General features: G+C 41.1%; 6 protein-coding genes across 9 annotated transcripts; 4 read left to right on the top strand and 2 right to left on the bottom strand.

Annotated features, from left to right (window-relative positions):
- Positions 1-9454: 9454 nt before the first annotated feature.
- On the bottom strand, positions 9455-46659 carry abch1 (ATP-binding cassette, sub-family H, member 1). Of its 2 annotated transcripts, none has more exons than XM_061745570.1 (20): positions 46546-46659; positions 42568-42716; positions 40490-40649; positions 39055-39209; positions 37636-37743; positions 36135-36228; positions 32124-32198; positions 31636-31807; positions 28982-29078; positions 27981-28149; positions 27018-27118; positions 22317-22387; positions 22088-22137; positions 21182-21238; positions 21025-21095; positions 20838-20926; positions 19483-19586; positions 16107-16266; positions 14237-14341; positions 9455-12436 (listed from the first exon to the last, which is right to left on the bottom strand). In XM_061745570.1, the coding sequence occupies exons 1-20, from the start codon at positions 46612-46614 to the stop codon at positions 12330-12332; spliced, it is 2163 nt and encodes a 720-aa protein (XP_061601554.1). In that variant the 5' UTR covers positions 46615-46659; the 3' UTR covers positions 9455-12329. The 2 variants fall into 2 exon arrangements, with proteins under 2 accessions (XP_061601554.1, XP_061601555.1); XM_061745571.1 differs by lacking the exon at positions 46546-46659 and adding an exon at positions 46010-46160.
- A 3493-nt stretch (positions 46660-50152) lies between these two features.
- Positions 50153-60639, top strand: LOC133463386 (galectin-related protein-like). 2 transcript variants are annotated; one of them, XM_061744904.1, is made up of 5 exons: positions 50153-50590; positions 51057-51146; positions 51346-51434; positions 52155-52341; positions 56262-60639. In XM_061744904.1, the coding sequence occupies exons 1-5, from the start codon at positions 50555-50557 to the stop codon at positions 56403-56405; spliced, it is 546 nt and encodes a 181-aa protein (XP_061600888.1). In that variant the 5' UTR covers positions 50153-50554; the 3' UTR covers positions 56406-60639. The 2 variants fall into 2 exon arrangements, with proteins under 2 accessions (XP_061600888.1, XP_061600889.1); XM_061744905.1 differs by having other exon boundaries at positions 50162-50587; positions 51063-51146.
- Positions 60640-67977: 7338 nt separating this feature from the next.
- Positions 67978-73039, top strand: LOC133463641 (zinc finger protein 35-like). The gene is made up of 2 exons (XM_061745287.1): positions 67978-68257; positions 71418-73039. Exons 1-2 carry the CDS (start codon positions 68059-68061, stop codon positions 72191-72193), a joined length of 975 nt encoding a protein of 324 aa, XP_061601271.1. The 5' UTR covers positions 67978-68058; the 3' UTR covers positions 72194-73039.
- A 1537-nt stretch (positions 73040-74576) lies between these two features.
- On the top strand, positions 74577-81737 carry aftphb (aftiphilin b). Of its 2 annotated transcripts, none has more exons than XM_061745624.1 (7): positions 74577-74639; positions 76412-77833; positions 77998-78164; positions 78549-78684; positions 78845-78901; positions 79180-79296; positions 79407-81737. In XM_061745624.1, exons 2-7 carry the CDS (start codon positions 76439-76441, stop codon positions 79503-79505), a joined length of 1971 nt encoding a protein of 656 aa, XP_061601608.1. In that variant the 5' UTR covers positions 74577-74639; positions 76412-76438; the 3' UTR covers positions 79506-81737. The 2 variants fall into 2 exon arrangements, with proteins under 2 accessions (XP_061601608.1, XP_061601609.1); XM_061745625.1 differs by lacking the exon at positions 74577-74639 and having other exon boundaries at positions 77250-77546; positions 77666-77833.
- Positions 81738-87437: 5700 nt separating this feature from the next.
- LOC133463493 (actin-related protein 2) lies at positions 87438-99995 on the top strand. Its single transcript, XM_061745056.1, has 9 exons — positions 87438-87561; positions 90085-90195; positions 91762-91977; positions 92228-92300; positions 93223-93359; positions 94222-94371; positions 96035-96180; positions 96564-96696; positions 98407-99995. Exons 1-9 carry the CDS (start codon positions 87514-87516, stop codon positions 98575-98577), a joined length of 1185 nt encoding a protein of 394 aa, XP_061601040.1. The 5' UTR covers positions 87438-87513; the 3' UTR covers positions 98578-99995.
- Positions 99996-103437: 3442 nt separating this feature from the next.
- LOC133463297 (sprouty-related, EVH1 domain-containing protein 2-like) lies at positions 103438-137069 on the bottom strand. Its single transcript, XM_061744760.1, has 6 exons — positions 136922-137069; positions 117964-118150; positions 117692-117860; positions 117380-117444; positions 108698-108856; positions 103438-107508 (listed from the first exon to the last, which is right to left on the bottom strand). The coding sequence occupies exons 1-6, from the start codon at positions 136945-136947 to the stop codon at positions 106723-106725; spliced, it is 1392 nt and encodes a 463-aa protein (XP_061600744.1). The 5' UTR covers positions 136948-137069; the 3' UTR covers positions 103438-106722.
- Between the last annotated feature and the right edge of the window lie 7110 nt (positions 137070-144179).

Below are 144179 nucleotides of genomic sequence, written 5' to 3'. Positions count from 1 at the left end.
GGCTAAATATAGATTATTAATCTGCATATCGGGAACTTGTTTGGTGACCCAGACCAGTTGCGGCGGGTCACATGAGAAAAACAAACTGCTTCCACTGGAGTTGAAAGCACACTTGCACTTCGACATATCCGAGGTACAACATCCAGTTTTCAACCATAACAACAGAAGAGGCAGTGATTGTTATTTAATATAGGGTACTGTCTTGTAGGAAATGGGCTCCGACAGAGCTCCAGGGACTCTCTGAGGCTGCAGTCAGTTAGCTGAGAGCCCAGGGTTGCCGTGGAGCTCATTCAGAGCTTCAGGCCTTATTTTAGCCCTGGAACAATTTGTATCAAATGTCATTTTGGTAGCGGCATCAGAAACGAGGATGGTTGGACATGCAGATTTGTGAGTGTATATAAGTTAACCCTAGCCATGCTAAAGGAGGTAGCTTGTGGTGACTGAGGTTAAAGGGCCGCATGTCCCAATCAGTTGCTGACCTTGCTTGTTCTGCCCATTCTTGGATTAATCAGGGTCGGGTGGAGCTCTGCCAGTCATCCAGACGCCCAAAAATAGGGTTTCAAACCGGTTCTTCAGAAAACCTATGAGTGACATCACAGTGGGTTTGTTCAGTTCTTTCTTCTCGTTGGACATCCGTTCCTCATATCTACCTGATTATTGTAGTCAATGTTGTGGAGGATGGAGCTTTTTCCAGCGGGTCACCAGTCCATCACAAGATACAAACAACCAGTTTTAAATCACTCTAGCGTGCATGTTTTTAGACCTGGGAGGAAAAGAAAACCTGGAGAAGCCAGCTGTGAAGTGACAATGCCAACCACTGAACCACCATATTACCCACATATGTAGCCTCTGAATTAACAACATGAAAAATCTTATCTAGTGATAAATTAAAGCAAGCAATAACTTGAAAAAAAAAAAAAGGAAAATAAGCATGAATTTATCACCCTCAAGATAAACAGACAATAACCAAACAGCAGCGCTTAAATGACTTCAGCAGTGAATTTCTCCCAGATGTGGAGAAAACAAAAACACTACAGTTTAGGCCCAGCTGTGTGTACAAGACTGTGGATGATCAACTTAATGAAAAGCCATCCAGGTTTAATATATATATATATATATATATATATATATATATATATATATATATATATATATATATATATATATACATATCCATACTTGGACTGAGTAAGAGACAACTCCTGCAGTGTGAGGATGAGAGGATGAGTGGTAAAACCAGGTGAGGCCAAGAACAGAATAAACAGATCTCAGTTTCCTTCCCAGTACAAGTCAGAGTCACATGGAGACAGACTTATTTCTATACCGTTGAGACACTATGATCACACACGTACATTTGCTAATAAAATACACACTTGGTGCCACACTGGATGCCAGGAGTGACTGGTGGGCGTTGCAGGTTGAAGTGCTTCGCAATATCTGCAGACAGCGTTTAAGACTGTGACTTGCACAGCTTGCTCACATGTTGCATAATTTCTGCACAGATTTCAGTCGGTGTTTGAACCCGGCTGTTTACGTTGCTACAGTTACAGCGGAGACACCGTTGCTGGCCGTTCCCAGCCCTGGAAGCGGGAGACACACCTTCCTTTGATTCCAGCGGTGAAGGTGCTGCAACCAGGATGTTTTTACAAGTACTGCTCTTTCCAGCAGGCTGCACTTCAGCGAGAAGCGTTGAGAAGTTACGAAATATGACATGCATACACACACGCATTGTCTGATTTCAGTCCTTTGATCCACAGAGGATTTGGTCGGTGCTTGTGTTAATAAATCCCACTTGTTTAGAGAAATCAATCTTATTCTAAACTGAATAGCATTACATAATCTGTGCACTTCTTTGTGCAAGGGTTGTCACAAGGCTATCAACAGTAAAATGCATAATGTATCACAAAAGATCCCAATAACATTCTTTAAGTTTCACTTAAAGTGATGCACAGACCAACAACCTTTGCGGTAACAGTGTTGTGAATATTTATGTAAGCAAGATGCCACTTTTCAATATCCATATAAAAACAATGAAGAAGTTTGCAATGCTTGATTTGAACTCTCTTGAAATTAAATTGTATTAGTGTTTGTAAAAGAATGACTTGAATTATTAAACTTTAGGTTCAAAAATATAGTGTTTTAGGACTCTATAAAGATTATTTCAATCTGAATGACAGAAAGCCCTTCTGTGCTAAAATAAATACTTCAGGCTTTTTGCAACCAGCTTCACTATGCTCTCCTAGTGATTGTTTCTCACTGTTTGAACCGTGACTTCTGTCTTCCTGACAATCTGTTCAGCTATTTAAACACCCTGTGCAGATTTGAAAACAGACCTTTGAAACTCTGAAAAGCTGCTGTTTTTGAAGAAAAGCACAACACAATTATACATGCCCTAATTCTCCACCAGCTCAACTCTCAATCTGCCGTCAGTCGATCTGCTTTGTCCCTGCGTTACTTAACTTAATCAACTTCCCCTAAAATGATTTAAGTATCTGGAACAACATCTGCTCTTGTCCCATGTGATACTGACCGTGGGCAAAGTGTGTGGGACGGCACGGAGGCCGAGTCAGCTTTCAGCCAGCTTTTTATCATTTGTTGTTGTTGTGTGATAGCACCACAACATGGCAACAGCTGGGCTGCGTTCAGCCGCACCGAGCAGCCTCCACTGGTGTGACAGGATTATGTGATAGAAACATGCTGTGCTCATGCGTATCCAAATATTAAATAACACCACCGTCCCGTGTTTGAGGGGCTGAGCTGAGCACTGTTGTCATGCTGCCATGGAGACGGTAACCATGCGCAGGGTAATGTTTACAGAATGTTTAGTGTATCACAAAGCAGACACACAGGGTGACTGGACCAATGAATCAAAAGTTTATGCGTGTTTGCGTGTATGTGCTGACATTTGCACGACTGAGTACATTTTTAACTGGCAGCCTTCACTTAGGATTTTGTGTGTGCGCTGCATCGTGCGTCTGTTCTCCAAACTGAAGCCAGTAACTCATATTGTGAAAGGATGAATTTCAACGTGGAACGCAGCACTGCCGTAACATTGTTTCCTTGTCTCAAACTACAATTAACAAACTATATAGTGGCATTTCTGAATGTGATTTAAAAAGCTTAACCCTTATTATTACCTTGTGCATATGTTGGAAGTTGTTTCCTAATTCACTCCAGATTTCTTTTTTATAATTAAAGCACGGTGGTGTTTTAGGGTTGCATACTGTAGCATAGCTTTGCATTGCATAATCACTCTGCAAAATGATTTCCCTTTAAGATTTCAAAATACCAGCAACCGTCTGCAAATAATCAGAACATTTTACAGATACACAAGACAAATTGCACACTGAAACCTGTATGTGGATTTAAAATGTTCTAAAACTAAGTTTTCTAAAATAAACACAGACAAATGATCAAGATTTTTTTCCCCTCATTTCAGCTCTTATTGTGTTTAACTGCGTTGGAGAGATGAGTGCACATGAATATACCAGAAGTGATCTGCAGCAGACGATGTCTGCATATGAACTGTGAAGCTCCAGAGCAGAGAAACAACCTCTATTAGTAAATAAGCCTCGTTCATTGGTTAAAGCAGCACAAAGGACTTTGTTTCATGCTAAAATATAAGTTTCAATGTCATTTAAAGGAAGAATTGCTTAGTTTTAGGATGCACTGTGCAGCTCCCGCAGTCACCTGTGCAGGTTGTTTCTTGCTACGACCATATGGCTTTATGGCTTCATGTCCTAGTGCAATAGTGATGAAACAGGTTCACAGAGTTGGAGTGGACATCATGGCAGAGCCAGGTAAGGGACTCGTAAAAGTAACGATGGCTCTGAGACCAGGAGAAGGTGGCAGAGCACAGACCAAACAAGGGTAAATATTGAACTTTGTCATGAAGAAAGCAGCTTAACCTCCATAGGAGAATACGTGAGCAAAAGATTGCTGAGCTGAAATTTGAAATACTGCTTCACTTCTTAATTGTGACACTTTTTTCTTGTTCATTGAAATTGATAATATCTCGTACAAGTACATCAGATTTGCTTTATTTTATTAAAACCAGGAGCTGCCGATTCACCCTTGGGAGAATGACATTTTAGATTCAGCTTACTGCTGCCCTCACAGAGGTCACAACCTCATACATTTCTGCCACTACCTTCAGTTTTCCAAACCAAGTGGCAAAGAGGCAGCAGATAAGGATGATAATAAAGGCAGATACAGGTCAAATAAATACATTTAAAAAATAACAAAAAGGTAGGCTACTTGTTAACGTTGACGATGCTTTGTTTTCACTTAAAGTATTACGTTTTACTTAACATCTCTTTCAAAATGAAACAGGTAAATGTGTGCATGCCTGAATGGTGTTTATCCGTCTTTATACACCCACAATAAAACAAAGTGTTAGATATTAGCCTGTCCAGCCATGCCCATTAACTTTGAAAATTCTTGCTCATGAAACGGATCTGGGACACAGCTGCTTTTAAATTTGCGGGCTTGTTATTCTGCAGAACTGCTAATAACACCAAGTTGTTTGTTGCAAAACTGACAAGTCATTCACTGGCGTTGGTTGGTCTGGTCATCACGCCACACGCTTCGGTTCTCTGATTGGTTGCATGGCTATCATGTTGCATCCACTGGTACTGCCCTCTGGAAGACAAAGCTGAATCCACAGGAACCAGATGAAGTCTTTGTATCAAAGACGAAAACGGTTAGAATGGCTGGGCAGGCTATTAAATATTAACCATTGCGCTGATGCATAGTAGCAACACTGACTATCTGCAAAGCCATAAATATAAAAGATCCCATAAATGTAAAAGATGTGTTTTTATTTAGTTAGTCAGAGTGTGTTGATCTTAGTCTTAGCCTAGTCTCTTTGGTCAACACATCTGTATATCATCATTTCTTATTCATCACTGCTCCGGTGTTGGTTGGGACAGCAGTGAAGTTTAAGCTTCCTTAAGTAAAGGTAAATAAACTCATAAAAATAGATTAAATTAAGAAGAACAATGTGCAAATATAATCTCAAGACATGTTGAAATGTATGCAAACGTTTGTTCAACCTCAGAATCCTCCTTCAGTTCATGTTTGGTAATGGTGTGGATCAGTTGTGTTAAACCTGCGGTTCAGAGTTTGCAACTTATTTGCACATTCTGTCCATGTTGCATCATGTATAAGATAAGAGCTGAGTGTAACATGAACATGCAAGGAGTCAGTGCTTTGAGATGCTGGATGTCGTTGATTGTAATTACACAGTCGTTGACTTTAATTAGGAGTGGTGTTGTCACCAACCTCACCAACCTCTGTAATTGGCTGTGGACAGACAACCAGACTCCCCTTTCACACTGAACTGGAGAGCCATTTTAATAGCAGCCTGTCAGGGAGGCTGGCTTATGAAACATTACGCTCTGAGCTGCATGACGGTGCACGGAAGATGACCAGTGCTTACAGCACACACAGAGAGAAATCCTGCTTGGGGATTTTTCATTCTCACTTCTGTAACCACACTTCCATTGGCGCAGAGACAAAAAAGACATTTCTTGTGCGAAATAAGATATTTTATGTAAACGTTCAGGTCAAATGACAGCGGAGAGCATGACCGCACTCGGTGGAAGGGATACCTCTTGAGAACTATATCAAAATGCCATGTTTGAACTCCGGGAGCATTGATGTTTGATAGAGGAAGTTTTATTAGAAACCACATAGAAAAACTAATGTAAAAATATTATTTCTGCCTGGATATTCAGGGAAAATCTTTATTTAGGATATGGTTAGTCAAGTGTAAAAGCTGATGAACTATCCAGATGTATTTAAAGCTGAAACAACTCACAATATACTAATAAATTGTAATAGTATATATATATAAAGCCTATAATGGTTTCAAGTTGTGCAAAGGGCTTAACTGTTGACCAAAAGTTCATTAAAAAATGTTGTTAACAGGATAACGTTCCTACAGTTCAAAGTATTTTCTATTTACTCTAGTTTCAGGGGATTTCATTAAAACAAATAATGGCCCAGAAGCTTTATTACAGTGCCTGTTTTAAATGTACACTAAATAACTGTGACACATTTAGTGACTCAGTAACAACACATAAGGTTTGTCTTGAGGATGGAACTCAAATGGCTTCTAGGTTGTGATTTTCTGAATAAAAGAATATATATGGACCAAAAACAGCCTACCCCCATAAAAATAAACATCAAATAAATGATTTGGAAAACATGACCAACGTGAGGTTCTTTCTTGACTCTGCAAAGAGATGAAAAACAAGGAAACCTGTAATCTGAGTTGTAATGAACATGCCACGCTCTAGGAGGTTCTACTGGTCCTGTCATTGTGGATAGACTTCTGTTTCTTCTGATCTTGTGCTTTTCTGTAATAAGTTTGGAGTTTTTCTGGTGAAGCCACCGGTCTTAGTTTAGTTTAATTTAATCTGCCTGATTTCCTGTTTTACTTTTAAGTATTTTCATTTGTGTTGTTGACTTGTTTGTGTACCCTTTGAGTACCTGCAACCAGAGGTGTATAATCCAGGTGCCATAAATTAAAAACCCAGTCCAGCAGTTGTTCCAACCAAGCACTAAACCAGCTCCTCTGCAGGTAGATGGTAGGTCATTAGTGAAAACCCCTGTTCTAAGGCCCTGTCCCAATACTACCACTACCCCTAGTTTTCATCCCTACCCCTAAATTCTGCGCGTTCCCGTGAGGGTAGTGGTGTCCCAATTCCTCTTTTCACCTAGGGGTAGTGAAGAAAACTAGTGTAGTGACTATGAATCTGTCCCTACGGATCGAGTGTTTTCCAATGCACACTAGTTGATCTAGGGCTGAATCAAAAAAAAAAACAAAACATAGCAGACATTTCTTATTTTTTAGTGAATAAAATCAATATTTTGAGTTAGTTTCTGCATAAAAATGTGTTTTGATTACATTTCTAGCGAGAAATATATATTTTACTTTCATAATATTCACTCAGTGAATGTACATAATCACTCGTTTGCCCGTTGTTGCGAAGATCACGCCAGAATAAAGGCTGATTTATAGTTCTGCGTTACACCTACGCCGTAGGCTCTGCGTCGATTTAACGCGGACCCATAAATCAGCTCCGGAGCCGGCAGGCAGGAATCTCGAAATTTTCGGAGCAAATTTCTTGACAGGCGTAGCTACAACTGTTAGATTTCATCTATTAAACCAACATTTATCTTCCTAAATGATTTATTTCAGCCAGCGGTAATTCTCAACAGAGCAGAGGCGCAGGGCGATCACGTCTGTACTCCGGCTGCTGCTGCTCCGAGCCAGCGGCTCTTATCATCTCTGAAAACATCAGATAAAATTTCTTAACAGGCGTTATTTGGATAAACTGAGCCCAGGTTGGGGATCTTAACGGTTACTTTTACGCCTGAAAAAATATTAAAACTTAATAAAGTGGCATATTAACAGCGCTACAGCTGAAATTAAAACAGCTTTTGGCTCAGCTTCCTGATTTTAGTGGTGGTGCTGAAAGTAGGGGTAGTGGGAGTATTGGGACAGGCCCCTGGGAAGATTTCAAGTGCCCTAAAATCTGTGGCTTTTTTTTAGGGGTAGTGGTAGTGAGGGAGGGTTAGTGGAAGAAAGTAGGGGGTGTTTTGGGATTGGGCCTAAATGTACAGGCTGATCCAGAAACATGGCAGGGTTTTTACTTTATGGCACCTGGATTATTCACCTCTGCCTGCAACCCTAACATCTCACTTCATGAGAGTCCTGGAGAGAATTTTATTGGTCCACATGAAAAAGCAAAGCCCCTTCCAGGACCCACTGCATTTTGGTTACTGTCATGGGGTTGGAGTTAAATATGTCGTTATACACCTGCTTCAGCAAACCCACAGTCATCTGAACAAAGCAGGCAGCATTTTGAGGATCATATTCTTTAATTTCTTTAGTGCATTGAAAACCATCCAACCTGCATTAAGAAACTCCAGAAGACACAGATGGAAGCCTCCGCAATCACCTGGATTAGTGACGACCTGACAAAAAGGCCACACTTTGTGAGACTGAATGGTTGTGTCTGATATGGTGGTCAGCAGCACAGGAGCACCACAGGGGACTGTACTCTCACCACTCCCCTCCGTGCTGTACAGCTCAGACAACCAGCACAGGTCCTGTCATCTGCAGAAGTACTCAGATGACAGGCAGTTATAGCTTGTGGACAAGCCAGAGCCTCTTCTTCACAACACTGATTCTGCAACAAAGTCTTCAGTCAGAGCTGCTGCAGCACAGAACACCACAGGAGATCCTACCTGCCCATAGCAATACATCTCTATGACTCTTTGAACAGGCTTAAATCATAAAAAACTACTGCAATAATTTATTTCTCTTCAGGGAATAATAAGTATTTTTGAAGTCAATTCAATTTAGATTGTTCCCATCTGTGTCCCATCAGCCCCGCTGAGTATAACATTCTGTCTTCCCTGATAGTATGTTGTCTTCATACACTTTTCCTGTGTTCAGCCGTTAGTCTTTCTTGTAGTTGCCAGCTGTGGCAGTTATTGGTTTAAAATAAAGTGATTTATTCTTAAATTCCCCTGTATCTCGATCTACTGCCTTTGGGTCCCACATCGGCAGATAAGACACATGTAGAAAAGTGTCAGGATGCTTTTAATTTCTTTATTCTTCAATTCTGGTCTAAGGTCATTGACATTTTGGAAGCTATTTTGAATATTCGTGCTCAATGTCCTGTTGTGTGTTTATTGGGGAGTGCAGTGTTGTGTTGTTAACTTTTTTTTAAATTTTATTTATTGTCCCTGTCTTCATTTTGAAAAATAAAAATTATAAATAATAGAAAAAAATGTCTTTCTTCTTCTTTTTTTGGAACCATTTAAATACCTTTGTTAGTTTTTGGCTTAAATATAGTCATTATCATTTGTGATTTACAAGTTTTATTTAGATATATTAGAATTTTGTGTACATTTTATCTTAAAAACAACATATTATTTGCAGTTTTGCCTTTTGGCTGAATACCCAGTCAGAGCAAAGGACATGAAAAAGATTTGCATTGATTTACCTTAAATTTACCTTTGCTGTTGTTTGCTTTGGTGTTTAACTTAAATTATGGCGACTTGCTTCAATACCCTGACGCAATTGTGTCGACACAATGATTCACACACACGGCCGCCCACACACACACACACACACACACACACACACACACACACACACACACACACACACACACACACACACACACACACACACACACACACACACACACACACACACACACACACACACACACACACACACACACACACACACACACACAGAAGGTTCAAACAGTCAACCGTAACCAGGTTTGGACGGATACCACAGAAGACAGTAGGTTATCACCATGGCAACAAGCTAAACAGTGATGCAAGCAGGTCTGACACACATAACCACCAGGTGTTTTTGTGACCACAAAATTGCGATACAAACAAACTTTTTTTTTTTTCCCAAATCAAAGTTTAATATACGAGAATAAATGAATAGAACTTCATTGAAGCATATCTGCTATCACAGTGCACACAAGTCACAACACGGGAGTGTAAATGCTTCACATGCCCTTTAGGGAGAGATGGCAGAGGTAGTCAACTGGAGTTTGGATCACAGTGTGTGTGTGTGTGTGTGTGCTTCGTCCTGGCAACACACCAATGTTTACACATACTGCAACATTCCAGCTGAAAAAGATCATATTTTAAACAAGAATTGGCAACCAAACATTGAGAGCCCCCACTGCTCTTCTGGAGCAACGTCTTTAGTGGGGTATTTGCAGTTCTTGTCCTCTTGCAGTCTTCTAAAGTCCTGTGTGTGTGTTTTTATACGTTAGCTGGTTTCGTCAGTGGAACATGAGAACGTGTACGTGTCAATCCTGAAGGTGACACTATTACTTGGAAGTGGAGCACATTTTAAATAAACATCAGTAGTCATGGATTTTTTTTTTCTTGGCAATGATAACTCAAATGACCAATAAAATGTCAAAAACATCAACAAAAAAAGAAAGTAAAGTAAAATAAAATAATTAAATAAAGCCCACACTTCCACATAAACTGTAACTTAACCAAGCTAAAGAAGGTTCCACCACTTTAATTGTATTTAATAAAGATAGATCAGAATGTGGTGGTAATTAGTGAGGTACAAAGGTTGCCCCAACACAACAGGGGGTCCAACTTCAACTTTCTTTTGAGTTAAGCATATTAACAGAGCTATAGTATTTATTAATTCAGGGGAAGGCTGATCATTCTGTATGAGCAGGCGGTCACAGTTCACTATTTCTACCAAACAAGAACACGATGTCCCTCAAAAGTATGCTGCAGGGACACGGAGGAGGAAGCAGAGCAGCGCCTGCAGATTTACAATGCAGGAAAGTCTCCGAGCCATCACGCCTACCAGAGGGGGAACATTCACAACACATCTAAACAAAACACCGAGCGTGTGAGGGACATGTGTTTAAATATACTGCTGAGTTAAAAAAGAAAAAGAAAGATAATGTGATTTATTCAGCATTGTTAAATGTAAACATTTCAAATCTTCCTCTGGCACAGTGCTGCTGCTTTTTTTAAACATTTGTCAAAGGTCTTTACTTTTAATGCTAAAAAAAGAGTGCTGAGAAGATTTATACCCCATCTCATGTCAACCTTTCCTTCAAAGACAGGAAATATGTTGTTACAGCAGACACCTCTCTGGTGAGAGACACACGTCCTGTTTTTGTAGAGGAGATGTGCAAAAAGAAAGAAACAGGTTGTTTTTTTTCAATAATATGATTGATTTAGCCTTTTTCTATTTTCGTGTATTTTATTTTTCGACATTACTGTATGATTCATAATGCACAGTGAAAAAATGTTGACAAAAAAAAATAATCCCACTTATAAAAACATCCACAGATACATGTCGAGGGGCATATAAGAGTAATTAGAGATGTGTTCTTCATTTGAAATTATGTGCCCATCAAAATAAGGTTTTTTAACTTCAAACAACAGCCACAGCCTGCACAGTTCTTTCATAGGGCTGACACCATCTCCATGACATGTTGAATGATCTGTTATTTTTGGAGTAAAAATCATAAGATTTGTTGTTGTCTGTTTATTTTTTTTAACACTTTTGTGTAATAAAATACAATTGCATGGATGCAGACAGTTCTAGCAGTAAAATAGACCGGATCTGAGCAGAAATCCGTCCGACTGCCTCCACTCCGTCCAGCAAAGTGGAGCGTAATCAGAGATATAAAGATACAGAATAGAAATGTTCCCGTCACCAACAGTCTCCCACTTGAGATGCAGGCACAAAGTCATGGAGAACATCATCAATCTGAACTTAAAAACTGTGACAATGAGCACCTGGTAACATAGCGAGTTTGAATCACAGTTACCACTTCCTGTCACAACAAGACAGGATGTTGAACTAAACACAAATATCACAAGCAAGCAAAGAGAGAAATGCTGATGGAGGGCTTAATGGGTGAGATTTCCGAGTAATATGAGGCAATCATCTCTGCATTCCCACAATGTTGTGCAATAATCTTTTTCTCTATTTTTCTGCTTTGAAATTGTACATTATACTTTCTTTCAGGCAAAAACTTTTTTTTTGTGCAATGATAATATTCTTTAAATTTAAGCTTAATTTTCTTCTTCTATTTTCTTCATTTTAAAGCAGACAGCAAATACCATATAAACAAAACCTGATAGTGTCCTGTACTTGTAATCATCCTGATACTTATCTACTTTTTTGGTCTCTTTTTATCCAAAATGGACTGCTCAGGCTTCATGTCTTGCAAAATAAAGTGTAAATAAAAGTGAAAATCTCTCTATAATAATTAGAAATAATGGTAAACAGAGATAAAAAAAAAAAAAGAGCCTGAGCTGGTTTATGGCCATTCAGGGGGTGAAAAGTTTCAAGAAGTTGCAGACAGAAATAAAACCAGTGATAAGACTACACATTCTCAAGAGTTTATGTCCACTACTTAACAAATGATGTCATATTATCCAGGAGGAAATCTTATACATGCAGCTTCTTGAAATTACCCTTTGAACAAAGCAAAGCGACTGTTGCAGGACCAGACAGCTGTGTGAAGTGTGTGTGTGTGTGTCCGTGTGTGTGTGTGTGTGTGTGTGTGTGTGTGTGTGTGCAAGTTGTGCAATCTGTGTTTGTGAGAGCAAGATAATCTAGAGGAGGGAGACTGATGCACCAGTCCGTTAAACCACAGAGAGCCTCTTCCCCCCTTGATTTCTGTCGTCTCAGTGCATCCACAGATAGCTGCTCCAGGTGAATTATTGGCTCCTGCATTTCACCTGATGGCTCCATCTCCGCTCCGGAGGATGTCCTCTCAGGTCGTCCTTCACGTCCTCAGCTTTAAGATGACCGTTGCCAGGATGAGGAAGAAACTGTTCCAGCCCAGGGTGATGGCGAAGCCTCGCCACACTAACATCTGAGAAAGTCCCCAGCCTGGCGAGAGGATTGCAAAGTCACAATGCAGATACAAGAAGCGGAAAAAAAAAAGACTCATAAATCAGGCCAGCAGGTCCTATGTCGGAGTCACCACAGCAGATCGTGTTAATAAATGTTAGATGAGCTTCCTTGACGCAAGTTTCCTGATTTATCTGGGCTTGTGACTAAATGTCTGGGGCAGTTGGGGTAATGGTGGATTTCAGTGCCCAGGGGTGCTTTAAGGTTGCGTTGGTGCTGGGGATCGGTGAACAACTCTATCCACTATGCCACCACAGCCACACTAATACTGGATTACATTTATGCTTTAAACACTTTATTTAACTAACCTCTAAACAAGACTAGGTAGATATAAGAGAACATCTATAATTGCAAAATTATCTGGCAAAACCATCTCCAAATGAACTCCTCAGTAAAAACACCTCTAAAAACGCTGACTTAAGTTTGAAAAGTTGAACGAGAACAAGCCACAAGAGCAAGACAAAGATGAGAAATTAAGCCGTACTGCACATCTCAAACACACTAACACATCAGAACAAAGACCTCGTACCAACTGTCAAGCATATTGGTTGAGGGCTGATAATTAAGGATTTGTTTTGCAGCCACAGAACTTGGACACCTTGCAGTCACTGATTCAACCTCCTCTTTAGTGTTGTAGAGTCACATGTGACACCGTTTGTCCAACAGCTGAAGGTTGGTTGAATTTGTGTCATGCAACAGGAAAACAAGCCCCCATGCAGATCAGCGGATCTACGACATACTGACTGAAAAAATCTACATGTTTGAGTGGCCCAGTGAATTTCCAGACTTCAACAAAACTGAAAGGCTGTGGCAGGACTTTCCGAGAGCTTTGAACCCTCACAAACCTCAGTGAACTGGACAAATGTAACGATGACTGGAACAAGAAAAAGTAATAATCTCATAAATACAGCAATACTTACAGATAGTTCTGAAAGTCACTGAATCACGGGATCTACTTTTGTTTAACTGTATTAAAATTCATTTTTCTAAATTAATTTTGCTTTTGTTCCATAAATTACATAGTGGAAAAAAAAGAAGCAAAATTTTACATTCATGCGAAAATGTCTTTCCAGTCCAATTTGTGCCAGATTGAATCAGCTCTGACCTTTAAACCTCTCGAATATGGACAAAGGTTTGTTATAAAGTGAGATAATAAATATTACATGGATTTATTGAATTCTTTTTTGTGCTGTGGCTTAACTAAAGTTATTTGCAACTGTTTTAAGCCATTTTGGACCATTTTACTGGACAAAAAATCATATGCAATGCGCCAAGCTGAACACAGCAGTGCCAAAGTGAAAAAAAATGAACTCAGTTTCACCTTAGTATTTCTCAGATAACCTACCTAGCTCAAACACATTTAAATTTCTTATATGCATCCAGTTAAGTAGTGCTATGCTGATTGCAAAGAGGCTGTAGAAAATTAGGAAAACATTTGCTCATGAGTTCCATTATCAATTGTAGACTGAAGAAGTCGACTTCACCCCAGCGATAATCTTTCTAAACAGCTTCTTCAGCCTTCCTGCATATTGTATAACACGGAAGGTGGGAGCGGTGTCGTCAGGTGTTATTGTTCGGAGGCAACGAGGTCAGAAGAAGGAGAAAAGATTACACCTGACATTCCAGGAAGATGGGTTACACAGGCCCCCCGCGGCCCATTAATGATTTAGACGACAGGCTAATTGTGTGTAAAGTGACAGGAAGAGTAATGAGGTGACTCTCACACATGCTTGTCGTATCACGGCGATGTTGTATGATGATGTCATGAATGTACGTTACCTCTGTACATGATGCAGCGAAGGGCCTCGGAGGCGTAAGTCTGAGGAAGAGCCAGGCTGAGGTAACGGAGAGGATACGGGATACACTCCACCGGCCAGATGATACCTGCACCACAGGACAGACAGGGCACGGAGTCAGATGGCGAATAAATAAAATACAGTTTCCGTCTGGATTCTGATGATGTGACTATCAAACGTCACGTGATCTTCATCACCGCGTCCCTTCGTCCACTTATCCTTCATTTATTCACAGGCTTCAGATTTACATTCAGTCTGATGTCTTTGACGCCTAAACTCTTGAGTTCAAAGATGATGATCACGCTCTTGTTTGCCGCCTCAAGCCTACGATGTTCCACAAGAGGGAACAAAGGGCGCTCCTGTGAACCAGGTTAAAGTCAGCCGGCGTACAAAAGTGAGAGGTTTTGAAACGGATCAAAGACCATCAGAGGGATGTTAAAGCATGCGCTTTCCTTTTCATTTCTGCAAAACTGCATCAACTCTTAGTATTCTAAGAGTCCTCAATGTCTTTGAACACAAGTTATCACTTTTTCAACATAACAAAAGCTTTGAAATAAACACTTACAGCATGAACTATGAACTTGCATAAAATGCATAAAAAATGCATAAAATGCATCATATTTCATTCAAATGCAGAGACGTGGCAAAGAAAAGGATTTCAGATTCATCCCAACAGCAGACACTGATTATGTGATTATATTCAACAAACTTTGCCTGCATTTCACATTAGACAATTCAAAACAAACTTTTCCCCATGACAAAAAATATCAAATCAAATTGTATAACCTAATTTCGAAATATATGAGGGACTGTGTAGGATGCACATTTAAAATGCAGTTACTGGCACATCATTTAAACAAAAATATTAAATTCAAATTAGGATAATGTTAAAAAAATGAAACATTGAGACTAATCCACATTATTTTGGAAATGAAAATCAACTTCAGTCTTGATCCTTGGTTTTGTTGATCATGTATGAGTTTTAGTTTTGTTGGACAACAGAAAGACAACATTTTTGGACTCGGGGAAAGTGGCTTAAAATCATAAAGATGTGTGAGAAATTTAAGTAACACTTCCCTCTTTAATAAACATCAACACCCAAGATAAGCAGAGAGGATATTAGTCATTTTACTGTATAACCTTTTTTCTATGATCTGTGTAATAACAGATTATAACATTTTATTTTAGTTTATTAAGCAAAATCAAAACTCATCTACCAGAGCTGCCACCAGAGGAGATTGTAAAACTGCATATAGAAAAAGTGCCTTTGGGCAGTCAGCCTTTTCCTATCGAGCAGCTCATACCTGGAACACTATACCCATACAACTAAGGAACATCACATCTCTTCATTCATTCTCTAAAAACATAAAAAAGTGGTTACTGGATAATCAAACATGCTGTCATAATCTGGTATAGGGCTCAGGTTATTATTTTTATACCTGTTTGTGTTTATGTGCGAGCTAATGTGTTTGTGTGCTATAATTCTTTTATGTCGTTTGTCATTATTCGGAGTGTCATGGTTTTACTAATTGTTTGTACTCTGTGTTTTAGGGTTTTAGTGTGTTCTTTTTCAATGTTTTTTATATATGCCATCAACCTGCCAGGGACTGCAGATGTAAATTAGGCTGTATGGCTAAATCTGGCACATTTACATGATGGACTCAAGTGCTCATGTCAATTAATGTGCGTTGTCCCTTTTAAATAAATAAATAAAAATAAATAACATAAGGATCTGTTGAAGATTAACACACCATGGCGAACCACTTAACAATCTTTCTTTTTTCAACGAGAGGAACTTTCAACCAACATAAAGTGCACGCTCACACAGAAAGGTTAGGTCTCTTACGACTCACCGCTGAGGATGAGGTTGGGGTAGAAGACGCCCAGGGCGGCCTGGTTGGCGCTCTGCTCATCGTCCATCGCTGCAGAGATGACGAGGCCAAACGAGATGCCGGTGACGCCCTGCATCACGATCAGAGATATCACGAGCATCAAGGAGCCTTCGTTGGGCATCTGCTCAGACAGAAGTGCAGGGGTGAGAGGAACAGAGGAACAGACGGGTTTAATAATGACACGGCTGTCACTGTGACTGTTGCCGTAGATGATGTGAAGATTACAGCTTTTATTCTGGCTGGAACAGACTGAACGCATGCAGAAGCTGAGTGCTTTCTTACTGTAATCCTGAACTCCTGCACCAAGTTGGTGACAAGTGTTTTAAGTGAGTAGGAGGTTCAAACAGCACGACGGCGGCAGCCACTGTCTAAACTACAACCACATCAAGCCAGTAATTCACTCGTCACCGTGACGCCGAGCGGCTGCCGCTGCGCTCACAACCAGCAGCTGGATCCCGTTTCAGATCAGTCCGTTAAAATGAGCTACGAGCACTAAATGCATCACGCAAACGGTGAGATTAAGGGACTTTTTTAGGAGCTTTAAACCAGACTACAAACCAAGAGATCCCTGTAGGGACCAGAATGAATGTGAAGCCCACTGCAGATACAGCAAGTTTAAACAGTCGTCTCCAGAGCCTAGAGGGGTCTTATGACCATATGTCTAGTTTTAATCACATTTTTTAGCAAACAAACTTTTTTAATGTCACCTTAATGACGACAGTTCTGTATTTCAGACTTATATCAGACCGACCAAAGCCTTAAAAACAGAAAAAAGATATGAGGTACAGTCAGCTGTACCTCAGTTTATGTGGGTTTAAGATTGTGTGATTAAGATTAAAACAGAAAGGATTGTTACCTGTCTTACACTGGCCTTTTAGATCCTTATTGACCTTTAAATCTTGTATAAAGCCCTTTATGGGTCTACAGGGAGCTGTGCAAAGGACGGTGGGATCTGTCCGGGGTGTTACTGCCTCTCACACAATTGATGAGGGGGGAAAAGGAAATAAAAAAAAAAAGATGGGTGCCAAGTGTTGCTTTGGTCTGTGTTGGTTGGAATTTTCTGGATAGTTTAAACTAAGAAAAAGTGCAGAGTTAAAAAAGGAGAGGGAATTCTGAAAAAGCTGAAGTCTACATTATCCACAACTTCACTGTTTATAGCCAGGGGTCAGTGTGGGTAATGTTTTGACCAGGAGAAAAAATGAAGAAAATAAGTAAAAAGTGACATCTTTGATGCCATGGAATTAGTAATATTAACAAATTATAATGAAAACTGTATCATAAAGATGAAACTATGAAAATGATGAGTGATTTAACAGCTGCAAGTTGTAATTAATGTGTAAAACTATGTTCTTAACCCTCTCTAGTTATTAATAAGAGCACATACAACTCCGAAAAAGGCCGTCCTGAATTTATGCACATAAAACTGAAGTGAATAATTACTGTGTCACGTTAAATTTAAATCATTGAATACTTCTGTAATGTTTTCATGAGCAGTTTGTGAGCGTTGTAAAAATCAGTCACTATTAAATGGGTTTAATAGTTTATTTTGAGTAGGAGAGGCGCATCCAAACTCAAAGCAGACCTCCTTTTTAAGAGCATGAGAGCGAGTGAGAAAATGGAAAAAAAACAACCTGAAAATAAATAAATAAACAAAATCTGCAGGACCCGAGCACCCCCTGATGTTCTCCACTAATGTTCAGCCAAAAATACCACGAGAAATGAGAGAAATGTCACTAATGATGTAGTTTAGTAGTAAACAACTCACATGGAGGGGCGTGTAAACACAGACAAGACACTTTTCAAAAACCACATAAAAATAGAAAAAAAGTCTGCAAGTCTCAGTTCAGAGGATTCAGGGTGATAACTCTTGACTGTGTGTGCATGTGTGTGTGCATGTGTGTGTGCGCGTGTGTGTGTGTGTGTGTGTGTGCAAAGACACTATCTGTCTCCCCTGACAACGCGCAAAAATAGCCCTGCACCGATAGGCCACATGACCACTCGGTTGCCACAGCAATCAAAGACTGTTGTCGTGGTGATCCAGCAGTGAACCCTGGATACGGCCGAGCCAGGAAATGATTTATGGGGTGGTGGTCTCTTTGGACTTCAGCACCTTAATTAACACACACACACACACACACACACATCCACACACACACAATGACAGGCAGACATGAAAGCACCCACACCCTTGAATGCGTTTCCCTGCGTGAACTCACCTCACACAGACACACACAGACACACGGTTTATGTCCTTTCCCGTCTGTGGGCCGTCTCCCAGTGTTTCCCACAGGATCAGATCGCCCACCCGGTGGTCCGGGACGGGACCACCTCCAGTACGATCTGATTTATACTCCCGCGTATCGTTATTTACACTACATTAACGGCAACAGAAGGGCTGAAGGTTCTCCTCACTCATTTGCATCCAGATGTTGTTGTGTCTTGTGATCTCGTACGTGCGTGCAGGAATGAGAAACACATCGTGAAGCACTTTGTGGGGCTAAAAAAGGCTTAAAAAAGGTGCTCCATAAGCACAGACTATTTATCATATGGTATTCAGTCACTAAACAGACCGCGGTTGGGTAATACGCTGACATCACACTGCTCCTGTCTGAACCCGTTTTTGTTTTTTAAACATAAGGTTAATAAAAGGGTCTGAAAAAAGTAAGGTGGGCTGTATAGCAGCGTTGCAAAGTAGAAAATAGTAACTAAAAGAGAAGAAATGTGTGCGTAGAAAGTAGGACCAGTGTGTGCAAAAGCCGTCTATTGTTAATCAATAGAGGAACGAACGCTGGAGCTGTGCTGCGTTCTCACTCTGAACCCTCAGTCCCCTCCAGCCGGCTAGACTCAGGCCATAAAGTTTCCTTCCTCTCCAGTCCACAATTATAACGCAGGAAATATATTAGATATAAGCTGATCTTGAGAAGTGAAGGTTAAGTGAAGCTTCCCGGCGAATTACGCTGAATTCTTAGGAACATAATTATGGACTTTATCTGCTGCAGGTTAAGTCAGATTTTTGATGATGTGGTAAAAATGTAAATGAAAAGAGCTGCCAGGCTCGTGAAACATTAACCTTCAACATGTCAGAAGGCATTTTCTTTATATTAAACTCCAAACAAACCATATTAGGAGTGAAATTGGTTGCTAAATAGAAACTATACTGTACGTGTCTGCCTCAGGGGTTTAATATTAAGTTAACTGCGGCTGTCCGTTCTACAAATAGTTATTCGTTTTTCAGTTATTTGGTTGTTTTATAACTATTATTAAGTTTTATCTAAAGTGCACATGTCTGTGTTTGTGCGTAGGTACTGTGTGGAGTGTGTTTTATTGCATTATTAACCTTGAAGACGAGCAGGATGAAGATGAGCATCAGGCAGATCTGAACGCTGATGACGACCAGCTGAGAGAAGAGGTGAGCCAGCATCGTCTCCACGGAGCTCACACCTGGCACACGGAAACATGACGCATAACGTTTTTCATTTTTATACCAAAGACAAATATACCAAATATCGTTGAAGCCGGTTATACGAAGCCCTTTGTTTAAAGATCCAGTCTATCGAATACAATCACAAAGAAAAAGTGCTAAATATGCCTTTTTGTCTGATGGATGAATGGATCATGTAATATCAAGTGCTTTGAGTCTTTTGACACATCCAAAAAAGATAATAAATATTAAGTCCATCATATTTGCAGCTCTATTTCTACAGCCTTCCTTATTTCACTTTAAAATTTGCCCTTTTTTCCATTAAAAACAAAGAACCTTTTGAACTCTTTCTGCTGAACACTTTTATTCCGTTTTATTCCGTCTGTATGTTGAGGGGCACTTTCTAATCATAACCGTGATTTTTCAATGCTTCAGCTTCATGATCTCATCATGAATTCAAACTGGGTTAACAACTACTTTGTTCCAGCGACTGACATGTAATCAACAAATGAATAGGTCATTATGAAGCGTTCCTCTGAAAACAGTCCCTCTGAATATTTGCTCGCCGGTAAACGTCTTCACAAGCGGCTGTGATCACGCTCCTCCATCTGCTGGTCAGGTCTCAAATGACACTTAAATGATGCATTGATTGAATTTTCATCAATAATAAACGTCTGACACCTACACTTCCCCGCTAACAGTAGAGAGACATCAGAAAGAGTAAATCCACAGACGCCAAGCCTCTGACTCATGAATCTCCTGCCAAAACGATGCGAAAAAACCTCCTGAATAATCAAAATATGTGTAAACTATATCACCAATCAAATGTAAACATTTTTTCTACACTGTTTTTTTCTAGGATAAAGAATCTACAACTAAAAATGAATTAATGAAAGTAGATTTTTTTTTCTGTTGACAAAAAGCAACAACAATAATCTGATTTCAAGGAAATTAAAAACAAAGATAAATGCATTCATTTCTTCAATTGATGTTTTCCTAAATCTTCCATAACCTGCATCACCTATAACCAAACTCAAAGTGATCTTTAACAGGCAGGCGGTTAGTGGTTTCTCAGTTTTTTTTTACAAAAAAGTTATTTTTTATCAATCAATTATTTTACAAGCCCTTGACGTTCTAGTTGTGCACAGGTTTATAACTCTCCAGAACGAACACTCGTAAACCTGAAAACACTTAATCCATGCAGCAGTTACAGTGGATTTGGGACACCATTGTTAGTCACTGCGGGAACATTGTGAACTTTGACTTGTTACCTGCGACCCAGCACCTGTCCAGCAGCCCCTCCTTCCTCTCCAGGACAAAGGACAGAGCCGTCAGGCCCACAGCCAGGTAGAAGGTGATACTGGAGGGACACAGATGAGAAGGAAAGGGGGGGCATTAAATAAAAAATTGGCAAAGTTGATGCTTTTTTGGTTATTTTAAGTACATTTTAGTACTGACCTAAGCACAGCTCCAGGTGTCACAAATGTAGAGAAGTCTTTGTTTTGACTGCCGTAGATTGGCTCCTCAATCTAAAATATAACACGAAAAAAAAATTAGTTTAACGTAAACATTTACATATAGCTATTCAGTACTTTTCATCTTTGAACTTTCTTACCTTTATTGGCAAGTCAGCAATGTACGACATACTCCCCAATTTACTGGCCGCAAAAGTCTGCAGACAGAGACCATTACAGGATTAATTAAATTCAATTTTATTTACGTATATAGCGTCTATTACAACAGAAGTTCTCTCTAGGCGCTTTCCAGAGACGCAGAACATGACCCCCGAGCAATTATTACATAAACATAACATAAAAAATGGCAGGTAAAAACTCCCCTATTTAGAGATTACAGTGTTTATGCTGCCTGCTTGCAAAACGTTTGATTTTTCTTTGTCAGCCTATAAATCAAACCATGATGCAATACCACTTCTGACCACACGGGGGCATCGCATCACAGGAAAGTTCATGCGTACGACACCTCGCGGAACAAAGTGATATTGTTGCAGTATTATCAACAGACATCATTATGTCCCCATGCCCGGCTTTTATTGGAATCACGACAGTGATCAAAGCAATTTAGGAAGTTTCTTGCAAGGTTTGCAATATTTCAGTTGATTTGTAATGAATCCAGAATGTATGACATTTTTGTTTTTTTTTAATTGCATTACAGAAAATAAAGAACTTTATCACTATATATATATATATACATATATATATATATATATATATATATATATATATATATATATATATATATATATATATATATATTTATATGTAGGCCGATATGTATGAGGACCTCGGTCAGTAGACACTGCTAGGTGCATTCAACGTCAGTATGCAGTGATTGAAAATGGAAATATACTGTATAGGTGCTACAACCCCCTAAAACAGTTCTGTTAATTCAGACCACATGAGCGTCTAGTCTCATGCACGATATGTACTTTGCTTGTGCCTACTTGTCACAATTGTAACCTTTAATTATGCCAGATATCCTCTAAACTGAGTCACCTTCGTACCTGAAATGCTTCGTGTAGTTTCTTCTGTAGCATGAGAGCAATTTGTTGATCTGGAAAACATAAGGAGCAAAACTTCAACCTCCAAGAGTCACAGGACGTGATATACAGTTTTTTATTTGACTTTAATCTTGGTGTCTTTTTTTAATGACTTCATTTTAGGGTTATGTCACATAACCATGAAACTACCATAATGAGCAAGAAAAAACTAAAGAATGGGTTTGGATCTTACTTGTCTGGTCCAGCCAAACGTGTACTGATCCTCCATCGACCACCGCCCTGGAGACGGTCTTCTGGACCATCCTACGAGACCAAGATCACAGTCAGGATCTGGAATACTAATCTAACTACAGTCAGATGCGGTGCAGAAAAAGATGCATGTCGACATCAAAGATACATCACAGCAGAGTAAATCAGTAGTACCGTAAGAGGATAAAACAAGTGAAAATTAATTTTCATTCATGAGGGCAGCCTTTAGTTTAGGTTTTGACTAAAAGCTTTTTGCAAACCATAATTAAAAACAAATTTTTAACCTTGGAAAATTGCAGCCACGCTAAACAAAGTGATGTACATGACTGCAGGCTGGTATCACTAATTAATTTGCAAGGTCAGACTAATTATTCCTCCGACACAAGCAGCGCAGCGCCCATGGCCTTGTTGAGCCACTGAGGGCAAAAGGAAAACATGGAGGTTAATAAATGTTTAAATGTAGTTAGGAGGAATATTTGTTCATTAACACAAGTGAATGTTGCAAATGACGCCAACCCTCACCTCCGATATTAATTACAGCATTTTGGTCTGCGTGGAATAGCCAAACAGTCTCTTGATGTTTCATACAGAAGAATCTCTCATGGAAAGAGTGGCTGATTAGCTTTGATTTTTTTTATCTTGAATAAACTTTGTCAGTTGTCTTCATGTATAAATGTTTGCTCTGATGAAGCCAAAGGTTGTCAAGGCCAGGGAACACCGAAGAAAAGGTGGGCTTTGGTCAAGCCCTTGAGGGCAGGCATGCCCCAACAAGCCCAAACAAAACCCAGACTTGTCAGTCCAATGAGGCCCCGCCCACCAAGTCAACGCAAAGAGTTGTCAGCCAAAGAAACCTGCAGATGTGGGCCAGGTTTGGGTCAAATGTTCTTCCTTTCTGGGGAGAGTTATTTTGTGTCGGGCATCAAACAGAGAGCCCGATAGCCAAGATACTTGGATGGTAAAATGTGCAGGTGCTGATCATTAGGGCTGGGTATCGATTAAAATGTCAAGAATCGATTCGATTCCGATTCTTAATATTCAGAATCGATTATAATGATTCGATTCGATCCGATTCGATATTGATTTGGCTTAGTGTTATTTAAAATGTTTTTTGAGCTGTTGCCTGAATTATATGACTGTAAAATAACTAGAGAAATAATAATTTCACAATAATTATTGTGAAATAACTAAGAAATAAATAACTCAAACAGGCCTTTAAATATCCATTTAAAGTGCAAAAAATAAAGAAATTGCAACAGTTCATGCAGTAAACAAATCATTTTAGCTTATATAATTTATTCTGTCACCACGCACACATATTGCCATGAAGCACCTGACATTTTTCAGAAGTGTCATGACAAACTGTGTGTCCGACTACTGGGATTAAAGTTCACCGGACGAAAATTATGAAAAAAAAAAAAAAAAAAAAATTGATCTTTAGACAAGAATCGATTTTTAGGAATTAATATGAGAATCGATTTAGAATCGGAAAATCGATTTTTTTCAACAGAGGCCTACTGATCATGTATAGTTTTCTGACCCTCAGCATGTATTAATTAATATTCAAGCCTGACTTATCATCCATCCACCCGGTTTCTCCTGTGCAGGGTCACAGGGGTTGGCCGGAGCCTATCCCAGGTCATTACAGGTGAGAGGCAGGGGTTAACCTGGACAGAACGCCTGTTTATCGCAGGGCCACATATGCAGACAGATAACCATGAGCCTCATTTATATTACCTCTAACTCCGACCATTTGTGAGTGAGCATAAGGTTGAATAATGAAAAGAAAACAGGAAGTGTGTGTGATTTCTTGCAGAGAAGTCAGTAAAACCATCCTACATACATACAAAGAGTGATAGTAAAAGTGTGCCAACTGTCATGTAGCGTCACCAGCTGATGTGGAGATCAGCTGCACCTCTCAGGTCAAGTCAGGGAAATGTTTTACACTGTGAACAAATGTAGTGTTCTGCTGTTGGATCTGGTCGATCTACTGGTTTGTGCCTATTTTATGCTTTCACAGCACAATGATGAATAACCCTTGGACTGAATATGAGTTCTTATTGACAGTAATATGCATGATACTTAATAGACAATGCATTTTGCCTTCTGATGCAGAGGCAGGGTCCTTTTGTTTTCCTCCTGCAGGTTTGTCTCCTGAGCAGCACGTGGGAATTGGCGTTTGATTTGTTGGCCTTAAGCTGAGACCTGCCCCGGGTGTGTTAAGGACAGGCAGGACCAGACCATCCACCCACGCAGAACATGCTGGGACTGACTCCGAAAAACAAAAAGTGCCGGCTGACTCATCCTCACATGACTGTGAGACTGCAGGATTTCTCAACGCCGATCAAAGATGGAGAGCAACAACAAAAGACTGGTGTTTACAAAGGATTCCTTCCCTTCTTCAGCCTGACAAAAACTCTCACAACCACTAAAGAAAAGGACAATAATTTGCTTAATCATAATTTACTTAGATATGGAGAATTTTTGACGGAGGCAAGGTATAGGGATGTTTGCGTCAAAATGTGGAAGGGAAACTGGTTTCTTATCTCAGCAGGTGATTATTTCGTGTCATTAAGTCATTTAGGATGTGCGGCGTGTCTGTGTTCAACACGTCTCGGCTCGGTTCTGCAGCTGGAAGGCTCCTCGGGAGCGTTTTATGGCCCTGCACTGCCTGCTTTACTGCAGGTTTGGCATGATGTCAGAGATCACTTTATCGCAAATCAACACAACCTCCTGCGATCAGAACTGTGCTGCAGGTGCATCATCGCATGTTAAAAGGAAACTACTGGTAGGAACAGAAATGAGGAAGGAGAAGCAAGCAGGGAGACCAAAAAAAAAAGAAAAAATCTTTGTGATGGAGAAGTAAATAAACCCACGATAAACAGAAAGATCTACATCTGCTGTGTACTTATACGTGTGGCTCAAGTATAATATGATCACTGCAGCCAACGGCACCAGCTTTAACTTTGACACAAATATTTGATGTAATTCATTGTCTCTGATTCGTACTTCTATTAAGGGAAATTCAGATATTTTTAAGCTGGGCCCCTTTTCCCATATTTCATAGTCAGAATGATTAATATGGACATTTTTATATTTAGAATCAGTCCTATGATTAGAGAGGTCACTATAAATGGAAAATGAAACAGCTGCGAACGTTTGCATCACAGTTTCAGGCTCAAACTGTCTGACAACATTATAGATGGGATTTTTACCATAAGTGGAGTTATTTTAACATAGCAGATGACCAAAATATCACCAGCAAAGAGCAGATATTGTTACGCAGCTTTAGGTTCCTGTTCATTGAAAACAAGCAACAGTTCCTGATTTTGCCTTTTCTGAACTCTGAGAGCAGAATGATGTGGACATCGTATGCAGCCTGACCTGCAGATCAGCTCATTTGAGGTCAATATACTGTCCTTTAGAAATACTGCCAGTCAAAGCACCTGTCACTACAGAAAAAGGCTGTTATAACAAACTAAATGGACTTAATTTCATCTTTTACTATTATTGTTTCGCTCTGACACACAAATAGCCCCAAATGCTCCAACACTGCCAGTTATTTTCTTCATGTATGATACTAATATAGTTTTACTTTAACAATCATGGTGAATTACAGGGCCACTCTTCCTCTTAGTATTTAACAAGGAATAAGTTTGACTGCTGTCTTATGTTTTTCTCAATATCTAATTAGGGCCTTACAGTGCTTTTTTTTTTTTTTTTTTCTCTCGTTTTTCTTCCAATGAAATGGGGGCCTTTTTGCCCCCCTAAACGTGCCCCAAAAGTCACCAAATTTTGCACGCAAGCCAGGCATGGCGAAAGATTTGATATCTAATGGTTTGCATTAATGGGCGTGTCCTAACAGCGCCCCCTAGAAAACTTTGTGCCTCAAGCCCCACAATACGGTTTGACGTACATGCACGAAAATCGGTACACACCTGTATCATGTCGCAACTTAAAGGAAAGTCTCTTGGCGCCATGGCCGAAACCCAACAGGTAGTCGGCCATTTTGAATTAATCGTGTAATTTTGGCGCAATTTATGCCATTTCTTCGTCCGTTTCTTCGCCCGAACCGTAACGTGCACCCAGATGTGTAAAATGTGCGTCTCCATCCTGCGACGACGGGCATTACTTTTCTCAGTCAAAAGCGTTACCGTGGCGACGATAGCGCGCCCCCCCCTTCATATGATTGGTCCATATTTGATAGTTCCTACTTTCTGCCATAACTTTTGAATGGTTTGACATAAAGAGTCGTGGGTGGTGTCATCGGACTTAGTTTTGAGCACTTGACTTTTATTGGTGAAAATTGCACGAGCGAGGGCCCGTTCATCACTGCTTGCAGCTTTAATTCTACTTGTAGCTTAATCTTTTTTCTATTAGGTGGCCAGCTATGCTTACGTTAATAAACGCCTATGGTAGCTCATGATGGTGAGGATAAGCAGCTTTCGCCTGTAGCAAAGGCTCCTAAATATACTTGATGTCATATAGATACTACACACAGCACTGTGTACTCATACAGTCTGTTACGGATGCTGCTTAACAGAAACAAAGAAAAACCCTTTGCTGATGTTGATGCTGACAGCTGCACAAACCCTTATTCAACTTACTCTTGGTTATATTTTGTGAGTTTGGAGAAATGTGGACAGTGTTCTTATATTCATGGCCCCGACCCGTTTGTTGCTCTCACCGTTTATTCAGGTAGCTGGTGAAGTTCTCTCCGAAGCCGAGGACACCCCAGTAATCTCCTTTATAGACTCCTTCAAAAGCCTTATCGTGGGACAAGGGCACCTACGTATCAAGGACGAAAAGGTCAGTTTAATCACTGTATTTCCCACTTCAGTTGAGTTAAGTCCCGTCTTAAGTCTTATCTGTCGCACATTACCGTCCTTTCATTCTGCTTCAAGACACTTAAACAGGTACTGAACCTAATAAATTAAAACTACACTGTTCACATCCTCACTGAGCATCTTCTCAATACTGGTCAATACTGTACTGTCTTATGTTGCTAAGTTATAGATCCGGGTCTTCAAAAAAAAAAAAAAAAAAAGGAAAATTGAAAAGTCTGTTCTGCTGTAAAGAGAAGTGAAACCCATTTGCTTAGAGTTCAATTACTTTTTACAACCAGGGGAAACGCCAGTTCCTTCCTGAAACAGATGTTCACACAAGCTCTTTCTAGGCCAGCGGTGTCAGACTTTATTTCATCCTGGGTCCCATCAGCACTACAGTTAGTTTCTACGGCAACTGCAAGACTACTAAAATGTTTTATGAAGCCTCTAAATGAGTTTTTCTTTTCTTTGACATTTTTGCATCAAATCTGTTATGTAACCACAAAACTGAATTTGAGAGGACGCCATCATGAATCAAGACTGATTGAGGTAAATGTCATGATGATCCATGAATGTCTAAAACAGTGTAGAATTATACTGTAAGCGCATCATTATCTTTGCATGTTCTTGCAGGCCACAGAAAGCCTGCCTGATGGGGGAAATGCAAAACGACCACACTCGTGTGAGACTGAACAAAGTGTCAGACTGGATGATCAGCAGTTAATATCTCTGAATCTACCAGCGGATCATCAGTACATGTGACCAAGCAAATCACGCTCGATAGATACAGAAGACAGAACAAAGAGCTAATCACACACGAGTACCTGCATTATGCTGGAGTTGTCCAGGATGGCGAGCAGAGCTTTGCTGTAGGAAGAGGGGGAGGTCTCGTTATTCACCACGGCAACCTGGATTCCCCTTGGATCTCCTCCAACACACAAACAGATCAGGGAGATCTGGATGACAGGCAGCAGGAACTGGAAACACAGCGAGCTGCGAACGCAGAGGAGACAACGGCAACAGTCACAAGTGCCCTGGTTACAGAGGTGTCAAGTAACGAAGTATAAATACTTTGTTAACTTACTTAAGTAGAAATTTTGGTTATCTATACTTCACTGGAGTAATTATTTTTCAGACGACTTTTTACTTTTACTCCTTACATTTTCACGCAATTACCTGTACTTTTTATTCCTTACATTTTAAAAACAGCCTCGTTACTCTATTTCATTTCGGCCTTTAAAAAAAAACTATCCAGTTAAATTGCTCCATCCGGATAGAGTGAATTTGGTTGTGGTTGTTTCAGATGTTCTTGTCCAGTTTTGTTCTTACATCCGTTCCCTCAGATTCCTGCAACTAAACTTGGATGTACATTCCAATAAAGGTTAGGATAAATGATAACATGCCTCTGAAGTTTGACTTTTTGCACCATTACAATACTTATAGGCAACTAGTCATCATATCTCCTGCTCTCTGAAACACATGTTAATGCTCAATAGTACACATATATGGTTCTTTAATATATTTGATTTATACTAAGATACATTCATTTTCAATGCCTTTTGTCCTTAATGGCTTTTTTTCCCCCTTACATTACTTTTACCTTTTATACTTTAAGTAGTTTTGAAACCAGTACTTTTATACTTTTACTTGAGTAAAAAACTTGAGTTGATACTTCAACTTCTACAGGAGTATTTTTAAACTCTAGTATCTATACTTCTACCTGAGTAATGAATGTGAATACTTTTGACACCTCTGCCTGGTTACAGGCGACGTCTGCAGCTGATGACTTCACGGCGCCGTTAAATACCTGACGACTTAAACTTACCCCGGCATCCTCTTCATCCGCAGCATTGTTTTGATAAAGAGCGCAGCGATGATTCTCGGCTTTGGCAGCATGTGTTTGGCTCGCATCTTCCAGTCCGCTAAAGACGCAAAGAAATATTCACAATTCAATAAGATGCTCCAAACAACATTTCACACATAATTACAAACTAACTACACTGTAAGATCGCATATTAATGTTCAAACTGGAGTGGGTTTATACTAGTTTATGTAGCAACAGTGGCAGGAAGTTGTACTGACTTTGTTTATTGTGTCTTTCTTTGTATCTCCAAGAGATTTGTTTTGCTGTTAAAAGGTGAAAAACTGCTAAAAATAATAATTTCTTTTAGCACTTTTCTTTGCCGGTTTGGATGCTATCGTGCTAAAGAGGTTTCAGCTGGTAATTATGTCAGTTTGTGACATCTGTTATGATGGGTAACCATGGCAAAGGTGAAAACCGCACACATGGGGAGGCAGCTGCCTGAGCTCTGGGAAGCTCAAGTAATCCTTGGAATAATACTCCTAAATCCAGACCGGTTACAGAGGAGATGCCGAGGATGCAGGATGACACAGAGTAAGACAGAGGTTTAAAACATGTTATCCACCTGCATCCTCATCATCATCATGTAGGATGTGAAATCTCTGGTAGATAAAGCCGATGAGCTTGACGCACAAACAAGAGTGCAGCAGAAATATTAGTAAAACCCGAATGCATCATACCAATATTTTTCCCCAAGACATGTTTTGGGCTGCAGAGCTTCTCTACACAAGCTACATACGGACCAACAGAAGTAAAGGAGAAGGGATTGTTGTGCTTGTTACAAATAGATATTGGTTATTATTGGTTACTGTGAAAGACCATCTCTGCACCCCACGTATTACGCCGTTGGCTCTGAGTTGTCTTCTGTAATTTATATAATTTATAAATATGTTTACACAGTACAGAAGTAAAAAAAATATTACTTTTTTTCTCATACTATGTATATACATTGTAACATCACCTCTTCACCTCTGTGTCCTGAAAGGTCCACTCTTGTTTGATTGTTAAAAAATGAAGAAGCAGTCCCAAGCTAGGTACTTAGCATGCATTAATGATTTAATGGTTTAATGGTAATTAGGGCTGGGGATCGATTCAAATGTCAAGAATCGATTCGATTCCGATTCTTAAGATTCAGAATCGATTATCAAGATTTGATTCGATCCGATCCGATTCGATTCCGATATTGATTTGGGTTAGTGTTATTAATATTAAATAACTGTTTTTTGAGCTGTTGCGTGAATTATATGACTGTAGTTATGCAAAATATTATTACTAGTATTATATTGAGATTAAACAGCAAGTATTGGCAGCTAATGATGCTGTAAGGACCAATCACCTCTCAGAATGCTGATAGAACTGCTTTCAGAAACATCATGTGGGTCAGAATTATCAAACAGATCCAGGGAGGAAACAGAGTCGTATGAAATCGGTTTTATTTTTTTGGGGATAAACAAAAAAATAACCAAAAGTTGTAATGTAATGATGAAAAAAAAATACATAAATAAATAAAAAAAATAAATAAATAAAAAAAATAAAAACCGATCTTTAGACATATGAATTGATTTTTAGGAATTAATATGAGAATCGATTTAGAATTGGGAAATCGATTTTTTCAACACAGGCCTAATGGTGATGATGTTAAGTAAAGAAATAAGAGGATGGACCACAAACAAGGTGGTAAAAATTATTCTGAACAAACTGAAGGAAAGAAAAGGAAAAAATAACAACAAAATGTCACAGTTTAGTGTTTTGTAACCGTTATTTCTCTAAGACAGATCGTAAAACCCTGCTGTACACGACACACAGAAATAAGCACCAGCTGGATTACAGCTGGCAGCTGCATAGCCGGCACGTTTAAAAGCAACAGGAAAGAGAGTGAATATTAGATTTGCATCACGCAGCTGGACGATGAAAGACTCCAAATAAAAGGTAAACTTGTCCAATAACTTTTTTTTATCATATCCATTATCTACAAATACCCCTATGTGCAGATAAGACCCTGCTGATTTATGGTTGATAGCAGCTAAGACAAAGGTCTGAATGTAGCAATGCACGGCGGTGATAGAGTAAGACTGAGTGTGCTGATCATATCAGTATATCCATAAAGTTGGACACTTTTGCTTGGAGATCCCTTAAAAAGATTTTGTGGTTTTCAAAGTGCTTTCAAATAAGAATGCTTGACACCACAAAAGGAAGAAAAGGCTTGAAGCCATCGTTGCAGCTGGAAATTATGTAAGTGTGAGATTCAGGATGCGGTCTCAACCAGTCGATAGGTATTAGGGCTGATGCATAGAGAGTGATTTTTAATGTGGGATGTTGCCACTTTTCAGAAAGCCAGCTGTCTTGAGTAAAAGCAATATTAATGCGTTTAAAATGAATGTCCGTTTTAGCCTATTTTGCAAGAAATGTAGTGGTGACAAGTGAGAACGGTCCAGATTAGGCTCAAACTGAGGCTTGCTGCAAGACTCCTCCTGTGATGGGCACTAATAAAGCATCCATGTTAACTCTCTCATGTATGTTTAAGAGTTTAATTAATAAAAAAAAAAGGCCACTGAAACTATTTTCACTTCCTGATGTTTTGGAGTTTTGATGGAAAGAAATCCTGTCTAATTCTCTACCTGTACATTTGGGAACTTCCACAGCTTCCCTACTGAGAATTGGCAGACCCTCGTCCCGGCTGCTGTCAAACGACTGGCTGTTTTCCAGCGGTCCTCCCTGTGGACTGGTCCCCTGCTTCAAGCCATTCTGGTCCGAAGACTCGCACAGCTGCAGGAAGGCATGCTCCAGGGTCTGCAGCAGGAAACAATGCAGGTTAACACGAGCCAGGGCAGCATGGTAGCATGGTTCTTTTGTTGTTGTCTCTGAGTTTATTGCTGTACTAAGTCCTACAGGGTGACAGCTACGAGCTCACAATGACCTGACAAGTAGCATTACTGCAGCAGGTGTTAAGTATAATATTTGTTTGTGTTCAGACACTGTAAAACTAAATAAGCAATGTGGAAGTTAGTTTGCCTTTGTAGCTTTGTGGTTTCATTAACAACTCTCAGCCATAACTATCAGCACCTCTGGGTGCCCTCAGGCCCCTGGAGGATTAAACAGGACTCACTGTGGAACTGTGCAGCTTCATAACTGTATCCGGAGGACTTTCTGCCAACAAATTTCCATTTCGCATGAGACCTACCTAGAAAAACAAAAAATATAAAACAAATGGGATTAAGACAGTCCGATGTAGAATAGAAGAAGACTTTAGAAGACTATATTGATCTCCCAGAGGAGAAATTCAATCGTGCAGCAGCCAAACACACACACGCTCAACAGTTTATACAAAAAAATTAAAATAGAAATAACCAATAAATAGCTAAATAATTCCGTATGTAGATGCAGATGTTTCATTTTTAAGTATTTAATGTGTTTTAATCCATTCACAACTCATTTCAAAAATAGGAAAAAGAAAAATCCCTTAAACAATAAATGTTACATCCTGAAAGAAAGTTTTGCAAATAATGTAGCTTCTCTAGAGCAAACTGTTTTAATCAAAGAAACTGGGATAATTGGTCTCATCTATAAAAAAAAAGGGATTTTCAGTTCATTATATAATAAAAAATAAATAAATAAACACTGTACTCAAATATGTCAATCTTTATCTTATGTGGGTTTTTAATTGTGAGGTGTTTAATCGCTGATGTCTCTTTGTTTTGCCCCCCAGTGTGTGATGACCAAACTTAACCCAGTCGCCTCCTCTGCGGAGCGCACGTGTCATAAACAAAGTGTCCCTGTTCCACCTGAGGCTGGAAGAGGAAGAAAAGTCCAGCTCTGTGGGTCACGTCACTAACATGTCCCTCTGACAAAACCCAGCAGACCTCGTTCCTTATCAGTGGAGCAGCACATGTTCAGCTGCGTCCCACGTAACCCAGCACACTTCTGTCAGGCTGCAGGAGCTGCAGTCAGCAAATCTCAGTTATTACCCCTCAGCCACATGACATATTTCCGTTTATCAGTCATTTGACCGTCACTGAGTGGCCCGCCAGGCTTTACTTGCGACATTCACTTCAGTGAGAACTAAGCATCTTCTGTTAAAATGCGTGACCTAAGAAAAATGTTTGAGTTATGGAGTTAGGCTACATCTTCATCACTACATCTCCAGTTTATCACAGCAAGTTCACATTCCTCAAACAGTCGCACTTGCTGACATGTGGGCCAGATTACCAAATTCACTCTGAAGTTAAGGCATTGTGGGATATAAAAAAAAAGAGTAACACATACTTCTAGTGGCATTTAGTAGTATTTTGTGGATTTAGGGTAGTAGTATTTTGTGGTACTTTTGTAAAGTCTGCAAAAGCTTCTTAAAAGGCGCCTAACCATCATGTGGCAATAAATTCTCCACTAAAACCCAGACTGAAATATGTAATAATCTATTGATCTTCTCAATGAAACTATTGCATGGTTCCTGTAAATTGTTACAAGCAAAGAGGAAATCTGATCTTAAAGGCAAAAATATCATTAAAACAATCAAATAAACTGGGTACCAACTCTTTTCACCATATAAAGACAAAATGGGAGGAGGATCTAAACCTGCAGATACCAGACTTTGTATCTGCAATGAGTAGAGTGAACACATCCTCCTTTTGTATGCAGACATAGTCTAATTCAGTTCAAAATATTTCTTAGGCTTCTTCTCTCCCGGAGTTAAGCTATATCCAAGTATTGACCCAAGACGTGAAAGACGTCACGAGACCGAGGCCGCCCTCAGCCACGTGTTTTGGTCATGCCCGGGAGGCATGATCATCTGGCCGTCTATCTTTGATCTCTTATGTTTGTAAGAAAAGGATCAGCCGCAATCCAATTATGGCAATCTTTATTTTACCTCACCTGAGGGGACTACAACTACAAACTACAAACTACAACAAATCAAGCAGGTGTGGTTGCCTTTGTCACACTGCTTGCCAGGAAAGGAATTCTTGTTAGCTGGAGTAGCCCTAAGGCTCGAACGCAGAAACGCTGGTTTGAGGAAGTACTGGCCCATTTAAAGCCGGAGAAATGAGGTACTCCTCACAAGGCTGTGCTAGGAACTTTTATACGTTTATAGACTATTCCAACGAGGAACCCTCCGTGCCTGCACAAGATAACGCCCGACCCTTAACCACCCCATCTTTTTTGTCCATGTGTCAGGCATTAAAGGGTTCATTCTGGACAGAGTCCGTCAAACATTTGTTGTGGCTACAGTTTGTTTTCGCCAATTTTTTTCCCCCTAATACAAATACCAAGCTGGAACAAAAAGAGAAGAAAAAAAAAACCTTCAAATTCTAATTTGGATCCGAGGCTCTTTTTTCCTTTAATTTGCCGACGAGGGCAGGGATCTTGGTGAGGGATGTGCCTAGTTTCTTATCTGCGACTCTTGACATGTTAAGTGTTTACATTACAATACCTAAGTAAAAAAAAACGTCTGTAAGTCTAATCTGTAACATTCTGCTAGATTTTAACCCCCTTGAACCTGTTGAACCCTACGGACTCGGTACAGGTCAGGGTTCAGCTATGATACCTCACCTGAGAGTATAAGCCTGCCCTGCATGTTTGAGATGTTTCCCTGCATCAACACACCTGATTCTACTTAGTGGTCGTCTACACAACTCATTTCTATCTAAAACATGCAGGACAGCGGCTCTCGAGGACCTGGACTGAAGACCCCTGGCATAAGGGCTGAAGTATTTCAAACAATTTGCACAAAAAGTATTCAAAGGCACGTACTGATTCAGTTTCAACCCATTTCAAAGTCAGTTATGTCTTGTAAGGTAACATTTCCAGAAGTGCAGTGTGTCTGGTTTTGTTTTTTTCAGCTTCAACAGTTTCTGAACTGGCCTCATATATTTAGCACAGTCAGTCTTAGCAGTGACCGAGGTACCAGTCAGCTCCTCTAACTCCAAACTTAACTCCGCTAATTCACTTACGCCACAGAAGCATGGCGTCTAGGAACCTGATCTACAGCGCTAAACGTTCACGTGTATAAAATTTGACTTGTTGGACTTTCCAAAGACGATTACTGGAACAACAAGAATTGAACTCATGTACTTAATGGACTTACGGTGAACCGAGACTCGGCTTGTGAAAGACTGACACAAATCCACGGTGTAAAGTGCATGTGGGGCTATAGGCTGCTGCTTGAAGTAAAATCGTGTTACACGATATTTCCTCTGGATTTGTATGTTTCCATGGTGAAGTTCAGACTATGCAAAGTGTCGAGCACAGATTGAATTCACTAGATGCAAAGGTTCTTTTGTTTTACATCTTGTTTTTTTTACTCTTCCTCTGCCAGACTGTCTCCCTGTTGTTGAGAGTTGCAGCCTTTTCTTGCTGTTGCTCATCACCTCTTCCTGGTTTTATTTCATGTTTCTCACCAAACCCAAACTGCTTGAGTAGTTTCTGCTTCTTCCAGGACATTTTCCTTATATTTGATCCACTCTTTCTTTAAAAAAAACCCATTTTGTACTTTTACTTTTCTCTAATGTACAACATTTGTGCTCGCTTATCCTTAAACCATTACATTAATCAATTCAACTACGCCACTGTGATGCGATGGATCAAAGTAATGTAATCCTCACTATACATACTTTTAGATTTGTAGGTCGCAGCTACAAGGATTATCTTTTCTTTTCTATTTTTTTTTGTCTTAAGTAAGGACGAGTAGCTTCCTAAACATCAACATCATCACAGCTGATTTAAGTACTACTCAAGAATAAGTCAAATTAAAACAATTCTGGCATTTTAGTGCACATTTGGCCCTCTTCTTACTATTTATGGGAACAATCAACAGTGTAGAAACAAACGACACATTATAATACAGAGTAGACCTCAATAAACACAAAAGGGAGCCTCTGTACATCTCTATCACTGCAACTCACTAAATTTCATCTTTTGTTCCTCCTGTCAAAGCTCATAAATGCTACGTTTCAAATTCAGACCCATTCATTTGTCTCTGTGAGGAAACAAGGGGAAAAAAAATCAAGCATTAGAGCATTTGGTTCTTCTCCTAATTGTTTATGCATTCCTGGATGTTGTGCACTTTTGTATTTGTGCTTTTGGTTGTGAGTTGATGTCCATGTCTGTCCATGATCTAACTCACCACGTTGGCTTGCCTGGCCTCCTCTATGTAGTGCGTGGTGATGATGATGGAGACTTTTCCCGTCTTCACAATCTCCACCAAATGCTGCCAGATCCTGGAGCGAACACCACACAGACCAAACATGTTACGTAACACCGGGCCAGCTCATTAATGGAGTTTTCCTAATCTCGCTGTTGGCTAAGAACATGGTTGCTGCAAGCAATCTGATCTGACCGGGCTTTGTGATTACAAAATGACACTGGAGCAACACCATCTGTGGTGTGTGTGTGTGTGTGTGTGTGTGTGTGTGTGGGTGGGGGGGGGGGGGGGGGGGGGGGGGCGGGGGGGCTTTCACAAATGCCTGCCTTTCTAAAACATACTCTTTCATGTCTGAAAGGACATTAACTAGTTAAACTGCTTTTATCAGAATGCAATATTCACGACAGAAAGGGTAACAGAGCAATGGTAAAAAAAATCCTATTGGATGGAAATATAATTTAATTGACCTTATCCTTTGTAAAATATCTGATTGTTTCTTTATTTGCAGCCCTGTGATAGATTAGTGTTTCTTGCTTGAAGAGATCTCAGATAAACCTCAACAGACCTCTGTGACCCTGAATAAGAAGAAACTGGTCTAGAGAGAATAGATGGATGGATAATAAAATAGTAGTTTATCATCTAAGAATTTAAGTTGAGTAGTCCAAATAAATTGCGTCCACCAGAGACGTTATAATTGTTAACATATACTTTACACTTGTATAATATATGTATGTATAATAAATGCAAATATAAAACATAATTCTGATCTCTTTAGATGACATTATTGTATCCGAAATGGTAAAAATGGCTTTTAATCTTTGGTAGAGAGACAAAATATGTATCTACAAGAGTATCGACATGTTTTGTAAGAAAATCTTTGATAAAACTGAACTATAGCCACAAATGTGATCTTCATTGTCTATTACGACTGATACAGCCTGTCATCAAATACTGATACATCGATAACCACAATGCATATTTAATTACAGTTTACTATTTTCATGCTGTTAGAGGGTACACTTCAGTGACTTATTAAGCCATTTCTAGCTTTGTCACATTGTAAATTAATAGTAATATTGATTTTGTTCAAGAATCTGTCAACAGGGAGTAACAGAAGGCCGTCGAGAGAGTTTGAAAGTAACTAAGGAACTTCATAGTTCAGGATATCGTCAGAGAAAAACAGCTGGATAAAAACATCCAAACAGCTTGGTGGTGACTGTAAAAGTTATTTGATTGCTACCTGTCTGTTTTGGACATTTTGGCATTTTATTTTTCATAAAGAAAACAAAGCAACAGCAGAAATTTTTTTTTTTTATTTCCTATAGTTTAAACATTCATTTTCTACATAATTTGGGGATTTAGCGTATCTGAAATTACCTTCCTCTTGTGATTTCTTTTGATATTAGGACACTGTGTGACGTGACGGTGACAAAAGTGTGAGAGAAAACAGTTTGCAGGTTTACTGCACACGTATGTTGCATACTTGGATCTGAGGACGGGGTCCACTCCGACCGTGGGTTCGTCCAGGATGAGCAGCTCAGGGTTCTGCAGCAGAGCAGCACCAAGGGACACCCTTCGTCGCTGGCCCCCGCTGTCACACACACAAAAGAGCGACAGGGTTCATTTTTTGTGATCATCTTGTGATCTGTTATTCCACCTCGCCTCTCTGCATGCCGTTCAGTCCAGAGGTAGGTGGGAAAATGGGAGCCAAAGTAGCAGAGGCAAAACGTTCAAGACAAACCTGCCTGACAAGACAGAAATAAACAACCTTACCTGAGGTGGGTACTTCTGGAGAAACACAAGCTTGTTTGTTTAGGCAAGTGGATTATACAGAAATGCATAAAACAGAGAAGATATGCGGAAACAGAAGCTTCACAGTCATTTGCATGTAGTAAATGCTTGTTCATGCCAGAAATATGATTCATCCGAAGCACAGCTTCCACCTCCTCCTATCATCGTACATCAGCAATACCAACATCAAAGCAGACAGCGACCAGCCTGCTTCAACATCACTGATGACGATGCCTGAATGTGCAAATGTTTCCATCTGAGGGACAACGGTTCCAGCGATTTTCACTTGTTTACATTTTTAAATATCCATTTGGGTCATATCTTTGGAAATGTGAGCGGCTTACACCAAAGGTCTTCGAAAAATGAAGTAGATTGAACGAGCCAGAGTGTCGGCGGCTTCAGGTCAGGAGGTCACATGAGCCAAACTCTGCAAATATGATCACATAAAAACGCAGCCTGGCAGAGGGATAAAACTTTGATCTGGTTGCAACAACTGGGTGCAACAAAAGTTCCTACTTGCTCACACATAGTGCATTAATTACTTAAAGTTCATTAATGGGAGAGAAAGTGGACGACAACCAGCCAAATAATGGCCAAGTTAAATGAAATTCCCTCAAATTTAACTATTAAACCGGTTTATAAACCATAAAACAAGCGTCTACAAATGTTCCCACCTATCAAAGAGCTGATAGTAGAAGCTGCTCTTGGTTTATGAAGCTTTAAATGGTTAAAACTGTATTTCAGAGCTTGTGTTATGTCACGATCCTTCCACACTGCTGATACTTTCTCTCACGGCTGACTTCCACCATCCAGCTGCCTCCACAACCTCATCAGACAAGCTCATACACCGTTTTGTGCACGCTGACTTTACAACACCCCAAAAAGAAAGCGATAATGTTTCTATGCATGTGTGCACATGTGCAGATAAATCATGGTTCAAAGTCTAGATAATGTCATAAACTGGCTGTATATTCAGATGTATGTAATGCTTATGTCTTTACCACACTTTTTTGTTTTGTGTAAGCCCTGCAGACGGCATTGAAGACTCTTTAAGATGACTTTCTTGGAATATCTCCTTGGAAACACCAGCTGAGGTACGTGTGGTTCCTACCTGAGGTTTCGGACGATGCTTTGCTTCTGAGGTAGATCCAGGAACTCGATGAGGAAGTTCATGCGGGCCTGGGTTTCCTTCCACGTGAGGCCGTGGATTCGGCTGAAGAAGATCAGGGTGTCGCTGATGGTGAACTCGTTGTACAGAGCCAAATCCTGTGCAACACAAACACAGCTGCGTTTCATGTGTGCCGATGTGTTATTCTGTAAAGATGTTTCCCTGAAGGAGCGTGAAACTCAAACAGGATTTCATCACACGGTTTACTTTTCCCCACAATACGTCTCGGGTGAAATGTAAAAATGTAAAAGTTATTGCATCCACAGTATGACTTTTACTTTGCTTTTACTTTTACAGTACTTTTACTTTTACTTTACTTTACTTAACTGTCTCTGTTTCACTTCTGCATAATCATAAATACAGTACATGTCTGTCTAAATGAAATGGTATTCCTTTGAGACCAAGCCCTAGTCCTAAATACTTACAACTTTAAAAGATTAACTAAAAGGCCCTTGGACATATTATTTTCTAATAACATATGTTTAGTATCTATTACATATTGCCCAGAGCTTCGTTTGAAGCGATAAGGACATTTGTTTATCTGCAGTTTGATATCAGACCACAACAACACAACGGTTTCTCCCTGGGTCACAGGATGTGATGCTCGGGGTTACAGAGAGGAGTGTGTGGAGTCCGCTCGTCAGATATCCAGTCTGACAGTAACAAGGTGCAGGTTCACGTCGCCTAGCAACAAGAGCTAAATTACAGGAGCAATTTCCTGTTTGTGGCTGCAAGGATCAGCTCACAGACGGGAATATTACACGCTAGGCTTTTTGGTAAATACACACTTCCGTGGACAAACAGCGACTAACGATTAGTTTTTATGATCTGGGTAAGGAACAAAATGGAGAAAACACGCCCTCGGGTCAATAAAAACTAAGAGTTAAATATATATATATAGGGCTATTTAAAAAAAAAAAAACAACCTTAAATATACAGGACTGTTTCAGAAAATTTGAATATTGTGATTTTCTGTAATGCAATTACAAAAACTGAAATATTTCAAGCCTTTTATTATTTTAATATTGCTGATCATGGCTTATGGCTTAAGAAAACTCAAATATCCTATCTCAAAAAAATCTAATATTCTGGGAATCTTAAACTGAAGCCATAATCAGCAATATTAAAATAATAAAAGGCTTGCAATATTTCAGTTGATTTGTAATGAATCCAGAATGTATGACATTTTTGTTTTTTTAATAGCATTACAGAAAATAAAGAACTTTATCACAATATTCTCATTTTCTGAGACAGTCCTGTATATAGAGCTATTTAAAAAGAAAAAACAACCTTAAATATATTTGGGTACATGAGTTTATGATGGATTTAAAAAGAAACTTGTGCAGCACACTCCTTTTAAGGTGGATTGGTTGTTTACCTGTGGCATGTACCCAACCATCTTCCCTGGAATCTCGTGACCTGGAAATGCAGGTGGTTTTCCCAACACGGTGATGTGACCCTTCGATATTTTCAGAGTTCCAACGATGCATTTTAGAAGTGTCGTCTTTCCACATCCGCTGGGCCCGAGGAGCCCGTAACTGCAAAACAAAGTCAGACGCTTTTCACACGGAGCACGACGGTTCTCTGATTAAAGATTGCTGTATTTGTTCTGAGTTACGATGACGTTTCTGCTGTGCAACTCTTCCATTTTGACAACAACAACAAAACAAAACATTGTATAAAAGCATGATGCATCACCACAGTTTTGACGATCTTTATCTGTTATTTAAGTGAGCGAGCAAGTTATCTGGAAGGCAACTAGTTGACCGTGTTAGAGAACGTGAACCTCCTGCACTGATGCAGTCAGAAGCTTAACCGGCTGTTCATCTGATCCCCAGATGGGATGATTGGCAGCCATGACTGTGTGCAGTGGGACAGAGACAGATTATGTCTTTTTGAGGCAGATTTGGTATATTAATGCAAACAAAACAAGATTTTTTTACACTCAGAAAAAACTGCTATGAAGCAATTTGAGCTGCTTGTTCTATCGCAATGGTTCAAAGCCTCGCTACATATCAACTACAAAACCTACGGATTATTTGGCCACTGAGAAAACATGAATGCATGAGTTTTTAAAGATCAAAACTTCAGATAAAGACCAACAACGTTAGTATTGTGCTAAGTGCCTGTCGGTGTATGTTTTAAACAGATGCAAATTACAGATAAAGAGCCTTAAAAGCTAAGTAGGGGGTAATTATTTTGATAAAGGTCAACGTTTGGAGATAAGCCTGCGAAGCTGCAAAAGTAACAGGGTCAAAGAGGTCAAAATCATAATTTTAACCGTATTTTTCAGTCCTCAGGAACCACTGCCCTGCATGTTTTAGATGTTTCCCTGTGCCAGATGGATGGATTACCACTTTCACTTTGCGTCCACGTCCACATAAGTCTGTGTTTGTGCCTGAAACACCTAACGCACACAGGAACGTGGTACTTGAGGAACGCTGCTTTAATCAAGTCCCTGACTGTCGTTTAATTTTATCAGTTAAAAAAGAAATGTAGTTTCTCACTATATAACAATTATATGCATAGATACTTAAATAGAGGGTAACTGCTTTGTCAAAACAGTATATTAAAAACATTAAAACAACACAAAAAGGACAAATAAACCTACAGTACAAGTGACTCAACCATACGCTTCTTCCTCTTCTTTTAATCAGATTGTTATCGATATGAAAACATCCTCTTTCCATTTTAGCATTATGATTCATAAAGATGGAAAATTAAAACAGCTGACTGTGCAGATCCAAAGAACAGACTGTCAGTCCCGGAAAACTCAGTCCGGAATCACAGCGCATGCTTCTTGTTCTCTTGAGTACAGGACATATTTGTTCATTTACGGCCACAATATATAATATGACACTTAACGAATTTGGCATCATGTTGCTATTCAACATTACCATAATTCTAAAATGATTAAATAAAATGTGAGCACAAATATATTTCTGGCCAAAGGTTTTAGTGTCTCCTCAGACTTTCTCGTGTCATTTGTCTCTCCAAGAATGCACAAAACAAAAGTGGCATGTAAGTCACTGATAATGAAGCTCACTGGCTGACAAGTGAGACAGACATTTAAAACAAAGGCTGTGTGAATTTAAGTTATTCTGAGGGCTAAAGGCTGGACGGTAACTGAGATGGCAGACTTTGTGATGTCATTTCTTTTGTAGGGATGGAATTTTCATGTTTGGCTTCAGGTAACAAAAAAGGTGGATTTCTTTAAAGTTAAACCTGACTAACTAGCAGGAATTTGGCAACTCCTCAGTCAGCAGACGCCTAACAGAAGAGACAGCGAGCAGACTGGCTCCAGCAGCTCAGCCAACAAAGCTGACATCATTTGCATGTTGAGAATAATCTCAGCTCAACGGGAAAAGAAGGACAAATGTGATGGTGCTGCAAGGAGTAAACAGTGCTGTGCTGTGGGACATCAACAACCCGAAAGTATGCAGAAATTCCACTTACATCTGTCCCTGTGGTACCGTTAGGTTCAGGTTGCTGAGGACCTTCAGTTTGCCGTACGACCTGCATACATCTCGGCACCGGATGGCACAGTCGCCCTGCGCAGCGGGCAGAGACGCCTCCAAATCAGGCTTTGCATCACCTTCCTTCATCTGGAAGAAGAGAAACTTTGTTGAGCACAAATAACATCCCTGAAAGCTGTCGTTATAGTCATGAGTGTCCAGATTTGACAGATCAGCAGCATTGACACTTGTTCTTCACTGTAGTTCATGGAAATCTGTCATCAAACAGGCTAATAACAGGATCTTCAGCCTCGAGTGTCCCATCTATTGCTTCGAAAAGTGTTGTTTGAAACATGTATCTTGTGAGTTTTTATATTTAACTGTCTTTGTGAGTCTTAAAAGCAGTTCTGATCTTAAACCAACCGGCTTTATACCTCCGGACATTGATTATTATAGTAAATGAAAGATTCACACACTCTTCCTCTAGAAGGAAAGAAAATATCACGGCGGCAAAAAAGTGATCAAGACAAAAGTGTTACTGGTTTAGTCCAATAGTAAAATCTCCTGCCTTTTTTTTTTTTTACATTTTGAAAGATAACTAAATGCATTTCAAATCAGCTTGATTTGTCATTTATATGTTAAATAAACTACCTTTATCAACATTGCTTGCCAAGTGTATTTACATTTGTTAAGTGGAAGGTTCCATCCATCCAGTGCTGCAACACAAACAACACATTTTTGTGGCTCTGTGGTTTTAAAGATTGATAAGTGCTGGCTCCAAAAAGTCTCCAATCGGCTCCAGAAAAGCTGAAACTTCTATAACTAAGTATGAAGTCAAGCATGTTTTTCCACCAGTTATTATGAAATCATAAGGTAAAAAATCTGTGTGGTCAGGTGGTGGCAAATATTATATTAGGCCTCTGGGAGAGGTATGCTGGGTGGAGCGTGTGTGTGTGTGTGTGTGTGTGTGTGTGTGTGTGTGTGTGTGTGTGTGTGTGTGTGTGTGTGTGTGTGTGTGTGTGTGTGTGACAAGGCTTTCAGGTGAAAGGGGACAGTAGGTTCATACATCCGTGACCTCCACATTGTTTTGATTCATGACTGTGGAGTTGTCATCACTTATCAAAGGAGCAGATACAGCATCTTCTGCGGACGGTGTTAGATTGTTTTAATCAGTTCTTGGCACGCTGAAATGATGATGACTTGTTCTTCGGTTAACTGGACAAACAGACCCTTGAGGGGACTCTGATACACATTGTTCTTGAAATGCAATCACTTTTTCACTTTTTCGGCATCTAGTCGACGTTTCCAAAAGTCTTTTTGAGGTGAAACAAGGACGGGACGAGTGAATTAACTAATATCACAGTTACTCTGAACCACGGTTCCCTTTTTACTTATCACACTCTCCAGATACATATGCTTCCAGCCCAAAAACAAGACGTCAAATGCCAAAATGAAACCTCAGAATGACAGCTCACAAGCCACCTGTAGTGGACATTTTTACTGCTTTTGCAGAGCATATAGTCGACCAAGACCGTACAGTCAGTCTGACTTCTTATGATTCTTTTTTGTATTCAAAAGCTGTAAACAGGTCACAGTGGCTCATTGTCTGCTAGTTTCAAGGTTGGAGATATTCAGTGAAACCCTGTGATCTTGTGTTGTGGCTAAGGAGTAACCTTGCTCAACTGGGATGAGCTCCCATGGGTGGCGATATAGTTTCTGTTGGCTCGGAGAAAATGTGGATAACGCAAATGCTGTTCATCTGTAACTTTCCATCTGCCTTCGTAGTCAGTCAGTCAGGAAACCGTCAGTTTTTGTACCCCAGTCCCAAACCAGTACCTAATTTTCATTCTTCTCATTTTATTTATTTATTTTTCCTATCATTATAATTTTATTGTACATGGACACTGTTTCCAGTTTGACTGAGCAACAGTCCCCCGTGGGAAAGTTCAAGATGTGGTCATGGAACAATATCATCTGAGATTTATTCATTTATTTATTGCATCGTTATTTTTAAGCTTTTTGTTTTTTGTCCAAATGTGGAAAAGATCATGTGTTGGTTAACTACCCTTTGAAAACCTCTTGTTGGGGAAAGTCCCCTCCTATATTGATAATTTTGCAAAGTTAAATCTGGTTTATCTTAAGACTCTCTTTTCAAGACTGTACAGCATTCTTTATAGCCCACATCATTCAACAGGCCGCTATGGAGGTCAGATCATTTCAGGTTGAATGGCTTTGTGATTCTTCTCCAGTCCTACAAACACATTTCAGATCAGTTTTGGATGAAGATATTTCAAGCACAGCACCGCAATTAAATCTTAAAACTGGAGGAAAATTCCATCTTGCATCGGTGACAAGTATGAATATAACATTTGACTCTTCTGCAGATGTTTAAAGTCCAGTCAGTAGGCTGGGTGCTGAAAGGGCTTTGATGCGTACAGATGGAAATAACTAAACCATTCTTTAATAATCCAGTCATCAAACCACTTTACACAGATTGTTGTTGTTTTGTTCTAGTAATGCAAGGAGGGAAGCCAACTATTTGCCCTTTAACCCCCAAGATGGCAAAGAAACACGACACAGAAAGTAGAAACAAGCTCATATTCTCCCATTCCTCTGTCTTTGCACCACTGCCAAGCTCCATTAGACACAGTATATGAGTCCTAAACAATCCTGAACGCACTAATCTCTAATAACAACCTTCTTTTTTGGGTTTCCAACTCCCTCCCTCCTTTAATCCAGAAATCTCTCCACTAGGGGATTGGGGGGGGATTGCATTGCATAATTTGATGCATTTGGTGGGCCTCACCTTTGCCACTTTAGCCTACATCTGCAGACAGACATTCCACCGTCATAGTGAACTGGAGTATGCCACTCTGAGGTTAATTAATTAAGACCATAGCAGAGTGAATGAAAATCAGCCCAGTTGCATCTGCCAGATACATTCAGAGATGAAGTTTGCCTACCTCACCGGCAGCAGAGCGCCCTGACGCGATAGACGGAGAGTTAAGATCTGCTGTTGATGGAGCAGAAAGTGACCGACAGAGAAGATGAGAGTCCTCACACTGAAGACAACCACAGAAGAGCACGTGAACGTCAGCTGACACAAACATCACTGAAGTTGCAGAGCAGGTTCAGTTCAGCCGCAGGCAGGTGGAAACCGCAAGCTTCCCTTCTGAGCAACTGTTCCCTATAATATGCGCAAATAGTCATTTTGGTGAAAATCTGGTTGAATTTTTGTGCAAAATTTTTTTCAATACACTTTTTTTTTTTTTTGCTTCCAACCAGGATTTGCCATCGGACAAAAAGGCCCCATATTTACAAAAAGAAAACACTGCGTGCTCTTCTGCGTGAACACTTCCTTCAGATATTGACCTAATTCACCCCAACAAAGCCTCTCTTTTCATCCCCGGTCCGCTGCTTTGTGCACCAGGAAGAATTCCTACCTTGCTTGCCAAGTTGTTGCGAACTTGCGTCACCGCCAAGTGGAAGAAAACGGGCTTTACAGCAGCAGGCGCGCACTCAAGCCTCTCCGGATTCCGCAGCGAACGCAGCGAGCCAGACAAAACTGTTCAAAGAGTGGCCAATGGCAGAGTATTTATGAGCTGAGCCTCGACCCTCCACTCTCACTTCTGCTGTCACATCAGCGCGTCACGCAGGATGTGAGCGCTGCAGCGGTGATGGACGCACGGCGCACCCCTCGCTCCCCCTGCAAACGATAGCGCTTATCTCTCGTCCTTCCCTCTGTTTCATCAAAATCCAGCTCTAAAGCCTTCGACTTGTCATGCAGTAGCGTGAGCAATCTAAAGGGTGGATGATGATGCGGTGGCGGGTTGTGCGCCCGGCCGGCGGAGCGTCACTCCATCCCCGCTGCAGCTGCAGCTGCGAGCGGAGGAGGAGGAGGCCTGGCTGCAACTAAAGCACCGTGCCGGTGTCGGATGTAAAAGCGACCCAAAAACGGCGATTATTAAGCATCTCTTACCCGCTGCTGCCCCTGCATCTCGGTGCAGTCTGCAGGTTCGGTGGCATCACTCCGGCCAGCAGCCTCCATGGCAGCAGGGAGGAGGAGGGCGGACCGGAGAGCCGGCTGCCTGGATCTCTGCAGCACGCAGCGGCCGGAGGGGGGAGAGGGAGAGGGAGAGGGACGGATGCGCTATGGGACATTTTATTGTGAAGTGTTTGGAAAGCCTGAATTATGGTTCTGCGTTAAATCAACGCAGAGCCAACGACGTAGGGCACGGCGTAGACTCTGCGTTGGTGTAACGCGGAACCATAAATCGGCCTTAATACTGACGGCTGACTCCCTTAGACATGGACTACAAATTACTGTAAAGTCTGGCTCACAATGTGCGCAGAGCCCAAGTCCTTATTAATTTACATATACATGAAGGTGCTGATTGTCCACAGCAAAAACATCCATTGTCATATTGAATATGCTCCCCTGATGTCACTTTTTGAAAAATGTAAACAAAGTCAAATCTGGAACAGAAGGAGGGGATCCTTAAAGCTTGACCTGCAGCCGTCCCATCCAGCAAGGGTCCTTGAACAATATCCACTTAGGTCATTGGATTTCTTCTTTTACCTTATTTATTCACTAGTATTTTGATATGTTTTTTTTATTTTTGTACATGTAAAAAACAACCCTTCAAGAGAAGTTTAATAAGCGTCTTTGAGTGCCCAGAAAAGCGCTATATAAATAAAATGTATTATTATTAATGTATTATTATTATAAAACAAAACAACAAAACAAAGAATTTGATCCTTTAACACTTGATATCTTAATTTAGGCCTATGTGCAAAAAAAGGAGTAGGGAGAATTGTAAACTTATTTAATCCTACCCCCATTCACTAATCATTTAACCCATATTTATAAATACTCACACACTGTACTCACACTGCTAAATAACATTATTATTATTATTATTATTATTATTATTATTATTATTATATACTGTTATTATACTAATGATAATATATTATAATATAATAATATATTATATATAATTATACTCAAACACATACCTACATACCTACATACATACTGTACATACACATAGTTGAATATTTCTATACATTTTCTATATATATTGATGTGTCCATCTTAATAAAAAATATTTAATTGTTCTATTGCAAGAATATGTGACACTGTTGAACAAATACCAGAAAATGCTGAAAAATAAATTATATGAACATAAGTTTAATATGTGTTGTCCACTAGAGGGGGGAGTGCAAGGTAACATATTCAGAATAAATTGTCTGTATCTTACATTTGTAGAAGTCATTGTGTACTTTTTTGGGGTGTATTAGTTTTGTAAAGAAAAAAAAGCCACAAAGATAGCCAGCTGTGTCAGAAATACTCTAAGAGTGATTCAACAGTCAGTAACAGCCAGGACATCAGGCGATTGTACACGTAGTCTGTTTATGTATGCAATAATTATAAATACTCATTGTCCAGAAGAAACAGTTTTTTCAGTTCATGGCCGGTTTAAGGTGTGTCATCATTATACTGCAGGTCTGGGAGGGATAGTTTAAACAATTTACCTCTTAAAGTGGTCTAACAAGGATTATGAGAAATATGTGTTTTTCTTTTCTTTTCCAGAGCATGTAATGTTAGCTTTTAGAGTTGCTTGGTCTTATTCTTTCTTCTCTAACCTGATAAAACATTCCTTCCTTCTATCAGTTCTCGTGCCAACGAGTCTCACACAAACAAAGAGGCATGACTTATCTACATGCTCTTAACAGCTGAAGGTTAAAATTTAAACTCCTTCTTTTTCTATAAACACTACTTCCTGTGGCCAGAAACGTCTCACTTAATCTCTCCACGGTAACTTGAAGCACTAATTTGTTTCACAGATTCATCTGGGAAGTCCTTGTTGGAAACAACTGGTGGAAACAGGAGTGGAAAAGTGCAGGAAAGACAGATTCTTCTGTGATGGGAATCTTTGCAAATCTTGTGAAAACACAGCTCCTTTCCGAGGTAAAATCCACAGGACTTTAACGAAAGTGATTGAATTTCTTCCATTGTTTATTTCGAAACTGTTGCCAACTTTCATGTCATGATGTGGATTTTTTTTTTTTTTTAATTCTAGATGTCATATTCAGCTTCTACATTACAAGGTTGTACCATGGTCTTAAAAATCGAAAGGTTTGCCTTTGTTTTCTTTCTATGCATTTTCTTTAATTTTCAGATCTCCAGGCAGCTGCTGATTGTTTGGACAAATGTTTAGAGCAATCTACTAAGTGTCTAGTAAGGTAATTTGTGCATCAGCTGTGCCTTTACTTGTTTTTTTCTGCTTTGATATTGTGAATAACAGTCAAAAAGTAATTATACCAATATCAAATAAATGCACAAATGTTTCAGTGTCAGCTTTTAATGTTCTGATTGCAGTCTTGAAGATCTTTTACTCAGAAACAGAGATTTGTATCAAATTGTTTTCAGTGTTTTGCATGTTTTAAAAGTATAGCTGATAACAGAAAAAATAAACTACAATAAAAAATAAAATAAATTAGAAAATGTAAAAAGAAAATGAAATAAATCTAAAATGAGTTTAAGATAAAACCAGTAAATCCAACATGTATCTAATACGTTATCACGTGTTGTTCCGCATGACAAAGAGAAGATTAACATTTAGGAAGTTTGCTGTACCTGGCTATTATCCTAATCTGTATTTAAATAGCTATCATAGATCACTTATCTTGACATTTGCACATGTGGAGTTCTTTTTTCCTTCATATTTCCTCCATATTTTTGTTCTCTTTATACCCCACAGCAAACTATGCATGTTGAACACAGAATAATTTCACTTCAGCCTGAAGATTTAAAAAAATATTTGTATTTTTTGCTGTCTATAACTGATGTTTATTTCGTGGATGGAAATTAAGGACTATAAAACCACGGTCTGATGTTTTTTATTCCTAAACGACATTATCTTGGACCTCCAGCTGCTAAAAACAATAAAACAGCATAATGAACAAAAAGGGAAACATTTGGGTTCAGCTCTGAATCAATTGAAAAGTCTGGGAAGGTAACTAGAGACCAGAGTGATAGCAACCTTAAGGACATAAGACACATCACAAAGGGGGGTGCTTTAAGGAACCCAATACTTATTTTTCACATCTATTTGAATGCAGTTATAGCACATAAAAACCACTATAGATTTATAATTTGAGGTCTAACAATGTACCTTTCAATTGCTTTTAGTTTGAAAGGTAGGAGTTTTCTTCTGAAATGGTCTGACATGTTGTAATACCCACAATCATCCACACGGGGGCAGAATTGTTATGTTTAAGAAAGCCGGGCGGGATATGATTTAAAAATAGATCTAAGGGTAAGAAAAGTGAACATGGTTTATGTGCAAAGTTCAATGAAAATATATTTTAAACAAGTGTTACATGTTGGTTTTTCCCAAATGAGCGGAAACGGATGTGTTTCTGGCTTCTTCTATTATCATTTTTTTTGTAAAATTAAGTCAGAACCCAAACAGAACTATTTAATCATTATAAAATATATTGACTTTGAACTCTATGTAGTGTAAATTGGGGGAATTCTGCACCACATTCAAACTGAATTATTAAAAAAAAAGACAAAACAAATAAATAAATAAAAACAAAGCAACAAGAGGAGCCTGCAGAAGTGTGGGGGGCCAATGAAGCAGCGCTCTCTCTGTTCCGGTGTGCAGACTGAGCTGAAACAGCCCAAAGAGCGCTCCGCCTGAGTGGGTGCGGGGTCGAGGAAAATCTGTCTGAGTAGCCTTCAGCAGCAGAAGGGGATTAAGCCTTTAGTCTCTAATTATTATAAAGCATACGTCAGCAGATATCCACCCATTTCAGACTCCGCGGGGCAGCGCGGGGATGTCCTGCTAGGTGGCCGAGGCAGAGAGAGCACCGTCCTCCCGACGCAGCCGCGACTCAGCGCCGACTCAGCGCCGACTCCGCCGGCACGGCCGCTCCTGCTCCCGCAGCAAGCATCATCCTGTGGTATCCAGCTCAAGATGGCGGTGCAGGCGGCGGAGAAGGACGGAACAGTGAGTATCTGGGGAAGCACAGGCTGGGAACCGGGAGCCGGGCTGCATCGGCATGTTTGTTTCTCTGCACAGCGCCGAGCGCGGTCGTGTTTTACGCACCGTTATGTCCATTATTGTAAAAGCGCAGCGCCGGGCGCGGAGCGGCCAGAGCGCAGGCAGACTCCTCTTTCACCTGGGGGGTTAGGAAACCCAGTCCTGAGCTCCCCCAGGCCGCTCAGCTGGGGCTCCAAATGCCTTTGCATGTGCGTTTACATCACAATGAGCCACGAAGGGCAATGTAAAGCTTTTTGAGGGGGGTGTAATTAAAGGATCCATGATTAGGCTACATGACACAGCCGCATGCAGGGCCACACGGTGTGTTTATTGATGATGAGGCCCGCAGCCTCCTGTGTGGGGGTGTCCAGCCTCACAATAACACCTGACCGAGTGAGAGATGACAGTTTTGCATTGTGTTTGTTTGTCACTGGTGTTGCAGACCTTGGATGAGGAGCACCTGAACGACTCGCTGGGGAACCCCGGCCTCATCTCCCCCGACAAGGAGGATCTGTCCCGTCTGCTGGTAGGAAATGCCCCCCCACGGTCCCCTGTAATGTCCCCTGTAATGCCCTTTATTTGATGCTCGCCCCAGGCTGCGGCTAAAGCCTGAATTATGGTTTTGCGTGAAATCGACGCAGAGCCTACGCCGTAGGGTACGCCGTAGGCTCTGCGTCTTTGTAACGCGGGACCATAAATCAGCATTAAAGGTCTCTGCTCCACAGACGGTGCCGTTCAGCGGGCGCATCCGCGGCGGCATGCGGCCGGGGAAGAAGATCATAGTGATGGGCATTGTTGACCTGGAGCCAGACAGGTGAGATAACACCCCTGCAGGCATGCACACACCTAATCTTTCTAAATATAACACCACCCTGATCTGTCCATCTACTGTATGCAGCATACCTATAGATATGGGCTTGTTGTGTGTGTGTTTGTGTGTGTGAGTGTGTCCTCAGGCCAGTCAGACTTGCACTGCCACTTGCGTGGGCGGCCGGAGGGATGGTGGCTCTTTAAGTATGCAGAGACAGGGCGTTCCCTCTCCAGCAGGGAGAAAAAGAGGGGACATTTTTTGAAAGAGGGAGCTCTAGTGCAGTAGGCTTCTTTTTTGGGTGTGTCCTTACCCTACATGGAGACTTGTGGAAAACTTGGGAAAACCCCTCCCTATGACCTCATCTTGTTCAGTGAATTCATCTGGCTGAGTATTCATGTTCATGTGAGCGTCCCAGATGACCCAGCGGCTCCAAAACACTGCTCTCCTTCCTTTTGTTGCATCCCAGTGTGCAAGGAGATCTGTATGTGCAATCTTTGGGCCGAGATGCTTGTTGTGCATGTGTGAGCTGCACAGCTGCAGGGGAGGGTGGATCAACCAAAACTAGCAGCAGGGATTATGAATAATTAACACGCAGTCGGTTTGCTCTTACACAGCTACAGTAGAATTATTCATTGGACTCATCCCAGATTAGTTATCACGCTCCTACATCTGACATCCTGTGTGTGTTGTGACCCCACCTGACCTGTCCCTTTGGTCCTGCAGCTTCGACATCAGCCTCACCTGCGGCCGGGAATCGGAGAAGGAGGAGCCTCCGTCTGATGTGGCCCTGAAGCTCTCAGCCCGCTTCAGCGACCGCCAGTTTCTGCGCAGCGCCTGTATCTCTGGGAAGTGGACAGTGGAGGAGGCGTCCACAAGTTACTTCCCCTTCATCCCCGACCAGCCTTTTAGGGTAGATATTCCTCTTTGTGCTCATTATCTCTACACATGTCCAGTGTTGGAGGCCCCTTCTCGTCTGACACGGAGGACGCAATCATGATCTGTCTTTCAGTGAAAAATCTTGAAAAGTGAAAATAAGATGATGGTATTATAGGAGCCAAATATGTTGTTGTTCACTCTGTGTGTGTGTGTGTGTGTGTGTGTGTGTGTGTGTGTGTGTGTGTGTGTGTGGGTGTGTGTGTGTGTGTGTGTGTGTGTGTGGGTGGGTGGCGCTGTGTTGTTACCTGAGCCACAGGTATAAAGGTGGTATAAAGGTGGTTACGTTACGTTTGTTTGACAGATGTTTGGCCCGGAAGGGCAAAAGGTTTTTGAACGCTGTGGCGCTAAACTTAGAAACGTTATGCTTTTGTCTGATAAACTTTAATGAAATCGTAATAAATTCAGTTCTAATTGCATCGGAAGAAAAGCGCCCTGGCTCGTCCGTCACTGCCGGGGAACGTGGGCAGCAGCAGCCGAAAGCGCGTCGACCAGGTTACTCTAGGTCAAACATTCTCAGTAGCCAAAAAGCATTAGGCTTGTCTCCTTCAGGTATAAAACAAGCAGACCAGACTAAGATACAGGGTTGCTTTTTGTCAGAGCTTTTGAGTTTAACAGTCCTTTTAAACCCAAAGTTAACTCTCTCAAACACATTTTCATAATATGTCCTATTAAACATATTTTTGTCCTTTATTTTCAAAGGAGGTGCTTTTTATTAGCCCAACCAGCTCCCAGTCAGCAGCTACCTGGTGAACACGGTGAAGCATTTGCATATTAAAGCATAAATTAATGCGATGGACACCTCTGTCCACATACAAACTTGCAGGGACGGAGAGAAAGATCATCAAAGTGTTTCATTACCCCGTTTGAGTCTTGAAATGAGACTAAAGTCTTTAAGAATGTGGTTTCATTTGATCTGAGACTAATGAATATAACCCATACCACATGCATTTTCCTTTTCATGCTTTGACAATTTAAGTTTCATGATCGAACCATGAAACAGGTCAGCTGACTCCCATGTACCGGTAACCCTGACGGTTCATCTGTGTGTCAGACTGTGACTGGTTGTGTCCTGAACGGTTGGTGCTGCGAGGCATCGCTCCGTCTGGAAACATGCGCTCATACGTGCACTTAACTGAACGGAAAGTGTCTGATTAACAGCACATGGGCTACATTGTGTTCTGATGGGAATGTTCCTCTCTGCAGTTTCTGATGTCAGCGTAACAGTTGGCCAGCTGTGTGACAGAGGGACAAACTTCAACAGTAACTTTTTTTTATTTTTTTAAGATGAGTGGAGCTTAAAAATGAAAAGATTATGGAGAAAAGCGCTTCATGCTTGTTGACGGCTCAATTATGTAAACGCGGCCTTTAGTCTGTTTACAGATGTTCATGTGATGGAGGACGGGGTCGAGGGGAGAGGGGGGTGGGTGGAGGGTTGGAGCAGCTGTACATATGCGAGATGAGTAATTATGAAGAGATGTGGATTTGCGAGCTCTTTGATGTCACGTTCTGCTCCAGTAGTCCTGAATGTGAACACGTTTTTCATTTCTTAAGCTACTGAACGTGTACGTTCTTGTTAACTGATGCGTCACAGTTTGTGCAAAAGGAAGAAAGAGACAAACAATTTCCTCCTGCGGATTATTTTTAGACGTGATCCCTGCATTGAGTGTCAGCTCTCTGATAAAAGTGTGACTGCTTGTGGTCGGAGCGTGACGGAGCAGGTCAGCCCAGTGAGGAGCTGGGAGCTGCAGATTATCTGAAATGAACCAACTCATGACTCTGGAGACATGAGGACCGACAGCTGACGTGCAGCTTCTTTTTTCTTGTCTTTTTTAGAGCGGGATTGCTCATTTCTGAGTCTCGCTTGGTGGAAATCACCCTGCCTTGGGCCGTGTGTGCGATCACAAACTCAAGTTTAGTTTTCTTTGGTCCAAATCATGCAGAAATGTTTATGTTGTCACATTTACACATGTTTATTTATTTATTTATTTTCACTGTGTTTGCGGAGGCTCATTGTGCAGAAGTGAAAGCTAATTTCTAGCTTGGCTCAATCTGATACATGTACAGGACTGTCTCAGAAAATTAGAATATTGTGATAAAGTTCTTTATTTTCTGTAATGCAATTAAAAAAACAAAAATGTCATACATTCTGGATTCATTACAAATCCACTGAAATATTGCAAGACTTTTATTATTTTAATATTGCTGATTATAGTTTACAGTTTAAGATTAAGATTCCCGGAATATTCTAATTTTTTGAGATAGGATATTGCATGATCAGCAATATTAATATAATAAAAGGCTTGCAATATTTCAGTTGATTTGTAATGAATCCAGAATGTATGACATTTTTGTTTTTGTAATTGCATTACAGAAAATCACAATATTCTATTTTTCTGAGACAGCCCTGTATATATTTTGAAAATGCCTGATAATGGAGGTCAGTCCAAACAGTAATTTGAAGGTTCATCCCACAGTTTTTCTTTGAAACATCAACTTTTGCATTTGTCTTCATTCTTCTTATTTGTAAACATAATTAACCACATATCAGACATTTTTATTTTAATTGAACATTCAGCTGTTTGAGATGAGAGAAGACAGCTCGTGAATCTTACATTTTCTCCAAAACCGCAGCAACTTACAGGGATCTGTCACTCTTTTCTCATGTAACTGTATGGATGTGACTCTTTCAACTTCAGCAGGAAAGAAATGACAGTATAACTTCCCATTTAAGGATCAGAATATGGGAACTTAACTAATCTCAAATCTAAAAATGCAGCTGAAAATTGGTTCCTTTTGATGTCTGTACATCAGCTGCGTCATTTGCCTTTTATGGTGTTTTATTTTCTATTTCCTTTTTGTTAGTTTGTGCAATCATATTGTAATATCGTCCAATTGGTGTTTTTTTACAATCTTCAGTTGTTACCATATACAATAGGCGGCTTATTTTCTGAGCAAATACTTTTTGTGATCCTAACCAGTAGGATTTATATGTTGCCATCAGGAGTTGGAGACCAAAATTTAGGCTGGAAGATGAGTCTGTTTTTAATCTAGATTGCAGTTTTAACTGATGCCATTATCAGGTTGAAGATCTTATTTCATGCAGCTCAAAACGGATTATATTACTGCTCTCGAAGGCAGCACAAAGAACATGTGCCAGCGTCTGTGAAAGCACCACAGCCGACGTTACAAAGACTCTGCAGCACAAAGGCAAAACTGAAATAGTGCTGGTCTTTTCCATGCAGTAAAATTTACCTCTTCAAAGTATTTTTATTTTTTTGTGAATAATGAAGGAGGCTTGACTATTCAGCTCTAATGTGGAGTCAGTCAGTCCACCAGAAATGCTTTCTCTACCCCGGTTGAGAAGTCTCAGCTCAACTAGAAGCAGCTGGAAGATTGTTTTTATGTTCTTTGGTTGTAGGCAAGGGCTGGGGTTTTTGGATGGTTATTTTATAACTTACTGGAATAAATATAACGTTTTCCATTCTGGAGTCACAAGCTGTTCAAGGAGAAGAAACTTTTTTTTCCTTTTTCTTTGCCTCATCTTTTGTTTCTCTCCCTGTTTTGTCGAGTTTAAACAATGTTTTATCTGCGACTTTGCTTCTGTTTATGACTCGTTTGTCTCATCACATTTGTGACGTGCACCAACATCCGTGCTCTTAAATTACTGCGGTCAGTGTTCCCACGAGCAAAGTCCAAGTATTTTGTTTAAAGGGAAGAGTCTATTTGTTGCAGTGGGTAGTTTAACTTGGCATGAATCCCTCCATTCACTGGTGAATTGTTTTTCTTTATCTTTGATCCTAAATGTGTCTTGTTCTAAATCACAACCTGAATACAGTTTGGTTTTGTTGTTCAGTCTTTTCTCTCTCTCTCTCTCTTTGTCTTCGGTCCCTGCAGATTGAGATCCACTGCGAGCACCAGCGGTTCCGGATATTCGTGGACGGACACCAGCTCTTTGACTTTTATCACAAAGTAAAATCTTTGCCCTCGATCGACACAGTACGGATACGCGGAGACCTACAGATCACCAAGCTCGGTTAACTTCTCTGACGCTCCCACTTTTGTATGTGTGTGAATCAAAGACTTGATCACAGCTGACCACGTGTTCTCCGACCACGTCATTCATAATTCACCACCACGCAACACTGCAGCACCAAAATGACTGGGCAAAAAAAAACCGTTCCACCAGAGATAAGTTAGGGTTGGATTTTCTTTTTTCTGCTTCCTGTCTGATCTGATGTGAAGGGGATCATTTTCAGACATTTTTCCTCATGCTCCTTGCAGCTCATTAACAGAGCACTCACCAGTCACATCTGGTTATAGACACAGAGGCAGGTGTTGGGTACTTTTGGAAAAATTATTTTCATGTTCAAGAAACGGTCACATAGAAAAAAACAATAACTGCCAGTATAAAAGCAGACAGAAGCTTGTAAGTGTCGATTTCCAATCTGGTGATTGACTCAAAGTTTAAACCGAAAGAAAGTACAGTGTGGACCCCTTTCATCTAAACTTGAGCAGAGACGTGGTTCCTTTACTACCAGATAAAACAGCTTTTAATCAAACGGTTGGGACACGTCTGGATTTGACTTCATTTTTGTGGCTCTTATCTTGTGATCAAAGTGGAGCACAGTACTCATGCTGATGCACACCCAGCTCCACCGGCACTCCCCTGGCCTCCCTCGGGTGTATTCCAGTTGCCATGGTAACGTGCTGCACACTCACAGACCCAAAAAACCCACAGATGAGGATCATATCCCGACAGAATGTTGCACCCTGTAATGTGTGGACTGCGTTTGCCGGTAGTTTGCACCCATTTTAGCGGTCACTGCACCCGCTGTCCTCCTGCAGGCAACAACGCTGTTGTCATCTGCTCGTTTAAAATTCATGGCATATTTACAAAAATGCGTGCAAGTGTTATCTACGATCCCGATCCTTCAGTCATATTTGCTGGTCAGTCTGGAAGCAGGATCACATCCTGATGGTACTATTGAATGTAGTGTTCATGTTTCTATAGTAGCAAACACGACGTAGAGATGCACAGAATAATAATTATGGTCTTGCAGAATTTGTTTTTTGTTGTGTTTTTTGGGGCGGTAAGCCTGGTGCTGGTATAGTCTGTTATGCATCTTGTATATTGTACTTTTCTTTAATCATTCCACACGGTTATCTCGTCCATGCTGAGGCAGATTAACATTGTAAAGCAGTTTTAAGTTTGATGCTTCCAGGAGGGTTTTTCATGCGTCTTACAACTTGAAGATGCATTGCGAAGTTTTTGTTAATACAATCATTCCAGTTTTTTGCTTTACTGATGCAGAAAGTTACTTGATAAACTGATAAATACATGCTTATAATCGTAGCAGAACTGCTTAAAATGAATTCTTAACGGTGCTATGTTTAGACCTGTTTTATCAGCATTTGCTCCGGTAAAGTTCAGGTTCATACATTCTAGCAAAAGGTTGTAACCCAACCAATACTTCCTTTTTGTTCAAGTTTATGCCAATAGGAACACCTTCTGGGTTGCCAGGTTGAGAAATAGCCCTGGTGCATTTATATTTAATGCAGTCAACAGTGTTGATAAACATCAAATCAATTTAACGTGAATACGTTGTTTTTTCACAACCTGGCAACCCAGAAACATTTCTTATAAACATGTGTGAGTCATAAAATGACTTATTGACAGTATCCCAAATTTATGTGTTAAAAACCAATAAACATGCACATCTAAAAGGAGGCTTAATATCTGCTCGTTTTAGTTTGGTGACAGCAAAACTTGAGAAGTTTGATTTATCTTTTAGTTCGTTTTTAAGGGAAAGAGACGAATGTTTCAGTCAACACAAAACAGAACGGCTAAACTCGTACCATGCCACGCAACAGTGAAGAAATCTTGAGTAGTTACCGGTAGGACTTGCACAAAGCTGCACCAGTGCACCTTAGATGCCTCAAGTATTTCATGTCAAGAACAACTTTTTTATTCTCATTGTTGTGAATTTAAAGTAAGCCATGACATCTGTGCAGAACAGTTGCACTGACCTCCCTGCAGGGCGCTCATTACCATCTTTAGAGGAAGCTTACTTTCCTCAAACCTCTCTAGTATCTCATTATTTTATTGTGCAGCATCCATCAAAACGTAAAGAGGTTACGTCCTAAATACGTACGGACTGAGAATTTATTAGCTCCTTATTCTAAGCAATAACATTGCTGCTGAAGAGACTCTCTTTAAGGCGGAGCTTAATTTACCCTGGTTGGTCAAACGGGGCCCTTTCCTTTCTCTTGCACTCATTTATTTCGGACGCAAACAGGAAACGAGTGCAGTCTGGTATGCGAGGGTGCAGTGTAGTCCATTTTAATGTTTACATGAAGCAGTGTAACGCAGCATAGTGTTGCAGCAGAACTGATGAGCACAGATGATGTGTATATGTGTTGTCGGAAGCAGTTTTGTGTTGTTTCTGCAGACTGACTACTTGTGTTTCTACAGTTTCAGTGTTCATGTAATCCATGCAACAGCAAGGATTGTGACTCGGTAGTGTTGCAGTGATGTAGATGCAAGACGCGTGCTGAAAGCTTCATGTTTTAGGTCCTCCGTTGTTACACAGCTGGAGGAGTTGACATCAGCACAAGTCATGGGGGAGGGAGATGGAAAATTCAAGACTTCCAGAGTTAAAGGGCTCAAACCAGGGATGTGTGTGTGTGCATGTGTCTGTGTGTGTGTGTAATGCTCATCACACTACAGTTGAACCTAAAATGTGCAACTTAAATGGAGTGTTTGGGGTTTTTCCCATCAGATTTCCTGCAGTCTGGTACATGATAAGCCTGCACGGTACTTGAATTTCATTAGCACTTTTAAAAACAGTGTTGGTGTCCACTTAATAAGACATATTAGTGTGGTACGTGTGCTTGGAAAACCACAGCTTATCCCGTGTTTGTTTGTGAAATGTAGTGTTTTAACGCTACAGATCCTGGTCCCTGATCTCCTAATGATCCCGTGGTTTTTGAAGAAATCACCATTGATCACTCCCAACTGTTACATTGGTGTGCAACTCTTTTTTGAAAGTTTAACTGAATAACTGAATGTCACTCTGATTGTAAGATAAATATCCAGGTGGAAAAAACGAGTCCCTTCATAGTAATCTTTGTTTTCTACTCCCCTCCATTTAATAATCCATGTAAGATTTGAAGTTTCTATGTTACCCTGTTTTTTTGGACATTGGACTTTGGATGTACATATTTCAGTGTGGCCTCAGGGGCTTTTTGTTTTTTTTTTCCTTTTCAAGACAAATAAGTCAAGTTAAAGTCAGAAAAGTATTTTGTTGTGCATGTAAACAAAGAAACAAGACAGATGGTATCAATGTCTTGCCAATTTCTGTTTCAGTCAAGCATGCCGTTTTTTAATATTTTCATTTTAAACCATCCGAGTTATTTTATTTCTTTTGAACCGTTTACTCTTACAACCTAGTGTATATGAGAATCCAGGTTCCAAAAATGACTAAACACGGAGCAGGATTATAAAACATCTGATTGAAACTATATTCCCCTGACTTTCAAGATGTACGATGTCTTATTTCATAAAGTGCTAATAGGCTGTGGTGAAAACGGCATCATGTCCATTGATGAAGTGTCCTCTGAGTAGAAATAGGCTGATCTGTCAATGTGTTGTGCTGTTGGTTGTACAGTTTTCATTTCTATTTATTAAAATGTAACCAGCGGGGCCGAGTGTGGTTTGAAAACATAATGTATTACTACCATGTGCTGTTTATATGAACGCATATTGAAAATTTAGCCTTTTTATAATGATGAAAGGTTTGTTTTTTGTTTTTATCACTCTGACATGTGCGCATATCACAAATTGGTCTTTTCAGAAAGTGTTTGACGTAAGTATTGGCTCCAACTTCTTGACACAATGCTAACCATCATCTGACTGTTTTTTGGTTGTTTTTTTGGGGGGACAGCTGGAGGATCGGCAGGCGCGTGGCTGTTGTGACTTTGATGCTCTCAGAGGTTTTCATGCGATCAAGCTTCAAGTCCTACTGCTTGATCTGTCAGTGAAGCCGCTTTCTGTTGTACAAATAAATAAATAAATACAGGAGCACCTGGATTCCCAACATGATGCCACTTTCCTGAAAGATTAGAAAACCCTACGTTTTGTCTGTCGTTGGGAGTGTTCAGTGTAGATTGTACACTCTCGCATTGTGTTGGCTCCAACTTTTTCTTTTTCTTTCCTCCTCATGCTTTTTGTAAAAATCTCTCTTTTGCATACCAATAAACTTCTCATCGTGCACCTCGATTGGACACTGGCTTGATTTTTAAATGCTCAGATTATCAACATTGAACAGTCACATGGATGACAAAGCAGGCAGGTACAAGTTCATGATGTCTTTGCACATTATTTTACTGGCAGTTATTTAATTGCATGAATTAAAAATTGTTCATGAAGAATACGCAAAAAGAAGTTGTGCTTTTTGATCTGTTATAATAAGAACAGTTAAAAAAAACCCCATAATTTTCAATCATCAGCTTTGTTCATAACAGCCTCAGTTGGGTGGTGGAGTCATCCAATACTCCATCTGTCTCTTCAGTATGTGCCACTATAAATCAGCCTTTTAGCTTGGTGCTGAAAATATGACACTTCCTGTGATGGACTGGTGACCTGTCCAGGGGTGTTCCCCTGCCTTTCACCTGAGGAGAGATGGGATCAGCTTCTGCGGAGCCCCCCTGACCCTGACTTAAAATAATCAGGTACAGATTATGCATGAAATGGCGGCGAGAGATAAAATGGAAATTTGGTCTTTTACATTATACTATATTTAGCAGACGCTTCTATCTAAACAATCAAGCCACAGTAAATTACAGAGTAAGTGCAGTTACAAGAGCATTCAGGTGTGGGTTGAAAAGTTGAGAGAAAGTAGGTTAGGATAAGAGCCACTCCTGGAAGAAAAGTCGTTGCAACTGGTAACTGCGTCCACCATAGAGGAACCATGAAGGAGAACAGTCTTAACTAAGATCGCCTTGTGTGAACAGACGACATGCCCAGTTGGTGCTTTTGTGATGAACAAAACACCTGAAGGTCGCATCGGCCTTTACAAATGTGTGGACCCAGAAGTCACTTTTGTAGGTGAGTGTGTTTGATTTGAGAAGCCATAGGTTGCCAGTGAAGGTCAATGCAGAGAGGTGTGGCATGCCCTTTTGGGTTGATTAAAGATCAGAGACACTGCCACTTCAAACCATCTATTCCTGTGATATTCACACTCAAGGGTCCTGGTTCTATTCAAATATTATCAATAGCAGTCCTGGAAATACCAAACAGCTTCTTTCTACAATAAATCATCTCCTTAAACCTCAAACACACTCAGGAAACTCAAAGGACTGGTGCAACACATTTCTCATCGGCTTCAAGGCCAAAATTGACACTCTTCACTCCCATCACTCCAGTTATTCATCCTCTCTTCCACTGTCATCTTTCTCACAGTATACAGCCCTTCGCCCCCTCCAACAGTTCAATGAGGTTTCACAGAGTGAAACAGAAGTCATTATCAGAAAAATGAAACCATCCACCTGCCTCCTGTACCCCCTTCCCACAACAATGATTAAATCAAACCTCTCTGCCATAAGTTCTCTCATCACTCCAATAATAAACCTCCCTACAGTCTGGCCATGTTCCATCCATCCGCACTCAAAGTAGATGCCATCAAACCCGGAAATCCTAGCCAACTACAGGCTGATCTCCAACCTCGCTTTTATTTACTGGAAAAGGTTGTTGCTGCTCAGCTTCAGGATCATCTTCATTTACATGACATGTATGAAAAGTTTGAATCAGGTTTCCGCTTCTCACACAGCACTGAAACAGCTCTGGTTCCCTGGTCCTCCTTGACCTTACAGCTGCTTTTACTGTTGACCATGTCATTCTCCTCAAACACCTCAGTAATTAATCTGATTTACATCCTACCTCCCTGGGAGGAATCACTTTGTCACCATGGCACTGCAAGGTGTCAAACACTCCCTGTCACCTGTGGTGTCCCTCAAGGTTCTGTCCTTGGCCCTCGGCTGTTCATCATATAGAGTACCTGCTCCCCCTTGGTCGTATTATCAATCAGTTTGGAATTTCATTTCACTGTTATGCCGATGACACTCAGTTGTACATCAGGACCCACCAAAGCCCCTCCACTGCTCTGTCATCGTTATCATCACCGCTATCTTCATCATCGTCACCTCTCTCAATACTCAACACCTTCCTGGAGGAGATAAAGGGGTGGATGAGTCACAATTTCCTTCTACTAAACTGCTCTAAATCTGAAACTAATAAGCACCCCTCACCAGGCCCTGTCATCTTCCATAACCACCTTAACTATGGTTGGACAGAATATACACCCCTGTCATCTGTTGTCACCAACCGTGTGTGAAACTGGACTCTCGCCTCACCTTCGAAAACCACATTAAACATCTAAATCCTGCCTTTTCCACCTCAAGAACATTGCCAGACTCTGTCCCACCCTCACTGCATCTGATGCCCAGAAGCTCATCCCCGCCTTTGTCTCCTCCAGGCTGAGTTACTGTAATGCCCTCCTCACTGGTATTGTAAGGAATAGCATGAACAAACTTCAACTCATCCAAAACAGTGCCTCACAGATTCTGGTCAAGGCAAAAAAGCCTGTACACATCACCCCAACCCACAATACACACTGGCTTCCCATCACTTCAAGAATAACTTACAAGTTCGCACTCATCACATACCATATTAACAAAACTCCTCAGTCAGCAAACGTCAACCCGGCCCACATGCTCTTCACAGCAGAACCTCCTTCACACCCCCAAAACCAAGCTCCACACCATGAAAGACCAGTCATTCTTCTCCGCCACATCTGTGGAATCCCTTCCCAGCAACCTGAGGACCCCCCAGACAGTGGCCTCTTTTAAAGGAGCATGAGGCAGGATTGAGGCAGGATTTATGAAAAAAAATTGTATACGTTTTAAGTTTTCTAGTAATAATGTCAGATGAAGCGTTCCAAACCAAAATGAATGAGCCCTCTAGTGTATCTCTCCGTTGCCTTGAACTGGCTGTGTGCTGCAAAATGTGCTGCAATTGTGACCGGAATTTCCCGCGATCTCCTGTGGATGTGACGTCAAATGACGCTGCATGCGCGTTCTCCCCGTTCTACCTTGCCGGCTTCACTGTTGGCTGCAGTACCCCCAATGGCCGTCGTGGCGAAGGGTGGCGCTAATGAGTCTCATTTCTTAAAAGGAGCCGCATGCTCCTTTTAAGCACTTAAAGGCTTTTCTTTTTAAAGAGGCTTTTAATCTTTCTTAAATTTCCAAGGGTCCTTTAAAGAAGTCTTTTTATCATTTTAAGATTTCTTTTAATGAAAGGTGCATTAAAAAATAACATTATCATTTTATTATTATTATTATTATTATTATTATTATTATTATTGTTATTATTATATTAGGGTGATGTAAATTTCTGATTATTGCCCCAAGCAGGTTTTGTGTCATGTATGCCGTGAACCATCTGAGCAAAATTGTGTAGAAATTGTGCGTTTAACTGGAGTTCATAGATGGAACCACTTCACCCATATTTTATCTTCTTTACATTGGCTGCGAGTAAAGCAACAAATTGATTTTAACATCCTTGTACTGATTACTTATCCCTAGATCCCAATATGTATAGAGGAGGTCATGCTTTTCAGTCCAGCGCTCTTCCTCTCTCTATGCGCCTGACCAACAGTGCTGACTCTTTTAAAGTTTCTTGTTTAGTTGATTGAATAACCTTGACTTTGCAATTATTTAAACTTGGTTTTATTTTTCTCTTTTATTTCTTTTTTATGTTATTAATTTGTTTTATACTTCTTCTTTTATCCTGCTCCACTATTTATTGTAAAGCACTTTATTATTTTTATCTGTGATAAGTGCAATAGAGATAAAGTTGATTGATTGATTGATTGATAATATAATATTTGAATTAGGGTGGGACGGTACGGGTAACTCACGATTCAATACTGTCGCGATACGTGGCCCACGATAACGATAATATCACGATACACGAAATCTACGATATTCGATATATTGTAAGAAATATCATCAACCATATATCACAATATATGTGACTGAAAAAGAAAAAATACTCATAAAAAGGAAAACGTCTGTGGTTATGCATTTATTCAATGCCAAAACTTCATACAATGTACAAAGAAAGTGCATTTGTATAGAGCCTCACTGCCTCCTAGGCTTGTAAATGTAAACGCCGTACAGCTGGACAAATTAAAGTGCATGAACATTAATAACATGTTTTATATAAACCAGGACAGTGCACTGCTTTGTTTCTAATACTGAAAAGTCATTAAGCAACTTAATTTTGCATAGTACCTCACTGCCTCCTAGTCTTGTAAATGTAAACACTGAACAGCTGGACAAATTGAAGTGCTTGAACAATAGTGCGGTGACAACCGCGTAAATCCATTATGTGTTGTAATAAAATATTGATATTTGCCGTCAGTTTATCGATTATTTATTGCGACAGAGAGCGCATTGCAATATCGATTTTTTTCCCCACCACTAATTTGAATAGTATGCAATATAATCTAGCTCTTCACATTTGCTGCAATAAGTTTTTGTAGTCTCGACTTCTGCATTACTATTTTGTGTATGGCCTGCTGCATGTTGCTTTTTTTAAAAACTTTTTTGTTGTTACTATTCACTAGGGGTGTAACGATACACTAATCTCACGATACGGTACGATACACGATATTGAGGTCACGATAACGATACGATACGATATTATAGCAGTATTTTTTTAACAACCTTGAATGAGGAACATGTGACTTGAAAAAATTGTCTTTTATTTAAAAGACACAAAATACAAAACAATGCTGTACGTTTGCCCTATTGTTACAGTTTGTAATGCTTTATAACTGTGTAAGTTTTAAAGAGAAAGCCAGGCCAACCATTTTCCACAAACTGAACTAAAAGTAAATGTCAGGTTTACATTATGCATCTTCAGTTTCATACAAGTAACAATATTTAGCCACAAACTGAATAGTTTCTCTCATGTATGATTTGACTTTTTTCTTTTCCAGAAATGTAATGTAAATAAAAGTAAATAATTACATACAATTTTACATCATAAAAAAGATTGATTCATGCTCACCTTATAAGTGTAAGAGGAGATTTATTTTTGTTAAGAAGGTTATTTTGGTAATTCAGGGTTCATTATTTTATAAATATATTCTTTATATTCTCTAAATCAGGGACTATAATGACACTAGTCAGTTTATCTGTAGTTGTTAATATGTTTTAGATTGGGCGGAGTGATACGGCACAGTACGGCACTAGGTGCTGTGTTGATGCTCCTCCTACACTGTTGAGGGACATTAAAGTACACTCCAACTCGGAAGAAGTTTTCCCGTATTTATCCTACTCACGACCCGAAAAAGATTTAATTTAATAAGGTAAGGCTTAACTCTACACCAGACTTAAAAGTTCAGAGCTCAAAACCCCGCTAGAGTCCCGTGATCGGGACCGCAAAAAAGGTACTACTTTCTTCTGAGCGGAGTAAGATTTTGGTCCGCGGGTCGAGGCGCCGTCGTCGTCGCCACGCGTGGTCGGATGCGCGTTTCTAGTCAACACAATAGATTAATATTAATAATCCAATATCGCGATACACCTTGTCACCTCCACGACACGTTTCATGGCGTTTTTGTATCGTGAAATTTCGTGGCACGATATATTGTTACACCCCTACTATTCACTGTGTTTTATCTTAATTGTTTCTGTTGCTTTTAAAGCAGCACAACGTAACTTTCAGCTTTTGTTGAGTTTGGCGGCTCCTTTGGACAAAAGCGGTAGTGCTTTACCAGTAGTGTGGCAGGGTTCCTACCATGCTCCTCAAAGTTACATAGTGCCAGTGAAGGCGATACAGACCCCTCAGACCATGACAGAGGTGTCATTAAACCTGTTGGAAGTTGATGTACCATCACAATGACTCTGGAAATATTATATTAAGGTGGAAAAGTTACATTGTGCTGCTTTAATTTATTGACATCAACCTGCCAATGGATCTAGATATGGAAATTTACGGTGGCCGACAAGGGCCAAACGCATTGCAACGGCCTAATGCGTCTCAGTTAAGGAAAACGGCTTCAAGTACAGAAACAATTCAAATTCACACATGTACAAAAAGAGGAACGTGGTGCAAATGAAAAAACGTGCTGCAAAAAACGAAGACGAATGCATAAAACGCGCTGCAAATAGAGAAACGATGCAAAGCACAAAACGATATAAAACGAGAAACCATCTTCAGAAGAAAAACGCTTCATAACCAGTTACCAAACCTGCAGGGGGTGCTCTCAGCGTAACAGCTCAATGGACAGACACACGGGATGTAGAGAGAGACCGAACAGCTGACTGAACCACAGTGTTTACATCAATGGTTTTGTTGGAGCCAATATGGGTGTTTTTGGTTTCTTTTGGTTGTAAGTTAATTTTGGGTGTTATTTATTTACCAAGCCACAAGGGGGCAGCAAAACCCTTGGTAATGGGTCACGTCACGCAATTAGGTGATAAATAGACACAGGTGTGCGCACGCAGCACGCAGCACGCAGCACGTATGTTAAACACTTTATTAAATGTTATAAACTGTAAAGAAAACAACATCCCACAACAATAAAGAGAGAGAGAGAGAAGATCGGCGAAGCAACAACAAACAAACAATAAGGTGCGTGTAAAGAAGTATTCATCTAAGGTTCCATTCACCACCGTGGCTAATTGGGTCACAACAGGTTTAAACATTACAGCGGGAACGGTAATGTGATATAATGTGGTTTATATCACTGTACAACGCTGTACATTACGAGACGTTTCTTTATTATATTTTAACGTTACAGTCAGCTGTTCAGTTTCTCTCTACATCCCGTGTGTCTGTCCATTGAGCTGTTACGCTGAGAGCGCCCCCTGCAGGTTTGTCTTCTCTTTTTGTACCTCGTTTTGAGTTTGTGAATTTGAATCGTTTCTGTACTTGAAGTCGTTTTCCTTAAAGGAGCATGAGGCTCGTTTTAAGAAATGAGACTCTCTAGCGCCACCCTTCACCACGACGGCCGTTGGGGGTACTGCAGCCAACAGCGAAGCCGGCACGGGAGAACGGGGAGAAAGCGCATGCAGCGTCATTTGACGTCACATCCGCAGGACAGCGCGGGAAATTCGGACCCCGAATTGCAGCACATTTTGCAGCACACAGCCTGTTCAAGGCAACGGAGAGATACACTAGAGGGATCATTCTTTTTGGTTTGGAACGCTTCATCTGACATTATTACTAGAAAACTTAAAACGTATATATGGATTTTTTTTCATAAATCCTGCGTCAATCCTGCCTCATGCTCCTTTAACTGAGACGCATTAGGCCGTTGCAGTGCGTTTAGCCCTTTAGAAATTAGACACCTGGTCAAAGTCAAACCTGTTAATGCTGCTCAATATCCGTTGTCAAATTTAAAAATAAATAAATAAATAATAATTTCCTCTATTAGAGTTTTTTCATGTGGCGCAAAGATGCCGTGTCCTCCGCCGCAGCAGGGGGCGCTAATGCTCCGTGCAGAACCCATCAAGTCACATTGTTCTCTCTTGTTTCCACACATTACCGCGTTGTTCCTGTCTCAGGTTCACGGCCACAGCTCCGTCCTGCCGGCCCGGGGGGTTTAGTTGTGTTTTCACAGCCATGTTGGGGAAGCAGCAGCTGCGGCTGCTGGTCAGCGAGCGGCTGGCCGCGGCTGCGGACGAGATCTTCGGGCTGGTGGAGAAGACGATAGTGGACTACCAGGAGGAGGTGGTGCGGTCCCGGTCCGAGATCCTGCAGCTGCGGCAGCAGATCGAGCAGCTCACCGTCCTGCAGCCGCGCATCTTCCTGTCCCGGACAGGTCGGTGCTGTGTGGGGGTGGGGGTGTGTGTGTGTGTGTTTGCAGAGGAACGGCCTCCAGGCTGGTCATCAGATCTGTGTGGGACTGTCAAATCACTGATCGCTCACTCCGGGGAAGTCATGTGACTTGAAGGCTGGAAAAACTACAGGATTGATTGATTGATTGATTGATTGCATGGGTGCAGATCCCGGGGGGGACAGGGGGGACATGTCCCCCCCCAATTTCTGAAAAACATGAATTGTCCCCAACAATAAAAATACCCTAAATTATTCAAAATTGAACAAATGTATTTTCAGACTTAAAGGTTGAATATGTAAAATATTTATTAAAAATATATTTCTAAAAAAATAATACATCCACGGTGCGTTTTGAGGTGTACAGAATCAAAGTATTGCTACTCCATACATTTTTTTTTTAGTCTGAATTAATATTTTTTAAATTTTTAACGGGCTCGACAATGACTTTTTGTCAACGTTCTTTTTACATTCGTACCTGCCCATAGCCAACATGTGGCTCACTTCTCCACTGTTTTCCTGCCTCCTCCCGGTCGTATGCGTCTGTTTTCAACGAAGCCTTTTCAATAATCAATTGGTGGATCAATGGATTATCATATACCTGTTAGGATGGGTGTATTTGTGTAGTGTTATCTGTCATAAACACGTTTACTTGTCGCTGACTCCCGGTGTGCCTCGGAGCTTTTTTTTTTTTTTTTCAACTTGACAAGAGCAGTGACAGCAGAGGCTCTGAGCAATGGGTCCTTTTTTTTTTTTAGAACTGTTTACCACCATAACTGTGTTAAAACATGATCAGTTAGTTTAAACAACTTGTTTAGGGCTCCATATTTCATCCATATATCAATTGATCGTGCATAAAGTAGTCCCATAGGATAAAAGGAAGATGGTGAGAAGAATTTGAGATGAGTAGACACTACATGACCAAAACCCTTAAAATTATGATTTAGGAATATAACAGTTAAGTAAGCAGTGACACACACTGTTGGCTGTTTAGGACAAATAATCAAGAAAGGTAAGCACAATAAATGATTCCCTGTGCAATATTTTTTGGCGAGCCTTTACCAATTTATGGCATGGTATGAGTTGCATATTGACTAAACATTAAAAATTAAAATCACGTTGGTGTCCCCCCCAATCCTGACATCGGATCTGCACCCCTGATTGATTTGATTTTATTCACACTCACACATGTGAATTGGTCTCCTGGAGAAGCTAACAAAAGCTTATGGTAGGAGCCAATGAACATAAATACAGTAGACAGGAATACATACATACACTTGCACTTAATACACACAAAACAATGGGTCATAAGGATTTTCAACAGGTCAATTTTTTTGAGTTTTTTGTCAAGATGAATTGGCACTAGCCTTAAAAAAGGTCATGTGGTATACTATTCCATCCATAACTTGAAAGACAAATTTCATAAGGTGTGGGGGCCTTTCTTAGAACACTTTCAGACCAATGGCACCATCCCTACTTAAATCCCCTTAATATTAACATTATTATGGTTTCCTTCTTTAAATACATTATTTAGTGTATGTTTGGAGATAAATTTGCTTCCCTTCTATGTATTTTCTGCTGCTCACTTCATTACTCGCCTTGAACTGAAACCTGACTTCCAGCTACTGATTTTGTTTTTTATTGCTCCAGGAATGATGTACCATCTACTGTTACACAGCATTTACCTTTGATCTGCAACCTGACTTGTTGTATGTGGGGGGTGGTGGGAGGGCTACAATGGGGGCTTGGATGCCTGAGCATTTCACAGTTCTGCCATGTCTTTGTATGTGCATCTATTTTTGTGGGAAAAATCAATAAAAATATGTTTGAGGAAAAAAAAAAAAAGGTCATGTGGTGCAACCATGATTCATATTAAAATACATTAATTTCCTTAACATCTTGACATCTTTTTTTTTTTTTTACAACTTTTCAGTATTATACAAAAATGGTTGTTTTTTTAATGGTCGCGCCACATGATATTACATAAAATGGACATCATCAGTCAAACTTTGTATCTATATTATGATGGAAATATAAATACAAATGTGTTGCAATCTTACACACTACAAGACACTTCGGAAATCATGCCATATAAGGCAGAAGATTGATTTAAAAACATTTAGAGTGATTTAAAAAAAAAGTTTTCAAAACAAGTTGACGCTTAAAACAACAGCAAAATCCCAAATAACTAGTATTTTTTGTAAAATTCAAGTGAGTCCATATGTGAGACAGGTAGTTTATATATCTGGTATTTTCTTATCCATTTAAACCTTTTTTAAATTGAAAAAAAATCTCTTTTTCAGAAAATATAGGCTTCACATCATTGACCCCAATACAACATGCACATTATACTAGACTACCACTTACATACAACATATCACATTACAAACACTTAACATGAAACATTTTGTGATCCCGGAATGTACATTTATATATATGAACTTAACAATTGATTATTTAACTGCCGTTTGAATATGGAGATGGACTGTGACTTTTTAAGGCTCATCATTGAACTCATTCCAAATCTGTGGTCCCCGACACACAACACTCATAATTTTATCACAAGTTTACATTTTTTCCCTATAATAAGGTGTTTATGTCTAGTTTTGTGGGTGTGCTGGGGAACGGAGATTGGGATGAGTTGAGTTAAGGCTCAGTTATGGTTCTGCGTCACACCAACGCAGAGCACACGCCGCAGCCGTGACGCCGTGCTGAACCCTTCTACTCCGTTTGGTCGCGGTGCAGTACCCCCCGCGGCCACTAGTTAGCGATCTTTTTCTGAATGGTTTATCCGACTTTTTCCGGTCACAGTAAATCAAAGAAATAAGGACAACTATTGTGCAAAAAACAAAAACAAAAAAAATCACATAAACGAAGAAAATAGCCCTGGAAGTTCACTACTGATTCAAACCGGAAACCGGAAATGCTTCGCTTTCAAAGTCCAGTCCAGCAGATGGATATAAGATAATTTAGATATATAATAACTTAGATAATAATAATTTAATTTAGAGATAATTTAGATAATTTAGAGATAATTTAGTCATGTGACTTGAAGGCTGGAAAAACTACAGTATTAAAAATGCATCTCTAAAATGTGTCTTGTAGATGTTCTGGATTACTCACAAGACGTGTTTTCTGTCTCTTAGACCCTCAGTCGGATTCAGAGAAGCCAGAGCTTTCCATTGAGGAGGAAAAGGAGACCAAGGAGCATCAGCAGGTGAAGGAGGAGCAGGTGGATCTCTGCATCATCCCAGACCTGGACGAGGACTCGTCAGAGGAGGTCAAAGTTACACATTATGAACCCGAGACAGGTGTTGTGAACCAGACGGAGGGCCATCTGTTCCCAAGTGTCAGCTCCATCACTGTGACTCTGAACAACGATGATGAAGAGTGGATTGGGAATAATGGCTCCACCTCGTCCTACTGTGGTCCCAGTCGCCTCGATGCGGCTTTCTTGCACCACGAACAGGTTCAGGACAAGAGGGCTTGTCGTTTCTGCGGCTGCTCTTTCGGTAGGGACTGCGATCTGTTCAGGCACATGGATGAGTTTCACATGGGAGAGAAAGCCTTCAAATGTCCCAACTGTGAGAAGGAGTTTGCTCGCAGAGACAGTCTGGCTTTGCACTTACGGATCCACACGGGGGAAAAGCCACACAGGTGCCCTTTCTGCGGGAAATTCTTCACCCAGAATTCAAATCTCAGGGTTCACATGAGGAAGCACACGGGGGAAAAGCCGTATTTTTGCAATTCCTGTGGCAAAATGGTTGCACATTCCTATCATCTAAAAACATGCTCCAAACAGGCTTTGGACCCAGCAGAGATCAGCGGGGAGAAAAGGTTTCGCTGTTTGCGTTGCGGCAAGAAATTTCACACCATTGCAAACCTGAAGGTGCACGTGAGGATCCACGACGCCAGGAAATAATTTGCTTGTGGCAAATGAATACATTGAATCACCATGTTTGGAGCATGTTCAATCAGTTGTTTCATTTTGTTTAAAAAAAAAAAAAAAACAAGACTTTTTTTCATAACTGAAACTTAAAACTGACTTTAAAAAGAAAATGTGTAATGCATTGTATTTTTTTTTTCCAAACTTTGTGTTGAGTTACTGTCTTGGATGGGTTTTATAATCCTGTTGTTTAAGGTGATGGTTTTCTTGTTGGGGCCATGTTTTCTGTTGCAGCTGCTTTAAGGTCGGAAAGGAGACAACAGACAAGTTTGCATGTTGATTATATTTTAATAATTTAAGTGCATATTACAAAGCAATTCCATGATTTAGCCCTAATGATTGTGTGATTCCATCATTATTTTACATGATCTTTAAATTTGGGATTAAATTGTGCAGTTTTTTAAAGGATATTTTACAGAATAATTTGGTAATATGAAGCTTAATTAATGTTCTCTGAAAGTGGTGATTCTATTTTCCTTTTTTTTGCCAGGTTTTGCAGATGCATTTTTATACAAACTGCTTATTCGCTGTTATTTTAATAGCTTATTCAATTTCAGATACCATTTGTAGGTGTAACTGTGAAATAATGTTATTCATCTTTTAACAGTTAAAAGCCTGTGTGTTTTAATTCCTGTTACTGCCTGTTATGTATCTCTTCAACTGGGAAAAAGGATAAATTGGTGACTGTTAAGTTGTGAGTTTAATTACAACCATTTCAGGAGCCATGCAGTTGTGTGTGCGTTAATTATTACTATTTTGCACTTGTTTTGTGTTTTTGCTGAGTGAATTTATGTTATTTGGTGTTCATCCATTCTTTTTGACTCTTTGGAAGACTCTGCAAAGAACATATCTGATTTCTGGCCACTCTGGTGTGTTTTTGCGCTCTTTCTTATACAATTCCAATGAAGTCGGGATGCCGTGGAAAATGGAAACAGAATGCCATGATTTGCAAAAACGCATAAATACATATTTTCCCTTGATAGAACATGCTGAAACTGACATTTTGAGAAAGAAATAGCTAATTTTTAATTTTAGGGCAGCAAAACATCTCAAAAAGTAACAGAGTGATGTTTATCGGGGTGCAGCATCCTTTCTTCTTCTGGGAACTGGGGCATCTGGAAAGTGAGGAGACCAGTTGCTGCAGTTTAAGGAGAGGACTGCTCCATTCTTTAGGGCTCACCTGAGGGCCCAAAGATCATGGCCATCCACTTTTAACCTAGACCTTCGTTGATTGCACACAGATTCCTCTTGGTTCTCTGACGGTTTTGATGATAACATAAACTACACTGAGGAGGGTGGAGTCTTTGCAATTTTCACAATTTTATGTTAAACGTTTTTTTTCTAAAATTGTTCCACAATTGTTTGATGCAGCTTGCATCAAAAAATCATATAATTGACAGTTGCAAATAGTAATATCGATTATTATGCAATATCCAAGACGATGTTTGATCCTTTATTTTAAAACAGAAGAATTAACTACGAATATCCACGCCACATTGTTTCGCTCTCTGCTACTTTTTAGCTTTTTGTTTCTACAGAGCACTGTACGCTAAAACCTCCAGACACAAGGACAGTTTCTTCCCCCAAGCTGTTGCTCTGATGAACTCTCACAATTAATAGAGTCTCAGAGAAATCCATCACCGTGCAATGATAATAACAATGATAATAATTTCCCCTCTGTGGGACTATTAAAGGATTATCTTATCTTATCTTAATAACAGTAATTTAATGGCACTATCACGTGCTGTAAAAATGCACCAACAATGATCATGTCTGCGGCTGCCTCATTCTGCTGCACCTGCTGCATCTTTCACTTTTAAAAATTGTACATATGTTATTTAGAGCCTACCTCATACTGCTGCACCTTTCAGTTTTTTAATTGTATATATGTTAATAAGAGCCACATTTGTTTTATTTACTGTTTGCTATTTTTTAAATCTGGGTACAGTGAGCTAAATTACCGGAGTCAAATTCCTTGTCGGGCAATGTTCAAACTTGGCCAATAAAATCTGATTCTGATTCTGAAACTGAAAACAAAGTCTGATGTAGTGCCAAATCTGACCGTTTGGGGGCAGTATTGGTCCCCAGCAATTTGGACATAGACAAAGATCATCTATTGTACAGATGTGTCACTCTTCATACTAAAGTAAATCAGTCGATTGTCAGCAGTTCTGGTTTATCCGGGGGGTGTTGTTTTTTACGGTGGTGATAGACTAGTTCAAAAACGATCCAGTTCAGGATCAACTTCTAATTTCTTTCGTCTGCAGCTTTGTTTCTGCAGCTGCCTCTGTCTATAAGTAACCCCTGGAATGAAGTGGAGTGAGACCTCTTCGTGTTCCTGCATCTCGGTGCAGCTCCATGGAGAGCGACAGAGAAGATGGAGCCCTGGGCAGGGAGCGGACACACCGAGAGATATCTGCTGGTAAAGTAACATCTAGTATCTATAACTACTAGCTGGCTGAGTTTAAAAGCGGTGACAGAGTTTATCTGCGTTTAAACGACGGTCTGTGCGGCTGCAGGAGGAGCTAGCTGCTGGTGGGGCGGGATTATCATCTGCCCTCACGTTAACAACATTATCTCTCTGTTTGTACTTTTATAACATTAATGATCCGGGGCAGCCATCTTTGCACTAACATGCATTTATTCTGGAGTTAAGACCATTAACCGTGTGGTCCAGTCATGACTGCACTAGTCTGATCACCTGTCTGCAGGTTTGAGGACACAGAGGAAAAGAGAGGACGTTTGCTGGGTTTATCATTACTTATTAAAAGAGGGAGAAAAGGCTGCTTTAGTGTGTTACTACAGCAGTATTATGCGGTGTTTGAAGTGAGGATTAGAGCGTTAATCCGTCCACCTGAAGTGGCTGCAGGCTGGACCGGCTGGTACAGGATGATCTGTAGGTTCCTGAGTGGGACACTTCCTCCCACTAAAGGCTGATTTATGGTCCCGCGTTACACCGACGCAGAGCCTACGCCGTACGGTGCACGTCGCCGCGTAACCTACGCCGTAGGCTCTGCGTCGATTTAACGCAGAATCATAATTCAGGTTTAACATGTGATGGGGGGAGAAAAACAGCTGTTAATTCAACATGGATGTCTGAATGTAATTATTGTTTACCCCCCGGCCCCAGAGACATGTGCACATATTGCTGCCATGCGGAACAGTCATGTGCAAGTTGTTCTCAGTTCCTCAATTATTAATAGCCATCAGAGACTCTGAGCTCAGCAGAAGCCAGCACCAGCTCTTGTTTTTGTTTGTTTTTTTGCAAAGTTTTGAAGATTGCATGCAATTTTTACTACTACTACTGTAATTTAGCGGACGCTTTTATCCAAAGCGACTTACATCTGAGAGAACAACACAAGCACAAAATCATATAGGAGGTCCAGCTGGATCAGTGCTGGTCAGACTGGTGGGAGTCCAGTGACACAGCTGCTGTCACGCCAGTGCTAGAATATAGTTTTATTTGTATACAGGACTGTCTCAGAAAATTAGATTATTGTGATTTTCTGTAATGCAATTACAAAAAAAAAAAAAAAAAGTCATACATTCTGGATTCATTACAAATCAACTGAAATATTGCAAGCCTTTTATTATTTTAATATTGCTGATCATGGTTTACAGCTTAAAAAAACTCAAATATCCTATCTCAAATCTTAATCTTAACTGTAAACCATAATCAGCAATATTAAAATAATAAAAGGCTTGCAATATTTCAGTTGATTTGTAATAAATCCAGAATATATGACATTTTTGTTTTTTTAATTGCATTACAGAAAATAAAAAACTTTATCACAATATTCTGATTTTCTGAGACAGTCATGTATGTATGTATGTATGTATGTATGTATGTATGTATGTATGTATGTATGTATGTATGTATGTATGTATGTATGTATGTATGTATGTATGTATGTATGTATGTATGTATGTATGTATGTATGTATGTATGTATGTATGTATGTATGTATGTGCAGCTTACTAGATCCAGATTTTATGTTGAAAGTTCCTCCAAATCTGACTTATTGTTCTGTCCATTTGGTAATGTCCTCACAAATACACAATCATTGAAATCCACTTTCATATGATATGTGTCTGAGGGCCTTAGCAATAGTGAACTTGGTGCCAGTTTTGAATATTTAAAATGTGTACTCCCCAGTGGCCTGATTTCTCTCTTCCTTTCACTTTCTCCACCAGACGCATGAGTCCTGCTAGACAGCATCTATGGAGCCTGACATCATGCCCTTGCATCCCTCCAACCCCCCTGCAGGGGTTGGCGATGGGGGTTTGGGATCAGAGGAGGAGTTTGGGGACTTTTCTGTGGGAATATCCTGCTCCCCTCTTGCCTTTGCTGAGGACACAGCGGCCCCATCCTCCTGCAGACAGCCATCTACGGCCGTAAAACCAGCAACCCACCAACCTCACTCCTGCTTTAATCCCCCACTAGAACAATCCCGACACGTGTCCACTGTGAAGCTGGGGTCTGGCAGAGGTTACACAGATGTGGAAAGGCAAAGCTGCAATGCAAAGTCGTCTTTGCAACTGGTAAATGGATATACTCAAGGAGACTATGCTTCCAGGGCCCTTAGTGCCTCTCTGGGCACGTGTTCCCTGGAGGAGGAAGCAGGGTTTGCTGATTTCAGTGTTTTCAGAGAGCAGGCAGCACACCCCTGGTGTTGTGGTTTCACAGAACAGTCAGACGGCAGCGTGGGAGGAAACATCCGCATCGGGGGGGAACAAACAAGGCATTCAAGACAGGGGGTTATTATGGAATCTGAGCCCAGGTCCCAACACGTATACAAGACAAAGGAAGACGTATGCGTCATGGTTAAGCACTGTGAAAGAGGAGATGCAGGACTTGTGCAACCACCTCAGGATCACCATCAGCCTCAGGAAGCTGCAGCAGCTTTGCAGGTAGCATCTGCTGAGGAGACTTGCAACATGTCTGGAGACACTCAGGGGGAAAGGAGGTGTAGCTGTACGTCTTTACAAACGTATGAAGTGCAGAGAATTACAGAGAACATCCCTCAGACAACCTGTATGTACAAGTCTACATCTGATGCACTGGCATCCTTGTGCGATGAATTATCAACTGAGAGTGCAGATTTGGAAAGTTCTGCAGATTACGAACTAAATTTATCATCCCTTACTTCTCAAGATGATGGAACTGATGATGAGGATGAAGAACTGGGGCGTTGTGCGGCAAATCCCAGTCTGTCTGAGTTGGAGAAGGATTCTCAAGACAGAAACCACTACGCCACTCAGGAAACTACTTCTACCTCCAGCCGGTCACAAGCTGGCACAAATACAGAAGACAGATGTGCAGACGATGGTACTCTTGAGCAGCACAGGGACCGAGAACCGGTTCAATCAGCTGATGTGGGGGTGCAGACTCTGGGAACCCTCCCACTGAGTGACAGCTTTGCAGATTTCTGCTCTGCACCCACGCAGGAGGATGGAGGAGGATTGTGGGCGGACTTTGAGGACCAGAGTGCACCATCGGAGGGGAAAACCTGGTCACAGTTCAGGGAGCCAGTCAGCAGCCTGCAGACCGATGGAGATGAGAAGGAACGAGAGATGACGAGAACGCTTGGAGATATGAGTTGGAACAATTGTAAGGTAGGAGAAATGTCACACACAACAGCACAACCGCTGTCATTTTCAGCATCCATAATTAGGATATAATGAAAGTAAAGTGCGCATCTCTTTAAAGGGAGTTTTGGAGAAACATCATATTGAGGTTCAGGTTGGAAAGATTAACTATCTTTTGTTTTTCTGGGCAGGTGTCGCTGTCCTGCCGTGTCCAGCAGCTCCTCGAATCCAGTTTCCCGCTGGTGACGGTCCCAGCTGTGGAAGGGGAGGAGGGGCTGCTCAACCTCAGTGCTTTACTTCAACTCCAGCAACCCCCCAAGAGTGAGCAGGAGACCCCAGAACTCAGCTGTGCTCAGAGGTGAGGACTCCCAGGTCTGGGGCTGGTCGGAGGTTTACCAGCATGTTTTCTGTTGTTTATGTGGACATAAAACCAGGGATTGTGGGTAAAAAAAACCGTAGAAATCCATTTCGAGCTGTTGGATTTGTTGAAATGAAACGTCTCCTGTAACCAGCCAGAGGCTTATTTCATGTTAATTCTATCTGAACGTGATCTGGGACAGTCTGATCAAGAACAATAATGCCTTTTACCCTTTTTGAAATTAAGATTTTTTTAATTTAATACCAAAATAACGTCTGATTCAGACTTCCCAGTTGTGCAAACAGACAGCAATAATGGCACAACCACACTCACCTTTTTAAAATAAAGTATAATAAACAAAATGCTTGTTTTTGTCTTCCTCAGCTCTCTCAGGATTCACCGGGTGATGGTGTGGCTACACCCGGACCTTCACAACTCAGTTGGCCTGCAGTTTCGGTGGGCTGGTTCCCATAGTAAAAGAACTCTACTCGGGTGCCTTGGTGTGGACACAGAGAATATTGTAAGTTTGGTATCCGTGGTGATTCATGACTAGTAACCAGCTCAACAAGCTAGAAATGGTTCAGATGTCGAACATTTTTGTGTTATCATTGTGAGATTACGATATGCTGAAACATACTTCATCTTGTTTGTTTTCACTTTGTGTCTTTGCCTTTTGGAAGGTGTTGGTTGGCATGAAGAAACACCCAGTGACCGTGTCAACTTATGCATCCAGTCTGGTGAGTCATGTGCTGGATATGAGGATGAAGTCGACTTGTTTTTAGTGATAAGAAGCTTTAGTGATGTTTTAAGATGACTGACTTCATCGTAGAACGATAGCAACCCAGAGAAAATACTTTTATCTGGATATGACTCAGCTACTGACGGTGCTTCAAAAACATGCTGTTTTTGTTTTATCTACATTACAGTTGTTGCTTTGAGGGCTGTTACTATTAGCAACCTTAGTTTAGTTAGTATCTTAGTTTTTTATGTTTATTCCATATTTGTAATTCACCAGAGGATGGTTGAGCTCACCAAAGACTCTGTGCCAGCGCTCTGTTCACCAGGACACAAGGTGATCACAGCACCTCTGCAACCCCAGGACAAACTGGACCTCCCAGCACATTCAGTGCAGGTACTTCTTATTTTCCCTGACTTAGAAGGATATCAAATCTGAATATTTGCATGCATTCCAGTTGAAATTCTTTATTAAAGTTGGTGATTTTTCTCTCTTTGTTGGGTGAGCTTCCTTCGATCCAGCTGGACTGGAGCAGCCGTGGCCTTAGCAGCTCTCAGGGCGGCGTGTCCTCTCGCCGAGTCCCGCACTTCTGGGGCTGGAAGTAAGACTGCTAGCTGTGCCCTACGTGGCCGCTGCTGCTAAAAAGCCAAAAAGCTGCTCGCCTCCTCTAAGGCATGTTCTGCTTCTTTGGATTTGTGCTGCGTTTCTTCAGCACTCACTCACTTGCTGCTGTGTTTTCCCACTTTTGTCATGTTGTTGTCAGCAGACGGCAACGTTGAGATGAAAAAGTAGACAAATTTACCCCCAAATAGGATTTCTTTTAAAATCCGTAACAGGAAAAACACTGAGCGTCTCTTCCTTTTTCCTCTCCCTATCTTCACATACTGTAACCCTTTTTTTTTTAGAGCACTTTTATATCATTATTTATGAGTCATTTAAATGATTACAAAAAATTGGAAAGTCCATCTTGAAGTGGTAATGCAAAACCTTATGTGGTTTGAGCCTGTTTGAAAAGACGTGCACATTGTTGTGCTTCTTTTATGTTCTTGACGTATTTAACTTTCTAACCATAAAGCTTAGACTATCATTCTGTTTTTGACTTTCTTGGACATGAAAATAGTTCAACTTCTCATGTTCATACATTGTGTGTGTATGTGATGATTTTTCTGTTGCCTGTTTTTGCTACACAAAAACTTGTAAACGCACATTCTTTGCTCAAACCCTTTCCTAATTTAGACTTTTGACAGTTGGAAACGGTGCAGAAATGTTAAGTGCAACAGTTTTTCATAGTTTTAGGATAGATATGATTTAAATTAATTTCAAAACTGAAATTAAAAACATTTTGTTTATAAAATGAAATGGTGTTTATAAATTGTATTTCAGAATAAGAATTGCACTTAACAAGTGGTTCTGTTTTTGTGAGTATCCAAAACAAAGGAGCTGAGAATAACAAGAATAAGAAGTAAAAATAATATTTTGCAGCAGTTAGTTTATGTTGTTGAAGGTAACAATTATTCTCATCAAATCAAATCAGCGTTTAGTTTAGTTGCATTAACAGTTAGCTTATTTTTATTTTTTTTTAATTAAATTTGTTTTTATTATTTTGTCATTTGCTTTTCAGAAAGTTAAATAAAAAACAGACTTTGTCAAACATCAATTTTCAGCTGCATGTGTTGAAGAAAGTCACAACAGAGAAATTGTGTGCTCATTTTTTTCGGACTAAATGCAGTGAGGCTTTGCTGAAATACTGAGAGGATAAAAGCGAGAAGACAAGTTGGTCTGTAGCATGCAGGATGAATGCAATGGTAATGAGGAAAACAGATACTTATATGCACATAGATATGAGGCGTTTATCTAACGATGGACTTGGCATTAAGAGAAAGATGTAGTTCTACAGTGTGAACAGTAGAGGGCAGGCTGTTCTGGTGCTGTGACGAAAAAGAAACAGTTAGAAACATGTTTACTGATGGCACAAATCGAAAACAATGATCCAGTCTGTCAGCTACACAAAATATCCACTTTATATACTCAGATTATTTATTGTCTGATGTGAATGTCTTTTTGAAATGTTTTGATGGTAATTGCCAAACTAAGAAGGAATGTATCAGTATTTACAAGATTTCTCAATTAAAACAAGCAAAGACAAATTAGCCAATTAAATGCTGCAGTTGTGAATTCTGCTGTCACTTTATGCTGCTTTGATGTTTCCCCCTTTTTTTTGGTCTTGTGCACTTTATCATATAATGCATGTATAAAGTGTATGCAAAAATGTGTGCACACAAGAGGACGGTGTCTTTATATCCTCATTTTGATATAATTGGTCTCTTTTTTTTTCTTTTTTTTTCCCCACGGATCTAAATTATCACATTTGTCAGTTCAGACTAACAAATGACTGTTCAGTCTCATAAGTTGTGCCTTTTTTTTTTTTTTTTTTTTGAAGCAATCATCAAAGAGTTGTTCACTGTTTTTTTTTTTTTTTTCCCCGAAATAATCTTTGGATTGATAGTGTTGTTTGGGAAGTTTTTTGAGAAAATTGAGACTTTATTCACTGCAGTGGGGACTGAAATGTCTTGTAAATACAAAAATAAATTGTTGATCATCTCTTTGCTTTGGCATGTTTTCTTTTCTTCAATCTTAAATCTCATTCAAAACTGCAACTTTTATGTGGTTGAATGCAAAGTTGAAATAAACATTTCAATATATTTCTTTGGCTTTCTGTTTGTGTTTAAAAGGACATAACATTTGTTTTATTATTTCAGATAGCAAGTAGCACATAGTTGTGTCAAAGTTTTGCTTTGTACTGACCACTAAACTGCAAGACTTTGGAATAAAATGTTCTTTTATACCTAGGAATATGTTTTTTGATTAAACTTGATTGTATCAGGTCACTATCATCTCACAATTATTGAATATTACATACATATATATACAATAATTTAATTGTGCTATATAAATAAACTTGCCTTGCCTCGCCAATAAGTTAAGTTTTTGCCAACATTAGCTTTTATTTGCATGCCAAATTAATGTATATCCAAAGTATATGAAACCCTGAAAGTCCTACAAAGTGATGTACTCAAGTTTAGAAGTTGTATTTCTTATTAGCAGAGGATTCAGAAATCTGCAGCTGGTTGTCAGCTGGTCCTCTGGTAGTGAAGATGGAACGATGGAAAAAAGAAGAATCGGGTGTAGTAATGCTGATAGCCTGGGCATTATCTTGGGAAGGAGGAGAGAAAAAAATAATATACAAACTGATGATTTCAGTATTCCCTTATGTTTGTCTGATTTATTTTGCATTACATTAAATGGGAACGTATTAAAAGGGGATATAATTGTAGACAGATGCTTCCTCTCAGACACCCATCAGGCTATAGCTTCAATGAAAAAAATATACAGTAGTTGATGCTTTTCTTTGTCATAAGTTAACAGTTGAATAGTAAATTCAAACTAAAATAGCTTACATTTTTGCTTCTAATCAGGCCTGCTTATTTTTTTTTTTTTTTTTTTGAAAGTTGTCATGTTGAACTTTATTAAACACATTAAACACAGCACAGCAGACTTTAATGATGGTTGAATTTTCAGCCAAGGTACCTCCTTGGACAATCATGCTGGCTCCCAGGATGGAGGCCAGGTGGTTCCACATGTGCTGCAGGGCTGCCAGTCATACAAGTGTTCCGTCTTTCCCTCTCTCTTCCTTGTATGTAGAATACCTTGCACTGGGAACGTTTCCAACTGGTTATGAGGGCATAGGCCTGCTTATTTACTCTCTTACTCTGCGGAGATGCGCTGGTGTCCTCCAGGTTGTCAGTACATTGTGACATCACTACTGAGTACTTACAGTAAATGAACAGAGGATCAATCGGTCAATATCAGTCAGAACACACACAGTTACGGGTTTCGCTCAGCAGACATGCTACAAGGTCGTAGCAGGAGAATCAGAGCTAGTATTGATAACAAACACTGGCAGTAGACCATAAAGGTGAACTATGTGTTGATGCCTCTCCTGATATGACAACAGACAGTCTGATGCAGAAAAGGTCTGCAAAGGGGTTTATGCAATGTGTTTGCACTACACTCATCAGTGATGCCAACTTTCCACCCAACAACAGTGTAAAGTCTGCTATAAAGTAATGACATGTCAGAAAAACGTATTTTAGTAATGTAAAAATAGATTTCCAGCATGCTACAATCAAACAAGTAACAGCCAATCCCATACCTCCATAGTATTCATTAAAATGGTACACTTACTTGTGTTTATAATTGCACACACATGCACATCTCCTGTTATAAATAAAGGTTTAACCTCTGCGACCCTTCACAGATCCACCCACCTTGCTTCTTGCTTGTCTGTTCTGCATTCAGCCTGGATCCTTTTGGTCCCTGTGGAGGAGAGCAGATCCAGCAGCAGCGGAGGCAGAAGTCCTCCTCCAGCTCAGCATGAGAAACTACACAACTCTACATTTTATAGACTGATCTCTAGGTTTACCATGATGTAATTGTGCAACAACTCAGCACTCTGATGCAGTTCCTGCTGTGTTGGTCCTCCTGACACTTCTTCCATTATGGTTTTATCTTTCTCTCTCACATATAACAATTCTGATCAACAGCTGTACAAAACTGACCAGTAAACTGCAAACCAGCATCACTGACAGCCACTCACGGGACACATGATGTCTGAAACCAAGAAGACAAGCATCTCAGTCAGGTCTGCTGCCCTTCAAGCTGATATACTATCATTTAAAAAAAAATGTATTCAGTAAAAGAAAAGAATAAAGTTACACACAGCTCACATGTTTGAATATGTATTATTATCTGTTTGTGTGTGTTGTTATTAATCAGGAAACTTCTGTAAGGAGAAGAAATCATTGCAGAGCTGGCAGGTTGATAGTTGGACTTCCTGACCTGTCCATGCAAAACAAGATCTGCATGTTGTGCCCAAAGCATGCTGGTCCCCAAAGCCACAGCGACACCGAATCTTTATGTAGCACTAAAGACTTGTGGGAGATTTTGAAATTAATCAAAGTAAGGACAAAAAATGTAATTACTGAGCAAAAGGTCCTACTTTATTCAGATACTCTTTGGGCTTTAAGAGCAATAAGTGAAACGGCTGATGGTCTCCCTATTTTAGTCCAAATACTCCACCTGCTGGTAATTTCTTACATTTAGCCTAAACTGGCAGCAAAGAAACAGAATATCCTTAAGAGGATATTTTCACAAGTTGCAGTTGAAGATTTGGTTTTAACTTAAAACTATCTTCCTCTCACATTCATGCATTTGCTGCAAATTCTCCTCATGCAATTTATTGCTAATTCAAAGTAACTATGAACTTTATTTAATATGTTAACTTATGCATCAGTCATTTGGGGAAAAAGTATGCATGATTAACTAATATTATGCTTGATCTACTTAAAAAAAATAAGTAAACTTTTTGCAGGATTATTATGTAGATAAAAAAGACTAGTCTTTATATAAACTACTTCCTTTTTTGTATATTAATAATACATTTTGCAAATACAGTCAACTTAATTGTGTTAAGTTTATTTATCAAAATTAAGTTGACATTATTTACCAAAATTAAGTTGACTTTACTTGCAAATTAATTTTGTACATACTAAAAATTAAGTAGTTTATACAAAGACTAGTCTTTCTTGATCTACATAAAAATCTCATGTGAAAAAGTTGCCTTAATTTTTTTTAAAGTAGATCAAGCAAGATATGTTTTACTGTGGTGTTCTACTTAAAAAAATAAAGCATGTTTCATCTAAACGTTGGCCAATCTGCCCAATAGATTAAAATGGTTAAAGGAAAGGTAAATACAACAAGATCATTGCTTGTTGTTTGTGTGTAAATGAAAAGATTGCCTGGGATTACATAAATACTGCTTGTTAAGGAAAAAATGCACAATGTCTTGTTTTTTGAACAAATGCAGATTAGGTTCAAAACTATGTATTCATGTAAAGCAACAAACTTCATTTTTAATTGTTAATATCACAGATTTAAATATGTTATATTTACATGTCATTATATTTATTTTTTCAGTGTTGTTCGACCAGCCAGCAGTAAGATTTTAAACATCCTTTGACTCAATGGAAGCCAGTGGAGCGATTTCAGGACTGGTTTATTACTTTTGTTGAGATTCTCCTAAAATACATAACCAGGGGTGCACACAAGCCGGTACTCGAGGGCCAGTCTACTGCACGTTTAGATGTTTCCTGCCTCAACACAACCCTGATAGACAAGGCTGTGTCACCAACAGAGTTGTGTAAACCTTGATGACGACCAGTGATTAGAATCAGGAAGAGAAAATGTTAGTTTCTTGTATTTTAATACTTTGTAAGGACAGTATTTAATGCATATACGTTTGAGGGGCAAATCAAATGCATGTCTTTATGCCTGTGTGCAGTGGTGTAAAGTAACGAACTACAAGTACTTCGTTATTTTACTTAAGTAAGATTTTTGAGAATTTGTACTTTTATTGATACTTTCATTTTTCTGTACTTTTACTTTTACTTCGTTACATTTTCAAGGAAATAATCGTACTTTTGATCCGCTACATTTAAAATTGGACACGTCGTTACTCGCTACAAATTAAAGAACAGCACAGCGGGGGCTGATTTATGGTTCCGCGTTACACCGGCGCAGAGCTACGGCGTAGGGTACGCGGCGACGCACACTCTACGCCGTAGCCTGCGGCGTAAGGTGTGCGTCGATTTAACGCGGAACCATGAGGCGGACGGGAAGGAAGGGGGGCGCGTGAATATACCAAGAAGGAGCCGCAGCTCCCGGGAGAGTTGCGCCGCAGAGGCGGGCTGGACGGCCGGAGGAACCGCCGTCGCGTCGAGTACTGAAGCCTGAATTATGGCTCCGCGTTAAATCGACGCAGAGCCTCGCCGTAGGGTACGTTGGTGTAACGCGGAACCATAAATCAGCCTTGAGCGGCAGCCGACGCGTGTCCATGCGCACCATTCTTTGATTCCACCCCTTCTAAGGTGGTTTTGGCATTTAAAAGTTCAAAAGTCTCATCCTTTATCAGCTGGGGTTGCTTAATGTTGTCACTGCATACTACAGGCTGGGGGTGCACCTGTCAGCGGGGCCAATGGGGTACAGCAGCAGTGATGAGCAAAGGGAGAAATTAAAATGGGGTAATGGAAACAAACACTAAAGGGGTCAGAATAATATCACCATTATTTAGAGTTGTAAGCAAATTCTTGGATTCTTCATTTCTTTGCAATCCTTTTGAAAATAATTTTGTACTTTGAATTTTGTACTTTGTACTTTGTACTTTTTACTTTTGTACTTAAGTACATTTTAACCCATGTACTTTTTGTACTTTATTATATTTAAGTTGAGGTACTTTTATACTTTTACTTAAGTAATTTTCTTAATGGGTACTTTTTACTTTTACTTAAGTAATTTTCAAGCAGAAAATTTGTACTTTTACTTAAGTACAATATTTTTGTACTTTTTCCACCTCTGCCTGTGTGTGAGTGAATGTGCTTTTCCAGCTGTATTAAATAGCTGGAAAGGTTATTCAGTTTTGTGCCAAAAGCAGTGATGGCAATCAACAGGTAGAGCAGGAAATGGACAGACCACCAAAGGTTAACTGCAGCATCCAGCAAGAAGGTTTGATTGATTTTATTTATTATAATTTTTCGCTACGGTAGGAAAAAATTTTACGTAGGAAGAAATCTCAGAACACCGGCTTGTTTGCACCCCTGTAGGGGTGCAGATTCGATGTCAGGATTGGGGGGGACACCAACGTGATTTAAATTTTTAATTTTTTGCCAATATGCAACTCATACCATGCCATAAATTGGTAAAGGCTCGCCAAAAAATACTGCACAGGGAATCATTTATTGTGCTTACCTTTCTTGTTTATTTGTCCCAAACAGCCAACAGTGTGTGTCACTGCTTACTTAACTGTTATATTCCTAAATCATAATTTTAAGGGTTTTGGGCATGTAGTGTCTACTCATCTCAAATTCTTCTCACCTTCTTCCTTTTATCCTATGGGACTACTTTATGCACGATCAATATGGATGAAATATGGAGCCCTAAACAAGTACAAGTACGGGCAGGTACGAATGTAAACAGAACGTTGACATAAAGTCATTGTCGAGCCCGTCAAAAATTTTAAAAATATTAATTCAGACTAAAAAAAAAAAATGTATGGAGTAGCAATACTTTTATTCTGTACACCTCAAAACGCACCGTGGATGTATTATTTTAAAAAAAATATATTTTAATAAATATTCTACATATTCAACCTTTAAGTCTGAAAATACATTTGTTAAATTTTGAATAATTTAGGGTATTTTTATTGGGGGGGACAATTCATGTTTTTCAGAAATTGGGGGGGACATCTCCCCCCCCGTCCCCCCCGGGATCTGCACCCATGCCTGTACATAACCTTTTTTTCCAGACAGGCGTGAGTCTTTAGCAGTCTGGTCACTGTCCGCCCCGGAAGGATGAGCGCCCCGCCCCCGGGTGGCCACGCCCCCTTTGACGTGGCCACGCCCCTATCCGCTTGGCCCCGCCCCCTGGCGTCTCTCACTTCCGGCTCCAGAGAGAGGAAAGTTGAGGAAGCTTCAGCCGCAACCGGGCAGCTCTGACAAAATGGACAGCCAAGGAAGGAAAGTGGTGGTCTGTGACAACGGAACCGGGGTAGGTTTGCAGGCCGGCGTTCGCCGGGCGTCGGTGGTCGGCGGGTTTCAGCAGAAATGTGGAGAGATCCGCTGAAACAGGAAGTGAGCTCCGAGCTAGCTGGGTGTGAGCTAGCGGGCTAGCCAGCCTGCTAGCTCTCATTCATCCCGACCTGACGCGGAAATGACAGACAGTGTCTGCTAACGTCAGGGTAAAACCCGAACCCGTAGCCCTCAAGACGGCACCCCCCCCAAATCAGCGCGTTTGATTACTGTTTCTGTGTCAGCCACGGTTTACAGCTGAGCCCCGGCCTGCAGCAGCTGGAGGATGGGTGGAGGCTGGTTCCTGCCTGTTTTTTTGGCTGGTTCCTGGTGGTTTTCTGGCTGGTTCCTGGCTGGTTCCTGCCTGGTTTCTGGCTGTCTTTCTGCCTGGTTCCTGCATGGTTTCTGGCTGTCTTTCTGCCTGGTTTCTGGCTGTCTTTCTGCCTGGTTTCTGGCTGTCTTTCTGCCTGGTTTCTGGCTGTCTTTCTGCCTGGTTTCTGGCTGTCTTTCTGCCTGGTTTCTGGCTGTCTTTCTGCCTGGTTTCTGGCTGTCTTTCTGCCTGGTTTCTGGCTGTCTTTCTGCCTGGTTTCTGGCTGTCTTTCTGCCTGGTTTCTGGCTGTCTTTCTGCCTGGTTTCTGGCTGTCTTTCTGCCTGGTTCCTGGCTGGTTTCTGGCTGGTTCCTGGTGGTTTCTGGCTGGTTCCTGCCTGGTTTTTTGGCTGGTTCCTGGCTGTCTTTCTGCCTGGTTTTTTGGCTGGTTCCTGGCTGTCTTTCTGCCTGGTTTTCTGCCTGGTTTTCTGGCTGGTTCCTGGCTGGTTTTTTGGCTGGTTTCTGCCTGGTTCTTTGCCTGATTCCTGCTGGTTCCTGGCACTGTGTCCGGGGTCAGCGGGTTGTGCAGCAGCCCCATCAGGGTTTGCAGATTCATCGTTTCTGTGTGAGGCTGGCGGGGCCGGCAGGGGAGTGAGGAACCAAAAAAAGATAAATTAGCCCTTTTAAAAGCTGCACTGGGATTGCAAAGCACAAAAAACACTTTGTATTTCAATACATATGTGTTTAAACATGTATCACATACTCTGATTTTACAGAACTGAGAGGTGGATGAACTTATGAGTTGACTCATAAGTTTCTCCTACCTGGAAAATAACTGTTCAACCAAACATCATCTACACTACTTATGTAACAGTTTGATGTTCCTATTTATGTAATGCTTTACTTTTTTATAGTTGTCACAATTTGGCTGCATTACCACAGCAGCAGTACTTCCTCTCTCAACCCTAAAAGTGGAGGAGGATGTTGGCTCAGCACGTCACTGTCTCATAAGGTTTTTTTTCGAGAGAATAGTGTGAAGTGGAGGCAAAAAAAAGAAACCTGTCACTTGAGTTGAACTGACAAAATCAGGAGGAAGTGCGAAGAGGCTGAACCGCATACACATATGTCACTGACACATTTGTTTAGCCTCATAGTCCAAATCTAATATGTGACCTTTTTACTTTACTTTTTGTTGTTAAAAGCACCGGCATCTGAAAAGGGAGTGGAAATGCAACTTTAAATGATTTGGTTCATTTTTAAAGTTAATTCATTTCAATCATAATTTTTTTTAATCCCCCAAAGGAAAATGTTATTGCAAGTAAAAAGCTGAGTGAGCCAGAAATAATATTCATAGTTTTTTTTTTGTCAAATTGCCATTTCAACAAAACATTTCAATTCAGTTCAATAATACTTTCTTATTTTGTCCCAGAAGAAAAATTATATTATTGCAGTTTCAGTCATTAAGTGTCTTTAAAGAGTCGACCAGTATAAGAGTTTCTGCAACCAGGGTCAACTAGGGTATGTTTAGTGTGAAATTATATTTTAAATTCCTCATTGATGTTTGCAGATTGGATAAAAGTCTCACTTTATCTTCTGTCATATGATTGTTTTTTTAACTTAACAAAAGTTCAACCCTTTTTTTTTTCCTTTTCTTAAAGGCCTCTGGTGTCTTATAACCTGATGCATCTCACAGATCTCATCTTTTCCTGGTCTGCAGAGCTGCAGCACACTTCAGTGCTCATTATCTTTTAAAAACTATTGCACTTGGTTCATAAGTTGTTGAGTCATAAATGTTTTAATATTGAAGTATTATTGATTTGTTCTTACCCCTACAAATGCAGGGTTTTGAGGGTTTAAAACACACTGATGTTCTGTACAATATTGTTATTTTGACATTCAGTACCTTTGTTTACCTTTTTAATGAAAATTAAAGTAACATTTAGCAGTTTGGTGCAAACAATAGGCATGCTTTTTTTTTTTAGATATACATATACACTTTTACATGATTTATTTATTTTTTTTAATGCATACCGCCCACTTTTTTTGTTTCCCCCAATCTCAGTCTAAATGCTGATTAAGTCAGCTATAATAGGAAACAGTTCATTGATTTTGTCTCATTGAATTGTACAGCTGTTATCTCGGTTTGTTTCCTAATCACATCCTCTTTCCTCTGGTTTTCTTATCTTCCGGTTGTAGTTTGTCAAGTGTGGCTATGCGGGCTCCAACTTCCCAGAGCACATATTCCCTGCGCTCGTTGGGAGACCCATCATCCGCTCAACAGCCAAAGTGGGAAACATTGAAATCAAGGTACGTAGAGTTTGTCCTGATGTTCCTAAAATTATTGTTTCATCTGACTGGAAAGTTTTTGCTCAAGGAGCCAGAGATAAAAACAAAAGTATATGTTATTATGTAAAATAATGCTTAAAAGAACAAAGTTAGTTTCTTGTACAAGCGTAACATCAACATCACAAGTGGTCTCAATAAGAGTTTAAAATCTCTGGCTCTTCCTGAAAAATATGACATTGAATCCATCTAATTATTTGGGGAAAGATTAGTTTGTTGGGAAACCAGATGTTATTTTTAGCATGGTGCCTTTCTCTGCCTATCTTTTTTTTTGTTCTTTCCAATTATTTTATTTATTCATCTTTTTTTAATTATCGTTATACCTACCTTCCTCTTTCTCCATGTTTTGTTCTGCCTTGGTGAAGTAGAATGCTCAGAAGATGGTAAGTTCAGGTTGACGTGTGCTCTTGCCTGCTAGAGTTCTGTCATGGTATGCTTTTTATACATTATAGGTTGTCTTTTTCCCTCTGCTTTGTCTTATTTTGTTATTTATTTTGAACTCACTCTGGTTCCACTTATCTTAAGCGGAATTTGTATGATCCTTTTGTGTGTGTGTTTCAAGTTTGAGTGTTGTGGCAGGGAATAAGGTTAGGTGTACATCATTTTGTGCTGGCATACTGCTTTCTGCAGACTGAATGTGTTAGCAGAAATAGCTGCGATGAATCATAGGCCAGCTGTTATCGATGGAGGGTTAAAAGAGATTTTGGAGCGTTTCCATTTCCAGAGTCTCTGATCTTCTTGTGCACCCAGGCAGCTAAATGCCCCCTCAATCCTACAAGAACTTTCAGCTGAACATGAAATAGAAACATCAGCCCTAGCTCGAGTACTGGATTCCAAATGACTAATTTGCTGCATCTGTACGCATTACATTTATTTTTATCTTGCCATTCTGAAACGCAGGACATTTTTAAGTAATATCCTACAAGTGTATCACCTTTTCCCCAAGAGCAGAGGAAGTGTCCGTACTCAAAGATGCATGGCAGACAGTTGAGAACCAGACGGAAGCACATCTGTTTTTCTGGTTTTTCTTTTAGCTTTTTTTCCCCCTTTTATTGAGAACACATGGAGGCAATGCCTGCGACTGGTATTTTGTTAATGCCAAAGCGCACAGGATGAACCCATAAAATGGCTGCCTTCAGTAGGCTTTTGATGTCTCCAAGTGGAACGTGAGATGCTTGACTGCGTGGCTAACACTGAGCTCTAACTCAGCAGCTGTTTACATAAGCAGGCTGCCTTGCATGTGGAGAGTTGAATGGGGATAAAACAAGTGGTTTACTGTAGCTGAAGTGAAGTGTTTCCAGGTGTAAATGCATGGAAAATAATGCCTTGTGATGCATGCTGGGTAACTGAGTCTGAGGCTACATGAGTCTTTCTGCAATCTGACAGGTGGTTTAAGATTGTCTGAGTTCTAGTTGACGAGCAGTGACTTAAGTGTATCGCTCTGCTCTCAGTGACTCTGAATGGTCCAAACTGGGCATCGCAGAATGAGCCACAATGCTGACGCCTTCCTGTGTGTGTTTATTCCTCCAGGACCTTATGGTGGGAGATGAGGCCAGTGAACTGCGCTCCATGCTGGAGGTGAACTACCCCATGGAGAATGGCATCGTCAGGAACTGGGATGACATGAAACACCTGTGGGACTACACCTTCGGCCCGGAGAAGCTCAACATCGAGTCGCGCAACTGCAAGATCCTTCTGACCGAACCTCCCATGAACCCCACCAAGAATCGCGAAAAAATCATTGAGGTACAGTGACATGTGTCTTAAATGTTAGTATTAACCTGTTATTTATGTCTCAGTGGGAATAAAGTGGAATGTGCTTTTATTTTACTGGGATTTGTATTTATTTTTCTCCCTTTTTGGAGCCAGGAACCAGCAGCCTCTAGGTTTAGTCCTCTGAATCATTTTTGTGCAAATTATGCAGTATGTTGCTTGTGACTCCTTTTTTGTTTTTCACTTTTTCTCATGAAACAATTGTTCCTGATTCCCACTACAGGTGATGTTTGAGACCTACCAGTTTGGAGGAGTCTACATTGCTATTCAGGCTGTGCTAACACTGTATGCCCAAGGTAAGAAGACTGAGCTGCAAGTTCAGTAAAACGATATACCGCAGTTTTCACATTATAGACATTTACCGCTTTTCATCTCTCTCCTCCAACGCCTTATCTTCAAAGTATAGTTTTATCCTGAAAGCACAAATGTGTGTCTTAAGTGAACACATTAGAAGTTGCCTTTAGTAACTCTTTTTCTGCCACTTACTATCATCTTTCCTGGATTGTGGATCAATCAAGACTGCTGTTAGTTTCAGTCATTAGTTTACATCATTGCAGTAACGGATCAGACTGCATTGACCCAAACATCAGATGAATGCATTTTTAAATACATATGAAAAAGTTAGGTCATCTTTTATGTTTATACTTTAAAACACCGCCACCATTACAAGTGTGTCTATTACAACAGTTCCAGGGTGTTTGAGAGATGCAGAAAGGGGCAAGTGAGGAAAAACAAATGAAGATATTTGATGCCACCTGTGGTAAAGTGGTAGTTTTCCCAAAAAAACAGTGTTTAAAACCTTGGAAATCGACAGAGTGTTGATCAGACTCACCAACAGGTTAAAACCCAGACTCATCTGGTACAGATTAGTGATGTTGGATAATGTTGGATCATCGCCAGGCCGCATTTCTCACAGAAAGGCCAAATATTTAGGTTAGTACGATATATGGCATTGGCTGATGTGTCAAACCCCTCTGACTGGTGCTTCAGCCCGGATCACGTGAACAGTTTAGTCACCCTGACATGAAGACTGTCCTCAGTTCCACAGTTTTGTCTCAGTTTGACAATAGTGTGTAGTTGATAAAAGATTTATTGGTGCATTTCTTTCTTCTTTGTGTTAACCCAGCCAACGAGGTTCTTAGTCGTTATTTCAAACCACTCACTGGATTAAATTTTGGCCTTAAACTGTAGATGAACTGTAGGCTTTGTGTGTCTCAGGCCTTCTCACTGGTGTCGTGGTGGACTCGGGTGATGGTGTGACGCACATCTGTCCCGTGTATGAGGGTTTCAGTCTACCCCACCTGACCAGACGCCTGGACATCGCAGGCAGGGACATCACCCGCTACCTCATTAAGGTACCCCGTCTCACAAGTCACATGACACTTCAAAATCACTTGGATGACCCTTTACAAGACAGGGGCTGGATTCACCAATATGTTCTTAAGAACGATCTTAAGAAATGTCTTAAGATCTAAAATTAAGAAGTTTATAAGAAAGTTCTTAAGTGCAATTCCTCAATATTTTCTTAAGAACCGTCTTAAAAACTGTCATTTCTTACGAATTTCTTATTTTTCCTACTTAAGAACTTCTTAAAATGTCATTGCATTGCACGCGCCAACAAACAACATTTATACAGGTAGTTTGGGTCTAAACTGTCAGTCACTCACTAAACATGGAGAAGGAGAAAAGGAGATGCAGGAACTTTTCAAGGTTATGGTGGATGAGATTAATGTGCGAAAAAGATACTATTGGGGAAAATTAATAATAATTAACTAACATGCTAACAAACAGTTAACAGGCTCTTTGTGTAATTAATTACAAAGTATATCCTCAAACTAGGACCTACTGGTCTAAACTTGTCTAAAATGTGTTGAAAAAGGTGATATTAGAGTCTTACCTTTTCACAGAAGAAATTTTAAGACAGGTCAAGGTTGTCTTCAAGTTAAGAAAAAAGTCAAGAACAAATTTGAGAACTTTTATTTTAAGAATACCATTTATTAAGTTTTTTTTTTAAGAAAGTTGAGAAAATACTTAACTTTTTTGGAGAATATGACTTCTTCTCTTTTTCCTTCTTAAGACTGAACTTAAGAAAAAAAATTACACTTAAGAAGATTTTTTTTCTTAAGAATGTTTTGTGAATCCAGCCCCAGATTAGTAGTTCAGCATCTTTTTGTCCCTTTTTCCCCCTTTTCCATGTTCTCCTCTTCGTATTTGCAGTTGTTGCTGCTGAGGGGCTACGCCTTCAACCACTCTGCAGACTTTGAGACGGTGCGCATGATGAAGGAGAAGTTGTGCTATGTGGGCTACAACATCGAGCAGGAGCAGAAACTGGCCCTGGAGACCACTGTGCTGGTGGAGTCGTACACGGTACACACTTGGACTGTTTTAACACTTTACAATTAACATATTTACAGTTTCATTTGGTTCAAATTATTTAAATACATTCTGAGAGTTGTGTGTTGTGTGTAAGGTATCATTTCCCATCTGGTGGGTACATTTGGACTGTGTTCAGTGTGTGGACTCGGACAAGGACTTTGATATGTTTCACACAGCTCATTTTATACCCGCTGGACTGGACTGTCAAGCGGGATTAGATTGTTTATTTCTCATGAGGGTAAAACAGGGGGAAGTACTTATCTAAACCACAGACTAATTATTCCAAAGCTTGTTTTCGTTGACTTGATAAGATGTTGAGGTAATTATTTTCTTTTTATTATAATCACTTAATTATAAAATTCAATGCCATTTTCTCAAAGCCCCCAATCTAATTTTTTTTCTCTCTTCCTCCTTAGACCGGTGCAATTTTATTTTTTTTGTTTCTTGTTACATTGGGTCTGCAATAAGAAATAAAAAATGATGACATAGACAACACAGTGTATGATGTCCACATGTGTGTACCCCAGGCCAGACAGCTGAGGTAGCCTGGGTTTGTTGTATAGGCTCTTAACTTTTGCACTGCAAAAAAATCTTTGGGGAATTTAAAAGTTGCTTTTTGAAAAATGTTGAGACTTGGACCTTCAAATGTTTCACAAATTGTTGCAAATAAGATGTTGCTGCCCTCAGAAGAGGACAAAAGAGAACCCTGTAGACCCGACTATAGGGTGATGCTTACAGTTTTATAATGCAGCCTCTGTTTTTTGTTTTTTGGCCATTTTAACCTCAGAGAATCTAATTTACTTCTTATGCAAAATCATCTGCAAAAGTTTCATAATTCTGCCTAAAATAGCAAAATCCTCCTCACAGAATTTCCTGTTCCAAAATAGCTGATTTTTTTTTTCCTCTTTTTTTCTAGCAGTCAAAACTAACGCAGCAACTAAATCTGGTTCAGCTCTGAGTTAAGTAGACCGCCACATGCCTGTCGTTGGCTCTTTTGGTTCCTTACGAACAAGGCGGTGCTGCTGACGAGCTGTTTTCACCGGGAATCAAACATATGGGACTGCAACGCTCCTCCATCAGACTTGCTTTTCTTTCCGAGGTCCTGTTTCCCTGCAGGGGGAACCACAGAATCTAAATGTTGGTCCTGAAGTCTGTGTTACTGCACGCCTTGCCGCGCACATGTTGTGTCTCAGAGCTCACTGTGACCGTGTGTGTTTTGGTTAGTGTAGGCGAGTGAGTGTGTAGAGAGTGCTGAAACAAGGAGGGCAATGTAACTATGGCCGAAGGCCGTGAACTGTGCGTTACATCATTTCCTGTGTAGCCACTTTGTGGCGGTGGCTGGGCTCTTGCTTCCTCCCACTGCCTTCTGCTGAATGAAACCTTTTTATAGTCGCACACATTCACTCTACCTAGTTTGGAGCCCAGAGTCAGTCCTCCTAAATGCTGCTCATGGTCATCGGTCTGGGAGCATTTTCTTTTCCATCAGCAGTCAAAACATTTATTTTTTACTTTATGATGTTTGCTGAGAAGTTATAAACTCAAGTTCAGAATAATTCTCACGCACGTCGGTCTCTGTTGTACTTAAAACTGTATCTGCTGAAGTCTCATACTGCTTTGTTCCTTTTTTCATTTCATCTTTCCCACACATCTCCAGCTGCCAGATGGTCGTGTGATCAAGGTGGGCGGAGAGCGCTTTGAGGCCCCCGAGGCTCTGTTCCAGCCCCACCTCATCAACGTGGAGGGCGTTGGAGTGGCTGAGCTCCTCTTCAACACCATCCAAGCAGCTGACATAGACACCAGGTGAGGCCAAAAAAAAAGTGCATGCATAAACTGCTATCAGCAAAGAGGAGGATACAATGAAAGCTTTCCCAAGTCACGGGTTCCGCTCTACGATACATTAGACTGCATTAGGAAGTTACCACACAAATACAGGCTACTGAGTATTTTCCTTTTGTGGAGGATTGACTGTAAAATACCCAGATGGGCAAAGCTTTCACTCCAAGGGGAAGATCTTTTTAGACAGAACAATAAATATTGTATGCACTAAAGTTTCTGAGGGAATGAAACCTTAGTTGAAAGATTTTCACATTTGTTGATTTGAACACACATTGGTGAGGAAATGATATCATTATAATGCATTAAGAAACTTCTGCTTTAACAACTATCCTCCCTCCCGTGTCCAGACCCGAGTTCTACAAACACATTGTGTTGTCTGGGGGATCCACCATGTACCCGGGCCTGCCGTCACGGCTGGAGAGAGAACTCAAGCAGCTCTACCTCGAGCGCGTGCTCAAGGGAGATGTGGAGAAACTTTCGGTGAGAAAACAGTTAGCTTCTTTTACAGTCGCTGAGTCTAACCTGAAACTGCTCTAATGTTTACAAAATGACTGACTCGGAAAAACTGGGTCATTAATTCTAGATTGGTTGCTCTACAAGTAATGTAATTTAAGGCTTGCTGAACATACTGGTGCACTCAGATTAACTGAACATTGGCTCTACTTCACATGGCCTGCCAGTTGCTGTGAATTAATATTTCCAGCAGATTCTCAGGGTTTGTTTAAGTTTGCTTGGGTGGGGTTTCCCACATGTGAGAGCAACTAAAAGGGACTGTATTTGAGTCATTTTAGTTTATATTTCCTCCACATGATTGCTGTTCAGTAAAATAAATACCATTGTGTTCCATGAAATAGATTTTTAAACACATCTGGGAAGTTTGGAAACAAACAGGATTTTCTGTCCCTTGCGTTGATGTAATATGTGCAAACCCCCACCAGGGGGTGCCAGAGGCTAAACGACGTTCGTAAAACAGAGAACTTGGGTGACAAATATTTATTTAAACTGTCGCCCCAAAGTCAAAGGTGGATTTTAAACCAAGTTATTTTGTAAATAAAAGGTTGCAGATTATTTGCTCATTAAATTGAAGTTATTTAGTACCTTAGTTTCCAACATGCAGGTAGCAGCAGTCAGTTGTGCTAGCTAGGAAAACTCAAAAGCAGAATTTTATAATGGTGACATAATTGTGCAAAACACCAGATAATAAATATATATTATCTGCTGTTTTGCACAATTGTGTCACCAATATATATCTTATTTATTGTGTCCAGGTTATGTCTGTAAATGCATTCTCCATTTGTAAACAGCACCTTCAGCTGTTTGGTTTAGATGGTCGCCTGATTAACAGACAGACGCCGTCTCCGGTACCCAATCAGGGACAATAGTAGTAGTCGGAAATAGTCAGCATTTAAGTAGAGGTACTTTGAGAAGTTTGTATGGATGTTTTAGTTTTGTATGATCTCGTCACCACTTGATTGAGAGACCCTGAATATGACCATTGTCGTTAAGAAGCCATTTAACGAGACCTGAGCTCAGTGCAGGGCCCTCCCGGGGTTGGTAGAGGATGGCAATGCCCAGGACTGTCACTTAGATAGGAGCACGGGGTGGTAAAAATGGGAAAAAAACTGGGATAAAAATATTTTTTTTAAAAAGAAGCCATTTAATGTTTCAGTGGGGGGAAAAACCTCATTCATTGGCCGTGTTATCTAAAAGATTTCACTTGTAATGAAAAACCACACAAATTGTATATCTATGCAGTTCTGCTTGGCTCTGATGAGGGCTTCAGATGTTTAAAAAGCGATTAGGAAAGAAAAATCATGAAAGTTAAACTGAATTTGTACGTGTAGAGTAATTCCAACAAAGACATTATGTATTTTATTTTATGAACAAATTCCAGCAGCCTATTCTGAGCTGCGGCCACGGTGGAAAGACTTGAATTTTCAGCAAAACTTATGATTATAATTCATTATCTGCTCCTTATTTGTGGCACAAATCTTGGTCCTGGCAGGTGGGGCGTTTCCTTCACTGGTCATCCACTTACATTGATGAGTCCCAGCTCACATTTTTAATCACCTGGGGGCTGCGTTTTGTTTCAGATGTTGTTCTGCCTGGTTGAGGAAACATGAAGACCTCCACTGAGGAGCTTTTAGCTGTATCATGGACTTATGTGCCCCTGTGTCCCTTGTATCGCAGAAATTTAAGATCCGGATTGAGGATCCTCCCAGACGAAAGCACATGGTGTTCCTGGGCGGAGCCGTGCTGGCCGACATCATGAAGGACAAGGACAACTTCTGGCTGACCCGGGAGGAGTACCAGGAAAAAGGAGTCCGTGTGCTGGAAAAACTTGGAGTCACCGTCAGATAAAGCATTGGACGGACGCAAAAAATAAAAAAATACAACAAACAAACATATACACACACACACACATTCACAAAACACACACATTTCCCCTCTAGCCCACATTGCAAAGTATATATTCCTTTTCACTTTGTTTTGGCTTCTGATTTTCCTCAGACATCAAAGGGAATCAAGCCTTCACTTCTCCCTCCTCCTCTTCTCTCTCCTCCTGCTTCTTCTTCCTCTCCTCACCTGGTTGAGGACCGACTCACTTTTCCACGCAAGCCCTAAAACGTAATTTCAGCTTTGCAGATTTTCCGCTGAAACCCCCCTCTTGATTTTCAAGAAGCGGGGTTTCCGCTCTAAATTTAAGGGCCAATGTTTCCCTGGTGGAACCACAACAGGAGATGTTCACTTAAGAACCGTCTTGTCATAGTTTTAAATTTGGCAGGTGAAACCACGAGCTGAAAGTGTATTTTCTTTATCAAACTATTAGAGGGGGTTGAAAAAGACAGATGCAAAAATCCTAACTCGTAAAGACACAATCACATCTCATCACAAATAGCCACGGCCGCTTTCAGCATCTGTTCCAGGTGAGCGCAAAGTGATCACATTTTTATGTCGGTTTTTATATTTGATATCATGACGTTTCTTTCCCGGGAGAGGGATCTTGCTTTTTTTTTTCTTTTTTGTTGGATGTATGAGTTGAGTTCATATCTTAAAACTTGATACACGTGTTTTCCATTAACGTTTGTTGCTGTGCACTACTACCATTGTAAATGGAGTGTATTGTGGTGACAGAAATTCCTTGTTTTCTTTTTTTTTCCTCTTTCTTTCTTTAAGAAGAACAGATGGTTGATTCATAAATACACAAAGTAAAGGCCCCTGAGCTTAAAATTGGGTGTGTGACGGTACTTTGGGGTTTAGCGGGTGGTGAGACAGTGATATGATGTGGGGGGGGGTTTAATAATTGTTGTTTATCAAACAGCCTCGCCTCTGCCTCTTCTGGATGAAAAACTAACGCTGATTGAATGGATTTCAGCAGCAATATTTCCCAATCCCACGACACCTCGTGTGTCATATTCTCAGATCCATCATGGCTTGGTCGCAGTTGCAGATTAAGGATCAGATCATTATGAAAAATAAAAAGACAGTATCTTATTGACGTTGCAATGTTGTCGAGACCATATTTAATTTCTCCAGTCTGACTCCCAACAGTTGACTTAATGATTACTGGAGGCACTTCTATTTTGAGTATAAATGTGTAAATTTTTTTTTTCCTCTTTCCATGAACGTCTATCCAGTGCCAAGTGCAGTTAATGTTAACTGGATCTCTCACGGTTTAATGTCTTTCTTTTGATGCTGTTTTTGTTTTTATTTCCCTGTGTTGTTCATAGCATAACTGCCTAACGCTGATTTAAATAAAGAAAAGTGATTTATAAGGATCGCCGTGTGGCACGCTCTTTACTTTTGCTTAATTTGCAGTTGCTGCTGATCCTATGACAAACGTGCAGACAAGATAAAAGTTTGTAAGGCTTTGGCGTTCAAAAAGTTCCCTCACTTTTGAGCTTCACATTTATTCTGGAAAGATTCTTAAGAGATGGATTGGTCTGTTTCAAGTGGTGGTGGGATGAAGCGGATGGAGAGCGAAGGCCACTCCCACACGAGGGGATGGAAGTCAGAAGACAACCGGGACTCGTCCACACGGGAGGACGAGATCTCAACACGCCGGCCAGGAGGAGGAAGAGGAAGTGGAACAGCGGTGGAGGACTGGCGCCACCAGAGGAAGAGGCTCTCTTTCCGTGCTTGAAATAAAGATCTCACCCAGACTCTTCCGGCCTTGTTCCATTTTAATCCCTCGACTCATGCCACTTCCCTCTTAACCCTCAACTGTTACCTCCAAGCTGCCGTGTGACGCTTCTCCCATAACGAAGATGAGCGGGGCATAACGTAGGCTCCATGTCTATTATTGTTTTTTTCATTACTGAAGTGTAGTTTTGGTGGAGTCTCATATTGAATGATAACTGACATTTGATGATTAAAAAAAAAAAAGAAACTGTCAAGTTAAAATTCACATCTGAACAGCTGCAGCATACATCCTGTTGTGCTTTTGCAGCCACTTTTAGTTTCCTCAGCCTCTGCAATATATTTTTAATTTACTCGTATTAAAACAATTTCTGCTTTAGTGATTTAAGAGTAATGGGAACCATCCTTTAGATCAGTTCTTGCTTTTGATGCCTAAGTTTGTTGTCACTGGCCAAACCTTCACTTATGTTGATTTTTCAAGGCTCTAACTTGAATTTGAGTACATGTATGTTTTGGTGGCCAAGTTGTTGCTACAAAAAAAAAAAAAAAAAAGTCTTCCTCGCTGTAAGGCTTCCCACAGGGTGGGAGTAGAGAGATGCTTCTCTTCTCTCCCCAGTTGTGTTCACTTGATCTCAGATGCAGGAACTTGGACAATCAAAGCAGCATGCCAGGGCAATCATTTAGTTCAGTGCGGGTCAATGAAACAATCTAGACTTGATAAATGACAACAGGAGGGCCAACATGTTGCAAAAGCAAACCTCCTTTGGTGCCACGAAGAACAGAATTCATGTTCTGACGAGGAGAGAGAGAGAAAAAAAAAGGCAAAATCCTGCCTATCTTTGGAAGAGAGACCACAGCCATCCATTCCCGTAAACTGCGGTGGGAAGTGAGCGCCGGTGCTCCGTGCACCCAGAGAGGCCAGGCTGACCCCATTACATGAGCAGATATCTTAAATGTTTGCACATGTGGACTGTGATGCTGTTTGCAGCCGTTGAGCTGCTTAGCAGGCCCCCAAAAAGCCCTCGGGGACCCTCTTTCTCTTCTCTTTTCTTTCCCTCCCCCTCCCTCTCTCGTGCTCCATCATTATCGCCCACATGCTTTTCCAGAGACATCCTGAGTGAAACAGCTCAACGTCCTCGATGGCTATCACATGTTCCCGCTGAGGAGGGAGGCAGCTGGGGAAAGACATCTTGAGGAGAAGAAGACAGGGTGTGCTAGGCCAAGATTTTCCTTCTCTTTGTCGTTGTTTCATTAACAACTTTGCCTCAGACTACAGAAGTTTTTAAAACACGGTCGAAACCTCTGGCTTGGATGTATGCTGTCCTCTGGCCGCCCTCCTTCCTCTATTTGGTTCTACAAAGTTCCCGCATGTTTTCAGCTCTGTGGGACTATTATCCTTTAAGGTGTGCTTTACCAGAGGAATAGATGAATTTATGTATTTTAAAAACAATTATTTTAGGAAAACATTTAAGTTTTCCCAAATATGAAACTTCTGTAAAAGCTACCAAAAACCAGTAAAGGTATAGTGGTGCTTGAAATATCTTTTAAGCAGATTAGCAGTAAATATGACAGGAGCAATTTGGGGTTCAGTATTTGACCAAAATAAGCTTTGTCATGTGACAAAGGGAAGCTGTCAATCAAACCTCTCGACCTCCTGAGCAGAAGTCACTCAATCAATTTCCACCCAGTTTGTTGTCAGAGAGAGTCCCATAAATAAAGAGAAGCACCATTTTCACAGCACATCTTTGCATGATGTCCGACCCACAGTGAGGCAGCTTGTGCAGGAAACTGAAGACCGTCACGACCATGAGGGGACATGGTGGTGGCTGCATTATGGTGGGGGATATTTTCATTGAAACTGTGTCAAAGGAAACCTGTAACATCCACCCACGCCACAGGAAATTGTTCACCATCAGAAGAATGAGTCGCCATGCTTTCTGCAGTTTCATAACAACTGGACAAAGCTCGAAGGCTTTGTGACTTTTGAACAGGAAGATTTATTTCTTTTTTTTATTTAATCCTTCTTTTTAGGAAAACAATGCCACAAGGAGCAAAGTGGTAGGATGTGTGATGAGTGGATGGGGGTTGGTGACCCTAAACTGACCTTAGGTGTGAGTGTGTGTGACCAGGATGGAGCAAGTATGATGGATGGACGGATGGAAAACACTCCATTCTCGGCTTAGAAACTTACCTGTGTGACATGGTGGTGGTAGGATTATGGGGGGGGGGGTCTCTGCAACTCTGCCAAAGTGGCTTGTCAGCATTGACGGAGAAGCAAATTCTCAATTACTGCAGCCAAGTACAGGACTGTCTCAGAAAATTAGAATATTGTGATAAAGTTCTTTATTTTCTGTAATGCAATTAAAAAAACAAAAATGTCATACATTCTGGATTCATTACAAATCAACTGAAATATTGCAAGCCTTTTATTATTTTAATATTGCTGATTATGGCTTACATTTTAAGATTAAGATTCCCAGAATATTCTAATTTTTTTAGATAGGATATTTGAGTTTTCTTAAGCTGTAAGCCATGATCAGCAATATTAAAATAATAAAAGGCTTGCAATATTTCAGTTGATTTGTAATGAATCCAGAATGTATGACATTTTTGTTTTTGTAATTGCATTACAGAAAATCACAATATTAATTAATTTTCTGAGACGGTCCTGTATATCTGCTGATGAAGTGCACTTACACACAAAGCCGATCCTTATTTTAACAAAAAAATGCTATAGATGTTAAAATAAACCAAAATAATAAAACCATCCAGTGCAGTTTTGGTTTATATTAATGCTAAAACTGTAAAAAAAAAAAAAAAATATTAAGGGTTCAAGTTTTTCAAAACTTCAGATGTCACACAAAAACATCACTGCTTCATTTCCTTTGTGCGCGTTAACTGCTATGCTTTAGCACATTTTTGTTCCTTTTATTCGATGACATTCGACTTCGTATGCTAATGTGAAGCAGTTACAGTGCGGGGGAAATGGAGGGGATGGGGGTAGTTTCACACACACCGTCTCACTGTTGACATGGGGAAGTGTCGAGACCGGAGCACAATTAAGCAGCGACTTGCACATGGTTTCACTGTGTTCTCTCATTTTATTAGAGGCGGAAGGTAAGACACACATTTCACTTTAGATTTCTCGCAGACCTGGCCACCCTTCAGTATCTACAAAGTATATCCTTTTCCTTCTCAAAAGCAAGAGCTACATCCATCTTACATGTTAGAAACAGTTATTAAAAAAAAATAGAAATAAAAATGTACAACATACACTTGATATTTATATATATATAATATATATATATAATATAATATAATATAATTTTTGCTCTTTTGTTTTTACAGAGTTAAAAATACTAAGCATAAAAAAAATGGATCCAATTTATTACAGAGCAATTTTTTCGAATTTTTCTCAATTTAAATACACGAGGAGATAAAGAGGATGTGTTCAGGCACTTGAGACGGAGATAAAAGAATAAACGCTGACGCGCACACTTCCCAATCTGAACGGCCCTGATTCATGGCTTCATCAAAGGATCTGATTCTACTAGACAGGTGTCAGTATGTGATAGCATATTCAGCTGATCCCAGTAGCTTTGGATCAAGGAGCAGGAGAGAGAGGGGGGACGGATGTGGCATAACACGCACTCACACACACACACACACGCACACACACACACACACACACACACACTCACACACAAGGAGCAGACAGGGCAGGATGTATGAAACAGATACAACCAGGGAAGGAAAAAGGACATCCTCAGGCATTCAGTACTTCTACTACAGTAAGGGACCTTTCCCTGGCAGAACAATCGGGGATTTATATTTGTTTCCAGATTTTCAGATGTTTTTTAGTCTCCCCGTCTTCCCCTGATGGGATTTACTGACGTCCTGCTTCTTTTTATCTTTTAAAAGCTTATTGTGTTCCCCCATCACATCCCAGACGCTGCCATGACCCCGGGCCCTGTTGAAGCAACCCCTGCGGTTTAGTGTTGCGTCGTCGGCAGCGAGGGCGCGATCGGACGGCCCGCGGCGTCGCCCACGACGCCAGGTGAGGACAGCGTTCTCCTTTTCCTCCGTTTGCCTGAGTTTGTACACAAACAGATCCGCCGTGACCCCGAACGAACACTTTTAACGGTTTCTTTCTTCATTCAGCCGAGCTGTTGTCGGGCTTTCTGACTTTACTCTTTGTGCTTCTGATGATGACGGACCAAATCTGGTATGGAGGGGAAAAAAGAGAGAAGAAAATGCTGTAGGGCTGAGATGAAGAGCACACGCCGGTCACATGTGGTTCAAGCCAGTTGTCTCTTATGTTAGTCTTTCATTTTCAACAACATATTTTGGCCTTGAACTAATAGTCATTTCTTTTGTTGTTTGTGTTTTTTTTTGGTACTGGATGAGTTACTTACTCTTACACGGCAAAACAGCTACATATTTATTTTTTCCAAAGTTAAATTTTTTCTTATGTCATGTGCATCTAATTTTAATAATTTCCAATCCTTCGCAGACTCCTGAAAGCCATTCTGTCTGGGCAACGAGCAGTCTGACACACATCCATCTATGAAAGCCTTTTTCTTTTTTGATTGGATTAAACTGATGGATGGATTCAGTTGCTTTTAAATAAAACCAGACAAGACGTTTCCCGTTCGTCCGAGTGAAACCAGCTCCCGCCTCCAGCCTGGCGCGCTCGGATGATGGACGTGAGTGGTACAGACGCTCTCATCTTAACTCTCTCTCCTTCCTCACATGTCAAGCTTTTCCTTGAACAGCTCTGGGGTGGTCTGGGGGGTCGGACCGGGGCTTATCTTTCAAAAAACGGGACACATCTTAAAAGTATCATTAATAATCATGTTGTTGGCAACAGAATAAGAAGTTTGCCTGATATTAAAAACTCACAAATTAAAGTTTTTTTGAGCATGCAACTGCATGTTTTTCAACAAATGTATTTTAGGAGGAACTTCAAATCTGAAAAACGCGGCCTCGGTTTTCCCCAGATGTGACGGATGAGATCAAGTATAGACGTTGCTAGAGGACAGGAAGGAGGTGATTGTACTTTGCAGCCAAAGTAAGATCCTGTGTTCACACACTTAAAGAGGATCGTCTTTAAAAAAAGTCTTTTAAAAAAAAATATCTATTACGAAAAAAAAAAAAAAAGTAGTATGTGGTGAGGCTGATTGCTTGGAGCTGTAACCCTGCTCTTACTTTTCACTATAATAGACATCGTCAGCGACGCGGGTCAAGTTTGGAGTGCGACTCCACGTTTTAAGGCATACGGGCAACCAATTGTAATGCTATCTGACCGACTTCTCAGTCCTGGACGTGACACGGCGGAACCGCTGGCTGAGGTTCTGCAAAGAAATGAGGAAATCCAAGCCTTAAAAATCCCTCGCCCGCTTCAAGAGTTCGACGAGTTAAAAACGAGCCTAAAAATCTCACTGAAATCGTAAGACTCGAAGGGTTCCCGGTCACGGTGTGTTCAGGCACTGTTTGAAATAACGCGAGAGGAGCCGAGAAAGAGACGGGGTGCTAGATTATTGTAGCGTGACTCGAGGCGGCGTCTCGTTTTCGGCGGGCGGATCGCGACCCAGCACCCTTTTTTTGCTGGCACATCGATTCCGTGAGAAAATAAATAGGATAAAAACCACAAATCTTTGGAATATTTGAAGATTAAGATGAGTACCATGCGTGTTTCAGTGAACAAAGAAGGTGTCTATGGTGAAAGAGCTATGAAGACTATATACATGACCTTTACTATAACCTGCGGAACAGATAGCAAAAAACGCCTCCATGCACATCGTCAGCATCCGCGCACACATACACACACTCACGCAGGCGCAACGAGGTGTAGTGTCTGATTTGTTTTGTAGCTGGAGCTGAACTGAGCTAGCCCGATATTGGAATAGGTTATAAAACAAAATGGCAAGACAAACAAAAGGAGGAAGAAAGAAAAAGAAAAATACAACAAAGAAACAATTCAAGTTCTTTGACGCAGAGTCTGTGTACAAATATAACAATATAAAGTACCTGCATATGTGATACATGACATATAGGTCAGCTATAAAAAAGGCCCCCTGAAAAACGACTGCTCTCTCATTAGAAACAGAGCATGAAATGGCCACGTGGAGAAATGAGAGAACTGTCTGCCATAAGGGGGAGCTTATCTTCCCAGGCTGTTCAGAAAATGCACCAATAGTTTTTTTTAATTCTTTTTTTGGCTTATTTCAGTGTCTGGAATTTGTAGAAAAACCCCAGAAAAACCAAGGCAAGAGCGCGAGCAGCCGTGATCATTCGTCCCCATCCTTCCCTTTCCTTGTGCCTGTGTTGGGTTTTAAGGGTCTAGTATTTCCCCGGGGCCTCGGCTCAGCTCAGGGCCTTGTGCCGGCCCCCGCAGCAGCCGCACGCGAGCCCCGCTCGGTGGCAGGCGTGCAGGGGCGGGTAGAGGCAGAGGCAGGGCGCCACCACGGACAGGGCCAGCAGAGCTAGCCAGCGCGTGCCCGGGCAGCCCCCGCCGCCGCCCTCGCCCCCGTCGCAGGAGCACGGGTCCGAGTAGTCCCCCTCCGGGTCGGACATGCAGTGGTAGAGCATGGTGTCCGCCAGCCACATGCAGCTGACCCGCCGGATGCACGCCCGCACGGGGTCTGGGGCGTCCTGGCACCGGCCCCGTCTGTTCTCCGACGTGTAAAAAGCCTCGCCGCAGTGCTCGCACTGAGCGCGCTCCATCCGGTCGCCCTTGCGCCCCTTCCCGCCGTTGGACGACGGGGAGGAGCTGGGCAGGAAGGAGCGGGGCTGGGTGGAGACCACCGAGGAAAAGCCCGAGCGGTGCGACCCGCTGTGGCCCTTCACGGTCAAGGGTCCGATGGAAAGGTCCGAGTCCGACGGCGACAGCGCCGGCGGCAGCGGGTAGGTGTAGTCGTGCTTCTGCGTCTCCGTCTTGTCGAAGTGCACGTAGGACTCGGAGTCGTCCGTGTGGATGAACTTGTCCCGCATGGTGGCGTGGCGGTAGTCCTCGTAGCCCGTGAGCCAGTGGCGGTCCGAGTGGCGGCCCAGGTGGCGCTCCGTGGTTCGCTCCCAGCTGCGCTCCCGGGGGTTGATGCGGACGATTTCTTCATCGTCGAAGGTGACGTGGCGGGAATTCCGAGGCAACGGCTGAACAGACGGGGGAAAAGAAACAAACGTGAAACACACAAATCTAAAAGACCAATGGCGCTTTTCCACTAGTACCTACTCAGCCCGGCTCGGCTCGCCTCGGTTTGGTTCTTTCCCACTGTTTTCCCAATGTAAGGTTGTACATGTATCCATGTTCTTTTTTTTTTTTTTTTTGTGTGTTTCACTCATAGTGACATGTACCGTCTTATTTGCTCAGGAGTCAATATAAGTAATATAAGTTGTAAAAACAATATCCCATGCCACTCACACACACTTATTTTGTTCTTTATTCTTTATTCTTTATATATTGCATTATTAGTTTGCCATCACTTTTGTGTAGTTATACTTTTTGGTGGCTTCAAATAAGCCCATTGGGTTTTTTGCCTCTTCCTGCACCTATAGTATTTATATTTGATATTTCCTGTATATTTTTAAAACTGTGCAAAACAATAATCTAAACGAACTAACTAACTAGATACTTTTTCTCTATCTACTCTGCCGAGGTTCTAAGCGGCTGAGTCGGCTGTATCTGACATCATCACACTACAGGCCACCAATTGGTCGGGGGGTTAGAGTCAGACGTCTGAGTTAGGAGGCAGAAATCAGCAAAAGAGCGACTCTTGACGGCTTCTGGTTAATTTTATTCAACAGGCAACGGCAGCGCAAAAGTCTGTTTGGTGATCCAACTCTGAGGTGCAGATGTTCATAAACCTGGTGCTGAGGAGAGAATTAAAAAGGGATCTAGACGGGCGATAAGGAACGACCAGATCTACCAGGAGCTCTGTCACTTCATAGCTGCTCACGGCTACCAACTGACTTTGCAGCAGCGCCGAGACGAACTAAAAAAAATTAAAAGCCCTCGCCGCTTGAAGCTTCTCTCAATCTCATTTTTTAACTTGATATTGAACACAAGCCACAGATCCAGCAGCACATATATCATCTCCTCCAGATTCTACATCTTTAGTGTTGTTTTCTTCTTCCTTTAGATCACACAATGAAATACGTCACAGCAGCTTCGCTCCAACCTCCTACTTTTACTCCAGGTGCTGAATTGTTATGGAAAAGAAACCAGGCCGAGCTGAGATGATTAGAGCCGAGTAGGTACTAGTGGAAAAGTGCCACAAGATGCACGTGCAGTACTTCAGGTGCCCCACTGTTGCATTATCCGACCAGAGGTTGTGCGTCTCACCTGGTCCAAGTAGTAGTGGTCTGTGAGGTGGTAGGAGTCGTGCAGGTCGTGACGATGCCTCGCCATGCACTTGTGTCTCAGCGGGAGGGGCGAGGACTCGAGCGGCTGCAGCGAGCTGTCCAGCTTCTGGGAAGAGTTGGATGAGCTGTCCGTCGTGTTCTGAAGAGACAAACAAACACAGGATGGAGACTTGAAACCCCGGCTGCCTTTTGATTGGACGCCTCAAACAGCACGAGGACGGCACGATTGGACAAACAAAAACAGGAAGCCTCCATGAAGCGCTGATTGGAAAAACAGGAAGTGGGAGCTCCGGGTTTAAAGCCACTTGATGCACGCTTGGACCGCCATGTGGAAGCTCGACCTTCACTAGCGTTTCCAGTCAGGGCGTTATCGTCTGTATTTTTATAACTGCGAAATCAGTTCTGCTTTTTCATGCAACAAATCACCTTTAACCCTGGAAACGGCGCTTTGGTCGTGCACTTCAAAAGGATATACAAGGATTTGTCAGGCTTCACATGGAGTCTGAGCTGCAACTTGATATCAATGCTCCACTTTTGCACACAGTAACGAAAGCATCACCTTTTTTGGCCTCTTCCCTTAGTCTTCCCTCGCTCGTCTTTACCCTCTTTCCCCCTGAAACAACCTGTCCTCCTTCCCTCAATCGCACTTTCTCCACATTCCACCTTTCCTTCTCCCGTTCCCCATCACTCTGCGTGTGTGCTCGTGTGTATGAATAGTATCCTGTCCCCTTTGAGCCGAGGGCTGTCAGGGCTCCGCTCCAACTCAAACTCTGGCCAGACACAAGACACTGGGGCCGCTGCCGTGCAGCGCTCAGACAGACACATTCAGACAGGCACACGGGGGGTCATCCTCTGTGGGCAACCAGCTGATACCCGGGCCCGGGACTCCTCCCGTCTCCTCGTGTATTTGTGGGCCTATGAGTGCACGTCAAGGATATATTAAAGATGTGTTTAGCTCAGGGAAAAGGGTGAAGGAGGGCACGCTGGAGCCAGTGGATAGTGATGCTTACATGATGACTGGCTGCTGGTTAAAAAGGAAACAAAAACATAAATACAGTAGGTATCTTATGGTCCAGTCTGGACCAGGTTATGTTTCAGTATCATTTGTTTTTATTATTATTATTATTATTATTAGGGCCCGAGCACTTACAGCGCGAAGGCCCTTTTGTATCTGTAGGATTTATTTTATTTTTATTTTTGTAATTTTTCCGACGAAATTAGGTCCTTTTTGCCCCCCTTAAACGTGCCCCAAAAAGTCACCAAATTTTGCACGCAAGCCAGGCCTGGCGAAAAATGTGATATTTAATGGTTTGCATTAATGGGCGTGGCAAAATGGCTCAACAGCACCCCCTAGAAAACTTTGTGCCTCAAGCCCCACAATACGGTTTGACGTACATGCACGAAAATCGGTACACACCTGTATCATGTCGCAACTTAAAGAAAAGTCTCTTGGCGCCATGGCCGAAACCGAACAGGAAGTCAGCCATTTTGAATTAATCATGTAATTTTGGCGCAATTTATGCCATTTCTTCGGCCGTTAATGCAGCCCCAACTGTAACGTGCACCCAGGTGTGTTATACATCAAAATGTGCATCTCCATCCTGCAACGCGCATTACTCAGTCAAAAGCGTTACCGTGGTGACGATAGACGCCAAAAAGTGCGCGCAAGGGCCCGTTCATCGCTGTTTGCAGCTTTAATTATTATTATTATTATTATTATTATTATTATTATTATTATTATTATTATTATTATTATTATTATCATTTTACTATCACCAAAAGAGATCGATTTTACTCCAAGTTTTCAAATGTTCCTGATTCCCTCATCTAGAAAGACTTGAACGGCTCCAGACCAGTTCAAGTTTCTTTAGTAACGGAAACTGGTGGTTGGACCTGCTGGCCTCCTGCTCACATCTTGAGCAGAACAATAAGGCCCAAACTGCTCCTTATGTACTCCATGTGTACGGAGAGTGCAGCTCTGATGAGATGGATCGGGCTGCAGTTCCTGTCGGAGACTTCAAAGGCTGCGGGTCATGTGAAGGATGGCCGACCGTCAACAGCAACCCACAAGCTCTATTCTAACCAAGATTGATAACCAGATCTTTGAGAAAACTCTTCTCATCATGACCAACGGTTCAGACGTGTTTCCTTCCTTTACTGGGTTTTCCTACCGGGGATGACCTGAGGTGAGAGACTCAATTAGCTACTGCTGTTGTAAATGTTAGACTTTACAGTCTTTTGCTGGCATTTATTTGTAGATTTAAGTTTTTGTAAAAATGCCTACATTTCAACTCACAAGGGGACCGGATGAAAAGTTAACACACAAAAAGTGATGCTAACACAATTTTCGGAGCCAAATTTTATGCAAATTTCTACAATCTGTGTTGTGACCAGTAATTATGGTTGACTAAAAGTGAAACTAAAAGTGAAAAAGGATATAAACTGAAATAAAAAAGATTTTATAAAATAAAATAAAAACCAAAATGAACTATGCAAAACTGCCTGAAACTAAATAACATTGCAGATAAAATAAACACATTTTTTTCACTAATTCATTCTTTTTTTCTACTTCCAATAACTCAAAATAAAGAAAAAGGGGATTTTCGTACTGCATGGCATTGTTGAAAGGATTATTTCATCCTGGATGTTATTGTCTGTAAGTCAACGCCTCAAAAATTACAACTACGACTAAAACGAAACCAAAACTAAACAAAAACAAACCAAAAACTAAACTGAAACGACTGATGTGCTTGTTAAACTCACTAAAACTGAACTGAAATAATCAAACAAACTGAAAAAGGAAATAAAAATAAAAACTATTCCATAATATTTGATAATAGATAAGAACATTGAGACGTGTTAGTCAGTGGCAGACCAATCAGCTGACTGGTCCAGATAAAACTCTCTAAAACTGGTCCACATAAATGCAACGAAGGTCTTGATTGCATCCATCGTCAGTTATTTGAAAACGCTTCTGGATCTCTGATCTTCTGGCTGTTTAAGGCGTTGCTATATTACTGATGCCCACCATCGTTTACCTGATCCACGTGCACAACATCTACCACCCAGTCCAAAAGAAAACGAGGCATTCTCTGTTGTAACGCGATCTCGGCTCATTCGCAGGTGAGATCCATCCTCAGCATTCCTAACGAGCTTAAACTTTAGAAAATCTATTATAATGTAATTCCAAATTTGCCACCGCATGCTACACCACCACTTATATGCCTGGAGTTAAATGACCCAGATCTGATGTCTGTCTGTCTGGCTGTCTGTCTGCTGAAGCCATACCTATTATATCCTGCTCCCCACATGGATATTGCCATGCTGACAATTTCCCCCAGCTTTCTTACAAAGCCCTCAGAGCAGCTGGCCAAAAATAACAGAACTTGCTGCCTCTGCTCCAGGTCCCGCCTCCCTGTAGAAGCAATTACTGGAGGGGGTGGGGGGCTGATACGGTGTAAAAACCAGTCCCGGCTCTGCAACTGCAACTAATTCAACACACAAACCAGACTTTCTGCTTGAAGCCAAAGCTGCACAAGAGGAATGAGAGGAAGGGAGAGTTTGTATTTGTGGACATCGTCTCGCTATATACTGGTATTCTGGTCCAAGGCTGCACAGAGGGCATTTCAAGTTATTTTTTGACACAAAACATGCTCCGACTCAAACCTCTGGAGGATTCATCCTTCAACAAGCTCGTCTCACTTTAGTGGGATGAGCCCAGAATTGCTTCAATGGCTTTCACTCCCCCTGTTGTGAATGAGCCAAAATAGTCCCGGAGACAGGAGATGTGCTAAAGAGAGGCACAGGGGAAGGCTCGGGTTATGTTTAGGTTGGGTGAACGAAGAATAATTTAGGGAAGTATGTCCATCCTAGCTCTCTTCCCCTCTAACCATCCTCCTCCCTTCCCCCCAAATGGCAGTAAATCTGCAGCTGCATTTCCCCCTGTCCACGGCTGCCTTCCTTGCAAACTTTGCCTCCACTGCCATTAACTTTTGGAAAGGTCATCATCACGGGCTGAGAGGAACTCAGGTGGTGCCAGAGCGCTCAATGAATCACCGTTAACCTATGATTTTAGAGAAACAACAGGAGATGTACACAAAAATACACCTCATCAGTCCAGAGGGATCCGGAAACACTTAGCTGGCTGAGTATTGCCTTTCTGTAGTGCTGTATCGTACAAAAAGTATAAAATTAAGGCATAATCAACCTCCACCTGCAAACTAAACGCTTATAGTTTGTTTAACTGTGATAACTGACTGAGATCAGGGGACTCCTGCAACATGCTACATCATGGCTTGGCACCATTATGAAGTTAAAAATACATTTCATTCACTTTTACTTATATGGATTCACAGATCTCACAAATCAATTTACAAATAATCCAAGCAAGTTCGTATTCAAATACAACTGTGTAAACTCCAACGCAATCCCGATCAGTACAATTCATTCCAATCTCATCCAATCCAATGAATCAATCTGATCCATCAAACCCGAGCTCTCACTGGGCAAAAGGCAGGCACATCCTGCAGGTTCCAGATCACTATAATGGTATTTAACTTTATTTGTGAATCAACCAAAACAGCATTAGACAACAAAACAAATCTCCAATACAATTTTAAATGGCAAAATGTGTTTTAAATGCTTGTGAATTAGTAAATAACGTTTGAGAACACTCATCTATATGTGAGGAGAAGTAGGGATGCTGCTTTTACTGCACTCAACGCTAGGGCTGGGCGATATATTGAGATTTTAATATATATCGATATATTTTCAAACGCGATATGGTACAAGACAATATCGTTTATATCGATTAAAAAAAATATATATTTTTTTTAATGATTTTGATATAGCTTATTTTGTGACAAATTTACTTGAATGTTTTATTTGAGATTTGCACAAATGTTTTGTTATTTGCACAACTGTCAACCTCAGTGGACAAGTCTGCCTGTTACTGTCTACATTGTATTAATTGTACAGTGTATTTTAATTTAATTGTTATGCAGGAAAGGGATATTTGTTTTATTTTATTCAAGAAGCATTTTTATTCTATATATGCAGGCAGTTTATTTTTATTTCATTTGTTTTATACATTTTGATATTGTGCAGACCTCTGTTAATAAAGGAACCTGTGTGACATTTGGCACGAGGCTTTGTATTAAAACTGATTGTTTTTTTAAGGGTTTGCCTCAGAAAAAAATGAAGCTAACAGAGATGCTATGCTATAATGCTTTGGGGGAAACCCCAATTATGGCACAGAAAAAATATCGAGATATATATCGAGTATCACCATTCAGCTAGAAAATATCGAGATATGACTTTTGGTCCATATCGCCCAACCCTACTCAACGCTAAAGATTTTCTTTTTTAATTGTAAATCTAATGGTTGTTTTAATATGGTGGTCACGAAGCTGTAGCTGCTTGAGCCGGCCGCCACAGCCCCGCCCTCGAGCCCCTGACGTCAGCGCAGTCTCAGCAGCACATGGGATGGCGACTGCATGACCAGTGTTGATCAGCTCACACAAGGTTTTAATGACGGCACTGATCAGTGAGGCGCTAGCAAATCAAGCCATGTTTCAAGTGTTCAGTAGGGATGGGCGGTAAAAAATGTATCACGATAATTTCTGGCTTTTATCCTGATAACGATAAAAATACGATAAAAAAAATACCAATTCAACTGCACCTTTTTAACTATAAATCTATCACCACATTCAGCCTTTGGAGCCCCCAAAACACTGCTCTAAAAGAATACTAAATGCTACTAAACTACACCAATTAAATTGAATTAATAAAAACCAATTAAATTAGTACACCTGTACTGCAAAACTGTAATGACTCAAATGAAACAAGTTCAACATTTATTCAAACTGCATGGCTTAAACAGTGGGATAACAGTGCAAACAGCAAAAGTACCATTGTCCTTCAAGTTTTCTCAGCTTATAAAATCACAAAATAGAAAAAAATACAACCTGATAAATAAAGAAACAGTATTGCCATCCTTTGCACTCACTGTGTTTTTGCAGACTCTGCATATAATAGATGATGTTTGCTCCTCGTCACTGTTTTAAATCCAAACCAGTTCCAGATAACGGAGCTGGAGCCTCGTTTAACAACGAGCTCCTCTCTCTCAGATCCGCCTTCCGCCATGTTTGTTACACAAAAACGTCATCAACGGGAATTTATCCTTTTTACCGCGAGATGACGAATTCTTACCGTGGGGAATTTTTTCGACGGTTTATATCGTGAACGGTAAAATATCGCCCATTCCTAGTGTTCAGTAATGTAGAAACTGCAGTTTTAAGTAAACAACCCCTCTGCTGCAGACGCAGGTATGTGGAGGTTTAATGGCTGCAAGCACATATTCTCAAAGCAGGCAGTGAAATGACAATGACAATTTTTTTTGTTGTTGGTACTAGTAGGACTGAACAATGTGAGCCTTGTGTTTAATCACGCTGCTGTTTCTCTACATCAATGAACTCCTCCTCAACTAGGAAATAACCCAACTTCTCAAGCAACAGAAACATCCAACTGTTTGGTGTTTGTTGCACTGGAAGTCTCGACGTTCTTGAAAAAGCCAACGCTCCATTTGAAGCTGGCTCCGCCCAGTGACTCCTCCTCCTCCTCCTCCTCCTCCTCCTCCTCCTCCTCCTCCTCCTCCTCCTCCTCCTCCTCCTCCTCCTCCTCCTCCTCCTCCTCCTCCTCCTCCTCCTCCTCCTCCTCCTCCTCCTCCTCCTCCTCCTCCTCGCGTGTTTGTATGAGTCTCTGTGGTGGCTCTGCACTCCCAGCAGAGCACCTATTAGTCTTGGCCCTTACAGACAGCTTGAGTCAAAGATGAACCACGAGGCACTTCCTCTCGTAAATCACTGGCCCTGCGCTAAGCTGGGAAACAGCTGCTTGCTGCTAGTTTGGTGGCTGCTCTCTCTTCCAGCTGGGAGGGTGGTGTGTGTGTGTGTGTGTGTGTGAGTGTGTGTGTGGAGGGAAGGAGGGTCACCAGGAGAGAGGGAATTGGTGGGATCCAGGAAGTGACCTTGTGACCCTGCCTGCTGGCCCTCGTGTCGGATTACAGCCCTGTACGAGTGTGTTTGGTGTGTGTGTGTTGTTCTCATGCTAATTTAAGGTAAAGAGGCCCTGACACCCAAATGACACACACACACACACAAGCACGCACACTTCATCTACTGTGGCAGGTATGCATGACAGGGAGGGAGGACTGAGATGTGCAGATGAAACAAATCCGTTGTTTCTGCATGTAGGACAACAAAAATATAATTATTATGTGTCCACCTTCAGACTATAGGAGTCATTTCAGTGATGATTTCCATGTTTTACTCTTACTACAGCAAACAACTGAGAAAAAACATTCAATCTATCGCCGAACAACCACTCAGATCAAAAGCAGGCGTGCGTTAAACCAACCCCGAAGGCCGTGTTGAAACAGGTCCGCTCTTTTAAGTACCGGACGGACGCGATATTTGATCTGGGAAGCCAAATTTTAGTGTATTTAAAAGCCCTACGAGATGCCGAAACACTGCACGGGACTCTCTGAAAGGACTCTGACTCTAAAATTATATCGAGGCAGAAATCATTTTTATCTTTCGTTGCGAGGTAAACAAAAGAAATAACGTGACCGCCTTTTGCAAAAAGAGTGATGACGTGGCAAAACCTGCCCCGCTGCAGCAACCTGCCAATAAAAAACACCTTTTTGGTGCATTTTGGTTCTGTTTACCGCACCAAAGATACATTTCTGGTGCAATAAAACCCTAATCTAATAGTATGATAAACTTCTACAGTGTTTTGGTAACTGCTACATGTTCATTAACCAGTCTTCCTGAATCCAGCATCAAGGGACTGGGACGGCAGCATCACTGGTATGAAGGTATAAGGCTGAACCTGGACCACCACGGTACTAGAACCCAACATTTACACAAACCAAACCTCTAAAACAAGGCATTTTGCTTGCAAACTGGCATTATAGCATATTTATCTCAAAAAATGAGTCTAGGAAACTTTCTCTTATGACTCAGGGAGCTGCGTCGCTCCCCTTGGCAAGTCTTGATCATCGTCATCACGTCACACGAGCACTCTGACTGCAGCAGATGATTCAAGATTCTTTATTTGTCACTGAGCCAGCGTCCCGGCACAAGGAAATACACCTCAGCACAGCCCGTCCAAAGAGGACAAAAAACAAGAACCACATAAGGCATGGGGTGGACAGGTGCCTGAGCAGTGAAAACCTTCAATCATTTTTAGCAATAAAGACATATTTTTTGCCCGTTCCATACGTTGAGGAGACTCTAGCACTTTTCTGGGGGGAACACAACAACTACTTAGCTCCTCTTTATAAGCTGTCACTGAGGAGGGAAAATGTGGACAAGCGTTTTCTATTCCAGTCATGTAAAAGTCATTATGCGCCGCTTCCAGCTTCTCTGTGATAAAACTTTATTGATCTACCATGAATTCACTTACGAAAAACGGCTAAACTGAGAGCATTACTTGGGAAATGGACAACAAAATGCTCTTCCTTTACACCTGTGTCCGACAGATATTCAAGCCGTTGACCCCTCGGTTAGTTTTTAAATCAGGTATTATGATGGAATCATGATGAAAAATAAATGAACCCACAAGTCTTAAATGAATAGTTAATGAATGTAGGGAACATGCTTACAGTGAAGACGTCGTCGTCGCCCAGTTCGCCCTCGTTCTGGAGTGCTGTGGAGGAGGTCGTGGAGCCTGCAGAGAGGAAAACACCCTGCTGATGTACAAAATATAGCAATTGGAATCTCAAAAATGTACCTCTTTTGTGCAAAACCTCACGTCTGAGGTGCTCAGTCATCTTAAAGTGGGACACGTCTCTTTCAGACATTCTTTCAGCCACACTTGACATGAACAATCTTCTCATCATGACTGGAAGCACATGATGCAGCATCTGAGGTATACCATGACATTGTTTGGATAGTCCCAGCGCAGCACTGCATACCTTCAGCCAAGTCCTCGATGGCTTTCCGTACTCCCCTGTCGAAGGCTCTGGCGTCGGCCGGGCTCTGGAAGGACAGGCCGCACCTCCTGTCCTCCACCTTCCAGTGGTGAAACGTAGGCATTGCTATGGTGTACACCAGATCCTTCCTCAGAGGACAGTCCAGGATCACCTGCGTATCCGTCCAATCACAACACACAATCACGTCCATCCTGGTGCACTCCTGGCGCATTGCATCAGTTTTGGTAACTTAGCTTTCCCCGTGTGATCTTTACCTGTTTGTCCCGGAGCCGCTCGCCACGTATGAGGAACTGGGAGGAACCCGAGATGGGGGCCAGGTCTGTGGGGACGAGGCGGCACACGCCCACCCGGGTCAGGGCTCCCCCGTCCTGAGCCAGCCAGCCACCGCTGGAGTCGTCCCGCGTCATCACCACCGCTTTCACACGCACTATGTAGCTGTCACTGCACAACAAGGGAGATAGAGGGTTGTTAGAATGATAAATGCAATGTACACCTATCAACCTTCCAATACATTAACTGTGAATACCAGATCTGAGGGAACACGCTTATGATCATTTTGGCTTACATGCACCACAATTTAACTTGTTAATTCTAAACCACATAAGTGCAAAACTCACAATAGTTTTCAAATTTGCTCCTTAGCTTTACTTAGAGCATAAAAAACCTAATCCTTTTTTTTTATTAACATACAGTGCAAACAACGACAAAATACAACATCAGTTTGTGTGTGTGTACGTGTAAATAAGATGATGAAAGTAGATACATAAATTGAGAATATTCATTCAAGAGTAAATAAGTAAAGAAATAAATAATTATCATATAGAGTGGTGTAGCACGATATAATATAAATATAGCATAATAATATAGTAATATCCTAATATAACATAATTTTTTATAAAATATCATAACATATAACCAAATGATATCACCATACTATAATATATAACAATATAATAATACTATAGTTTAACATCCCACGAGATTTCATAACTTAATATAATAATACACTATGAAACAATATATCATGATAATACCAGGAATTATTATTAGAGTTAGAATTGGTAATTTATGTATTGCAATGAGGGGTGAGGTCAGACCGGGGCGTCAGGGAAGCGAGCAGGAGGCCCCACCAGACTCCAGTTGCCCGAAAAAAAAAAAAAAACATAAAAAAATAAAAAACATAATCCTATTACAGATGAGGCCAGCAACATGATACAGCTTTGACGTGTTTCAACATTGGAGAAAATAAAATCAGCATCGCTGTTCTAAGCCAAGTGCTAGTTTTGCCTAGTTTGTAAATCCTGCAGAACTCAAGCAGTTTTGGAAACATGGCATCCTTTAGAGATGCACCTAAATCTCACACGCCATCATTTGAATGCTCATGTCCCTGCTTTTGCTCTGACCCATCAGGTCAAAGAACATCTGAGGGATTCCCGGTACTGGTTTGTTAGCAGTGGCTCATTCGGGCCCCCGTCGGGTGGTGTCTTTTTATTTGGTCTGAACTTCTCAAACGTGTATTATTATAGTGCTGGATTCACACCCTGGCAGATTGTCTGAGGGCGTTGCAAGTCACGACTTTCCTCAGTCCTCACTGTGCTGAAGTGGGAGGTGCTGCACCAGGACAAACCAGCACGAACACACGAACACACACATTAAAAACCACAAACACTCATGTAAATGTGTTTAAAAATAAAACAAACAAAAAAATCCTCAAAAATGATGACGCAACTCGATTGTTTCAACTGACTCACAAGATAAAAGCGTATGCGTGTGGCGTCACGTCTGAATGTACGCGGCCAGCTTCACGTCAGCTCTGCACTGTGCATGTGCCGTGCTCAAATGCTGCTTTGCAGTTCAGCGTGTTGGTGGTGTCCATTCACACCTTTCTGGTGTGGCGTTGCCGTGGCGCAGTTACTGCCAGCAGAAGATTTTCACTCTGCCTTTTATTTGCATTGGTTACATCATAAATACAGATTTGTCTAATTCCATTAATTGGTACGATTCAAAAAGTGAAGACATTTAAGTTTATGAGTTGGTACTTGGCATTGCCTGCATGATGAAACTAAAGCGGAAGCTTTATTGCGGGTTACATGAGGTCAAACCAAAGGATTTTCAAATCTTTTCAAGGCTAACCTCACGTATGAAAACCCGCCGACGCGCCCTCGCTCTAGACGTCTTGCAGCTGCGTTGCAGCTCCAGCCCCAGTAACCACTGAACGTGTCAGAGGAAACTAAAATGATCATGTTCGTTCCACTGTAGTCTTCATCATTTTCTGTCTCGTCTCCAAGTAAACATTTAACACACTGCAATTTGTTTTTTAAAGCTCCCATTTTTTTATACATTTGGCTTATTCGTCATTTTATGGGTGGCTGTGTTGGTTTTGGAGTCCAGCGTGGAGATATACAGGGCAGGTTGGAGCTGGTGGAGGTTGCCAAGCATGTCAGCGAGGTCCACCCAGTAGCTAGCGCCCCAAGTCTAATGTCCCTCCCCCGTAACAGCACTGTCACTACCTCCCAACGCAGTACGGCCGCAGAGCAGAAGGTTACGCCGTTCCACTTCCTGCACCATTCACACAAAGCTCACGCAGCTTATCAGTTTAATAAAAAGGATTTCATCAGCATTGTTTTCAGCCTAAAAACCAAGCTATTAGGCAGGTTTTAAAATTATAAAACCACCCTAATGATAATCTATATTTTCCTAAACCAACATTAAGGCAATCTTATTCCAACTGCATGTCACTGAGATGACCCGGCAGTGGCTTGGAGCCTTGATCGGACGCACATCATACAAACTGACACATAATACAGCTGCAGTTTAGTCTATGTAGCTGCACAAAACAATACATGACAAAAACAGACAGGAGACAGCGCACAGGAGGCTGAATGGTAAAATACGAGCCATTCACCAGCTTTAGCACGACAGCCACCACCCTCACTGGGACACAATGCAAACGGCCGCAATCCACATGGGTGATCTGACAATAACAGGATGTACCTTTGTAGATTCTATTGATGCTGTTCTGTGTCTGTGTGTGTGAGTGTGTGTGTGTGTGTGAGTGTGGTAGAGGGATGAAGAGGCATTAAAAGAGAAATGGAAGGAGAGAGGCAGAGTGGGAGTGAACAAGAGAGGTGTTATATAATTAGCTTACAGACAGTCCCAAGAATCTGATACACACACACACACACACACACACACACACACACACACACACACACACACACACACACACACACACACACACACACACACACACACACACACACACACACACACACACACACACACACACACACACACACACACACACACACACACACACAGGTGGCAGAACTGGTTCACCAGCTCCCACCCACGCGCATTCATAAAAGTGACTGAATGACAGACTGGTTGATAGCAGACAAACGATCCATGCAGAAAAGCAACCACAGATTCTCCCGCGAGGACTGTGCTTCTGAGCTGCACACATAACACGTACAGCGCACGCAGTTAAAGGATCCTCATGTTTAGGCGTTCAAAACACACAGGCCAACATCCATTTTGTAAGTATTATGGAAAATTGTGAGGTGTTGTTTCTGGCAGACTGCAGCTTGTGGGCAGATGTAATGTCTCTCTTGTCATGTCAAACCACGATGGGTGTGGTCACAGAGTCATTCAGGATCTGCTCTGCCACGTGGGAAACTTGAAAAGCAACAAATGAAAAGAAAAAAAAAAAACGGAACGACAGTCAAAATAGAAATAGTAATAACAGAATAGTAAACCCACTCACAGCTATGAGTGGAAGGTTATGAGTTCATGTGAAAGGCGACCGGTACGCTTTGTGCTTGTTTTTAAAAAACACTTTTCTGGATGGTTGATAACTGCAAGGCTGTCCTGGCTTATTTGGAGTGGTTAACAACGCTGGTTACACTCAAGATAACTCTCCGTTCCTACTTCCTGTGCTGGAAACAAAATATTTATGCTGCAGCTACAAATTCATATGAAGTTAAAAACTTTTGAATAGTGGAAACTAAAAACAGCCATTAAAAAAGATTTAAAAGTGTAGACTTCGACAAGCTAATGGTAATAATTGTCGATACTGAACAATGCAAATTAGCTTAACAAAATCATTACTGATCTCCAAGTGCACAATAATGAACACTCTTCCTAATGGCACAAAAAAAGGCCTAAGGAAATAACTCACGAGAATCAGCCCCTAACCAAGATTTATATGGCAAAACTGAACCAGGCTGCCATCTAACCAAAAGTTATTATCAACACATGTGGTCCAAAGTTGACAAAAATGTGGTTAATTTTGCCACATAAACAACTAAAATCCCGCCTGAACTTGCAAACAAAAGTAAACCAACATTGTGTCAACACTGCGCCTCCGTCTGCATGACTCAGCAGGTTACCTGCAATAGCTATCTGTTGTGCTTCCTGTGTGTTTGAATGTGTTTGGAGCTAATTACAGATGCTAACCAGTTAGTTGTATCCATTGGCAAAAGTTTCTTTTGTGTTTGTTTCTGTACTGCAGGAGCTGAATTTACTGCTTCTTTGGCTAAAAGAGGGAGGAAGAGCTTTGCTAGAATTGGTTGGAAAAACAAAAAAATCTAACAAACAAACAAACCCCAACCTGACATAATAGAAACATCTTGCAGACACTGAAAAGTCTACCATCTAAAAAAAACCTAAAAGGGAACCACTTGGGGATAGATCACTTGGAAACCAGTAGAAGACACAATGGTCATTGTACCACCCAACGGCTTGCTTTTACATCACTTCAGCTTTCTTATTTATGTTGAATATGCAATTAGAGAAAAAGCCCATAAAGATATGTAGGCCTCGGAAGGTAAGGGGGTCTTCTGTGCTCATAACCCTGAAAGAGCCCTCAGAACCGTTTATCCCGAACAAGCATTTTGTGGCCATAAAGGTGGTGCTTCCACCTTCACATAGAAAGTTTCCAGTACCCCTATACTTGCGCAAAAACTAAATATCTTAAAGAAAAACCTGTGATGGACACACCTAGAATTAAAAACAAACAAAAAAACAGTCAAATATTGCAAAAACCTTGGTACACTTTCATGAGGTGGTTTTTCAGACTTGTCTATAGTCTAGTTTAGCACAAAAATAAAACCGAAACACTTATCTAGTAATGCCAAAGACATGCAAATGTGACATGACGTAGTCGGTCATGTGACCATTTGAATGATCATAATCTTCATCATCATGACTATTTTCACAGCGGCAGTCACAATAATTTGTCCAAAACTAAAGACTAATACCACCTTTGAAGAGCAGTGCCATAGTACCAGATTCTATGAGAGTTATGGTCATCTTGCGGGATGACCTTTCACAAGAACTGTGCTAATCCTCAAAACACCGGCCCTACCCGCAGTGGTAAATCGATGCAATTTCCGAATTGTCGGTTTGTTCAAAGGAAATCCACCTAAGGTAAGATAAGATGTTCCTGTTGAGTCATCATTCTTCAACGAAGGTAAAGCTCACTGTGTTTCCGGTGCCAATTGCCTGTTTGCCCATTTGAAAGCAAGATAATAATAAAAAACGTCACAGAACTTGGCAGAGAGAAATGAAGTGTGCAAATGACCCTATTGACTTCAGGTGCAGACGCTTGTCTCTTAAGTGTAAGACAGCACATTGCTTTGGTGAATGACTGAACTCTCTACAAGTGTGGTTACATGCACATCTAAATAAAGCTATTGGCAACAATCTAGCTAAGGATTAAACTGGAGTTTCAGAGAAATCCAAGTATACATGCACAAGAAGACAATCGATTATTGAGTGAGGTGTGTTCGATTCCGCGACGCTAGGTGGCGCCACACGCACTTTCGCGTTGCCGTTCTTCCGGTGCGAAGGAGGACAACAACATGTGAAAAAATGGACGCCAATGGTGCATTAGCATTGAAACCTGATCATGTTGAAGGTAAGATGCAAAGAAAGTCTCCCTCTTCTTCTTCTTCTGTTGTTGTGATGCTGTGACTAACAACAGTCCCCGCTCCTGCGACTCGTCAATTCATGAAGGGGGAGTCCCGGGGCAGTCACTAGCTCGGCTAAGCGTGGGTTGGTTTACGTGCCGGAATAGCTCGAATTAGGACCACGTTATCTGGCACTAAAAGCTTGATCTCGAGAGCTTCAGTTCGGCCCGGCTAAGGTGTATACATGGCTTTTAAAAATTCAAAATCAGTTGGATTAAGGCAACAATTCGACTTTCTGTTAGTCCATGTAAACGTACTGAGTGTACTGCCCGTCTACTTGGTGTGAATGTTTTGTACCTGTTTACATAGTCTCCTATAGATGGGATGGTAAGCTAGCAAAGTGCCTGGGATGAATAAAGTCACAAGTATCCATTTCAAATGCAACTCCCCACTGAGGTTCATACATCATTTCAGTTCAACATGACAAGGTTTCCCATCACACCAGCTTTGTCACGAGAGAAAAAACAAACTCCACTACATTAGGAAACCAATACCATTCACATTGAGGTACCAGAGCAGTTCGACATGACTCAAACACATGTATGACACATCCAGATATGGTACCACACGTTCAAGCCACCCACATACAGAAATAACACCAAATTCTGTGCTAAATAAGCACATGTGCTTTAAGATAGACGATCCAGACTATCAGCTCTCTGAGATGAACTTGTCACATTTTGGTCCGTCTTGTGACCCATGTTTAGAGCCCTGTCTGCCGACAGGCTCTGTAATCTGTGGTTGGAACACACAGACAGTCACAACCAGCAGCAAAGCGCTACTTTAATACACTTGGAAGTGGCTGAACATTCTGGCACAAATACACACACACACACTTACATTTGGGAACTGTGAATCTAATTCTGTCCATGCGAATGTTGCACGAGTTACTGGTGCTGAAAAAAGACTGATACCCATTTCGAGAAAAGGTGATTGACGTGCTATTTATAGTTACCCATTTGTGTGGAATCCGTAAACTGTTCAAAAACCTTAACTTCATACTTTTTTCCCTTTTTTTTGATTTAAGGAAAATATTACGGTGGCCTAATTTTCAACAACAGAAAAAATGCTGTGGATATTATAAGGTGCAGGGACTTCTCAGTGATTTATTAGAAGAAAAAAAAAAAAAGGTAGGACAGAAGGTATAAAGTGTTAGTTAAAATATGAAGTGATGACTCAGTCCAGGAGAAAGATAAGAGGAGAGCTCACAACGATAAAAGCAGGAAATTCATGATTCATGTCCATTTGTTGTGAGCCATCGGGACAAAGGTGAGGGGTGTGTCTTGCCTCTACTTCCTAAGAAACGCCGCTTAGTGCACTTGCTAACCAGTCCTATTTGTTTGGCTTGCAGTTCAGCAGGTATCACGACAATCCATCTCAGCACCAAATTCAAAAGCCTGGTATGCAACCCTACAGTTTTATTGAGCTGGAGACTGGAGCCGGGACCTTCACCCTCTTGTACAAAATAGCACAAAGAGATTATGTTTGCTCTAAGTCCATATTCATAGCTATATGCATGTTTACTCTGAGGGAAGGCGCCGTTGCCCTCCAATTGGAAGGTTGCCGGATCGATCCCCAGCCCCCTCAGGTCCAGAAGTGTTCCTGTGAACTGAACCCTACATTGCCCTCTTTGACCTAGCCGCCAAGGGATCACAAGCCAGTGTTCTCACAGTACTGATCTCAAGACCAGATAAAGGGAGCCGGAAGGGCATTGGACACGAGACCTATGACAAATCACACTGTACAATCCACTGTAACCCATAAGAGAAAAAAAACCCCAGCTAGAAATGGCTGGTTTTCTTTAAGCTCTCATTTAGTCTATCATAGTAGGAGCAAAATATTGTGATATTACATTCACCTGGTATTTGGTACTTTGTTAATCAGTTGTTTTCATCTTCTGATGGTTACCTCAGGGAGATGAAGCTCCATATCTTAAAGATTAAATCATCTCAAACTGTTTTTGTGATACGCGATCACTGGATTCAGACGCCTTGAGAAGTCACCAGTTATTCAACCAATAGAGCAGTGGTTTCCCTTTGCCTTAAACCTGGTGGCTGAGGAGAGAATTAAAAAGGGATCTAGACGGGCGATAAGGAACGACCAGATCTACCAGGCGCTTGGTCACTTCTCAGCCGCTTGCGGCTCCTAGCTGACTTTTCATCAGCGCCGAGACAAACAAACAAAAAAAAGCATCGCCGATTGAAGCTTCTTTCACTCTCATTTTTTAACTTGATATCGAACACAAGTCACAGACCCAGCAGCACATCTATCATCTCCTCCAGGTTCTACATCTTTAGTGTTGTTGTCTTCTCCGTTTAGATCACGCAATCAAATACATCACAGCAGCTTGGCTCCAACCTCCTACTTCTCATCTGGGTGTCTAAGAACAAACGAGAATAAGGCGAGTGGAGGCGAGACTTTTGAACTCAGAGGTTCACAGTTGTTTAAATGTAGATGTTTGTGCATTAAAACACTGTTATTTCTGCACAACCTGAGGTTTAAACTGCACCATCTTCTCATTAAAAATATTTAAGAAGTTGGACATTTTCCTTGATTTGGGTCCCAAAGCCAGACCAGCTAAGAACTACTGCAACCGAGCACCTTTGGGATACTGTGGAGCAGCAGACACGATCGCGTTGTGGACGGTTTCCCACTGTGAGTACAGACTAGCAAAGAGAGCCACGTCTACCAACTGTAAGGTAAAAACATCTTGAGGAAGAACAATAACCACAAGGTTTGGGATAACAACGCTAGTCTCCCACTTTAAACATCATCCTGCTTACCATGCCCAGTGTTGTAAAGTTCACATGGCTAAGAGGCTAAATTATTAAGGTAGAAGAGGACACAGGATGCCTTCTCTGCCATTGTTCATTGTTCAATGACTGTAGGCGTTGATTATACTCCTAAAAATCAAACTAAGCAGCAGGTCAGACCTGTAACGGAAAATTAATCAACAAATCTGCACATATTAATACCATTTTTTCCTCTATAATGTGATATATTTAGGTTTTGTTCAGTGGGTAGAGTGGGTTACGCCCCAACCAGGAGCTCAGTGATCCACAGACCTGGTGGATGTTGAAATATCCTTGGGCAAGAACACTGATGGATACCACCCCCCAACCAATATGCTCATTGGATATAAAGTACATATGTAGTAAGAACTGTTGTACAAGTGTGCTTCTTTGAATTTGTGAATGGCTAATACATTGCACTGCTCTTTGTGGAACCATGTACCATAAATGTGTCATAAAAACATGCATCTTTGGTACTTCTCTGTTTACAATGCTCACTCCCTTTTATTCCCATGCCTGCTCCACACCTTGTACACAAGTTCTTATAATAAGGAAACAGATCATGGGTGGAGCACACACACCTGTAGGAGCGGAAACTCACATTACTGTGGTGTCACTGTTATCTTTGCTTTTTAAATTCATTTTGTTTCACATTGTCTGCTTTTACTTTATAAAACCGCAATAAAATTCATGTATTTTAACCATCTCAGATACACGGACACAATAAGCCATCTGTTACCGTCAGATACTTCATGTGCTCGTGTGTAACAAGATCGCAATAAAAGTAGGCAGCCGGCTGGATGGGACTGGAATCCAGCTCGTGTTTGACAGATAAATGGGCCAGTGAGGGCAGCTCAGTCATGCGTGATAAGAGTAGCAATACTTCCTGTGATAAAGAACGACTGGCCACACCTCTGCTCGATCAACAGAACCACACACCCACGCAGTCCCCCCCCACCCCACACACACACACACACACACACACACACACACACATTTATACCCACTTCTCTCTACACGGAGCATTTGCTCCGTCTGCAGCAATCAGGAAGTGACTGAGGGGCGCTTCACCATCAGGATAGTTTCATTGTTGTTTTGACATTCTGATGCACTGAATGCTGACAGTGTCTCACAGCGTGAGCTGATACCCCTGATGCAAGGACAAGGGCAATGCAACGCGCTCTATAGTGCTCAAACAGCTGACTGAATGCTTTGCAAATGTGAGGACTTGTTAGTATTTGAAACTGATCATTCTCGGCTCTGCCGCCACTGCTTTGCCATCTCATGAAGGACATTCGTACTAACTCTGAATCACTTCTTGCTTGATAAAAGGATTGCTAAAAAATACACACAGCTACATATAGTTCAAAGACTGTAGAAAAACAAGCGCGAGCCATGCACTATAAGCGAGTTTAATTTGCTACATGACATTCACCCATGATGATGTGTTGACTGTGAGGGTTTTGACGGTGACTACGAGGTTTTGTGCACTTCATCTCTCAGTTGTGAGCAAAGGAGGAACAAAGACGGAGAACTTTTCAAATGTACAATAATGTGTGATTTTTGGAGACTGACGAAGCCGCTCACTTCAAACAGCTCCGGCAGCGGCCCGTGTGCCGCTACTGGTGCCTATATGTGCATGACTGAGAAGCACAAAGTATCGCACATTGGACATAAGTTTGAAGCAATGTACAAATATAAATCAATTTAAAAAACGGTACAAAAAGGAAGTTCTGGGAAGTTATTTAGTTGAGGAGGAGTTATGTTAAGGCAATATGGTGTTTGTTAGCTGGTTAGGCGCAAAGGCACAACCAATGGGAAAATCGGTAGCCTAATAGGTAATTGCAGCTATTTATTATTAATATTTATGTTTAATTTATGATAGAGGTAACAAAGGGGCAGGGTTAAATAAGTTTTACTTCTACCTGCTCCTTTTCGGACACTGTTTTTTTTTTCCCCCTGTTTGTATTACGTTTTTGTTGTTGTTGCTTTTTTTTCTGTATGTTTTGAATTTGTTTTAAAATCTTATATTTTTTCCTTATGTGTTCGAAATAAACAATTCAATTCAAATTCAATTCATAAGTAAATACATGTAAAAAAGACAAAACATTAAATTCTGTTAAATCTTTTCTTACTCTCTCTTTAAAAAAGAAATAAACAGAGGGAGAGGGGGAGGTGAGGTGAAAAGAGTTCATTCACAACTATTATTGACACAGGAGGCTCCTGAGGGGAACTCTGATCGACTTTCTGTCAATCAGCCGGAACTATGTGGAACGCTCACATGTCCGGGCAGCACAAGACCCGGGCCGCTGGTGTGAATGGGTGCGAGTGCGTCAATTGACATGAGAGCAGCGTTAAAGGATAACATGCCATATGGAACTGACCAATCACGACGCGAGCCCAACAAGGGAGCACTGATCAATCGGGCATGGATCGTTATTGGCCGATATTCACTGTGGATGGGCAAGTATGCTGGTTTGAAAAACACTGTCATTTCAATAGCAGATGGAGGACTAACAAGCTATCCGGTTTTAATTTGCAAAGAGCATCTACCGTACATAAATCAAAAGACGTATAAGAATAATTTGGATCCGTATTGTCACAGTAGACCTTTTGGATTTAAATAAAAGCAATAAAAGGGACTCTTTAATTCACTCCGTTTTTATAATTGACATCCGCCACAATGCCAGCCTTGGTGTTTGATCAGGTGGACTTTGTTTACATAAACTGTCAGATGTCAATGGTTTATCTTGTAATTGGACAAACTGTGGTCCAGCTCCAGGGCACCAGACCAAGTGAAAATGATTTGCATAATGAACACTAGGAAGCCTGTTCTCATAGGGCTTCCCTGGTCTAAATATACCAGTGTATTTAAAGCCACACATGACGGGAAACAATGTTTCTCAGCGCATGAAAACGTTGAATTTCCTAAAAGTCTCTCGGCCATTGGGCTTTGGCGGGGGGAGCGCTTTTTCAACTTTTTCTGAGTAATACAAATGGTTAAAAGAGTGATAAATAAACAAGACTATCTTTAAAATATGAGAGTTGGTCCTGTCATTTTAGACACTAGACATAATTACTATTGCAGTAGTATGAACCACATATGCAAACGCACCGATATACGCTAAATGTAGTGTATGTGTGGGTCCAACTCAACTAGTCAGGAAACACGGTTTCACACCAAGCAGAAATCTGAACCAGTTCCCAAAGAAGCGAAGGTTCACCGAGTTCATTCACTGGAGGAGCCGAGGAGAATCTTCAGTTTGGTGTGTTGTTGTATACATGGTGTGACAAGTGAGAAAACATGCTTGCAAAGTGAATGAAAACTCAAGCTATTATAATCTTGGTCATCCAGTCAGCTGATGAGCAGAGATTAGTAGAGAAAAAAAAAAAAAAAAGAAAAAAAAAAAGGGCAAACAATCCGCTCCCATTGTTTGGTCTCCCGATATAAACAGCTCGGGCCATTATATGGCCTAAAGGCTCCGGATAGCAAGCAGTGATGAGCCTCTCTGTAAAACACAGGAAACACTGTGAAAAGCATCTGTTCCACATGATGTGTGTGTGCGCGTGTGCATGTGGAGGGGGAGTACAGAGGGAGAGGAGAGAAAAAACCCAAAGGTCTCCAATGTTCATCTGTGTGCTTGCATAGATTATGTTTTGGAAGCTTGAATTGATAAGAAAGTTCCTAATGTTGTGTCAGGTCGCCTGTTTATTTATCTTCATACCATTGTACATACTGTTGGTGTCATTTAATTAACTTTCCCTTATTTGTAGCTCTGCTGTTGTCTTTACGAGATGGATTTTTCCCCCCACTTGTACACAATAAACCTGCAAAGACAAGCTGGTAAATATATTTTGAACACCGTGCACATAAAAGAGCCTGTTTTGAAGCACAGCATTAACACATTTACGATTATCTGATCACAAGTTGACAGCTCTAGGTGCAGCTGGCGTTATAATGCCTCTTAAACGACTGCTTGTGACCGGATCTCACTTCCTTCTCCGAACGCAAATGAACACGTGCATCATTTCAGCCGGCAATTACCAAACATGTTGTTGTTTTTTAACTCGTGGGAGATGGCAATGCGTTTCCTGCGCCCGAGCTTCCTATAAACGGCGTGCACGCCTGGCCGTACAGACATCGCTGGAGATCACATCATATTAGAATGTGCCACGAGCAACGATCGGCTTACTACGAGTTCTCAATTAAAACATCTACGGTCTTCCAATAATTCACCGCAGACGGCCTTGATTTGCCGTATAATCTTCCCTCTAAACGCAATCGCACAGATCACGTCAAGAAGTAAATAACAGCACAGTCCAAACTTTCCCAAAAGAGTTTTTGGCTCTAGGATTTAGTTATGACATTGAACTTGTTTTGTAAGCAGAAGGCCACACGATACAGGAAGAAAAGGAGCAAGCAGACCAACAACCTAAAAAATGTGTCGAAGACACAAACCAACAATGTCAGTCAGAACTCAGTTCTGAGTGAAAACCAAAAGCTCGGGGTATTTCAATATTCACCTGACGTGGCAGACTTTGTATCCAGGTGACTGCATGCACAGCTAATGCAATTTTATCAGTTCCTCTAAATAGTTCTTACATGAGTGGGTCATAACTTTGGGCATATTTGACACCTTTATCCTTGATTCTTTGTGAAACCTTCAAATAAGCAAAACGACAAAAAAAATAAATTGAGTGGACTGAAGCAACAATCAATATCCATGATCATTTCCACAGAATCATCCCAGCAGAGATGCAAATCTAATTCAATTCCAGTTGATTTCAAGTCGTGAGGCCAGGCCTTTTTTTTTCCTTTCTTGATTTTTGGAGTTACTGGTATTAGTCTTTGCACACATATGCAAATGTTTTCAAACATTAATACTACAAGGCAGTTAAACCCTCACAGGGTCACCAGCACCAGTGTTTGGACCGCTCTTGGTCCTATCGCCGTGGATACCGGCCACCGGTCTGAAAGTCACCAGAGTCGAGTTGAGTCAGCAACTAAAGAGGTTCCCACAGACACGTACAGCATCATTTAAATCAGGGCTGGAGATCATTTCCTAGCAACACTGAAACTGAAGCCATTTCTCAGCTTTAAAAAGGGTCTTTTTTCGTACAAGTCATGCAGGAATCAAATCAACTACTGGAATGGTTTTGAAAGTTTCTGCCCTTTTTTCTATGAACAAATTCCCAGGCGGCTTAAAACAGCTGTCATGTCAGCTCAAGCAAATTAAAGAAATCACAAAATAACAGATAATTCTTGCAATTACTGCCCCACTGTAGGTGAAACTTGGCGCATCCTTTTAATCTTTACAACCAGTTGAATTCTACGTGAAGTTGCAAGTCTGCAAAGCTTTTTATAAGAAAATCCCTTTATATGCACTCATATCTGCTTTAACAATGATAGTGTTGCCATTAATAACAATTTATCAGGAGATATGAGCATAAACAGAACAGTTTAATAGTTACATTAAACTGGAATGTTTTTATAGCTCAGAATATTACAAAAATACAAACTGGTGACATATTTTCAAATATCATTGCTTTCCATGACTTTTTAGATATTTTCCACACAGTCTTGAAACCTTTAAAAAGTTAAACACAAGACACAGATGGTTTTGGAGCATATTTGCTGCTACTAGTCCGTCTTTTATACTTTTCCATCCACCTGCCAACAAATCTGTCTCACATCGTTTCTTCTCAGTAAAGCAATTAACAGATAAAAGGGCTTCCTAGTGCAGACGTATGGATGTGTTCTCGCACGCCGTGGAACATAACCACCGGGGATCGGTGCACAAAAAAAGATGTACGTGCTGTGTTCTTGGGTTTCTGTGAACAGCGGTGCGGGTGCATGGTGAACCGCCTGAACGCAGCTGGTCGAGCGGGCGACAAGGATCCAAACTTTGTGAAAATTGTAGCTTCAAGTTGCAGAAAAGTGTTAAAATATGATCCCAGATTGGCAAAGTTAAGCTTTGCACGATGGATAAAGCATGCCCTATAAGCTCCGACGCAATTTATCCCCCATTTACTAGTATTCCTTTAGTGAATAATTGTGTGACACTCCAGTGCAGACTAAGATCTATGAGCCGGCGCTGGCACTTACTACTAAAAATTGCTAGTAGACAAACATCTTATCTATATTTTCTTTTTACTGATTTGGCTCTCTTGGTGGTAAGCTTTTCCACTGCACTGAGATTACACCCCTGTCAGGTTTATTATAAAGTCAATATCAAATGCTGCTAACGTAGGGAAAAAAAGGTATGTGTGAGGAACAGAACAGCCCTGCTGAGGGAACATACAGACCTGCTAACTCCTCACTGCTGTTTTGGCCACTTGAGTGGTTTTTTTTTTATTCAGAGGTGGATTATATTTCGGCACTACATTGACCTTAGCTGAATGTCACTGGGCATCTCCTGTCCAGTACCGGCTCCACATGCTGACCGTGCAACAATACAGATCAATACTTTCTCTGCTGGTGTTATGACTCTGTGCAGGGGAGGTCTTGCACTCCAACAAAAAGCTAATAAATGTCATTAGAAGGAGACAAGAGACTATCGCTGGAGTTTAATTTGACACAACATAAGACAAAAATAAGACCCATTGGCAGAAAGTAATTAAATAAATACCCCCTAAAACTGACTGCTTCATTTTCTGTGCAGGTACGGTATTAAATCAATGATTTAAAAAAAAAAATCAACTGTGAAGTAATAACATTGAAAAACAAGAAAAGACAAAAGATGGACATTGAGTTGTAAAGGCAACAAAAGTCCTGTTTTTAAGTAAATATGACACTCAAGGCTGAAAAGTGTGTCTCTTAACGTTCTGGCCCCGATCTAATCCCACTACCGGCCTTACATCTGATAAGAAAAACCACAACATGCAAGCTGGCAGGTAGCCCCACAAAGACTGTGCCCATGCAGCAGAAAGACAATAAACGCTTGGTATCAGGCTGCATCAAACAGCACTTAATAATCCATCGGGCCTCCTGAGCGAGCCGGGGCTCCTAACTGATAGCGAGCTCATCTAAGATGAGACTGGAGGTAACACGCCAAAGATAGGTTACTTTATTAAATGTGCTTATTTATATATAGACGTGAATGCTGGAACTGTGCTGACAAAGCTGCAGCTGTTGGAAGTTTTAAGACAGTCTAAATATTTTTTAGCAAATACCAGACAGACTGACACCTGTCAGGTGGTTTATATGGCACGGCTTATTAATAGGATCAGATTAAACTTAAGTATTTTGAATATTTCAATTTAATCAGACGACCGTTGACTAGCCAAAGTGACTGAGAAATGGAAGTAAGCAGTAAATGATAAGGCAGAGTGTAAATATTTTTGTAATATATGGTCCAATTATTCTTTCACTTCTATCATAACCCCCCCAAAATGTCTCCCACTTTGTCTATTACATCTATGCATAACAAATCCTATGCTAATACCTTTGAAAGACACCACAGGGCTTAATATAAATGATCCAAACCAGGTGACGGACACGTGTTTAAAATGGTTTATGTAAAATATATTCTACGGCTAATCGTGCCATGATTGCGCACCAGTGACAGCAGACTGACTCCAGCCTTATATGTCATACGAGACCAAGAATTTGCTTACGGTAGCGTGGACATATCCATCTGTGTCATTCACACCTCTCGCAGAGCGAAGGATTATCTGCGTTCAAACAACGCTGACATGTCTGCATGCGACTCCTCCAAAAAGTTTACTGTGCATAAGGTCTCGAATATGAAGCAGGTCCGGTGTTAATTGGAACCAAAAACCGACCAAATAGGAGCAGCTCGGCGCCGCATCTGTGTGTCAATACACACAGTGTCGTCTGAGTGACAGCACTGTTCCGCAAGGCCGGGTCGCCATTACACACACAGCTCATCTCGCCTGTATTTTGACTCTGTTACTACCTCCCAAGGTGGAACAATGCAACTAAATCCCTCGCCATTGCAGCTCCGGATCCTTCACCTACAAAATGAGGTGGAAAATCAGCGTTGAATAGTCCCACTTTGAAAGTGCTGAGTGTAAGGAGCAGCCCACACTCACGGATTCATGATGGGTTTATGATAGCAACATGCTAAATACATGTCAATTTGCTTTGTAATGTTTACTTAGACAACAAATGCACATCTGCAACAAGCTGTCCCGAGGCAAGCCCCCAATACTGTACATGGAGCTGGCACATTCTGGAGGATCTCTAGAAAGTTGCTTTATCATGACTTCAGTGAAAAGCAAAGAACTTCAAACCTTTATGTTCTCACACGCAACCTTTGATGAGCTGTGTGAGAAAATAACTCCTCTAGTATCAACAGGAAAGCAAACTGGACCCTTTTGTCGTGTTATGTGGCCTGTACATGTACAAAAGGGGTTTCCATTGCAGTTTTGTGAAGCTTTCTTTAAAAAAAAATAAATAAATAAATAAATAAATAAAAAAAAAAAAAACCTTTCTAAGATACATTGGAGTTATTTTGAGGTTGCTGTGGTGTATTTTTTATTATCATTTGCAAGTTTTCAGGTAATGGGAATGTTGTTCAACTTGACTTTGTGATAAAGAGATCTCGGTCTGAATCACAAGCGGGCCTGGTAGATATATATTCATGAAACTGATACCATAACCATAAGAAAACCAACCTTCTGAGGGTTGTTTTTTTCAGTTTCACACAAAAGATAAGGTGTTAGGTTTTTAATCAGCCTCAGGCACCGCAAACACCGGTGTCAGATGCAGCTACTGGCTCTGACAATTCCACTATTTTGATCAGATTGGCTGAAATTCGCCAAAGATATGACTCAAGACTGAGATGCTTCATGCGATCAATGTGTAGTATATTTTGAGGGGGTTGTACCTGTGGCTGTTCTGACCTTAATTGTGTTGTGACTGTTCATATTTGCTATTTAAAAAGTGTTTCCACTATGTTTCCTTCAGTATTGCCACTGAACAGCCTGCACTTATAGGCTATTTAGCGCAACTGTGCATGACAAAAAAAAATCGTTCTTTATTTCCAAAAAAAGAAAACAACTTTCAGGTGTATCAGCGCGGAACAAAAACAACCTGTTTGGCCAACTGAAAGTCGGCGGTGCTGCGGCGGCCCCGGGGGCGTGGTTCGGCCCGCGCGTCACGCCGCGAGAGAAAATAGACACCAGAACCGAAGCAGCGAGAAACAGACCCAGGAGGCGGCTCGTAGCCGGGCTCGCTGCGTGCGTGTCAGCACGTCAAGCAGGAACCAGGGCCCCCGGCGCCTCCGCGGGCCCACCGGCTCCGCCGAGGGAGGGCAGCCGGCAGGCATGAATGGGGACGTGCTGAAGGTTAGAGGGCTTTTATGAATGAGTCGGCGTCACGCCACCGCAGCGCAAACACCCCCGCCCCCCCTCCCGCTGCCGCCGCCGCGCACGGGCCAGCAAAACAGACATCCCCACCGAGGACCGACCCGCGGGCTCCGGCCGAGACAACCCCCCCGGTCCTCTACGTGCACACCAACATAAACACGTCCCCCACCCCCCCGCTCCCCGGCCCGCAGGAGCGCCCGTCCATGTGGGAGCCGCCGCGGAGAGGCTCGTTTAGCCTCGCGGCGCCTCCCGGCGGGCCCGCGGGGGGCGGGTACGCGGGTCCGCGGGCCTGCGCAGGGGCCGCTCCGTGCACGCCACATTTCTCCCCGACCCCCCGGCCCCAGCGCCTCTCTCGCACCCAAACAAGACGGGCACTAGCAGGCAAAACGGGAGCTGGACGCGCGTTTTTGTTTCCAGCGCAAGTCGCCGTTTACAATCGCTGTTTTTATGAATGGAGCGCGGCAGGCTATGCAAATGAGGGCGATTGAGAAAGAGATGGCGGATGAGACATATCGGATATCTCATATCCTGTGAGGACCCCCCCCCCTCCCCCTCCCGCCCGACGTTAGGAAGCAAACACTCAGACCGAATAACGAGGCCAAATGCCCCGTGTGTGTGTGTGTGTGGGTAAATTTATGTTTATATGTTAGAATAAAAAGCTGCAGCTCGTCCGCGTGTTTTGGGTCTGAAGTTGCTGCTGCAACAGGCCCCGCGCACTCGCCTCAGATCCTTTCAGAAAATGTTTCCGATCCACCCACGCTTATTCCCCTCCTCCTCCTCCTCCCTCCTTCTCCTCCTCCCACTCCCCGTCTTTCTCTCGTGCCTTCTCAAGACTAGTCTACGCCGAGGTGGGGGGGCTCTAAAGAAAGAAAGAGGGGGGGTGAAGAAGAAGAAAAAACCCTCTCTCTTCCACAGCTCTGTCAATGCATCGCTCCACAGCAGCATCAAACACCCAAATCCCATCAAACGAGTCAGATTAAAAAAAAAAAAACCAACATGAGGCTTTTGCAGAGGGGGGGTGAGGGGGGGCTGCACATTCCTCCAAGTTGCCCCAGTCAACTCCAACTTGTAGGCGCACACAGCGAGAGCCGGGCATGACAGGCGGCGGTACTCACTCGTTGGGGTGCGTTTCTTCTATCATTTTCTCCGCTTCACCTCAGGTCGTGTACCGCGGAGGTTGCACACTTTTCAGTCGTCATTCTTCCACCAGGAGGCTCCGATTCTGTCTCCAATTCCGCATAAATCCCCCCCCCCCCCCCGGTCCCCCTCCCACCCCCCTGCGCCTTTGTGCGAGTGTGTCGGCTGCTCTCTCCCCGGCTCTGCCCTCGACAGACAGGCTCAACTCCGTCCTCCGTCTATCCCCTCGGTTCTTCTCCTTCTTCTTCCTCCTCCTCCTCCTCCTGCTTCTCCCGGACCAAGATCTCTCCCCGTCCTCCTACAACTCTAACATCCCATCGCAGGCGGCGGATACGCGCAGCTCACACTGACAGTCCTGCCTGCCGAATCCTGCTCTTGTCTTCTCCCTCTCTCCCCCCTCCCTCACCAAACACACACTCACACACACTCTTACATTCACACAGACACACACACACACGCTCTCACGGGCGGCACAAACACACAAGCACACAAGGCAACGCAACTCCGTCTTTTTAAGTCCTGGAGCGCATGTTTCGAGTGGTGCGTAAAAGCCAAGCAGAAAAGAGCGCGTCGTCGCCGCTGGTGCCGAGGGGGTGGCCCCGCTAGAGCCCCATCTCTCACTACTCCATGTTGGATTGCAGGCGGCCGAGCAGCTCCAACGACTCCGGGGGGAGGAGAGGGGGAGGAGAAGGGGAGGGAGGAGGAGGGAGGAGAAGGAGGAGGGAGGGCGGAAGCGGTGACGTTTTCTACATTTTGGTGAAGAGCCCAAAGCCTGAATTGTGGTTCTGCGTTAAATCGACGCAGAGCACGCGCCGTAGGGTACGACGTAGCCTACGCCGTATGGTCTGCGTTGGTGTGACGCGGAACCATAAACCAGCCTCAAGACGGCTGCAAGCCGCGGTGGCCCTTGATAAATGCCCCCCCCCACTGCTATAGTTTCCCTTACTTAGGATACTGGATTTCAAATCCAGTGCCTTTGTTTTTTTAATGAAAACTCTTCAAGTTAATGACAAATAATTAGAAATAACATCCAGTAATATTGTTCCTGGAAGTTTAATTGTATGCCCCCCCCCCCCCCCCAAAAAAAAATAACATCGATTTTTGCAATAATTTGCATTTGATTGACGATAAAAGCAATATAGTTCAGTTGGATTAGATTAAATTAGATTAGATTCAACTTTATTGTCATTACACATGTACAAGTACAGAGCAACAAAATGCAGTTTGGCATCCAACCAGAAGTGCAACAGAAATTATTATATATGTGGCCCTTGATAAATCCCCCCCCCCCCCGTTATAGTTTCCCTTCCTAGGATACTTGATTTCAAATCTAGTCCCCTTTGTTTTTATGAAGACTCTTCAAGTTTATATATAAATGTACTCAGCAAGTAATTACAAATAACATCCAGTAATATTGTTCTTGGAAGTTTAATTGTATGCCCCCCCAAAAAAATAACATCGATTTTTTTCAATAATTTGCATTTGAATGACGATAAAAGCAATACAGTTCAATTGGTTTAGATTAGATTAGATTAGATTAAACTTTATTGTCATTACACATGTACAAGTACAGAGCAACAAAATGAAGTGTGGCATCCAACCAGTAGTGCAACAGAAATTATTATAGTAAATACAGTATATACAGATTATAAATTATAAAGTGCTATACAAGAGGGTGGTTTAAGGCTTGACCTGGTACTATTGGTAATAACTTAGACAAAAACAAGTAGACAGATGAAATTAACACTAAATAATATAGAGATATAAACAACTTATCTAAGGTTGCTAAACTAGAGCAAATAGTCAGTGTATATTGACTTGGGAGTGCAAACCATTAACTCCGAAAGAACATCTGTGTTTTTTTTTGTTTTTTTTTTTTAAATGAAAGGATTAAAGGCGTTTTCCTACTAATCCTGTTATATTTTTTTTTTGCCACTGTATCTGTGAAGGGCTCTGTTAATCCATCACAGCTCAGAATGCTCTCTTATTGCGCTTGTGAGCCTTTCTGCGGATTGAGCTCTTTAACACCTATTGATCTGCTAAATAGTGGGGAAGTTAGATGATTAGCCACTTTTGTTTGCACTGAGTGCTGCCAGATTTGTGTTCCAGCCCCAAACAGTTGCCAGCATTGTTTTCAGGTTTTAGCATGGCCCAAAAAAAAGAAAAGAAAAAAGACCCCCCCCCCCTTTAGTTTGGTTTGAATAGTGGTTGCGCAGCGTCCTCAGCTGGTGATTATAACGTCCTACACATATTCGCCTATTAGTGTTACTCACAGCGAATTATGTATGTAATGACGTGCATGTGTAATATATATATATATATATATATATATATATATATATATATATATATATATATATATATATATATATATATATATATATATATATATATATATATATAAAACAACAACAACATATAAAACAATACAAACTAGCTGTCTTTTTTTCCGGTCAGTGTAATTATTAGCCCATATGATGTTTTAATTGGCTGTAGAATAATATAAAATGAAACAATTCTTTTTTTTTTTTGCTTTGACTACAGGGCCTTTGGACAATCTTTGAGTCAGGACTTGTACAAAGGGATAGTCTCACTTAATAAAAAAGTTATTGTATTGTGTTATTTTTTTTATTTTACTTTTCTTATCATCTTATTCATAATTTTATTCAATCTTATTTGTTATTTACTGTCTAATTATATCTTGCCGCTTTTAATGTCAATGTAAAGCACTTTGAATTACCTTGTGTTGAATTGTGCTATATAAATGAATTTGCCTTGCCTTGCCTTGCCTTGTTTGCTAGGGTTAGGACTTAATTATTACCAATGTATTGTTTTTTAGTCTTTTACAATCCAGTAATAGTACAACTTCTAATCAAAGGAGCCTGTCACTAAATCAGAGGCTCGACAGCAAATATCACTTTTATTACAGAATAATAATACAAATCTGGATAAATTCAAGATTTATTTATTATTGGCTCAGTTAGTAGAGCGTTCGCCCATGAACCTGAAGGTCAGTGGTTCAAACCCTAGTTCCTCCTGTGTCCACCAAAGTGTCCTTGGACACTTTTTTGAATCCCCTGGTTGCTCCTGGTTGTCAGGCCAGCGCTGTTGTATGGCAGCTCCGCCGACAACCGGTGTGTGAGTGTGTTTGTGAATGGGTCTACAGTGTAAAGCGCTTTGGGGCTGTAGGAATACAGCTGGAAAGCGCTATATAAGTGTAAGCCATTTACCATTTATTAAAGCACATTTTTGGGAAGCATAATGGCTTTTTTTTTTTTATCAAGATGGACCACGAAGGAAACATCCCGACACCTCCACGGATTCACCTGAATGTTCATCTTCAGTCTCCTTCAGGGTCACGGGGTGGGGGGTATTGGACATTATCCCAGTTGTCGGTAGGCGGGAGACAGGGAAGATCCTGGACAGGTCGCCGGTCCGTCACTGGCCCAGACAGAGACTAACAAGATCAAGATTAATCAATTTAGAATCAACAATCGAGCTAATATGCATGTTTTGGGACTATGGGGGGGACGCCCAGACAAAATCCACACAGCCACAGGAAGATCATGCAAATTCCACACTGAAAGGCCCCAGTCGGTGTTCAAACTACTGTGAGGTGACAGCGCTAAACATCACACCAGCATGCAGCCCAGTGCAGGGTTTCCTTTCACTAAACATGGCTCCACCACCAAACTGCCTCAACATGATCTATTTCTGTGATATTTAGCAATAAAAAGGAGTAAATTCCATAATTCATGATCGGTAAGTGAAAAAGAACCCGACCCCCATCCTTTGACGGTTTTCTTGTAGTTTTATTGTTATTATTAATAACCCCTAACGACAAAGCTGATTAGCATTTTGTGTAGATGACTTACATACGTTTTTATGTACAAGTGCATTTTTTCTCAGGATAAAGAAATAAAGCTGTAAAAATCAAACTGAATCAAGGAGAGTGAGCATCAGAGGTTAACTTTACCGCTAACAGTTTAACACAGACTCTACCACACGTCTTGCAGGACCTTTCATCAGGATGAAAGGACAGACAACATCTGTAAGGAAACATTTTGACAATTGAATAAAATAAATAATGCAGGAAGACAGTATGGTGGCTCTGTGGTTAATAGCCTACTGTTGTAGGCTACAAAGGGTCCCTGGTTCAAATCCTGGTTCCTGGGTGTCTGTGTAGAGTCTGCCTGGTCTTCCTGTGATTGTGTGGAGTTTTACCAAGTATTCTGGCCTTCTGGAGTCCAAAAACATGTATGGAAGGTGAATTGGAGAGTCTAAATTGTCCGTAGGAGTGAGTGTGTTGTCATTTGTCTACATGTGGCCTTGTGATGGAGTGGCGATCGGTCCTGGGTGTACCCTGCTTTGTACCCAAAGAGAGCTGGGATAAGTTCCAACAGATCCCAGTGGCCTTGAATAGCAACAAATGGGTATAGATAATGGATGGAAATGATGCAGACAGATGCCGGCAGACAGAGATGGGGGACCCACACTGCCACCATGTGGTATGGAGGTCAGAAATCAATCAACTCCTCCCGCAGGGAAGAATACAACTCACATGTTTCTTTAAATCCTGGAAAGATAAACACATGTAGACTTTGCAATTTAACAATTTAAGTGAATATACTGTTTTCCCAAGGGAAATTATATTATTGAAGTGTAAATTACATAAGAAAACGTTAAACCAACAGATAAAGGTGAAATTAAAATAAACATGAGGTGAGAAGCTTGGATTGCAGCCATGGTTGAAATCTCCAGTGTTGTGCTTGTCGCCTGGCAACCACTGTGCTGAAGATGACACAGGTGTACTCTGTCAGTAGGCAGCAGCATGGATGGAAACCCACGTTTGACAGGTCGGTATCTGGGGTGCAGAGTTGCTCCTTCACAGTCACGTGTCCAGGATTACATCTGTTGTTCACAGGCACTGCAGCGCTCCTCTCCCACCTCTGTCGGAAGGGATTTGTGCATCTGTAATCGATTGAAATCAATATAGGGCAATGCCCCTGCAGCCACATTAAACTCCCCAAAACAAAACATGAATCTCCTGGTGTCTCCTATCAGTGCTACAAGCTCCTCCATCACACCACCAGGGATCTCACACAGTAGAAACTCTCCATACAGAACAGCATCCAAACCAGCAACGGACATCTTCAAGAAAATCAGTTTTAATAGTTCAAAGGCTTGGCAAAAAAACCTTGAGAAAACATGAAGAAAGACAACAACATGACAGAACAACTGCAACAGGCTGCCGCTTGAGTAATGCCTGTCTTTAAATCTCTCATTAAAGAAATAAAATGCAACTACTTTGCCAGTCAACCCTCAAATGTTACTTAAGTCTTAAGCAGTATCCCATGGAGAATACCAAGATGCAACATGGATAATGTTCCCCGCATTACGTTGAGCTTAATACTCTGTTTTATAACTCTCTTAGTCACTCTACAAAGTTGCCAAAAGCTACACGGGCAGAGTATTCTTTACAATGTCTGCTTTCTGTCACTGAGTGTTGTTTTTGTGTCCTTATCCTGTCCTAATATTTGCTTTATATTTTGTATGTACTTCATGTAAGAGAACTTTCCCCTCAGAATATTGAGGGGTCATTCATTCACAGCTCCCTTGTGTATATAAACAGTAATTGAGTACACACACAGTCGGTCAGCCCGTCTACTATTAATCATCAGTGGACTAAACACTTACAATTTAGTCTCAGTTTTCCAGGCTCTGGAAAGCAGACATTTATAATTTCTTATTTTTCACAGTAGGCTGGACTGTTGAATAAAAAAACATCCTATCAAAATAGGATTGTATTAATGTAAAAACTTTAACATTTATTAGCTTGTTTTCAGCATAATTTTGAAATGACTCAACAAGCTTTAAATTACTGATCACGTAAAGTGACGGAGGAATATTTCTCCTTTCCTCTCATCTAAATATATACTGTCTGCTCCATTTAGTTGAGATGGGTTTGGTACCCATGTGGTCCAATAACAAAATTGTGTGTGTGTGTGTGTGTGTGTGTGTGTGTGTGTGTGTGTGTGTGTGTGTGTGTGTGTGTGTGTGTGTGTGTGTGTGTGTTTAACTTGCATTTTTGAACACAACTAACTGGATTTCAAGAGAACGGATGTCTTGAAGTGTTTCGTCACACCATGCTGGTTCCCAAGTGGAATTATAGTTATTTTATTTTAATGCGCTGGCATCTGAGGATACCAGAATCAAATCATTACAATAAATGTATCCAGACTTTTGCAACTCTCAAAAATTGCTTCATGGAATCTCAGAATATTGAAATTATGTTATAACCTAGAAATAAAATCCAAATCTCATAGAAACAGAAGTGTAAAGTTGTTGCTCTGTCTTGGGAGATGACAGATTTGCATCTTGGGAATTGGAAAAGTCCCACAATTCTTTGCAGTGTTAAGTTAAAACATATTATTGCAAAATATCTAAATAATTTCAGATCATTACATTTTGGTTTTATACAAGTGTACATCACAGTCATGCCTTTTTGAAATACATTAAAAAAGGATTTTACCCGTTGGTTTGAGTTTCGATAATTTCTTTTTGTTTTTGAAAACTTTTTATTTTTTTTATTTTAATCCCCTTTAATCCCCCTCGTGAATTAGAAGGTTTTTGCCATAATGCCATAAAGATGTTAATAATCAAAACACAGAATACCGTCTGTAAAAGATCGTTGTTAGCTTCAGGCCAGTCTTTTCGAGTGATAAAACTGTGTTCATTCAGTGCTGAGAAAAACCTAATAACTACCAATTAGTCTGTGAAATAATGAAAATAAAATCAATATTTATGAATTAATGAAACAGAACGATCCTTTTACATGGCTTGGTGAAATAATTTGTAATCTTTCAACTGGAAAAGAATAACAATACTTCAAGTTTGAGAGAAGCAGTAAATCCTCACAACGAAGAAAAAATATGGTGTAATTTAATTTCTTGTGAAACAGTTTTTACTATTTCCTGGAATTACAAAGAGTAAATCACCAATGTAAGCATAATGTAAGTAATCAATAACAGCGATGCCAGAGGGCAATCATGGTTCTCTGCACTCCAAGTGCACGTAAACTTCTACTTCCTCCAGATTAAGGGACTTCATAGTCAGTATTTCTGCCTGTGTCCTGGTTTGCAGCTGTTAATAGTTATTTTGTCTGTTTCTAATGTAGATGTTGAGATGTCACTCATGAAACTCCTCTAGCTGCTTTGAAATATGATGTTATCATAT

This window comes from Cololabis saira, chromosome 17 (assembly GCF_033807715.1).
Source record: "Cololabis saira isolate AMF1-May2022 chromosome 17, fColSai1.1, whole genome shotgun sequence".
Lineage (NCBI taxonomy): Eukaryota > Metazoa > Chordata > Actinopteri > Beloniformes > Belonidae > Cololabis > Cololabis saira.
This window is presented reverse-complemented; position numbering and strand designations above follow the sequence as displayed.

Bases quoted from the DNA above. Each gene is read 5' to 3' on its own strand.
- abch1 (XM_061745570.1), bottom strand. From the start codon at position 46,614: ATGGAGGCTGCTGGCCGGAGTGATGCCACCGAACCTGCAGACTGCACC. The intron at 19,587-20,837 runs GTAACAAGTCAA...TCCGTGTGCCAG, and splicing joins GGACAGGTGCTGGGTCGCAG to GTGTGAGCTCCGTGGAGACG. The intron at 12,437-14,236 runs GTAACGTACATT...TCCTCTCGCCAG, and splicing joins TCGCTGCATCATGTACAGAG to GCTGGGGACTTTCTCAGATG.
- LOC133463386 (XM_061744904.1), top strand. From the start codon at position 50,555: ATGGCGGTGCAGGCGGCGGAGAAGGACGGAACAGTG. The intron at 50,591-51,056 runs AGTATCTGGGGA...TTGTCACTGGTG, and splicing joins CGGAGAAGGACGGAACAGTG to TTGCAGACCTTGGATGAGGA. The intron at 51,147-51,345 runs GTAGGAAATGCC...TCTGCTCCACAG, and splicing joins AGGATCTGTCCCGTCTGCTG to ACGGTGCCGTTCAGCGGGCG.
- LOC133463641 (XM_061745287.1), top strand. From the start codon at position 68,059: ATGTTGGGGAAGCAGCAGCTGCGGCTGCTGGTCAGCGAGCGGCTGGCC. The intron at 68,258-71,417 runs GTCGGTGCTGTG...TCTGTCTCTTAG, and splicing joins CATCTTCCTGTCCCGGACAG to ACCCTCAGTCGGATTCAGAG.
- aftphb (XM_061745624.1), top strand. From the start codon at position 76,439: ATGGAGCCTGACATCATGCCCTTGCATCCCTCCAACCCCCCTGCAGGG. The intron at 78,685-78,844 runs GTAAGTTTGGTA...GCCTTTTGGAAG, and splicing joins GTGTGGACACAGAGAATATT to GTGTTGGTTGGCATGAAGAA. The intron at 78,902-79,179 runs GTGAGTCATGTG...GTAATTCACCAG, and splicing joins CAACTTATGCATCCAGTCTG to AGGATGGTTGAGCTCACCAA.
- LOC133463493 (XM_061745056.1), top strand. From the start codon at position 87,514: ATGGACAGCCAAGGAAGGAAAGTGGTGGTCTGTGACAACGGAACCGGG. The intron at 92,301-93,222 runs GTAAGAAGACTG...TGTGTGTCTCAG, and splicing joins GCTAACACTGTATGCCCAAG to GCCTTCTCACTGGTGTCGTG. The intron at 94,372-96,034 runs GTACACACTTGG...ACACATCTCCAG, and splicing joins TGCTGGTGGAGTCGTACACG to CTGCCAGATGGTCGTGTGAT.
- LOC133463297 (XM_061744760.1), bottom strand. From the start codon at position 136,947: ATGATAGAAGAAACGCACCCCAACGA. The intron at 117,861-117,963 runs GTAAAGATCACA...ACGGATACGCAG, and splicing joins AGCGGCTCCGGGACAAACAG to GTGATCCTGGACTGTCCTCT. The intron at 107,509-108,697 runs GTGAGACGCACA...CCGTCTGTTCAG, and splicing joins ACCACTACTACTTGGACCAG to CCGTTGCCTCGGAATTCCCG.